Raw genomic sequence first — 131,165 nt, 5'->3', positions numbered from 1 at the left:
GAGGAGAAGGAAGAAAGGGAGGAGGAGAAGGAGGAAGAAGAGGAGGAAAAGACTATTAAGCATGGCATTTATAGGCATTGAGATGTGCTGGCTGCATTCATAAAGAAATGACAAATTCCAAGGACTACATTCTCAGCAGAAAGTTGGAGCCTTGGACTCTAGTCACACAGTCCCTGTGATGGCTCAGTGCCTGCCCAAGCCACATCCACTTCAAAGAAAAGCTACCCAAACCACAAACACTACTGGGACCATGTTTTAGCCTACTTGGCCCCTCCAGCCTCTAGACTTGAACTGAGTGGGCCTGCACCAGAGCCAAGGGTTACCAGACCACTTATTAGTTGGCGACTTTTAACTGATGGCCTCAAACTATAATTTGAGACTGGCCAGTTAGAGTCTCTCTTGAGGCCAGGAACAGAAAGAAGTTGTCAGGTGGCAGATGGCATTGAATTAAAGAGGACAGAGACTTGGGAGCCTCAGCCAGAAAAGCCATGTGTGAGCTGAGGTGAGAGGAAGCAGAGACCTAGAGAACATAGACGCCTGCTGGTAAGGAGAGGGGGCAGGGAGTCCTTGTCCAAAGACAGCGATGGGAAGAATGCAAGGAGAGGATGGAGGCTGGAGCAAATTCCTAGACTTGACTCATTCCTGCTGGGGTTCAATTCCAGACATGACAAGAAACCAGTAAAGCAAGTGGGGTACTGTGCATATGACCCAGTTAATCTCCAGGAGACATTTCATAAGCAGTGGAGTAGACTTCAGGTGTTCTTTTTTCTTTCTCCCTCGTTTTTCTCCTTATCTCTTGTCGGGAAATTGTGAGGAGCCTCACAAAGCACCCTGCATTTTTCTGCCTCCATGAACCTGGCATTCCTTAAAACATTAAGCCAGCTCCCCCTGCTCCACCCTGCATTCCTGATACTATGGCCTATCTACATAATCATTGTTTTGCCTGAAAGATCCCCACCCATTCCATTCCTTCGATCTATCTTCTTTCTAGCCTCAAGACCATCCCTGCCTGCAGGGTATTGTTAATCCTATCAGTTAAAACCCTTGCAACAGTTGCTAAGGAAGTTCCTACCTTTCCAGTCCCTTTTGCCTTTCTCCACCCCTTTCTAGCCATTTCTGCCATGAGTTTGTTTCTGAGTCATCTCTCTCCCTCACGTTGCTGAGTGAGTAGCAGCCCAGGCTGGCTCTGGTCGAGTTCTCTCCAACCCAGAGAGTACACACCCAGGAAGAGGCACCCCCACGCTAGCCCAGCAAACTCTCTGTGTCTCTATCATAATTAAAAATAAATGGGAAATAAATAAATAAATGGGAAGTCGGGCAGTAGTGCAGCGGGTTAAGCACAGGTGGCGCAAACCACAAGGACTGCCGAAAGGAGCCCAGTTTGAGCCCCCAGCTCCCCACCTGCAGGGGAGTCACTTCACAGGCAGTGAAGCAGGTCTGCAGGTGTCTATCTTTCTCTCCCTCTCTGTCTACCCCTCCTCTCTCCACTTCTCTCTGTTCTATCCAACAACGATGACATCAATAACAACAACAATAATAACTACAACAATAAAACAACAAGAGCAACAAAAGGGAATAAATAAATAAATAAATAAAAGTGGGGCCGGGCAGTAGCGCACCGGGTTAAGCACACATGATGCAAAGTGCAAGAACAGGCACAAGGAACCCAGCTTGATCTCCCCCAACCCCACGTGCAGGGATTGCTTCACAACTGGTCAAGCAGGTCTGCGGATGTCTATCTTTCTCTCCCCCCTCTGTCTTCCCTTCCCCTCTCAATTTCTCTCTGTCCTATCCAACAGCAATAGCAGCAGCAACAACAACAATAGAAAAAAGATGGCAACCAGGAACAGTGAATTCATAGTGCAGGCACCAAGCCCCAGCAATAACCCTGGAGGCAAAAATAAAAATTGAATCTTTTTCATACCACCTCACTCCTGTAAGAATGGAATACATCAAAAAGGACAGCAGCAACAAATGCTGGAGAGGATGTGGGGACAGAGGAACCCTTTTACATTGCTGGTGGGAATGTAAATTGGTACAGCCTCTGTGGAGAGCAGTCTGGAAAACTCTCACAAGGCTAGACATGGACCTTCCATATGACCCAGTAATTCCTCTCCTGGAGTTAAACCCCAAGGACTCCATAACACCCAACCAAAAAGAGGTGTGTACTCCTATGTTCATAGCAGCACAATTCATAATAGCTAAAACCTGGAAGCAACCCAGGTGCCCAACAACAGATGAGTGGCTGAGAAAGCTGTGGTATATATACACAATGGAATACTATGCAGCTATCAAGAACAATGAACCCACCTTCTCTGACCCATCTTGGACAGAGCTAGAAGGAATTATGTTAAGTGAACTAAGCCAGAAAGATAAAGATGAGTATGGGATGATCCCACTCATCAACAGAAGCTGTCTAAGAAGATCTGAAAGGGAAACTAAAAGCAGGACCTGATCAAATTGTAAGTAGGGCACCAAAGTAAAAACCCAGTGGTGAGGGGTAGACATGTAGCTTCCTGGGCCAGTGGGGGGTGGGAGTGGGCGGGAGGGATGGGTCACAGTCCTTTGGTAGTGGGAATGGTGTTTATGTACACTCCTAGCAAAATGTAGACATATAAATCAGTAGTTAATTAATATGAGAGGGGGGAAATCAATTGTATGTCTCAAAGCTTCTCAAAAGACAAACTGAATCTTTTTAATATATAGGCTATGTATTTGATATGCAGACTCTCTCAAAAGCCTAGACCAAGTAGATTAGAAGCATCCAATAGCACAGCTATATACAAGATACTGGGTTCTGTACAGCAAACCATAACAAAGGGACTTTTCAAAGTTAACCCAATTAACAAATAATGTGATGATAATATTAACTATTGATTGTCTTTTTGAACCCTAAGACAGCAGGAACCTCACATCTTCCCTATAGAGCCCCTACTTCCCCCAGTCCTGGAACCCTTGGATGGGCCCACTTTCCCATATGCATCTCCCAATCCATACCAAATAATATTGCATCCGCCGATCACAACCTAACCAACGCAACGATTGCCACCTCAACATGCTTCACCTCAGACTGTATTCAGAGACTTCACGTGTGGAATGACAACCCTTCAACTTCATTACTCGGGTGAGACCTTTCCTTTTATAGTACACTCTAATTTCATCTCAGGTAGTTCACTTTCTAACAAAGTCCCATAATCTAGATATACACCAGTTTCTGTGAGAGAGAGCTTATGTGCACACGTATCTATAAACTACTACTGCAAAATATATACCTGAAAGCAGGATTACACTAGAGTTTGCAGTGAGTACCTCCCTAACACTTCCTCTCCACTATTCCAAGCTTGGGATCCATGATTGCTCAACAAATTGTTTGGCTTCATATGTTAACTCTCTTTTCAATCACCAGGTTCCAGATGCCACCAGGATGCTGGCTAGGCTCCCCTGGATTGAAGACCCCACCAATGTGTCCTGGAGCTCAGCTTCCCCAGAGACACACCTTACTAGGGAAAGATAGAGGCAGACTGGGAGTATGGACCGACAAGTCAACGCCCATGTTCAGCGGGGAAGCAATTACAGAAGCCAGACCTTCTACCTTCTGCAACCCTCAATGACCCTGGGTCCATGCTCCCAGAGGGCTAGAGAATGGGAAAGCTACCATGGGAGGGGGTGGGTTATGGGGATTGGGTGGTGAGAATTGTGTGGAGTTGTACCCCTCCTATCTTATGTTTTTGTTCACTATCCTTTCTTAAATTAAAAATTTAAAAAAAAATTGAATCTTTTTCAAAAAATTTTTTTTCAGATTGGGGAGATAGCATAGTGGTTACACAAAAGTTTCTCGTGCTTGAGGCTCTGAGGTCCCAGGTTTAATCTCTGGCAACACCATAAACCAGAATTGAGCAGAGCTCTGGTAGAAAGAACCAAAAAAAAAAAAAAAAGGAAGGAAGGAAGGAAAGTAGGAAGACATTTACTTCAAAAGTTTTTCAGGATTCGACTTCCGGAGGCGGAGCTACGAGCAGCAGATCGCTTTCTCTCCTCTCCTCTCCCGGATCAACTAGGAATACCAAAGGAGACCACCCGGACCGAAACAAGACAGGACTAGAATGACCACAGAAACCCAGTAAATCACCCGTGAGTACAAACACGCGTGGCTGGTGACAGAGAGGAGAGAGGGGCCTAAGGAGAGATTAAGTGACTGCTAACAGTTCGACAGTTTGTCAGTGGAGACACCACCTCCAGTCTGCTCCACCAACAAGGGGACAGCTGAAGGGAGGAAAGGACTCCCCAGAGACTCACCAAGTACAACTCTGAGTCTCCATTGCTACTACCCTCAGAATCTGGAGCAGCAACAGGGAGGGACACCAGGGGACAGAGATCTAACCGGGAAACTCAGGAGAAGACCTATACCTCAGTGGCATAGCTGAAGGGCTGTGAAAGTCTCTTTGCATAACCACTGGATTATCTCTGCCACACCCTGCTTTATCTCTTGGTCAGGAGTCATTGATTAAGCCAAGAAGCCTATTGATAGTTTAAAAGCCCTCAGGCTACCATAACCTACAGGGGAAAAAAAAAAAAGGCTTTTACACCACTGAACTCCAACTCAGGGATTGAAAAAACTGTTAACTTATATAAAATGGTTAAAACAACAAGAAAAAATAATGGAGACTCGAACCAGGACAAGAGTCCAGCTAAAAGTCCTCCAGAGGGAGAAGCACAAAACAACGAGTTCAACATCCAAACATTAGCTAAGGAAATAATAACAGGAGTGAGTAAAGAATTTGAAAAAATTGTAATCAGAACTGCAGGAAGAACAAATGAGAATATGGAAGAAAATTCTAATTATCTCATGGTTATTAGAGAGCTGAAAGCTGAAATTGCTGAGCTAAGAAGGCAACTAGCTGAACAAGCTAAAACAGTATCAGAGCAGGGCAACAAAATAGATGAAGTCCAGAAAGCAGTAGAGGGCAGAGAGAATAGAATCAATGAGGCTGAAGACAGAATTAGCAAGATTGAGGATGAATTAGAGACAACTAAAAAAGAAGTAAGAGATCTCAAAAAGAGATTAAGAGATGCTGAAAAAAACAACAGAGTCCTATGGGATGACTTCAAAAGAAACAATATACGCATTATTGGCTTACCAGAGGAAGAAAGAGAAGGGGAGGAAGAAAGCTTTCTCCAGGCCATAATAGCTGAAAATTTCTCTAGTCTAGACAACACCAAAGACATAAAGATTCAAGAAGCCCAGAGGGTCCCTAATAGAATTAACCCAGACCTAAAGACACCAAGACATGTCATACTTAGATTGGAAAGGAATAAGGATAAAGAAAGGATCCTGAAGGCTGCAAGAGAAAAACAAAGAGTCACCTACAAAGGAAAACCCTTAAGATTAGCAGCAGACTTCTCCATACAAACACTACAGGCCAGAAGAGAATGGCAAGATATCTATCGAGTGCTCAATGAGAAAGGCTTTCAGCCAAGAATACTATATCCTGCTAGATTGTCATTCAGACTAGATGGAAGCATCAAAACCTTCTCAGACAAGCAACAGTTGAAGGAAGCAACCATCACCAAGCCTGCCTTGAAAGAAGTTCTGAAGGTTTCCTATAAACAACCAGACCACCACAAATAGGACATATATAAAAACACTCTAAAACTCTACAAGAATGGCGTTAAAATATCTTCAATCTTTGATATCAATAAATGTGAATGGCCTAAATTCACCTATTAAAAGACACAGAGTAGGAAGATGGATCAGAAAACACAACCCAACAATATGTTGTCTACAGGAAACTCACCTAACGCAACAAGACAAACACAGACTTAAAGTGAAAGGATGGAAAACTATCATTCAAGCCAATGGCCCACAAAAAAGGGCAGGAGCAGCTATTCTCATATCTGACATGATAGACTTTAAAATAGATAAGATTAAAAAAGATAGGAATGGACACTACTTAATGCTCAGAGGATCAGTCAATCAAGAGGACTTAACAATTATTAATATCTATGCACCCAATGAGAAGCCATCTAAATACATCAAACTTCTACTGAAAGAGCTACAGCAATATATTAACAGTAACACAATCAAAGTAGGGGACTTCAACACCCCACTATCTCAACTTGACAGATCATCCAGGAAGAAAATCAGTAAAGACATAAGGGAGCTAAATGAAGAGATAGATAAACTAGAACTATTGGACATTTTCAGAGTCATTCATCCCAAGAAACTGGAATACACATTTTACTCAAATCCACATGGATCATACTCAAGGATAGACCATATGTTAGGCCACAAAGACAGCATCAGCCTATTCAAGAGCACTGAAATCATCCCAAGCATCTTCTCAGACCACAGTGGAATTAAACTAACACTTAACAATCAACAAAAGATTAGTAACAGTGCCAAAATGTGGAAGCTCAACAGTACACTTCTTAACAATTTCTGGGTCAAAGAGGAAATCAAGGAAGAAATCAAAATGTTTCAAGAGTTCAATGAAAATGAAGACACAAGCTATCAAAATATGTGGGACACAGCTAAAGCAGTCCTAAGAGGGAAGTTCATAGCTATACAAGCACACATTAGGAAACAAGAAAAGGCACAAATAAACAGCCTGATTGCACATCTTAAAGACCTAGAAGAAGAACAACAAAGGAACCCTAAAGCAACCAGAAGGACAGAAATTACTAAAGTTAGGGCAGAAATAAATAACATTGAGAATAGGAAAACCATACAAAAGATCAATGAATGTAAATGTTGGTTCTTCGAAAGAGTAAACAAAATCGACAAACCTTTAGCCAGACTCACAAAACAAAAAAGGGAGAAGACCCAAATAAATCGGATAGTAAATGAAAGAGGAGATATCACAACAGACACTGCAGAAATTCAACATATCATGCGAGGCTTCTATGAACAACTATATGCCACCAAGTTAGAGAACCTGGAAGAAATGAATGATTTCCTAGATACCTACCAACTTCCAAAACTAAGTAAAGAGGAAGTGGATAACATGAACAGGCCCATCACAGCTAATGAAATTGAAACAGTTATCAAAAATTTTCCCAAAAATAAAAGTCCTGAACCAGATGGTTTTACAAATGAATTCTACAAAACTTTCAAAGAAGAACTAATACCTCTACTTTTAAAAGTCTTCCAGAAGATTGAAGACACTGGAATACTCCCTGCCAGCTTCTATGAAGCCAACATCACCCTGATACCAAAAGCAGACAGGGACACAACCAAAAAAGAAAACTACAGACCAATATCTCTGATGAACATAGATGCGAAAATATTGAACAAAATTCTAGCCAACCGGATACAGCAGTATATCAAAAAGATTGTTCATCATGACCAAGTGGGGTTTATCCCAGGCATGCAAGGTTGGTTTAATATACGTAAATCAATCAATGTGATCCACCACATCAACAAAAGCAAGACCAAAAACCACATGGTCATATCAATAGATGCAGAGAAAGCCTTTGACAAAATACAACATCCCTTTATGATCAAAACACTACAAAAAATAGGAATAGATGGAAAATTCCTGAAGATAGTGGAGTCTATATATAGCAAACCTACAGCCAACATCATACTCAATGGTGAAAAACTGGAAGCATTTCCCCTCAGATCAGGTACTAGACAGGGCTGCCCACTATCACCATTACTATTCAACATAGTGTTGGAAGTTCTTGCCATAGCAATCAGGCAGGAGCAAGGAATTAAAGGCATACAGATTGGAAGAGAAGAAGTCAAACTCTCCTTATTTGCAGATGACATGATAGTATACATGGAAAAACCTAAGGAATCTAGCAAGAAGCTTTTGGAAATCATCAGGCAATACAGTAATGTGTCAGGCTATAAAATTAACATTCAAAAGTCAGTGGCATTCCTCTATGCAAACACTAAGTTAGAAGAAATTGAAATCCAGAAATCAGTTCCTTTTTCTATAGCAACAAAAACAATAAAATATCTAGGAATAAACCTAACCAAAGAAGTGAAAGACTTGTATACTGAAAATTATGAGTCACTACTCAAAGAAATTGAAAAAGACACAAAGAAGTGGAAAGATATTCCATGCTCATGGGTTGGAAGAATTAACATAATCAAAATGAATATATTACCCAGAGCCATCTACAAATTTAATGCTATCCCCATCAAGATCCCAAGCACATTTTTTAGGAGAATAGAACAAATGTTACAAATGTTTATCTGGAACCAGAAAAGACCTAGAATTGCCAAAACAATCTTGAGAAAAAAGAACAGAACCGGAGGCATCACACTGCCAGATCTCAAACTATATTATAGGGCCATTGTCATCAAAACTGCTTGGTACTGGAACATGAACTGACCAGTGGAATAGAATTGAGAGCCCAGAAATGAGGCCCCACACCTATGGACATCTAATCTTTGACAAAGGGGCCCAGACTATTACATGGGGAAAGCAGAGTCTCTTCAACAAATGGTGTTGGAAACAATGGGTTGAAACATGCAGAAGAATGAAGCTGAATCACTGTATTTCACCAAATACAAAAGTAAATTCCAAGTGGATCAAGGACTTGGATGTTAGACCACAAACTATCAGATACTTAGAGGAAAATATTGGAAGAACTTTTTTCCGCATAAATTTTAAAGACATTTTCAATGAAACGAATCCAATTACAAGGAAGACTAAGGCAAGTATAAACCTATGGGACTACATCAAATTAAAAAGCTTCTTCACAGCAAAAGAAACCACTACCCAAATCAAGAGACCCCTCACAGAATGGGAGAAGATCTTTATATGCCATACATCAGATAAGAGTTTAATAACCAACATATATAAAGAGCTTACCAGACTCAACAACAAGACAACAAATAACCCCATCCAAAAATGGGGGGAGGAATTGGACAGAATATTCACCACAGAAGAGATCCAAAAGGCTGAGAAACACATGAAAAAATGCTCCAAGTCTCTGATTGTCAGAGAAATGCAAATCAAGACAACAATGAGATATCACTTCACTCCTGTGAGAATGTCACACATCAGAAAAGGTAACAGCAGCAAATGCTGGAAAGGGTGTGGGGTCAAAGGAACCCTCCTGCACTGCTGGTGGGAATGTCAATTGGTCCAACCTCTGTGGAGAACAGTCTGAAGAACTCTCAGAAGGCTAGAAATGGACCTACCCTATGACCCTGCAATTCCTCTCCTGGGGATATATCCTAAGGAACCCAACACACCCATCCAAAAAGATCTGTGTACACATATGTTCTTGGCAGCACAATTTGTAATAGCCAAAACCTGGAAGCAACCCAGGTGTCCAACAACAGATGAGTGGCTGAGCAAGTTGTGGTATATATACACAATGGAATACTACTCAGCTGTAAAAAATGGTGACTTCACCGTTTTCAGCCGATCTTGGATGGACCTTGAAAAAATCATGTAGAGTGAAATCAGTCAGAAACTCAAGGATGAATATGGGATGATCTCACTCTCAGGCCGAAGTTGAAAAACAAGATTAGAAAAGAAAACACAAGTCGAACCTGAAATGGAATTGGAGTATTACACCAAAGTAAAAGACTCTGGGGTGGGTGGGTGGGTGGGGAGAATACAGGTCCATGAAAAATGATGAATGAAATAGTGGGGGTTGTATTGTTAAATGGGAATCTGGGGAATGTTATGCATGTAAAAAAAATAATAAAATGGAGTACCCCCCTCCAACTCTTCATCTGCAAAAAAAAAAAAAAAAAAGTTTTTCAATGGGGGTCTTCTTACTTCTATGACTCCACTCTCTGCAAGCTAACTCCTTTTCCTCTTCTTGTTCATCTCCTTCCTCTGCTCCTTCTTCTTCTGATAGAGAGTGAGAGACAGAGAAGAAGAGACAGAAAGAGAAAGAGGAATGCCAGAGTACTACTCCACCACTCATGAAGATTTCCCTGTGTAGATTCTCACATATGGTGACTAGGGATTCAAACCTGGGTCTGCAATATAATCAAGTGTGGGCTCTACCAGATGAACTTGCTTCTGACTCAAGACACCTTAATCTTTTGGGATAAACTAAGTGGGTTTCTGTTCTTTGCTGCGCAGTGAGCTTAACTTTTTGTTTGTTTGATTTCTTGGTTGGCTGGTTTTTGTATTTTTTTTACTTTTTTTTTTTTTTAACCAGAGCACTGTTCAACTCTGGCTTATGGTGGTGCAGGAGATTGAACCTGGGACTTTGGAGCCTCAGGCATGAGAGTCTGTTTGCATAACCATTATGCTATCTCTCCTCCACCCATGATTTTTGTATTTTAAGTAGAGATGGAGAGACAGAAAGGCAGAGAGAAGAAAGAGTAAAAGACCACAGTGGCAAAATTTCCTTCAGTGTGATGAAGCTAGGGTTCAAACCTAGGTCCCACACATGGTGAAGCAGCACACTATCCAGCTGAGCTCTGCTTGTCTCCTTGACAAGTTCCCTAGCCCTCTCTGGGCCTTGGTTTGACTGGTTTGTCTCTAAGTTCTTCCCAGGTCAATGTTCACTTTAAAAACTATAGAGAGAGAATGCTGTAGAGTGCTGACAAATAAGTTTAGTATTCATTGGAAAGGGCCATAATATGCTGGCTCCCAAAATAGCTGGGTGACTGGTTAAAGAGCCAGTAGGAGGTTCTAATGTACACTTAGCTTTAAACCTGAGCCTTGCTGCTACAATGCCCATCCACCTTCCTTCCACTGCAGCCTTTGTTGGAACACAAAGGAACTAAGGGATCAGGGCTGGTGTCTCTTGGCTGCTGAATGCCCTGCCTGCTCCCTAGCACTTTTCTGGGGCCCCTACAGCATTTCAGAGGCTCCTCGTGCCAGGTCTACTCCAAAGAAAGTGCCATCCAGCAAAAATTCAAACAAAGAAAGTTTCCTTCTTTGGAGTGAAGATTTCCTGCCTTCCAGCTGTCTGGCTCTCAGCCTGCACCCTGCCTTCACCCTTTAAGCTAACAACCATGTTGATAATAATACTTCCTCAACTTTTTGTCTGGTGCTTTGCTATTTTAAGAGCTTTTTCATTCTCATTACCTTTTTCTGATACAGAAGCTCAAGGAGGGTGGGTGAGAAGGAAGGATTGAGGATAATACCTATCATTTCTCACATCCCCTCTACCTCCTTAAAATAAATAAACAAAAAAATTAGAAATGTCCCTCTGCTTTTGCTAAAACAGAAATATTGAGACTGACCTTGATTAGGTGACTTGGCCAAGATTACAGGGCACGTCAGTGAGCAGGCTGGCTTTAGGAAGTCTCTCACACAAGATTGTACTTAAGCAGGATGTGCCTGACATCACCTTGCAAACTCTGCTGGCCAAGACAAGGTATTTCTGGGGGTTCTCTGCAGTGATGACCTCTGTGAAACCTCCAGGAATCACTTACCACCTTACCTCTAGGTTCTACAGAGACATGGTCTAGTAAACCAGGTTGGACGTAAGGGTTTATTAGCAGTTCCTTGGCTATTGGACAGAACAGATGTCATTTGGTAATATATATATACACATATATGTTGTATGCTTTTATGTTAATAACAAGTTTTGTTTCATAAGTAAGTAAATTGCAGCCAGCTGCCTTTGGGACTCTGGGCCGTTCCCTGCCCCCATGCAAATGTCCTACGAGACAAGTACACCCCCCAGAGTCAAGAAATGTTTTTTTTAAGCTGATAAAGTTTTACCCACAGAGGCAAAAAATGGCCCCCTCAGGCCTTCCTTTGGCAGCACACTGGTTCTTGTTACTCGCTTACATGTTTCTCCATGTTTGTGCCAGTTTCTTTTTTTTAAAAATGCCTGTATGATATAGGTTTCTGTTCACCCCACACCCCTGATACTGTGGTCATTTAGTTAAAAGAAAAGGGAGAATTGTTGTATGCTTTACATTGGGTTGTTCTAGCTCTCCCCCTGCCAAGAAAATTGGTTCAGTCCTGCTAGTTTTCGCGGGCCCACTTGTCCCCGCCCCAAGGAACCCAGAGAGAGTTCCAGAGTTCCAGAGTTCCAGAGTTCTTGGCACCGCCATGTGAGAAGGATGCAGGAGAGTTCTGTTTGGTGATTAATTTGGTTTAGTTTATGAATCGTTGATCCTAAATAAAGAAATACAGCTTCCCGGCCCAGCCATGTCTCTGGTCGTCTCTGTTACCCGCTCGTGAAGCTAGCCCGGCCAGCTGGAGCCTCCAAAAATAAACAACACATATATATATATACTTATTTTTATTGCCACCAGAGCTATTGTTAGGACTCAGTGCATGTATAGCAAATCCATCGCTCCTGGGGCCATTATTTTTTTTCTTTTTGATAGAGAGAGAAATTGAGAGGGAAGGAGGAGGGGCTGGGTGGTGGTGCACCTGACTGAGTGCGTGTTACACTGTGCAAAAACCCAGGTTCAAGCCCCTAGTCCCCACCTGCAGAGGGAAAGCTTCATGAATGGTGAAGCAGGGCAGCAGGTGTTTCTCTGTCTCTCTCCATCTCTAGCTCCCTCATCTCTCAGTTTCTGGCTATTTATATCCAACAAATAAATAAAGATAATACAAATTATTTTTTTTAAATAGAGAGAAGGACGAGGTAAAGAAGGAGAGAGAAAAAGACTTGCAGCACTACTTCACCACTTGTGAAGCTTCGTCTTTTGGATGGGGATGAAGATCAGGGGCTTGAACTTGGGTCCTTGTGCGCTCTAACAGGTACACCACTACCTGTCCCCAAGAGTATATGCCACTGAAAAGGTCAGCTTTCTTTCTTCCTTCCTTTCTTCCTTTCTCCCTCCCTCCCTTCCTTCCTTCCTTTCTCTGGCATAAAAGAATAAACTCAAGATCTCCTCTCCGTCCATTTTTCTTTTCCTCTTTTTCTTTATTCCATCTTTTCTCCTCCTTTTTTTTTTTTCTTTTAACACGAGCACTACTCAGGTATTGGTTATGAAATTTCCTAAGATTTAATCTGGGACCTCAGAGCCTTAAGTCTGAGTCTTTTTGCATTACCACTATGCTATCTCTCTGGTCTGGTAAATTAAAAAAAAATTTTTTTCTTTAAACCAAAAGGGGAGAGCCAGGAAGTGGCACACCTGGTTAAACTCTCACATTACAGTGCACAAGGACCCAGGTTCAGGACCCTGGCCCCCACATACAGGAAGGAAGCTTCACGAATGGTGTCTGTTGGTCTCTTTCCCTCTCTATCTCCCTATCTCCTCTCCATTTCTTTCTGTCTCTATCCAATAATACATAAATAAATAATTTTACTTGTGAGAGAGAGAATAAGAACATCACCCTGACACATGTGATGTCAGGGACTGAACTCAAGACCTCATGCTTGAGGATCCAATTTAACTGCTGAGCTACCGCCCAGGTTTCTGAGTAAAATTTTTTATCCTTCATCTTTGAGAGGAGAGAGAGGAAGTGACTGAGAGAGAAAACAAATACCACAGCAGCAGCACCACGGCCACTTCTCCAATCTAGGGGGCTCCCTGGTGCCTTCCATGATGTTTCCATGTGCTGCTGGTTACAACTGAGCTTCATACATGGTTTAGATTCTTCTTTGTGTGGCTAAGTGGTGGCACACCTGGTTGAGCACACATGTTACAATGCTCAGGGAACCGGGTTCAAGGCCTCAGTCCCCACCTGCAGGGGGAAAACTTCATGAATAATGAAGCAGAGCTGCAAGTGTCTCTCAGTCTCTCTCCCTCTCTGTCTCCCTATTCCTCTTGATTTCTGGATGCTTCTATTCAGTAAATAAATAAATATAATAATTTTTTAAAACTTTATAAAAATTACTTCTAAAAAAGTCTGGGAATTGGCAACAAGACAATAAAATATCTAGGAGTAAACCTAACCAAAGAAGTGAAAGACTTGTATACTGAAAATTATGAGTCACTACTCAAGGAAATTGAAAAAGATACAAAGAAGTGGAAAGATATTCCATGTTCATGGGTTGGAAGAATTAACATCATCAACATGAATATACTACCCAGAGCCATCTACAAATTTAATGCTATCCCTGTCAAGATCCCAAGAACATTTTTTAGGAGAATAGAACAAAAGCTACAATTGTTTATCTAGAACCAGAAAAGACCTAGAATTGCCAAAGCAGTCTTGAGAAAAAAGAACAGAGCCAGAGGCATCCACTCCCAGATCTCAAATTGTATTATAGGGCCACTGTCATCATTGCTTGGTACTGGAACATGAATAGACATACTGACCAGTGGAATAGAATTGAGAGCCCAGAAGTGAGCCCCCACACCTATGCACATCTAATCTTTGACAAAGGTGCCCAGACTATTAAATGGGGAAAGCAGAGTCTTTTCAACAAATGGTGTTGGAAACAATGGGTGGAAACATGCAGAAGAATGAAACTGAACCACTGTATTTCACCAAATACAAAAGTAAATTCCAAGTGGATCAAGAAGTTGGATGTTAGACCAGAAACTATCAGATACTTAGAGGAAAATATTGGCAGAACTCTTTTCCACATAAATTTTAAAGACATCTTCAATGAAATGAATCCAATTACAAAGAAGACTAAGACAAGCATAAGCCTATGGGACTACATCAAATTAAAAAGCTTCTGCACAGATAAAGAAACTACTACCCAAACCAAGAGACCCCTCACAGAATGGGAGAAGATTTTTACATGCCATACATCAGACAAGACGCTAATAACCAGAATATATAAAGAGCTTGCAGATCTCAACAACAAGACAACAAATAACCAAACCCCATCCAAAAATGAGGGGAGGACATGGACAGAACATTCACCACAGAAGAGATCCAAAAGGCCGAGAAACACATGAAAAAATGCTCCAAGTCTCTGACTGTCAGAGAAATGCAAATAAAGACAACAATGAGATACCACTTCACTCCTGTGAGAATGTCATACATCAGAAAAGGTAACTGCAGCAAATGCTGGAGAGGGTGTGGGGTCAAAGCAACCCTCCTACACTGCTGGTGGGAATGTCAATTGGTCCAACCTCTGTGGAGAACAGTCTGGAGAACTCTCAGAAGGCTAGAAATGGACCTACCCTATGACCCTGCAATTCCTCTCCTGGGGATATATCCTAAGGAACCCAACACACCCATCCAAAAAGATCTGTGTACACATATGTTCTTGGCAGCACAATTTGTAATAGCCAAAACCTGGAAGCAACCCAGGTGTCCAACAACAGATGAGTGGCTGAGCAAGTTGTGGTATATATACACAATGGAATACTACTCAGCTGTAAAAAATGGTGACTTCACCGTTTTCAGCCGATCTTGGATGGACCTTGAAAAAATCATGTTGAGTGAAATAAGTCAGAAACAGAAGGATGAATATGGGATGATCTCACTCTCAGGCAGAAGTTGAAAAACAAGATCAGAAAAGAAAACACAAGTAGAGCCTGAACTGGAATTGGCATATTGCACCCAAGTAAAAGACTCTGGGGTGGTTGGGTGGGTAAAATACAGATCCAAGAAGGATGACAGAGGACCTAGTGGGGGTTGTATTGTTATATGGAAAACTGGGAAATGTTATGCATGTACAAACTATTTTATTTACTATTTAATGTAAAACATTAATTCCCCAATAAAGAAATTAAAATTAAAAAATTCTGGGAATCGGACTATAGTGCAGCAGGATAAGCGCAGGTGGTGCAAAGTGCAAGGACTGGCATAAGGATACCAGTTAGAGTCCTTAGCTCCCCCCCTGCAGGAGAGTCACTTCAGAAGCGGTGAAGCAGGTCTGCAGGTGTCTATCTTTCTCTCCCCCTCTCTGTCTTCCCCTCCTCTCTCCATTTCTCTCTGTCTTATCCAACAACGATGACAACAATAATAACTACAACAATAAAACAACAAGGGCAACAAAAGGGAATAAATAAATTAAATTTAACTTAATTTAATTTAAAAATTCTGCTTTGTGAGTTATTAGTAAGATAGCAAAGGCTGAGACTCATCAACCTTTCCCTCTCCCAGAACCTCTGGAGAGAAGGTGGCATGATAATAGTTTCTGCCCTTCCTCCCTTCCCGAACCCCACTGTGTAGGAAGAGACCCTATCTCCCAGCTGACCACTCTGGAGCCCTTTCCTCCCAGTCACGGCACATGGCCAGGTTCCCCTTGGGGTCCAGTGGACAACTGTTCATCATACATAGTTGCAATACCTGGTGTGTGGGGGGGAGACAAGAAAGGCAATGGGTGAGGATACTGTTTGTGTATCACCCAGAGTCTATTCTTGCTGGCTGCCCAGTGCTCATGTGGAGAGCTGAGTGAGATGCTCTGTGGCACACCCAGCCCAACAGCTGCAAAACAGCACAACTGAGGAATGAGGCTTTCACCTTCAACCAGTGGTGAGGGCCACTCTGTGGAAGCCTAAAATATTCTGGGAATTTCAGGCCAGTGGTCGACACCCTGTCAAAAGCACATTTTTGCAAGATACAGGTTCAGGCCCTCATCCCCTTCTGTGGGCAGGGGAAGGGGGAGCGTCAACAGTGGTGAAGCAATGCTGCCAGTGCATCTCCTTCTCTATTTCTCTGTTATTTAAAAAAATTTTTTATCATCTCTATTTATTGGATAGAGACAGCCAAAAATTGAGTAGATGAAAGAGAGAGAGAGGGAGAGAGAGAGAGAGAGAAAGGAAAAGAGACAGAGAGACACCTGCAGCCCTGCTTCACCACTTCCAAAGTCTTCCCCTTGCAGGTGGGGACCGGGGACTCAAACCTGGGTCCTTGTGCACTGTAACATGTGCGCTCAATCAGGTGCACCACCACCTAGGTCTATTCTTCTCTTTCTCTATGCTTCTCACCTACTACCAAAAAGAAGGAAAAAGGAAAAATGGCCACTGGGAGTGATACTGAGCCCCAGTAATAACCCTGGTGGCAATAAAATAAACAAGCAAGCACACTGGGAATTTCAAACAGGTTTTTTTTTTTTTTCAGAGGACTAGTTAGAAATATGTTGCTTTGAAGAAATAAATGGATAATATGGAGACAGACTGAAGACTAGTAGCTACAGGAAACTCCAAATCCTCCTAGCATCCTCGGAGGGTCAAACAAGAAAGTGTTATTAACCCCAGAAGCTGATAAGCTGCTGACTCTACTGGAACGTTGCCTTTTAAGATATATTTATCTATTTGTTATTTTTGGGATTATTTCTGGGACTTTATCACCACTCTCAGCTGACTTTTTTCAGACAGAGACAGAGAGAAGTGGGGGCATGGAGGAAGGTAGAAATCACAACACCAAAGCTCTGCCCGTGTAGTAGGGGCCAGCCTCAAGCCTAGGTTGTGCACATGGCACAGCATCACACTATCCACATTAGCTATTTTGCTGATATTTATTTATTTATATCATTTTATTAAGGAAATAATGGTTTACAGCATAGTTGTTGACACATGGGTACTATTGTTTTGCTGATAGGACTTCATACCTGTACTACTCCACCAGTCCTGGCAGACATTATTGTTTGTTTGTTTTGCTTTCTCCAGATAAACTGTGAGAGAGAAGAGACGAAGAGAAAGACAAGAGAGAGAAGAGGGGAGTTGGGTTAAGTGCAGCAGGTTAAGCGCAGGCAGTGCAAAGTGCAAGGACTGGCATAAGGATCCCGGTTCAAGCCCCCGGCTCCCCACCTGCAGTGGAGTCAATATACAGGCAGTGAAGCAGGTCTACAGGTGTCTATCTTTCTCTTACAGGTGTCTGTCTTCCCCTCCTCTCTTCGTTTCTCCCTGTCCTATCCAACAATAATGACATCAATAACAACAACAATAATAACTACAACAATAAAACAACAAGGGCAACAAAAGGGAATAAATAAATAATTTTTAAAATTTATTTCTTTATTGTGGAATTAATGTTTTACATTCAACAGTAAATACAATAGTTTGTACATGCATAACATTCCCCAGTTTCCCATTTAACAATACAACCCCCACTATGTCATTTATCATCCTTCATGGACCTGTATTCTCCCCACCCACCCACCCCAGAGTCTTTTACTTGGGTGCAATATGCCAATTCCATTTCAGGTTCTACTTGTGTTTTCTTTTCTGATCTTGTTTTTCAACTTCTGCCTGAGAGTGAGATCATCCCATATTCATCCTTCTGTTTCTGACTTATTTCACATAACATGAATTTTTCAAGGTCCATCCAAGATCGGCTGAAAACGGTGAAGTCACCATTTTTTACAGCTGAGTAGTATTCCATTGTGTATATATACCACAACTTGCTCAGCCACTCATCTGTTGTTGGACACCTGGGTTGCTTCCAGGTTTTGGCTATTACAAATTGTGCTGCCAAGAACATATGTGTACACAGATCTTTTTGGATGGGTGTATTGGGTTCCTTAGGATATATCCCCAGGAGGGGAATTGCAGAGTCATAGGGTAGGTCCATTTCTAGCCTTCTGAGAGTTCTCCAGACTGTTCTCCACAGAGGTTGGACCAATTGACATTCCCACCAGCAGTGTAGGAGGGTTGCTTTGACCCCACACCCTCTCCAGCATTTGCTGCAGTTACCTTTTCTGATGTCTGACATTCTCACAGGAGTGAGGTGATATCTAATTGTTGCCTTTATTTGCATTTCTCTGACAATCAGAGACTTGGAGCATTTTTTCATGTGTTTCTCAGCCTTTTGGATCTCTTCTGTGGTGAATATTCTGTCCAAGTCCTCCCCCCATTTTTGGATGGGGTTATTTGTTGTCTTGTTGTTGAGTCTGGCAAGCTCTTTATATATGTTAGTTATTAAACTCTTATCTGATGTATGACATGTAAAGATCTTCTCCCATTCTGTGAGGGGTCTCTTGGTTTGGGCAGTGGTTTCTTTTGCTGTGAAGAAGCTTTTTAATTTGATGTAGTCCCATAGGTTTATACTTGCCTTAGTCTTCTTTGTAATTGGATTCGTTTCATTGAAAATGTCTTTAAAATTTATGTGGAAAAGAGTTCTGCCAATATTTTCCTCTAAGTATCTGATAGTTTCTGGTCTAACATCCAACTTCTTGATCCACTTGGAATTTACTTTTGTATTTGGTGAAATACAGTGATTCAGTTTCATTCTTCTGCATGTTTCCACCCATTGTTTCCAACACCATTTGTTGAAGAGACTACTTTCCCCATTCAATAGTCTGAGCCCCTTTGTCAAAGATTAGATGTCCGTAGGTGTAGGGGCTCACTTCTGGGCTCTCAATTCTATTCCACTGGTCAGTGTGTCTATTCATGTTCCAGTACCAAGCAGTTTTGATGACAATGGACCTATAATACAATTTGAGATCTGGGAGTGTGATGCCTCCAGTTCTGTTCTTTCTTCTCAAGATTACTTTGGCAATTCTAGGTCTTTTCTGGTTCCAGATCAACATTTGTAGCATTTGTTCTATTCTTCTAAAAAATGTTCTTGGGATCTTGACAGGGATAGCATTAAATTTGTAGATGGCTCTGGGTAGTATATTCATTTTGATGATGTTAATTCTTTCATGTATACTATCATGTCATCTGCAAATAAGGAGAGTTTGACTTCTCTTCCAATCTGTATCCCTTTAATTCCTTGCTCCTGCCTGATGGCTATGGCAAGAACTTCCAACACTATGTTGAATAGTAATGGTGATAGTGGGCAGCCCTGTCTAGTACCTGACCTGAGTGCAAATGCTTCCAGTTTTTCACCATTGAGTATGATGTTGGCTGTAGGTTTACTATATATAGACACCACTATCTTCAGGAATTATCCATCTATTCCCATTTTTTGTAGAGTTTTGATCATAAAGGGATGTTGTATTTTGTCAAATGCTTTCTCTGCATCTATTGATATGACTATGTGGTTTTTGGTCTTGCTTTTGTTGATGTGGTGGATCACATTGATTGATTTACGTATATTAAACCAACCTTGCATGCCTGGGATAAACCCCACTTGGTCATGATGAACAATCTTTTTGATATACTGCTGTATCCAATTGGCTAGAATTTTGTTCAATATTTTTGCATCTATGTTCATCAGAGATATTGGTCTGTAGTTTTCTTTTTTGGTTGTGTCCCTGTCTGCTTTTGGTATTACGGTGATGTTGGCTTCATAGAAGCTGGCAGGGAGTATTCCAGTGTCTTCAATCTTCTGGAAGACTTTTAAAAGTAGAGGTATTAGTTCCTCTTTGAAGGTTTTTTGAATTCATTTGTAAAACCATCTGGTCCAGGACTTTTATTTTTGGGGATATTTTTGATAACTGTTTCAATTTCATTAGCTGTGATGGGCCTGTTCATGTTATCCACTTCCTCTTGACTTAGTTTTGGAAGTTGGTAGGTATCTAGGAAGTCGTCCATTTCTTCCAGGTTCTCTAGCTTGGTGGCATATAGTTGTTCATAGAATCCTCACATGATATGTTGAATTTCTGTGGTGTCTCTTGTGATATCTCCTCTTTCATTTACTATCCGATTTATTTGGGTCTTCTCCCTTTTTTGTTTTGTGAGTCTGGCTAAAGGTTTGTCAATTTTGTTCACTCTTTCTTTTTTTTTATATTTATTTTATTTATTTATTACCTTTGTTGCCCTTGTTTTTTATTGTTGTAGTTATTATTGTTGTTGTCATTGTTGGATAGGACAGAGAGAAATGGAGAGAGGAGAGGAAGACAGAGAGGAGGAGAGAAAGATAGACACCTGCAGACCTGCTTCACCGCCTGTGAAGCGACACCCCTGCAGGTGGGGAGCCGGGCTCGAACCGGGATCCTTATGCTGGTCCTTGTGCTTTGCGCCACCTGCTCTTAACCCGCTGTGCTACAGCTCGACTCCCTTGTTCACTCTTTCGAAGAACCAACATTTACTTTCGTTGATCTTTTGTATGGTTTTTCTATTCTCAATGTTATTTATTTCTGCCCTAACTTTAGTGATTTCTGTCCTTCTGGTTGCTTTAGGGTTCCTTTGTTCTTCTTCTTCTAGGTCTTTAAGATGTGCAATCAGACTGTTTATTTGTGCTTTTTCTTGTTTCCTAATGTGTGCTTGTATAGCTATGAACTTCCCTCTTAGGACTGCTTTAGCTGTGTCCCAAATATTTTGATAGCTTGTGTCTTCATTTTCATTGAACTCTCGAAACATTTTGATTTCTTCCTTTATTTCCTGTTTGACCCAGAAGTTGTTAAGAAGTGTACTGTTGAGCTTCCACATTTTGGGACTGTTACTAATCTTTTGTTGATTGTTAAGTGTAAGTTTAATTCCACTGTGGTCTGAGAAGATGCTTGGGATGATTTCAATGCTCTTGAATTGGCTGATGCTGTCTTTGTGGCCTAATATATTGTCTATCCTTGAGAATGACCCATGTGGATTTGAGTAAAATGTGTATTCCAGTTTCTTGGGATGAATGACTTTGAAAAATGTCCAATAGTTCTAGTTTATCTATCTCTTCATTTAGCTCCCTTATGTCTTTATTGATTTTCCGCCTTGATGATCTATCAAGTTGAGAGAGTGGGGTGTTGAAGTCCCCTACTATGATTGTGTTACTGTTAATATATTGCTGTAGCTCTTTCAGTAGAAGTTTGATGTATTTAGATGGCTTCTCAGTGGGTGCATAGATGTTAATAATTGTTAAGTCCTCTTGATTGAATGATCCTCTGAGCATTAAGTAGTGTCCATTTCTATCTTTTTAAATCTTATCTATTTTAATGTCTATCATGTCAGATATGAGAATAGCTGCTCCTGCCCTTTTTTGTGGGCCATTGGCTTGTATGATAGTTTTCCATCCTTTCACTCTAAGGCTGTGTTTGTCTTGTTGAGTTAGGTGGGTTTCCTGTAGACAGCATATTGTTGGGTTGTGTTTTCTGATCCAACTTCCTACTCTGTGTCTTTTAATAGGTGAATTCAGGCCATTGACATTTATTGATATCAAAGATTGAAGATATTTTAACACCATTCTTGTAGAGTTTTAGAGTGTTTTTATATATGTCCTATTTGTGGTGGTCTGGTTGTTTATAGGAGACCTTTCAGAACTTCTTTCAGGGCAGGCTTGGTGATAGTTGATTCCTTCAACTGTTGCTTGTCTGAGAAGGTTTTGATGCCTCCATCTAGTCTGAATGACAGTCTAGCAGGATATAGTATTCTTGGCTGAAAGCCTTTCTCATTGAGCACTCGATAGATATCTTGCCATTCTCTTCTGGCCTGTAGTGTTTGTATGGAGAAGTTTGCTGCTAATCTTATGGGTTTTCCTTTGTAGGTGACTCTTTGTTTTTCTCTTGCAGCCTTGAGGATCCTTTCTTTATCCTTATTCCTTTCCATTCTAAGTATGATATATCTTGGTGTCTTTAGGTCTGGGTTAATTGTTAGGGACCCTCTGGGCTTCTTGAATCTTTATGTCTTTGATGTTGTCTAGACTAGAGAAGTTTTCAGCTACTATGGCCTGGAAAATTCTTTCTTCCTCTCCTTCTCTTTCTTCCTCTGGTATGCCAATAATGCGTATATTGTTTCATTTGAAGTCATCCCATAGGACTCTGTTGTTGTTTTCAGCATCTCTTAATCTCTTTTTGAGATCTCTTACTTCTTTTTTGGTTGTCTCTAATTCATCCTCAATCTTGCTAAGTCTGTCTTCAGCCTCATAGATTCTATTCTCTCTGCCCTCTACTGCTTTCTGGAGTTCATCTATTTTGTTGCCCTGCTCTGATACTGTTTTAGCTTGTTCAGCTAGTTGCATTCTTAGCTCAGCGATTTCAGCTTTCAGCTCTCTAATAACCATGAGGTAATTAGTATTTTCTTCCATATTCTCATTTGTTGTTCCTGCATTTCTGATTACAATTTTTTCAAATTCTTTACTCACTCCTGTTATTATTTCCTTAGCTAATGTTTGGATGTTGAACTCAATATTTTGTGCTTCACCCTCTGGAGGACTTTTAGCTGGACTCTTGTCCTGGTTCGATTCTCCAATATTTCTTCTTGTTGTTTTAACCATTTTATATATTATGTTATGAGTTCCCTTTATCAGTACTTTTCAAATTATTGATCACTATTGCCTGGATTGACTTGTGTCTAAGTATGTTAATTAAGGGGTTCACAGTGGTGGAAGTTAACAATTATTTCAATTCCTGAGTTGGAGCTCAGTGGTGTAAAAGCCTCTTTCTTTTTTTTTTTTTCCTTCCCTGTAGGCTATGGGAGCCTGAGGGCTTTTAAACTATCAATAGGCTTCTTAACTTAATCACTGACTCTTGACCAAGAGATAAAGCAGGGTGTGGCAGAGATAATCCAGTGGTTATGCAAAGAGACTTTCACAGCCCTTCAGCTATGCCACCAATATATAAGTCTTCTGAGTTTCCTGGTTAGATCTCTGTCCCCTGGTGTCCCTCCCTGTCGCTGATCCAGATTCTGAGGGTAGTAGCAATGGAGACTCAGAGTTGCACTTGGTGAGTCTCTGGGGAGTCCTCTCCTCCCTTAAGCTGTCCCCTTGTTGGTGGAGCAGACTGGAGGTGGTGTCTCAACTGATAAACTGCTGAACTGTTAGCAGTCACTTAATCTCTCCTTAGGCCCCTCTCTCCTCTCTGTCACCAGCCACACGTGTTTGTACTCACCTGTGATTTACTAGGTTCCTGTGGTCATTCTAGTCCTGTCTTGTTTTGGTCCCGGGTGGTCTTCTTTGGTATTCCTACTATGGGTCGGTGGATGAGTGTCTAGACGGATGCTTCCTGCTCCCACGGCGGACCTCCAATAACAAATTTTTAAGAATTGTATGGTGATTGCTCAGAAAATTAAACACAGAATCACTTTATGTAGGGCCAGGTGATGATGAACCTGATTAAGTGCAAATATTATAATGGTTAAGGACCCAGGTTCAAGCCCCTGGTCCTTACCTGCAGGGGGGAAAAGCTTCTCAAACGGCAAAGTAGGGGGCTGGGTAGCACAGTGGGTTAAGTGCACATGACAAAGCGCAAGGACCAGGTTTAAGGATCCCAGTTTGAGCTCCTGCGGGGGCGGGGGGGTGGGGTCACTTCACAAGCAGTATAGCAGCTCTGCAGGTATCTATCTTTCCCTCTCTGTCTTCCTCTCCTCTCTTGATTTCTCTCTGTCCTGTCCAACAACAATGACAACAATAATAATAACAACAATGATAAATGACAAAGGCAACTAAAGGGAAAAAATAGCCTCCAGAATCATTGAATTCGTAGTGCAGGCACCTAGCCCCAGTGATAACCCTGGAGGCAAAAAGAAAAAAAGCTACAGGTGTCTTTCTCTTTCCCTCCCTAACTCCCTCTTCCCTCTCAATTTCTCTATGTCTCTATCCAATAAAGAAATAAATATTGGGCAGGGGTAGATAGCATAATGGTTATGCAAACAGACTGTCATGCCTTGAGGCTCTAAAGTCCTAGGTTCAATCCCCTGCACCACCATAAGCCAGAGCTGAGCAGTGCTCTGGTAATAAATAAATAAATAAATAAATAAATAAATAAATATTTAAAAATTACTGTATGTTCCAGCACTTTCACTTCTGGAAATAAACTTACAAGAACTGGTAGTTGAAACTCAAATAGATATTTGTATATACATATTCACAATAATATTATTCTCAGTAGTCAAAGACTACAAAAATTGACCTGGGAGGGAGTTCCATATAAAATGCATGGTTGGTGTGAGTGAGACCCTGAGTTCCATCCTGGACAATGCATATGATAAAACAATGTGCTGGTTTCACTGCCTTAAAAAAATAAATGAGTAAATTAGATTTTTAAAAATAACAGAAGCAGCACCAACAGGTGGCGCAGTGGCTAAAGCCTTGAACTTAAAACCATGAGGTTCCCAGCTTGATCCCCAGCATCATGTGCCTGAGTGATGTGTTCTCTCTCTCTCTCTCTCTCTCTCTCATTAATAAACAAGTAGATTTTTTTTTTAAAGAACAGAAATAAGGGGAGCCAGGTAGTGGCACACCTGGTTGAGTACACATGTTACAGTGTGCCAGGACCCAGGTTCCAACCTCTGCTCCCCACCTGAGTAGAGCTGCAGGTGTTTCTCTGTGTCTCTTCTTCTCTGTCTCCCCCCTCTTCTCAATTTCTGGCTGACTCTATCCAATAAATAAATAAAGATGATTAAAAAAGAAGAACAGAAATAGGGTTCTGGTGATGGCCGGTGCACCCAGTAGAGAGCACATACCCAGGTTCAAGCTCCCAGTCCCCATCTGAAGGGGGATGCTTTACAGGCAGTTGAACAGTATTGCAGGTGTCTCTCCTTCTCGCTGTCTTTCTCTCTTTCTTCTTCTGTCTCTCACTGTGTTTCAAAAACAGAAAGAAGGGAAGCTGGGCAGTAGCTCAGCGGGTTAAGTGCACGTGGCAAAGCGCAAGGACCAGCGGAAGGATCCCCGTTCGAGCCGCTGCCTCCCCACCTGCAAGGGAGTCGCTTCACAGGGGTTGAAGCTGGCCTGCAGGTGTCTGTCTTTCTCTCCCCCTCTCTGTCTTCCCCTCCCCTCTCCATTTCTCTCTGTCCTATCCAACAATAACGACATCAACTACAACAATAAAACAAGGGCAACAAAAGGGAATAAATTAATTAATTAATTAAATAAAAAAAAGAAATAAAAATGGCCTCCAAGAATGGTGGAGCCATGCAGCAGCTAAACCCCAGTGAAAAACCTGGTGGTAAAAAAAGAAAAAAAAAACAACAACACTCAAATATCCACAACAGATAATGGATAAAGAAAACATGCTCGGGGCCAGGCGGTAGTGCAGCGGCTTAAGCCGCACATGGTGCAACGCGCAAGGACCTGCGTAAGGATCCAGGTTAGAGCCCCCACTCCCCAGCTGTAGGGGGGTTGCTACAAAGCGGTGAAGCAGGTCTGCAGGTGTCTTTCTCTCCCCCTCTCTGTCTTCCTGCCCTCTTTCGATTTATTTCTGTCCTATCCAACAACAACAATAATAACAACAACAATGATAAACAACAAGGGCATCAAAAAGGAAATAGCCTCCAGGAGCAGTGGGCACCAAGCTCCAGCAATAACCCTGGAGGCAAAATAATAATAATAATATCTTTTTTATTTCTTTATTGGGGAATTAATGTTTTACATTCAACAGTTTGTACATGCATAACATTCCCCAGTTTCCCATATAACAATGCAACCCCCACAAGGTCCTCTATCATCCTTCATGGACCTGTATTCTCCCCACCCAGCCACCCCATATTATCTTTAAAAAATAAAGAAAACATGCTGTATGGAAGTCTGACGGGTGGCACAGTGAGTGGACAAAGTGTTGGACTCTCCTGAGTTTAATCCTTGGCAGTGCATGCACAAGAGTGATGCTCTGCTTGTCTTTCTCTTTATCCTCCTCTTTCATGAATAATTATTTTAAGACAATGCAATATTAATATTCACTCAAAGCTGGGTGGTTGATTGCACGTTACAATGCACAAACACTGGGTTCAAGTCTCCAGTCACCACCTGCAGGGGGAATCTTCACTAGTGAAACAGTGCTGCAGGTAACTTTCTTTCTCCTTCCCTCTCTACCTCCCCTTTCTACCACAGTTTCTCTGTCTTTATCCAATAAACGAATACATCAATTAATATATTCAGCCATAAAGGACAGAAAAATTTGGTGTATTCCACAACATGGGTGAATGTTGAGAATGTGACGCTAAGTGAAATAAGTCAAACACAAAAGAATAGACAGTGTCTGATGTCACTTATACGAGACACCTGGAACAGTAAGTTCAAAGGACTGAAAATGAAGTGGCTACCAGGAGCTAGAGAAGGAAGGGTGGGAAGTTATTAGCAATAACAGCAACTAATGACTACAGAACTTCAGTATTTCAGACGATGAAAACATTCAGGAGATGGTAGTGATGGCTGCAAAAACGTGAGTTTATTTCACACCATTGCAGTGTATACTCAAATGACAGTGAAAATAGTTAAAGAAAATGAAAACTTCTACCACTAACTCTCCATAGGAAAAACAAAAGACACTTTAACTATAATATGACTTTCTAGACCATTCTTCCTACTTTCCTCTTACTCTTTTCTCCCTCTTTAATCCCTGGTTTACATTTTCTCTGGTAGCCAACTATACATGCCATGTTCTTCCCCTAATTTTACCATTTTTTAAAAAATATATATTTATTCCCTTTTGTTGCCCTTGTTGTTTTATTGTTGTAGTTATTGATGTCATCGTTGTTGGCTAGAACAGAGAGAAATGGAGAGAGATGGGGAAGGCAGAGGGGGGAGAGAAAGATAGACACCTGCAGACCTGCTTCACCGCTTGTGAAGCGACTCCCCTGCAGGTGGGGAACAGGGGCTCGAACTGGGATCTTACTGCCGGTTCTTGCGCTTTGCGCCATGTGCGCTTAACCTGCTGTGCTACAGTCCAACTAATTTTACCATTTTTCCCTTTTTTTACACTTTATTTTTTTAATTTGCTCCCCCCTTGTTGCCCTTTTTATTATTTTTCTTCTTTCTTTACTGTTGTTGTAGTTATTATTGTTGTTGATGTTATTATTGGTATTGATGTCATTGTTGAATAGGAGAAAGAAATTGAGAGGAGGGGAAGACAAAGAAGGGGAGAGAAATAGAGACACCTGCAGACCTGTTTCACTGCTTGTGAAGTGACCCTCCTGCAGCTGGGGAGCTGGGCTCCAACTGGGATCCAGTCTTTGCGCTCCCGCCATGTGGTCTTAACCTGCTGCGCTACAGCCTGAGTCCCAAGGTCTAAGATTTAGCATGCATGCATCAGTATAACTGTTACCAGCCTAATACTATTAAATAATGCAATATTTTGTGGTCTGGGGGGTGGCGCAGTGGCTAAGGGACTAGACTCTCAAGCATGAGGTCCTGAGTTCAATCCCCGGAAGCACATGTACCAGAGTGATGGCTGGTTATTTCTCTCTCTCCTATCATTTCTCATGAATAAATAAATAAGATGTAAAAATAAGTAACTAAATACAAAAAAACAAAGGCAACAAAACGGAAAAATATATTAAAAAATAATGCAATATATTTTGTACTTGCTAGTAAAGAGCTTCTGTTTCATTTTATTTTTTTATTATTGGAAAAAGATAGAAATTGAGAGGGTAGGGGGAGATAGACAGCTGCAGCCCTGCTTCAACACTCATGAACTTTCCCCCTGCAGGTGGGGACCAAGGGTTTGAACTTGGGGCCTTGTACACTAATGTAAGCACTTAACCAGGTATGCCACCACCTGGCCTCGATAAAGAGCTTCTGTCCTAAATTTCCAATTTCCCTTCTGTGGTATCACCTTATAGAAACTATTCACAAACTACTTTTCCCTATGTAAATTTGTGTTAGCTTATTTCTGAGGATAACTTGGATTTCTAGATGCTTAGAGGGTAACTGACTGGCCTGCATATATATGTTGTTGATACTTTTGATTTTGTTACAGAGCACTACTCATTTCTGGCTTGTGCGAGGGATTGATCCTAGGACTTTGGAGCCTCAGGCATGACAGTCACTTTGCATAACCATTATGCTATCTCCCCTGCCCTGTTGTTACTACTGTATAATTGTAATTGTAAAGGTAGTAATAATTTGTGGTGTCTGCTGCACATTTTTCATATCTCTTTCACAAACATAACATACATTCACTGTTTAATAAGTATTTGTAGATTACCTAGTTTTTTCCCCACAAGCTAAGCTTATTATCTCTATATAATATTTATTCTGGGTCTACGTGTTTTTAATTTTTTATGCCATTACTCAAGTATGAAAAATGTCCAAAAAAGAAATGAAAAATGTCATCACTACAAACTTTTAAAAAAAACTGTAGAGCTTTATTAATGGTTTACTGTATAGTCTCCCCCCACCCCCACCACTCTTGTCACCAGAGGTCTGTGTCCCCATCCCTACCCCTATATATAACCACTATAGTTCTCCCGCAGTCTTAGATATAGGCCCTCCCCCACATTTGTATGCTCAATTCTCTATAATCCGCATGAGTTGCCCTTCTGTAGTTGCCCTTCATCTCCATCATCACTGCTAATTTTTTTATTAAGATTTTATTTATTTATTCATGAGAAATGATAGGAGAGAGAGAAAGAACCAGACATCACTCTGGTACATGTGCGGCTGGGGATTGAACTCGGGACCTCATGCTTAAGAGTTCAAAGCCTTACCCACCGTACTACCTCCCAGACCACAATCACTGCTAATTTCTATAAACATTTATTTGAGAGAGAGGGAGAACAAATCAGTGCATCATTCTGGTATATGTTATCTTGGGACTTGAATGCAGGACTCTGTGCTGTCAGGTTTTACCACTGCCACCTTTCAGTGTCAATGACTAATTTCTTTATGACACTTTTGCAATTGATAATGCATTTTTTTCTTTTTAAAGACAGAGACAGAAGTAGAGAGAAACAGAGAGTCAAAGAGGCCACAGCACTGAAGCTTCCTTCAACGCAGTGGGGATAGAGCTCCGGCTGGAACCCACATCATGCACAAGGTAAAGCAGCACATTATCCAAGTGAGCTATTTTGGGGCCCTACAATACATTCTCCTTTACACTATTTTGCTCTATCTTCTCAATTCTCCTCTCAAAAGGGAATTAGATAATTTCACAGATAGAGACTTGGTGAAGTCAGGTATCTTATATCTAATTAGATTTCATTCATCAAATATTCATGGACTGTCTGAAGTGATAAGGCTAGATTTGAAAACAAGTTTTCTTCATTTAAGACAACAGCTTTCTCCACGCTTCTACATAATTTATCACCAGGATCATAAATTCAAAGAAAAGAAATAGTGTGATTTTTGTGACAATCCCAGAAATGTGAGACTGAGAAAGGTTGGGGGAGGGGCAGAGGGCGGTGCATCCAGTTAAACGCACATAATACCATGTGCAAGGACCCAGGTTTGAGACCCTGCTCTTGACGACCTGCTAGGGGGGGGCACACACTTCAAGAGCCGGGAAGCAGGTCTGCTTCCTTCCTATCTTCTCCTCCTAATTTCTTTCTGTCTTAACCAATAAAATAGGGGGAAAAATAAAGGCTACACGGCCATTTGTAAAATTCAAGGCATCATGAGTCTCTGGTGTTCGTTAGTAATACACCGCTTCATTTAATTGCATACAATACACATACGATGAATTATCTCCAGTTTTTGCAACTATTCAAATCTGAGTTTTGTAACTTGTACATGTGGGCCTTTATCAAGTTAAATCTTTTTGAGTTTCAGTTTTTCCATCTGTAAAATAGAATACTTCTGCCTTTGGATTAAGTAGCTGTGTGGAAAAGGTGTAATAACAATCGTGGTCTTCAGTCAACTTTGATGAAGTTTGTAACTCTGCACTTTTGGGAGAAAGTATGTTGACTTATAGTTACGAGTTGACTGTTCTTAGCGCTATTGTTTATTTTGGAGTAAATCATTTTAGTTTTGCCTTTAAAGCCCCTTTTTTATGGTACTGGCAGCTATCTTCTTTCACGGCTCGCTTAACTTGGCATCCAAGTTGCCCTTCGTCCCCCAACACTGTTTCTCTCTCAAATTAAAAAAAAAATCAGCTTTATTTCATTGATTATCTAATCAATATTTTATCAGCACAGCTCCATAGGAGACCCGCAAGAGTAGAATGCCCCGCGGAGGTCACCTGGCCCCGCCCTCTAGCTAGGGGCGGGGTCAGAAGGCTCTCCATAGCTTTCCACCTCAGCCCGCGCTCGCCTTCTCAATTCTCGCGAGACTTCAACAACTCAAGCTTCTGCGCACAGCAAGACGCTGAAAGCCAAGGCGCCAAGGGAGGGGGAGGGGGAGACGGTGCAAACGGCGCGGCCGCCATCTTGTTTGTACCCCCCACTCCGCGCGCGCTCCGTTCTCCGTGACGCACGCTTCCCCCTCCCCTCCGCCTGCAGGGTCGGATTTCGCAGGGACGCGGCGGCGGCTTCAGTTCTTCCTGGGAGTCCTGAGCACAGGCGTGTGAGTGTACGGGAGCGTCTGTGGGAGGGAGATTAAGCGCCGGCGGGGGGAGGGGCAGGGCTTCCCGCCTCGGCGGACACCTCACTTCCCTCGCGCGGACGCTGCTGTAGCCCGGTCCGGCGTACCCGCCGCCATGTTGTGTGCTCGCCGGGCCCGCCGCAGTTGTCGCCGCCGCCGCGCTCGTAGGGTCCGTGCGCCTCCTCGGCCCGGCCCGCGGGCTTTCTCCCATTGGCGGAAGGCGGCGGGGGGGGGGGGCTCGCTCATGATTGGTCGGTGGCGGGGAGGCCGCGGACCTGGCGCCTTATTGGTCGCGCCGGCTCCGGCCTGGGGGTGATGGAGGAATCTGAGGCTGCGGGGCTGCGCGCGGCTGGGACTGGGGCTGAGGGCGACGACCGCTTACGGCGCAGGCGTGGGGCGGGGGCTGGGCGGGGGCCGGGGTCCGAATGAGGAAGAGGGTGGTGGCCTAGCGGCGCGTACTTTGGGGGGAGCCTGTGCACGTCCCGGAGCGGGAGGGGGCCGTCCTAACGCCAGAGTTACCCTCGGGGGAACATGCACGGCCCGAGAGTCGGGACGTGCCAGCCCCTAATGGGCGCCAAGCTTTGAGACCCCGGAGCTAGAGACCGGGAGGATCTTCGCGACCCGGGGGTACCGGTCGTGGAGAGGCGCCCGCCGGGTGCCGGGGCCGAGGCCCTGGTGTTGGGCGGGAAGGGCCTCGGGGCCCTGGAACAGGCCGCGGAGTCGGAGCGGGGCCCGGCTAGCGCGCGGGGCGTCTTTCCAGGCCTGCGAGGAGCCAGCAGACGCGGGTCGAGAGAAGGAATCCCACTCGATGGTTGTGCCTGGACTTAACATTGAATTCTCAAGCTTGGGATGGGCACGGCATTAACTAGTAAACTGTAGGAATGAGAAAATAAAAGGGTTGGGTGGGGGATAGATAGCACAGAGGTTATGCAAATGGACTCCCGTGCCTAAGGCTCCAAGGTCCCAGGTTCAATCCCCTGCACCGTCATAACCCAGAATTGAACAGTGCTCTGGTTAAAAAACAAAAAACTGAAGGCCTTAGAGTTAGTGATTGTGATAGAAAATAGATGGGGTTGGTTCCCCCATCCCAGCCTGTTGTAAGGCTCGGGAGGTTTACAAAACAACATTTGGACCATTCAGCCGGCTTTGAGATGGTGTATATAGTTTTCTGCTGTAGGCTAACTTAGTTTCTAAAGTAACCCTTAGATAAAGCAAATTACTAGATACTTAGCAATGATTTGTTTAGTGGATATTATTAAGTTCCTCTTTTTTAAAAATTTGTGTTTTTATTTTTTAATATTTTTCTCCTTTGTTGCCCTTGTTTTTTATTGTTGCTGTAGTTATTGTTATTGATGTCATCGTTGTTAGAACAGAGGGAAATGGAGAGGGGAAGACAGAGGGGGAGAGAAAGACAGACACCTGCAGACCTGCTTCACCGCCTGTGAAGTGACTCCCCTTGTAGGTGGGGAGCCGGGGGCTTGAACCGGGATTGTTACGCCGATCCTTGCGCTTTGCGCCATGTGCGCTTAACCCGCTGCACTACCGCCCAACTCCCACATTTTTATTTATAAAAAGGAAACGCTGGCAAGACCATAGGATTAGAGGGGTACAACACACAATTCCCACCACCAGAACTCTGTATCCCATCCCCTCCCCTGATAGCTTTCCTATTCTTTAATCTTCTGGGAGCATGGACCCAAGGTCATTGTGGGATGCAGAAGGTGGAAGGTCTGGCTTCTGTAATTGCTTCCCCACTGAACATGGGCATTGACAGGTTGATCCATACTCCCAGCCTGCCTCTCTCTTTCCCTAGTGGGGTGGGGTTCTGGGGAAGTGGAGCTCCAGGACACATTGGTGGGGTTGTCTGTCCAGGGAAGTCCGGTTGGCATCATGCTAGCATCTGGAACCTGGTGGCTGAAAAAGAGTTAACATATAAAGCTAAACAAATTGTTGACTAATCATGAACTTAAAGGCTGGAATATTGCAGATGAAGATTTGAGGTCTCCGTTTTGGTAATAGCTAGTAGGTCTATTTTAGGTATATTCCAGGGGGCCCATGACTTTATTAGTTTTTGCCTGAGCCTGACGTCTGATATGTAGGTGGACCCAGGTTATTGTTGGGGAGATGATGTCATGTCTGGAGGTCTTATCACTTTAGAGAGATGGTGGTAGCTTCTGTTTTTATGCCAATTGTGAGAAACTCCTATGGTTTTTGGATTTGGTCAATTTTATGTGACTGCAGGTAAATTTTCTAGAGAGAAGGGGAAAGTCACAGAGGAAGAAAATTAACATAATGGTGGCACATAAATTTAATACTACATTCTTTTAGGCTAGGCAAGCACTGTCTTATCCATAATGCATATGGGAATGTAATGAATATTTTGTGTGTGTTTGTGTGTGCGGTCTTTAAAAGATTTAGACCACAGGTTGATACCCATATAAAGTGATTTTTAAATTAGGTATTCAAATAATATCACTTGGATGTCTACAAGGAAAGGAAAATTTACAAAGTAAGCTGCTGGAGTTTGTTAGAACCTTGGAAGATAAAGGGGAAAGATATGTACTGAAAGTTTAAGAATCTACATTCTTAAAAAAATGTAAACCAGGCTTCAGAATATTGTTGCCAAACAGCAGAAAACTACTGAGTGCATAGTGTGAAAGAGACCACAGCACCAAGCTTCCTTCAGTGTGGTCAGGCTGGACTTGAACTTGGGTCACGCATATGGCAAAGCAGTGCACTGACCAAGTGAGAGACTTTGCTGATCCAAACACGGGCTTATCAGAAACTGCAACTTGTTCAAACTGGGATAATGGTTCTAGGATATGCTAATCCTTAATAATGTGTGAAATTAAAACTGGATCTGACAGGATATTTGCAATTCCAATTTTGATAGTTTAAAGAAAGTATTCCTTTGGTTTCCCTTGTATTGTAGTTATTATTGTTGTTATTGATGTCATCGTTGTTGGATAGGACAGAGAGAAATGGAGAGAGGAGGGGAAGACGGGGAGAGAAAGATCGACACCTGCAGACGTGCTTCACTGCCTGAGAAGTGACTCTTTTGCAGGTGAGGAGCTGGGGGGCTCGAACTGGGATCCTTATGCCCAGTCCTTGCGGTTTGCGCCACCGTGTGCTTAATCCATTGCGCTACCGCCAGACTCCCCCAATTCCAATTTTGCATGTAAACTTTTTTCTGTTTTGTTTTGTTTTATTAGTTTTGTTCTTTTTTTTTCTACCAAGATTAAAAGTGAGATTCCATACCTACATACTTTCTCTGCTCCTGGCAGACTTATTTTATTTTTTTATGATCGAGGGGTGAGAGGCAGAAAGGAAGAGAAAGATAAAAGAGGAAGGGAGACCCTCTATCATTCATGAAGCTTTCCTTGTGCTTTAGCATGGTGAAGTGTGTGTTCTACTGGGTGAGTTGTCTTCCAACTTCATGGAAAATTTTAAATAATTCTGGTTTCAAGGGAATATCATTGAATTGGAAGTCTTCATTGCTTTTGTCTTTCAGTCTGATTAGATGAAGGTTACCTGCTCCCTCTTATTTGTCATTACATTGCAATGTGGAAGATAAGTTTCAAAAGTATAAGTGGAACTAGAACTTGCATGCATTTTATATGTTGGTCATCCCAACTTTACTTGAAAGATGTTATAGCATCTGTAATTTAATATGTTTATTTTTAAGTTTAAACGAGGTAACAAAAACAGGCATATCAGATTTTTTTCTTTTGACCATCTGGGCCTTACATGTGAGTGATTTCAAAATTTTGCTCTTCAGGGTTTGTAGGGACAAGTATAATGATTAAACAAAAGAGTTTCAGGAGTTGGGCGGTAGTGCAGCGGGTTAAGCTCACATGGAGCGAAGCACAAGGACTGGCGTAAGGATCCTGGTTCGAGTCCTGGGGTCCCTACCTGCAGAGGAGTCGCTTCCCAGGCAGTGAAGCAGGTCTGCAGGTGTCTTTCTCTCCCCCTCTCTGTCTTCCCCTCCTCTCTCCATTTCTCTCTATCCTATCTAACAACGACGACATCAGTAACAACAACAATAATAACTACAACAATAAAAAAAAAGGGCAACAAAAGAGAAACTAAATAAATATAAAAAATTTTTTTTTAAAGTTTCATACCTACAGTGATGAGGGCCCAGGTTAAACCAGAGCTTAACAGTGCTCTGGGGGCAGTATTTCCCCGTGTGTGTGTGTGTGTGTGTCTCTGTGTGTGTGTGTGTCTGTCTGTGTGTCTGTGTGTGTATCTTATTTATTTTTAAATATTTTATTTATTAATGAGAAAGAGAGAAAGAACCAGGCATCATTCTGGTATATGTGCTGCCAGGGATTGAACTCGGGACCTCAAGCTTGAGAGTCCAATGCTTTATCTACTGCGCCACCTCCCGGACCACACTGTATCTTACTTATTAAAATGAATTATTAATAAAAAGTTTTCCCTCCACACCATATTTTCATTCAGCTAGAGTGTGTGACAGATTGAAGCATAGATATCACAGAACCTTCCATGTGGCACTGAGGCTTGAACCTGGGCCTCATGCATGGTGAGGCGTATGCCCTACCTATTGAGCTATTTTTCTGACCCAGTTTGTTCAGCATTTCTCAACTACTTGCTCGACCACATTAGGTCCTTACACCCATGACCAATTGGTAGACTTTATTAACATTTGGAATTGACCATCTTAGAAATCTTGATCTTACAGGAGGTCTGAGTAGAGGAGTCTGTTAAAAACTTGTGAAGAACAGCTTTGTCTTCTAAGCAGAAATCATACCAGTACTTCATACTTTAAAGACTATACCTCAGTTATCTCATCCTTATAATAAATAATTTTATCTACACTTAAACATTTTTCATTTGAACAAAACTACTTCATAGTAAAAAAAGATAAAAATGACACAGTCATACCAATTGATGCTAAAAACACAGTTGACAAGATCCAACATACATTTATGATAAAGACCCTCCAGAAATTGGGAAAAGGACATTCTTCAACATAATAAAGGTTGTTTTCGACAAATCCACAACTCACATCATTCTCGGTGGGGAAAAGCTGAAAGCTTTCCCCGTAAAATAAGCAACTAGACAAGGATGTCTACTATCACCACTATTACTCAACATAATCCTTGAGGTCCCAAAATCAGACAAGAAAGAGATTATCAAAGGTATATATACTGGAAAGGAAGAAATCAAACTATCACTATACCCAGAGATAATATACCTAGAGAACCCAAAGACTCCACCAAAAATATTGCTGTATTGTAGTTTAGAAAAGGTGCAAAGTTTCTTATTTCCATCATTTCTTTTTTTTTAACAGTTTTTATTATTATTTTATTTATTATTATCTTTATTTATTGGATAGAGACAGCCAGAAATCAAGGGGGGGGGTAGAGAGAGAGAGACAGACACCTGCCGCCCTATTTCACCACTCGTGAAGCTTTCCCCCCTGCAGGTGGGGACCGGGGGCTCGAACCTGGGTGGCATGCGCTCAACCAAGTGCGCTACCACCTGGCCCCTATTTCCATTATTTCTAAAGAAACAGAGGCAAAGTGAAATGAGGTGAGGTACCTTGCTAGATGCCATTTTGAAGCAGTTTTGGAATTCACATCACTTAGTTCAAAGGTACTGAACCATTGAAGATGTATGAATCAAACTCAGGAGTAATATAATAGTTACTGGCTTTTAGCGAGTGTTTATATTGTACCAGTCAGGATGAAAAAATGTGTTAAACAAATTATCATACTGTATGAGGTGAATACTATTGCCACGCTCATTTTTATATGTGAGCAAAAAGTTGAGTTTTGCATAAGGTTACACAGCCACTGTTAGAGCTGAGAGTCAAACATAGGTCTGTAGTTCTTACAGTTTGTGGACTTGCTTTTAAGTTCTGTATTCTCTTTACATAGGATATCAGAAGAAAAGAAAAACCCTTGCATTTTAGCTCAGGAAGGACCATTGACTCTATGGCATGTCTTTTGTACTATACTTAGTGTGATGACCTTGACAAGGTCACTTTAACTGCACAAGTGCCCTAGATCACTGGATTCCCACGCTAGTGTTGATTCTGCTGGACAGCAGTCTGTCTTGTGGAAGCATTGGCCTGATGACAGAGATGGCTTTAAGACACCTCTTGCATTTGACAAGTTTGCTTCATTCACAGGCAGGAGAGTGTCAGAGGACATTGTTGGGGACTCAAATGACTTTCTTGAGATTCATTTCAGCCTCAGGCACATATCCTGTGAGGAACATTCCTTAGCCAGCATGTTCTTTTCCGTTCTAGTTCTTGTACTCAAAGCAAACTGGTTGTGAGTTATCTGATATTTTATAGTCTTTATTTTCACTTTGTTTATTCAGTATTTCATGCACACACTGTGACTATTTAAGAAGGTTGCAAGGTCATGTTAGTATTTTTCCCACAGAGACTTAAAGCACCTAACATAATTTAAGTAGATTAATTCTAGGAGGAAATGGATTTAAAATACTTAAAAGTGCCTTGGGGAGGGGCAGTCTAGTTGCTGATTGTGGAGTCAGACATGGGAAAGAATTCTGTCTGGAACCCTCGAGATAACTCACTGCAGAAGGTGCTTGCTTTGCCACGCATTTGACCCACGGTTGGAGTCTGTCCCTACCACACTGGGGAAAACTTTGTTGTTGGGGTTCTTACCCACCACCTTTCTCCAATCTGTCTTGTTTCTCTCTGAAAAAAGGTAACTCAAGAGTGATAAAAGTCCTGACAATGGCAGGTTGGGCCGTAGTGCCACGGGTTAAGTGCATGTGACGTGAAACTGAGGACCGGCATAAAGATCCCAGTTCAAGCCCCCGGCTCCCCACCTGCTGGGGGGGGGGGGGTCGCTTCACAAGTGGTGAAGCAGGTCTGCAGGTGTCTGTCTTTCTTTCCATCCTCTCTGTCTTTTTCTCTTCTCTCCAATTCTCTCTGTCCTATCTGTCAACGACATCAATAACAACAACAATAACCACAACAATGATAAGAACAAGGACAACAAAAAAGGAAAATAAAAATAAAATAAAAAGTCCTGACAATGACAAGGCAAAAGGAAGAAGAAAGCTGTCTTTGCAGTGCATTTCCCTTCTATTTGAGCAGAATCAGATTCTTTTTATTATTACTGCTATGTTTTAATCTTTATTTGCTGGATAGAGACAATCAGAAGTTGAGAGGGAAGGGGGTGATAGAGGGAGAGAGAAAGAGAGAGCCCTGCTTTACCACTTGTGAAGCTTTCCCCCTGTAGGTGGGGGCTGGGGGTTCAAACCTAGGACCTTGTGCACCGTAATGTGTGCTCAGCCAGGTGCGCCACCACCTGGGCCCCCCAGAATCAGATTCTTAACCAGTTTGAGCCTTAGTATCCTTAGTAGTCTCAGTATTGGTCAGTGGTGGCAATACTCTCTCTTACAGAGTAATTATGAGAAATCAGTACAGTAGCATATGGTAAGTGCCTGCTACTCAGTAGACCTTAATAAGTGAGAAAACACATCACTTCCTTTTCAGAACAGTTTAAAATCTACCCCAGTAACCAGTTAGAGCTTTCCTAATGAAGAGACCTTTTATAATTATCTGCTCTTTTATGTAGAGTAAGATTTCTACATAGGAGACCAACTACTTGACATAAAAGGACCTAATTTAATTGTGCTATTGTGGCTTAGGAGCTGATTCACAGTGGACCAATGTGAGCTCATTACAATTTGTGGATTTATGAAGTAGTTAGATCATTTACCTCAGGATTAGGTTGTCTCCTCACTGCCTCTGTTAACCCGCAAGTGCTCTATGATAATGCCTCTGATGAGATGAAAATTTGTGCTTACTTGCAGAATGGCAGTGACCATTGAAATAAAAATAACCAGTTTTTATTCTTCAGTCCAGAAAGGTAATTTGCACTATAGTAATTTAAAAATGTAATTGTAGAGGTTGTCAGCTGTAATGTTTTGGTTTGTAATCACTTGGATAACATTGTCTTCGAAGTAAGCAGGAAGACAACATGGAATGATTCAGGGAAAAAAAAAATCCCTGCCTGCATAATTTTTTTGCCAAGTTGCAAAATTTACTTCGCCCTTTCCACACTTCCCTGTGTGTTAGCAGTGAGGTAGGTAACTCTTGTACTCACTTTTAGTATGGGAATTATATTTTCATTTTTGTTTTTAAGTTCTATTCATTTACAGATTACTCTGAACTTTTTTTTTTAAGTATTCTCTTTTGTTGCCCTTTTTTTAAAATTGTTGTAGTTATTATTGTTGTGTAGGATAGAGAGAAATGGAGAGAGGAGAGGAAAACAGAGAGGGGGAGAGAAAGATAGACACCTGCAGACCAGCTTCACTGCTTGTGAAGCAACTCCTCTGCAGGTGGGGAGGGGGGGGCGCTTGAACCAGGATCCTTACTCTGGCCCTTACGCTTTGCGCCACATGCTCTTAACCCACTGTGCTACCGCCCGACTCCCACTTTTTTTTTTTAAAGAATTTATTTATTCATGATGGAGAGAAAGAACCAGGCATCACTCTGGTACATGTGCTGCTAGGGATTGAACTCAAGACCTCATGGTTGAGAATCCAATGTTTTATCCACTGCGCCACCTCCCAGACCATGACTTTTTTTTTTTTTTTTTAATATGGTGAGAAGTTCTTAATGGATAAAGTTGGTATATAGTTTTCTTTTGATAATCAAGTTTTTTCATTTTTTTATTAATGTAGTTAAGATCTTTATAATGCTAGTCTTCAGGTAGAAAACTTCATAAAGCCTTTATTTATTTAAAAAGCACATTTAACTTAAATTTCACTTGCTTATAAAATGATACTTGAAAGGTAGCATAGTGGCTCAAGCCCTGGACTTAGTGACAACGTAGCGCATTTGGTTAATGCACTTGCTTTGCCATAGGCATGATCCAGGTTTGAGCCTGGCCTCCACCACACTGAGGGAAGCCTTGGTGCTGCTGTGTTTTTCTCTCTGTGGCTCTGAGTCTCTGTCTCTGAAAAAGTGGTGAAATCCCAATGATGACCAATGAAAGAAAATTAACTTATATAACAGTAAGACATATTGAGAGACGATAAATTAGAACTACAAAATTACCACAATGCTAACAACTTTGTAGTGTTCTACAGTAAAATCAATAAAGATAAGTCTTTCTGAGGAAAAAAAATGTTTAGCATTATAAAGTGTAGGTTTTATACAATAATACAATAGGGAATATATTTAAACCTTTCATTGTCATGATGTTTTTATAGTAAACAAGCAAATGACATACTTTTAAAACATCAAAACCAGTTTTTAAATTTTTTATTGGCAACTTAAAAAAAAAAGATACATATATTTGTTGTATTCATGAAAGAGAGAGAGCCAGAGCATCTCTCTGGTACATGCAATGCAAGGGATTGAACGCAAGATAATCATGCCTGAGAGTACAACGCAATGAGAGTTGAGAGAGAGGTAACCAGATCATTATTCTGGCACAACTGAGGCTGGAGGTCAAACTTGGTACCTCAAACTTGTTCTGTACTTTATCTACTGCGCTACTAGCAACTTTTGATACATTTTTGACCTCAGAGGGCTATTTATTTATTTATTATTTTCTTTTCACAAATCCTGAAGCTGCACCTTTATCCCATTGGCCAACCCGTTTCTTGTTTATTATTTCCTGGACTCTGCACACTGATTCTTTCATATTCCTGCTTTACTGGGAATTCCGTAGGATTGACTCTCTTAAGTAGCCAGATAACATTGAATTTAACATGTAAGGAGAAACTTAGTCCACTTTTGCTTCCTCAAATGGACACAATCTCTATGGCTTATTTCTAAAAATTCTACTCATTGGAAGAGTCGATAGAATTCTCAAAAGTTGATAAATACTCATTCATTTCTGTTAAATACTCTTAATTTCTTCACCTGCCATCATATAATACTAACTTACTGCGTTTATCCCTTTACGCCTGGGTGATTTAACCAGCAACAAGTACCCATTTCTCATAGTTCTGGTGATTAGAAGTCTGAGGTTAGGGTGCCAGTGTGTCTGAGTGTCCTCTTCTACTACAAGTTGTAACTGCTGTATCCTTGCTTGTTTTAGGCCTCAATGTGCAATTTAAACAGACTGAAAGTTCCAAAACTCTCTTAGTCTGTTTAAATTAGTCTGTTTAAAAGTTAGTCTGTTTAAAGTCTGTTTAAACTAGTTTAAAGTTAGTCTGTTTAAAGTCTGTTTAAACTAGTTTAATCTCTGCATTGAATGTTTCCAATAAAGTACTTTTAAAGGTTCAAATTTCTATGTTCAGGGTATATGCAGTGTGACATATTTAAGAGAATATTCTTCATTTAAAACCAACAGTATATTTTTCCAAGTCAGATGAAAAATTATTATTTTAATTTTTTACTTAATTTTCTGTTAGGACAGAGCGAAATTAAGAGGGAAAGGGGAGATGAAAAGAAAGAGAGAAGCCTGCAGCACTGCTTCGTCACTAGTGAGTCTTCTACCTTGTTGGTGGGGACCGGGGGCTTAAACCTAGGCCCTTGTACATTGTATGTAATATGTGAGCTCGACCAGGTGTGCCACCACCCAGCCATTATTATTATTATTATTATTATTATTATTTAATGCAGTATTTTGGAATAACTCAGGGCCTCACATTCCTAACATCATTGAGTGATTTCCAGGGCCCATTTTTTTAAATTATTAGGAAGAGGACAGGTTAGGTTTGAGTGGTGGCTCACCTGGTTGAGAACATGTGCTCCAGTGCACAAGAACCTGGATTTGAGCCCCTAGTATCCACCTGCAGGGGGAAAGCTTCATGAGCAGTGAAGTACTACAGGTGTCTTTCCTTCTCACCCTTTCCCCTTCCCTTTTGATTTCTCTCTGTCTCTATCCAATAAGTAAATAAAATATTTAAGAAAGAGAGAGGGGACAGGCATCTCAACATCACTCTCCCATCCATGAAGCTTCCCTGGTGCTGTGCATGGTGTTCCTATCTGGTATGACCTCATGTGAAGCACTGTACCAGGCGGCAAACACTAGAAGAAGAAGAACTGTACCAGGTGAGCTGTTTGTTGTCCAGCCCCCACAAGTTATTCTGGAACACACTCTCAGTTATGAGCCATAAATAGTCACCTTGAGCAGAGCTTCAGTAAATGTTTCAGTGACTCATAGGAAGTGATACTGGAATATAGACTATTTTGTATCATGTTCTTGACTTAAATCTCTTAACATTACCAAAGATTTTCACAATCCCTAATTACTGGTAACCCTGTCCTCAGGAACCACAGATTGTTGAGCTATCTACATGAAGTCAGACTTTGTTGTTGTTACTGGATAGAGATAGAAATTGAGGTGGTCCAGGAGGTGGCAGAGTGGATAAAGCGTTGGATTCTCAACCATGAGGCCCTGAGTTCAGTCCCCGGCAGCACATGTACCAGAGTGATGTCTGGTTCTTTCTTTCTCTCTCTGCCTGTCTTTCTCATGAATAAATAAATTAATTTAAAAAAGAGAGATAGAAATAGAGAGTGGAGGGGGAGTTAGAGCGGTAAGGGAGACAGAGAGAGAGATCCCTCAGCCCTGCTTCATCACTTGTGAAGCTTCCCTCCTGCAGGTGGGGACCAAGAACTCGAACCTGGGTCCTTGTGCACTATAACGTGTATGCCTAACCAGGTGCGCCATTGCCCAGCCCCATGAAATCAGACTTTTTTTTGTCCACTGTTTAGAAAATGCATCCCTTATCAGTGGCATATTCTGCTTACTTATCATTTTTAGTTTTTTTTTTTAAAGATGTTATTAATTGGGTGGGGTGATAACATAATAATTATGAAAAAGACTTTTGGGGGTTGGGCGGTAGCACAGCGGGTTAAGTGCACTTGGCACAAAGTGCACAGACCAGGCCTAATGATCCCGGTTCGAACCCCCAGCTCCCCACCTGCAGGAGAGTTGCTTCACAGGTGGTGAAACTGGTCTGCAGCTGTCTATCTTTCTCTTCCCCTCTCTGTCTTTTCCTCTCCATTTCTCTCTGTCCTATCCAACAACAACATCAATAACAATAATAATAACCACAACAACGATAAAATAACCAGGGCAACAGAAGGGGAAAAAATAGCCTTTAGGAGCAGTGGATTCTTGGTGCAGGCACTGAGCCCCAGCAATAACCCTGGAGGCAAAAAGAAAGAAAAAAAAAGACTTTCATAGCTTGAGGCACCAAAAGACACAGGTTCAGTCCCCAGCACCACAATAAACCAGGACTAAGAAAAAGTAAATAAATAAAAATAAACCAGGACTAAATAGTGTTCTGGTAAATGACCATCCAGCCAACAACAACAGCAGCAACCCCCCCCCCCAAACCATTTAGTTATTTAGAGAGAACCAGCCTGTCACTAATGTATGTGATGCCAGAGAGTGAACTGTAGATCTTGTGCTTTTGAGCCCAGCACTTTATCTGCTGTGCCACTCCACCAGCCATGTTTATCATCTTCAGTTGTCTTAGAAATTATTACTATAGTACTGGAGAGAGCTCAGGTAGAGTGCCTACATTGCCATACTTGCCACCCAAGTTTAAGACCCAGCACCACATGAAGGTGCTGTGGCAATGGAGGAAGCTTTGGTGTTATTGGAATCTCTCTGTCTCTCTCCCTATCAGAATGCAAAAGGGACCCCAGTAGTGAAATCATACATGTGCAAGGTCTTTGCTTTATAAATAAATAAATATTATTGTACTCTAGCAATCATTTACAATTTGCTCATTCTTATTTAAAAATTATTAACATGAGAGAGAACCAGACCTGGAGCTTCATTCTGGCACATGTGATGCCAGGAGTTGAACTCAGAACATCATGCTTTTAAATTCCAATGCTCTAGCTTCTGTGCCACCTTCTAGGCCACAAGTTTTCTTATCAAGTGACAAAGCTGGGGCCTTTTTAAGAAGCAAGGAATGGGCCAGCAAACTATCTCACCTGGATAGCAACTCAGATTTGAACCCAGCTCACATCATACTGGAGAACATATTGGTGTTGTGATATTTTTCCCTGTCTGTCACTGTGTCTTTTTTTTTTTTTAATTTATTTCTTTATTGGGGAATTAATGTTTTACATTCAACAGTAAATATAATAGTTTGTACATGCATAACATTCCCCAGTTTCCCATTTAACAATACAACCCCCACTATATCATTTATCATCCTTCGTGGACCTGTATTGTCCCCACCCACCCACCCACCCCAAAGTCTTTTACTTTGGTGCGATATGCCAATTACATTTCAGGTTCTACTTGTGTTTTCTTTCTGATCTTGTTTTTCAACTTCTGCCTGAGAGTGAGAGAATCCCATATTCATCTTTCTGTTTCTGACTTATTTCACTCAACATGAATTTTTCAAGGTCTATCCAAGATCGGCTGAAAACGGTGAAGTCACCATTTTTTACAGCTGAGTAGTATTCCATTGTGTATATATACCACAACTTGCTCAGCCACTCATCTGTTGTTGGACACCTGGGTTGTTTCCAGGTTTTGGCTATTACAAATTGTGCTGCCAAGAACATATGTGTACACAGATCTTTTTGGATGGGTGTGTTGTGTTCCTTAGGATATATCCCCAGGAGAGGAATTGCAGGGTCATAGGGTAGGTCCATTTCTAGCCTTCTGAGAGTTCTCCAGACTGTTCTCCACAGAGGTTGGACCAATTGACATTCCCACCAGCAGTGTAGGAGGGTTCCTTTGACCCCACAACCTCTCCAGCATTTGCTGCTGTTACCTTTTCTGATGTATGACATTCTCACAGGAGTGAAGTGATATCTCATTGTTGTCTTGATTTGCATTTCTCTGACAATCAGAGACTTGGAGCATTTTTTTCATGTGTTTCTCAGCCTTTTGGATCTCTTCTGTGTGTGTCTTGTTTTTCTTCATTGGAAAAAGTCAGCCTGGGGCTTAGGGTAGATAGCATAATGGTTATGCAAACAGACTCTCAGTGCCTGTGGCTCCAAAGTCTCAGGTTCAATCCCTCGTACCACCATAAGCCAGAGCTGAGCTCTGGTTTAAAAAAAAGAAAAAGCCAGCCTGGGGAGCTGGGTGGTAGCATAGTGGGTTAAGCGCACATGGCGCAAAGCTCAAGGACCAGTGTAAGAATCCCAGTTCGAGCCCCAGACTCTCCACCTGTGGAGGTGGGGGTTGGGGGGTGCGGTCGCTTCACAGGTGGTGAAGCAAGTCTGCAGGTGTCTGTCTGCCCCTCCTCTCTCGGTTTCTCTCAGTCCTATCCGGCAGCAACACCAGCAAGGGCAACAAAATGGGAAAAATGGACTCCAAGAGCAGTAGATTCATAGTGCAGGCACTAAGCCTCAGCGATAGCCCTGGAAGGCAAAAAAAAAAAAAAAAATAGACATTTTAAGTCAAATTGTGAAGGCAGTCACCAGAAGCTGAGTATAGAGAAAAGATGCCCAAATGCTGAATCCTAGGTTACTCGGGCATCTCATCAGGGTTGGAAGATAAAGAGGATGCAGCAAAGGGGATTCAAAGGAGCAGTCACAGAGGGAGGAAGAGTACAGAGTTCAGACCAGTGATTTGAGAATCCCGTGGGTAAAGAAAGTCAGTCTAGAGCATACTTGGTTGGCAATAATATACATGAAGCAAAGGTTTTGTTATGTATGGTGATATTTATTGTAGATTTTTCCCTCACTGGGTCTCATACCTGCATGATTCCACTGTTCCTGCTGAACCCCTACTCTACTTTTTTTTTCTTTCTGATTTTAGGTAGAGGGAGAGGAGAGAGGAAGAGAAGCACCTTAATACTCTTCCACTGTTAAGGAGCTTCCCTTCATGCTGTTCATAGTGCTCCTGTGTGGTGTTGGGATCTCAGACCTGTGTCCTTGTCCATGGTAAAACGTTTGCTCTACAGAGTGAACTATCTCCCAGTCCTTAATGCTATATTCAGTAAGTTGAATTTAAATTTAAAATGCTAGTTAAAAAAAAAATAAAAAATTAACCAAACTGGAAGAGCATCAGAGTACAGTTGCTTAGAGTCTTCTTTTCATTCCATTAAAAGTTAGGGATCAGCCTCACAGGACCTTGCCCTCAGCGTGGATCAACAACAGTAGAGAATGTTCCATCCTCCAAAGGGAGGATGGACAACATACTCTATCCTCCACCTGAGGAAGATGGGTCCTGATACTGGGGCAGCTTGGAACGTTCCTACTTATGAACACAGAATGTGAGCTCAGACCTACAGGGATGCAGAGGTCACATTGGCTTCTAAGCTGAATATGGGCCCCGGCTCAGATCAAATCGGTGGGGCCTATAGTAAACAGTATTTATACACCTTTCCCATATTTAGGAGCTACTCTCTTCCCTGACCCAGCTTTCTAGCTTCTTTTCCAGCCACAGCATCATCTCCTCAGACAATTAACTTGGGTCCACCTGCATATCAAATGTCAGGCTCAGGAAAAAAAAAACTAATATAGTCATGGGCCCTTTGGAATATAACTAAAATAGGCCTTCTAGCTATCTACAAAATAGATACCCCCAAATCTTCATCTGTGCTATTCCAGCCTTTAGGTTCATGATTAGTCAACAGTTTGTTTGGCTTTATATGTTAACTCTTCTTTTAGCCACCAAGTTCCAGATGCTAAGATGATGCCAACTGGACAGATGACCCCAACAATGTGTCCTGAAGCCCCGCTTCCCCAGAGCCCAATCCCACTAGGGAGAGAGACAGGCTGATAGACAGGCTGATACCTGCCAACACATGCTCATGTTCAGCGGGGAAACAATTACAGAAGCCAGACCTTCCGTCTTCTGCACCCCATAATGTCCCTGGGTCCATACTCCCAGAGGGATAAAGAATAAGAAAGCTGTCAGGGGACGGGATGGGATATAGAGTTCTGGTGGTGGGAATTGTGCGGAGTTGTACCCCTCTTATCTCAATGTTTTTTTTTCAGTGTTTCCTTTTTAAAAATAAAAATTTTAAAAAGTTAGGGGCCAGAAGAGCTTACCCTTCTATTGGTAAGCTCTTTGCCGTGTATGAGGACTTGGTGTAGGCCTCCAGTCACCAATTGGCAGCACTTGTGCAGGAAGCTTCATGAGCAATGGAGTGTGTCTCTGTCTCCTCTAGAGGGAGATTGATACTAATAACAGTAACAATTCACTAGGAACAGAGGAGTCATGTATATGTGGAAGCCCAACAATAACCCTGGTGCCAAAAAAAAAAAAAAAAAAAGTTGTTTTCTTGCAGTATTTCCCAAGAAATTTCAGAGAACATTAATCCTTGTAAAATGCTAGTAGGTGAGGCCAGGCAGTGGCACACCTGGTTAAATGAACACACTACAGTGTGCAAAGACTCGGGTTCAAGCCCCTGGTCCCCACTTGCAGGGGGAAAGCGTCATGAGTGGTGAAATAGAGCTGCAGGTGTCACTGTGTCTCCTTCTAACTCCTCTGCCCCTCTCAATTTCTCTTTCTCTGACTGAAATTCATTTCTTTACTGCAGAAGTAATATTCAGAACTTTAGTGCTCATGTATTTTAGACTCTTCAAGAGAAAGGATACATTATGCAGTTTTCTTATAATTTATTTGGCTATGACCCCTGTTTGTGAGAACACCTAACAGGCATTTCTTTCCCTTTTATTTTTCATTTATTTATCATTTATTTATTTATTTATTTCATTTATTTTTCATTCATTCATTTATTTATTTATTGTTCATTTATTTATCTTTATAAAATGAAATATTAACAAGACCATAGGATAAGAGTGGTACAGTTCCACACAATTCCTACCACCAGAACTCTGTATCTCATCCCCTCCCCTGATAGCTTTCCTATTCTTTATCCCTCTGGGAGTATGGACCCAGGGTCATTATGGGATGCAGAAGGTGGAATGTCTGACTTCTGTAATTGCTTCCCTGCTGAACACGGGCATTGACAGGTCCATCCATACACCAAGACATAACAGACATTTCTTATGACCAGTGTGTAGTAGAACCCAGTTGAGCAGCATAGAGAGTTTATGAATGAAAATTGAATCATTTTATCTAGTATTGTTTGCCCAATAATGAGAAAGGACTTTTCTGGCAACATGCATGTCTAAGTAATATAGACTCTTAAAAATATTTATTTTAACTTAATAAAACTGAGAGAAATTGAGATAGAAAGGGGAGAGAAAGGTGGTGGGAAGACTGCATAATGGTTATGTAAAAAATGACGTTTCAGGCCTGAGACTCTGAGGTCCCAGGTTCAACCCCCCTCACCACCATGAGCCAGAGGTGAACAGTGCTTTGGTCTCTCTCCATGTACATCTCTCTCTCTCATTAAAATAAAGTAAGGAATATTGTGTATATGCATAAGAAATGGTTACTCAATAAATGAATGAAATAAGCTAATTGAAACCTTAAATAGGTTATAAATTCTGATGTGTTTTTAAAAATAATTCTGATGTGTTTTAAAAAAATGTATTCTCCAAAGCATAAATTAAGATTAGTGGATGGAAAATTATTCTAGAAGGAACTATTTCAGCTCTCTATAAACATCCAAAGATGGCACAAGCTGCCTCAGAAGCTATGGATGGGGTTTTTAGCACAGGCTGCTTGAACACTTGACAGGAATATGTGAAGACAAGATGAAAAAGAGCAGCCATGTGGAGAAGCAATGCGGGGAAAGCCAAGTTTTTGCAGCTAAACTGATTTAGATTCTAATCCTTTACTTTTTTTTAGTTGAGTGACCTCGGTTTATTTAAATGTATAATGAGGGGAGTCAGGCAGTAATACAGCGGGTTAATCGCACATGGTGTGAAGCACAAGGACTGGAGAAAGGATCCCGGTTTGAGCCCCCAGCTCCCCACCTGCAGGGGAGTCACTTCACAGGCGGTGAAGCAGGTCTGCAGGTATCTGTCTTTCTCTCCCCCTCTCTGTCTTCCCCTCCTCTCCATTTCTCTCTGTCCTATCAAACAATGACAACATCAAATAACAACAACAATAATAACTACAACAATGAAAAGGGCAACAAAAGGGGAAATAAATTTTTAAAAAATTAAAAAAATGTGTACTGAGGTCAGTTTCTTAAAATGTAAAATATTTTGCAACATTGTAAGAATGAAGGATGCTTCCATCTAAACACTTCATGTATGTAGGGGTTGTGCTAAAAATCTGGTGGTCCTAAACAAGACAGTCTTGTTTAATCTCAAGGAGTTTAAAGTCTGTTACAACAAACAGGAATGTTGGTAAGCAATTATACCATCACATGTTAAGAAACAGGGCAGAAGCACAATAGAGGATATAAGCAGAACACCTAACTCACAACCTAACTCAGATTTGGACTGGTCAGAAAAGGCCTTGTGGGAAACTTAAAATCCTAAGGAAAACAGGAACCTACTAAAACAGATAAAGTCAACTGAATGTGCAGAGGCCTGGAGTGGACAGAAAGCATTACATTCCTAGAAGAGACTGTTAGGTTAGAAAAATAAACAGGGCTGGACAAGACTAAGATAATATGGCAACTTTAAAAATAGTGATGAGCCACTCCAGAGTTTTTAACACAGGACTGGCACAGTCAGAATAACTCTTTGAAAAGATCATTTTGTGTGAAGTACAGAAAATAAGCCAAAGAAGGGGACAGAGTATGAGGATGGCAGTGCCCAAGTCAGATGATAGAAAAACCAGGACACTTAACATAATCTAGTTGTTAGCAAATGTAGAGAGATATTGAAAAGTAGATGAATGGGAAAATACTATGCACATAGACCATTAATAACAGTTATTAGTAATGCATGCAGGATAACAGTATTGTACCTGATAGATAGCAAGTGCTCTCCAAAATTGGTAGATGCTACTATCATCATGATTGCTGTTAGCAACTGGTCTGAATGAACTTTTTTTAAAAAAAAACAATGAGGGGGTTGTAGACTGAACACAGACTTCATGTTTGAGAATCCTACCACCTCCCAGGCCTATGACTGAACTGTCATTTAACTAATTAATTAATTAATTAATTTGGCCTCCAGGGTTATCACTGGGGCTCGATGCCTGGGCTATGAATCCACTGCCCCTGGTGGTTTTTTTTTTTTTCTTCTTTCTCCATTTTATTGGATCGGACAGAGAGAAATTGAGAGGGGAGGGGAGACAGAGAAAGATAGATACCTGCAGACCTGCTTCACCATTTGTGAAGTGACCCCTCACTGCAAGTGGGGAGCTGGGGAGTCAAACTGGGATCTTTGCTTGGGCCCTTCGTACTATGTTGGCTTAACTCAGTGCATCACTGCCCGAACCCCACCCCACATTCATTTTTAGAGAGTGTATGTTACAGTGTTCAAAGACCTGAGTTCAGGCCCTTACCCCTGCCTGCAAGCTGGGAAACTTCACAAATGATAAAGCAGTGCTGCAATTGTCTTTTTTTTCTCCTGTTCTACTTCCTCCTTCTCTCTCAGTTTCTGTCTCTATACTAACTAAATAAGTATCTTTTAAAAAAAAGTCTATGTTATGGGGCCAGATGGTGATGCACCTGGTTGAGTGCACATACTACCATGCACAAGGTTCAGTACCCTGACAGATTTTATTTTATTTTATTTCATTTTAGATTTTATTCATTAATGAGAAAGGAGAGAGAGAGAGAGAGAAAGAACCAGACATCACTCTGGTACATGTGCTGCCGGGGATTGAACTCAAGACCTCATGCTTGAGAGTCCAATGCTTTATCCACTGCGCCACCTCCCGGACCACACCCTGACAGATTTTATATGTATACTTAAACCAAAGGAAACTGAAGACTAGCAGATAACTTTTTTTTCATTATTTATTTATTTATTTATTCCCTTTTGTTGCCCTTGTTGTTATATTGTTGTTGTCGTCGTCGTCGGATAGGAGAGAAATGGAAAGGGGAGGGGAAGACAGGGGGAGAGAAAGATAGACACCTGCAGACCTGCTTCACCGCCTGTGAAGCGACACCCCTGCAGGTGGGGAGCCGGGAGCTCGAACCCGGATCCTTATGCTGGTCCTTGCACTTTGCACCACGTGCACTTAACCTAGCAGATAACTTCTGAGCCATAACTTTCACTTGATTTTAGCTGTGAACAATTATTGAGTATTTCCCAAATAACCACTGCAAAAGATTTAAAGAAGAAAAAGTATCAACACATTTCCAGAAGAATCTAACAACCTGAAGATATACCCCAAAGATATTCCAGAAACATTTTGAGCCATTATTTTTTTAAAAATCACCTCATAAAAATGATACTATTTATGAAGTTATTGTGACACTTTTGAGAAATAGGGTAGTGTAAAGAAGTAGACATAGTGGTTGGAGGTTTGATCCTGAGTTGCAAATGTGGCTCAGGTGAGCTGTCTCACCAGCCCTGAGGCCAGCTTTTGTCTGGCTTTGGCCCTTCAAGTCATTCCTCAAAAAGCCAGATCAGGAGCTCTTCTTGTATCGGCTTTTTGGGGATCTGGTTTTTGCTTCACTTATTGAACTTGAAGCTCTGTTTGGGGGTGGTAGTGGTATTTATTTATTCCCTTTTGTTGTCGTTGTTTTATTGTTGTAGTTATTATTGATGTCATCATTGTTGGATAGGACAGAGAGAAATGGAGGAGGGGAAGACAGAGAGGGGGAGAGAAAGACACCTGCAGACCTGCCTTACCGCCTGTGAAGTGACTCCCCTGCAGGTGGGGAGCCGGGGGCTCGAACCGGTATCCTTATGCTGATCTTTGCGCTTCGCGCCACATGCACTTAACCTGCTGTGCTACCGCCAGACTCCTGGTAGTGGTATTTATAAGGTTGGAATACTCAGCCTTGCAGATTGAAAATCTAAAGCATCTCTCTCTAAAAGCTAAAGCTGGTAAGTAGGTGGGTAACTCTGACTCAAAATCAATTTTCTGACCTGAGCATCAGTTACCACCCTGCAGTTCTTGGAGAGCATGAAAGCTTGAACCATGAAACCAAAGGCACTGGTTTTATCTCATAGTAATCTGGGTGTTCTTAGAGCAAGACAGTGCTATTATCTGGTGGAAAATGCTGTTGAGATCCAGGACCAGAGAAGCATGTGAGTTATAATCCCAGAGATCCCACAAGGCTCTTAGTCTACAGTAATGATAGACTAAAGAAAGGAAAGCTATAGGTAAGTGAATGAGTAAAGCTGCCTAATGAAAATTCAGGGATAATTTGATTTTTTCCCCCACTAGTGGCTTCAGTTTTACTTAGATAGCTATTGATGCAAAATAGAAACTGAAGTATTTTTTTTGCCACCTGACAAGGACAAATTCAAACTGTGTCAAAGGCCTTTGCAGAGTACCAGATGTGATAGGTTTAACTTACTGCGTCAAAAATAAAGTCAAAGATAGGCTTTGGAACAATAACCAGCCCTCAGCCAAAATTAGTGGTGAAATGCATGGGTTTCTGGCATAAACCGGGAAAGATTTTTAGTAGCAGCTGGTAGTCCTCCCACACTGTCCTTTAGAAGTTGCTTTCTGCTAGGTTGCAGGGTATGCTAGAGATAGTTGAGACGTTTATTCCTAGTATCTTTGAGACCTTAAGAAGATAGGCTTCTCGGAACCTTCAGCCCTGTAAAAACAAGGAATTTGCACTAGATGAATTTCAACACTTTTTTTTTTTTTTTTTTGCCCAGTGCTTATTAAGGTAGAGTACGTACTTTAGCTTATCTAATCCTTACCATGAATGTGATTTAGATGGTGATTCCCAAATATTATAGACAAGGAGACTGAGGCTCAGCTTTAGTTTAGTGTCATATATATATATATATATATATTGCCTCCAGTGTTATTGCTGGGGGCGGGGGTTGGTGCCTGCACCACGAATCCACTGCTCCTGGAGGCTATTTTTCCCATTTTTGTTGCCCTCATTTTATCGTTGCTGTGGTCATTATTATTGTTGTTGTTGGATAGGACAGAGAGAAATGGAGAGAGGAGAGGAAGACAGAGAGGGGGAGAGAAAGATAGACACCTGCAGACCTGCTTCACCACCTGTGAAGCGACTTCCCCTGCAGGTGGGAAGCTGGGGGCTCAAACTGGGATCCCTATACCTGTCCTTGCAGTTTGCACCACCTGCCCTTAACCTGCTGCGTTACCACCCGACCCCCCAGTGTTAGGATATTAATAAGCAAATGCACCAGAATTTTAACCTACCTTTGTCTGGTTCCCACGTGTTTGTTTTGCTATAGTGACAGCCTTTGATGTGAACATGTTTGCTTCCCATCAGTCCAGTGAGCTTTTTTGCTTCCTTATGCTGACTTGACTCCCAGTCAAGTTAAGAAAAGACTTTCATGAATGAGACTCTAAGGCCCTATCAATTCCGCTAACACCATAAGTCAGAGCTGCACAGCACCCTGGTAAACAAAAATACAAAAAGTCCACTGTGAGTAAGGCAAATAACTAGCCTGTTGACCATCTGCCTTCTCTTCCTAGGTTGATAGCTATTCAGAATCTGTGATCTAAGTTTTTGAGACAAGAACTACAATAGCTGTCACTGTATAGTTTCAGAAATGGTCTCACAGTGGCCCTACTATCATTGTTAACATAGCTAAACCTAAGTGCAATTACTATGTGAGCCCTTAATATTTATTTTAATGAGTACTGTTTTTAATGATTTAGTTTCTAGTTGTATCAAGTTCTTATAAAAATATAAATGAGGGGAGTTGGGTGGTAGTGTAGCAGGTTAAGCTCAGGTGGCGCAAAGCCAAGGACCAGCGTGAGGATCCTGGTTCCAGCTCCCAGCTTCACACCTGCAGGGGAGTTGTTTCACAGGCGGTGAAGCAGGTCTGCAGGTGTCTATCTTTCTCTCCCCCTCTCTGTCTTCCCCTCCTCTCTCCATTTCTCTCTGTCCTATCCAACAACAATGACATCAATAACAATAATAACTACAATAAAACAATAAAGGCAACAAAGGGATTAAAAAAGTATGTATATATATATATATATATATATATATATATATACACATAAGTATATAATATAAGCATAAGCATATATTATATGAGTGGAGGCCTGGTGGTAGCACACCTGGTTGAGCACACGTTACAGTGCACAAAGACCCAGGTTCAAACCCCCAGCTCCACCTGCAGGGGGAAAACTTCACGAGTGGTAAAGCAGGGCTGCAGGTGTCTATCTGTCTCCCTCCTTCCTTTCCTCCCTATTCCACCCCTTCCCTCTCAATTTCTGGCTGTCTATCCAATAAATAAATAAAGATAATTAAAAAAAATATAAATGTGTGCACCAAAGTATAATATCTGGCTTGGAGGGTTGGGGGGGGGGGGAAGGCTCAGATCCTGGAACATGATGGCAAAGGATGATCTAGTGGGGGTTGAATTGTTATGTGGAAACTGAGAAATGTTATGCATGTACAGACTATTGTATCTTACTGTGGACTATAAACCATTAATACTCCAATAAAGAAAATTTAAAAATATATAAATGTGACCTACTACTGGTTAAATGTCCCCATTTTAATTATATGTTTTTATTTTTTTAATTTTTTAATTACCACTAGGGATACTGTCAGTGCTCAGTGCTGGTGCTTAGAATTCACTGCTCCTGGTGGCCATTTTTCCTCTTTTTTTTTTTTTTTCTTTTGATAGGACAGAGAGAAGTTGAGAATTATTCTTTTAGCAATAAAATTTTGTGTCACTTACTAGGGTGATCTTAATTTTAAGTACTTAGCTTTCTAACAGATCAGATTCAATAATAGACAATTTCTAAACTTTATTTAATTTTTAAAATAATGAAGCTGGATAATAATTTATGTTACCCTTTTAAATTTTTTATTATCATCTTTATTTATTGGATAGAGACAGCCAGAAATCTAGAGGGAAGGGGGTGATAGGGAGAGACAGGGAGCTGGGCGGTTGTGCAGTGGGTTAAGTGCACATGGTGGAAAGCGCAAGGACTGGCATCAGAATCCTGGTTCGAGCCCCCAGCTCCCCACCTGCAAGGGGGTCGCTTCACAGGAGGTGAAGCAGGTCTGTAGGTATCTATCTTTCTGTCCCCCTCTGTCTTCCCCATCTCTCTCCATTTTTCTCTGTCCTATCCAACAACAATGACAGCAATAACAACAGTAATAAACAACAAGGGCAACAAAAAGGGAAAAAATAAAATTAAAAAGTTTTAAAAACAGATTTATAAAAAGGGAGACACAGAGAGACATCTGCAAACCTGCAACATTGCTTCACCACTCTCAAATCTTTCCTCCTGCAGGTGGGGACTGGGGGCTTGAACTCAGGTCCTTGCACATTGTCACGTGTGCTCAACCAGGTGTGCCACCCCCTGGTCCCCCCCCCCCCCCCTTTTAAATCTTTACTTATTTATTGGATAGAGACAGCCAGAAATCAGGAGTAAAGGGGATGGTAGGGAGAGAGACAGACACCTGCAACACAGCTTCACTACTCCAAAACTTTCTCCCAGTAGGTGGGGACCAGTGTGACTTGAACCTGGGTCCTTGTGCATTGTATGTAGCAAGTGCGCTCAACCAGGTGCACCACCACTTGGCCCCATAGTTTCTATTATCTGTGCATAGATGTGAGATGTAAGCATTTCCTTGGATCTGCCTTGAAGTTCATGGTAAGCATTGTGGTGCAATGGCAAAAGCACCCCTCCCCCCTGTGGGTCCTGAGTTTGCATCCTAAATTTATGGCTCAGGCTAGTTGCTTAGCTTTTCTGAATTCACTTTTTTTCACATGTGAAAGGACAAAGTGTGGATTAGAAGAGTAGTTAGTACTTAGTAAACTCTGTGATATGCTAGCAAAGAGCCTGCCACTAAATGATGTCTAGAAATTACTTAATTTAGGAGCCATGTAGTGGCACACCTGGTTGAGTGCACGTGTTATAATACCCAAGAACCCAGTTTCAAGCCCCTGATCCCCTCCTGCAGGGGGGGAAGCTTAACAAGCAGTGCTACAGGGTATCTCTCCTCTCTCCTCTGTCTCTATCACCTCCTTCCCTCTCAGTTTTTCTCTCTATCCAAATGAATAGATTAAATAAAAAATTAAAATAATAAAAAAGAAATTACTTAATTTAGGGGCTGAGCAGTGGCACACATGGTTGAACACGCATGTTACCATGTTCAAGGGTCAGGGTTCAAGCCCCAGCTCCTCATCTGCAGAGGGGACACTTTACCAGAATTGAAGCAGTTCTGCTTCTCCCTTTTTATATCCCTTTCCCCTCTCAATTACTCTATCTTATCAAAAAAAAAAAAAAAAGGCCACTGGGAGTGGTGGATTCATTATGTAGGCAACAAGCCCTGGTGATAACCCTAGTAGCAATAATAATAATAATAATGGGCGTGGTGGTAGAAATAGCATAGTGGTTATTCAAAGAGACTCCATTGCCGGAGGCTCCAAAATCTCAGGTTCAATCCCCTGCACCACCATAAACCAAAGTTTAGCAGTGCTCTGGTAAACAAAAATAGAAATTACTTAATTTCAATTGGGAAATGAGTAGTAATGCCTGTAGAGAAGTTAAAATAGCCAAGTGGTTAGACAGTTTGCCTTCTATTTTTGTATTCTGCCAAAAATTTACATGTGTCCATAATGACTTTTCATGCAAGGTTGTGCAGGTATCTCTAGAAAAGGTGACAAATCAATTTTATTTAGTCCCAGCATATTTAGCTCTGATGGAAATAGATCTAAGGAGATTAAAAAAAATTTTTTTAATATTCCCTTTTTTGTTGCCCATGTTGGTTTATTATTGTAGTTATTATTAATGTCATTGTTGTTGGTCTAGTGTAGACGTGGGAAATGAACTTAGATGATGCTGCATCCCGACGAATATCTGGCGGGGCGATGTTGCTAAGAACTGGCAGCCATGGAACCGGGGTGGAACGGATGGTTCCAGAAATTATCCTCATGGAGGAATATAATTTGGAATCGACCAAGTGGACATGGGGGCTACGGAACCATACTGGGGCACAGTATTCTGCAGTGGAATAGCATAATGCCAGAGATGATGATCGTAGTGTGGAAGCGCTCGCACCCCATGAGGAGCTGGCCAGTCTTGCAATGATGTTATTCCTCGCGCCCACCTTTGCTGCAGTTTTTATGAGATGTTTGTGAAATGACAGAGTGCGATCGAGAGTAACGCCAAGATAGACTGGCTGGGCTTCGTGCCGGATTCTCGTATCGCCAAGCTGCACATTAAGCTCACGCGAGGCCTAGGCATGGTGTAGATGGAAAACAGATGATACCGTTTTTGCAGTGCTAGGGATTAGTCGCCATTTTTTACAGTAATCAGATATCAGAGACATGTCTTTCGTGAGTGTTTCCTCGAGGATGTCAAACTTGGATGCCTGAGTTGCACAGCAGATGTCATCAGCATAGATGAACTTCCTTGAAGAAGTTTCTGGGAGGTCATTGATGTAAATATTAAATAGCGTAGGAGCCAGAACAGAGCCCTGGGGGAGGCCACTTGAGACAAGTCTCCATCTGCTAGACTTGTCACCCAGATGTACCCGGAATCTTCTGTTTTGGAGAAGAAACGATATAGTGTTGGCCACCCATGGAGGCAGGCATCTTGAGATCTTGACTAGGAGACCACGGTGCCAGACCGTGTCATAGGCTGCTGTGAGATCAACAAAGACAGCACCCATCTTTAAATTCTTCTGGAATCCATTTTCAATGTAAGTTGAGAGGGCCAGGGCTTGTTCGCAGGTAGATCTTCCTGGGCGGAAACCAGCCTGGGCGGGTGATAGGAATTTCTCTGTAAGAGGAGAAATACGTGACAGAAGCATCCTCTCAAGGAGTTTGTAACACACGGAGAGGAGAGAAATTGGTCTATAGTTGGCGGCCAGTGTTGGGTCTTTCTTTGGTTTCAAAACCGCTATAATCTTCGCACGACACCAAACTTTGGGCATAGACTCAGATTCCAAGATGTGGGACAGGAATGAAGCGAGCCACTTCTTTGCCGCGGGACCCAGGTTAAGAATGAGTTCTGGGGTGATGTTATCATAGCCAGCAGCTGTTCCCGGTTTAACCCTCTTCAAAGCCAATATACTCGGATATCTTCGCCCACCCTGTTCAACACTTGACGTCTCGTCACCCAATCTGGTCTCCTACGCCTACACTGAACTTCTCTGTTCCAGTCTCTTGGAAACAGAGCTGGCAGTCAGCTGAGGTAAAGAACAAACACCTCATCACAGACCCGAACTGCCCCTGCGGCTACAGACAGACTATGACCCATATAGTCAACGACTGCCACCTCTCCAGATTCAAAGGAGGTCTCGAAACTTTACATCAGGCTCAACCTGATGCTGTTGACTGGCTATGGAAGAAGGGCAAACGCTAGAAGAAGAAGAATTGTTGTTGGATAGGACAGAGAGAAATGGAGAAAGGAGGGGAAGACAGAGAGGAGGAGAGAAAGACAGACACCTGCAGACCTGCTGTGAAGCGACTCCCCTGTAGGTGGGGAGCTGGGGGCTCGAACAGGGATCCTTAGCCTGGTCCCTTGTGCTTTGCGCACGTGCGCTTAACTTCTTTCTCTACCGCCCAACTCCCCTTAAGGAGATTATTAAAGGCCTATGGTAATAAGTGTTTTTATTAGATATTTTGTTTTAAAAAAGAAAAGATGAAGAAAGTAAAGTCATGTTACCATTTTAGGAGTCTCCTCTTTGAAGCATGAACAGTAGTTTTCCAAATGTCTGAGCAGATCCTTAATCATCACTGGTAAACTTTTAACACTGAATTCGAAGGAATGCTTCGAGCAACCACAGTACTTAACAGTTTCTCTTGAGATCAGCTCTGCTACTTAATCTTCAAAATATGGTTGAAAACTGTATCCCCTGTTTTCCTGTGCTATCAAAGCTTTTTTTTCCCTACAGGGTTACTGCTGGGGCTTGATGCCACACTATGAATCCTCTGCTCCTGGAGGCCATTCCCCCCCCGCCCCCCGTTTTATTGAATAGCTACAGAGAGAGAAGTTGATAAGGGGAGGGGAGATAGGGAGAGAGACAGACACCTGCAGAACTGCTTCACCATTTGTGAAGCGACCACCAGTAGGTGGGGAGCCAGGGGCTTGAACCTGGATCCTTGCACAGGTCCTTCCTTGCACATGGTACTATGTACACTTAACCCAGTGCACCACTGCCTGACACCCCCCCCCAAGCTTTTTAATATTAAAAACTAAAACAGCATTTTTGTGACAACTCTAAATAGGGTTGTCAATCTACCAGACTGTGTACCTTAAACAGTTTTCTGATCTATTCTCCCCCACCCCCATATCTTGAGTTCCTGGTTGATTAAAAAAAAAAAATGCAGTGTCCCTGTCACCGTATTACTCTATCACACCAGAATTTCTTTTTTGTGTTTTAAAATAAAATGATATGCCTGAACGACAGATGCCTTTTTAGAAATCTTTTTTTTATCTTGATAATATATTTTATTTTATTTTATTTATTTTTTTTTTTTTTAGTTTTTATTTATAAAATGGAAACACCGACAAGACCATAGGATAAGAGGGGTACAATTTCACACAATGGCCACCACTGGAACTCCATATCCCATTCCCTCCCCTGATACCTTTCCTATTGTTTAACCCTCTGGGAGCATGGATCCAGGGTCAAGACCTAGATTTTTTTTTTTTTTAATTTTACAGCCGCATTTTAAGCACACACCATGAGGAAGTTCTGCTAAGGTAGTGGGGGGAGGGAGGTGGGTGAGCAACTTTCCAAACAGTTAGATGGTAATCGCAGTTACAGTGATCAGAATGTCCGTTCACCGGTTATGTGAGAGACTTAGCTAAGGTTTTGGCTCCCGGCATGTCCTCCCTTTTTACAATTTAAGTGAGGCGGCAATTGAGGGTAAAAGCTAGGAATCTTATCAAGAGATAAGCAGGCATTAACCAGAGGGGAGAAGTATTGACCTGATTTCTCCCGCGGGGTAAATACTGATCTTCCCGCATCTCATACGGCTCTTGGTGTCTTTTTTGGGAGAGAAGGAAGAGCCACTATTTCTAAGGTGAGAAAAACTCGCAGCGAAGAGTTCTGATGACTGACACCAACCTCCATGCAAATCAGGTTTGCTTCACGGGGGACTCAGAGGCGGACTATAGGGTACTCCCCCTGCAGTGCTTGGCCCTGCACCCCTTACCGGTGCCCACGCCATACCAAGGCTGGCGTGCATAAATCTGAGTTTTATGCAGCTCCTAAAAGAGGTGTGTCACCCTCAGGTTCAGCCAAGCCTCTGTCAGCCAAATCAAGTCTGTGGTAATATATTTGTAAGGGTAGAAATCTTGTTGCCTTTCTTAACAGTCTTTGTTATTGTTAGAGAAATTGCATTCACTTTGGCATCACTGGATTAGCCCACCCAAGCTTTCTTTTCCTTTCCACTGCCAGTGCTTATATAGAAAACTGAAGAGTTAAAAGTCACAACTTTCGGACCTTGTACACATTGATTCTCTGTTTTACTGCCATAGGATACTGTAGTAACATCTCACAGACATCTTTGATGGCCAATCAGAAGCAGTTAAATTACCTTAAATTTTTAAATGGAACTCTCACAGCCAATAAGAAAACCTTGGGTGGAAGCTGTTAACAATCCCTTTGCATGATTTTAACAGTTGTTCTGGATTTGCAGTATCCTGTTAGGAAATGCATGAGACCTTGGTGCATTTGCTATGTGCGTTTGCCAAGCATTTTAAAGTCTGAAGTTCCCATAGTTTGAAGTCGATCTGACCCCTGTTCTGCTTCTCAAGGTAACTTTAAAACAGGAAGTGTACAAAGGAGGTAACTGATGACGTGAATAGCCAATCATGGCTTTGTGTTCTTAGCCAATAAAACAGTTCAGCCAATGAGACTGCTCAAGAGGCAAGGTTTGGTGTCAAATAGCATGCTAGATTGAATGCCTTTGACTGTTAAAGTGGAAGGAGGCTGCAGGGCTTCATTGGAGCCTCGGAGTTTTTCACTGAGGCAGGGGTCAGCTGAAAGACAAAGAAAAATGGCGAATAGTTTGCTCGGGGGTGGGGGGACAGCTGTTCGGGTTTTCACTGGAGTGGACATTCCAGACTCAGGTTTCTGCATCTCCTGCTGCCTTTTGTTTCCTCCGTCCTTTTTGGGGGGAGGGATAGGAGTGACTTAAATCTCCCTATCGGAGGAGATATAGATAACTACATGTAAAATTAATGCAGTTCCCGGTAAGTTTAATGTTTTGTTTTGTGTTAAAATGGTAGAAACTGTTTAGCGTCAGAGTGTAGACAAGTTGCACTGTTTCAGAAAATGGCCACTTTACATTCCATGCATACCTTTTGGTGCACCTAGAATACCTTGCTCTGCTTAGCTTTTGCATGCCCTTCAACTCTTATTTTTTTCCTGGTTGAATGTGGACAAGATCAGGTACATAAAGAAAGGCTACTCATTTTTCAGAGGTACACAGAAGGCAAGCACTTTCTTTTTGTATTGGGTAAACTTAACTGTTTTCCAAACAATTTTCCTTTGTTCAAGTGCACTGAAGCTTTCTTACAGAATAAGCTGAGTTGTTGTAAGACTTTTTATGTTTCCATGCACTTTGTTGTCATGTGTTTTTCAGAGGTGGAAGCAACAGTATTGCCTTCCTAAATTTGGGTGAAAATATGATTTGCAATTATGCAGGTTCTATTGGTGAAGGCCTGCATGCCAATGTGGAATTCTCATAACTTTCTCAGTTACCTGCCTGCATCTAGATTTTAATTAGTACATTAGTTAAATAGCTATCTTTGTTTCAAAGTGCACATTTTAGCTTAGCATGCTGATTAGTAACATACTCCTCTACTGTACTGCCAATGACTAGAACATATCTTTTTCTGCCAACTCCACACGTTTTATCAGATGTTGATTTGGTTCTTTAAAATGATGTAAGAAAATAATTTTCATTTTTCTGTATGAAATACTTAAGATCTTAATATATCTGCAGCTTGTGACTAGTAGTTAAGAGTCAGACAGACACCCTGTCTTTTGCCCTTGATATTTTTTCCTCTTTAGTGGTATTAAGCTAATGCAAGTTGCTAATCAGTAACCAGCCACTTGTGAGTAGTGAAATCTTCCATCCTATTTACTAAGATCTGCAATACTCTTGACTTTTAAAGGCAATTCTTTGTTTTCTCTTGATTTGCAAATATGGGATGAAGGTCATTGGAACATTTCTGCTGCAGACTGTGGAGCAGTGAGCCAGCAACACTCAGTCTCTGGACAGGGAAAAGGAGCAGGCCCCAGTGGAGCAGAAGTTTGGAGGGTGCTGGTTTGTCTTTCCCTTGAGTGGAGAATTTACCTAGGAGGATTGATAGGAATTTTACTTTGGGCTTTTCAGATTGGACTGTTGTAGTAGTCAGAGTTGTCAGATGCAGGCCTCTGTCTGTCGTTGTAAGCAAAAGTGACCTTGAAAAACTGCCGAGGACTTGAAAGATTGAAGGACAAAGTTTATTTATACAAATTTGTACTGAAAAGTTCTATTTAAGATGAAAAGAGACTGTACTTCTGCTGTTCAAGTTGAGTAGTTAGCAGGAATGTGTTATAGCTTCAAATTAGGAGTTTCTAAGCAATAAGACAACAGGGCTGCATTCATTCTCCCACTCTTCTCCATTCCCTCCCCCAGTTTTAAAAAAAAAAGAAAAAACTGAATCCCTTTGGTATGATAGTTTAGTGAACTGCCTAACAGATTCAGAACTCCTTGCACAGTTCCTTGTCTTCTGTGTAATTTAGAGGGCTCTTAGAAAAAAAATGGTATTTCAAGAGTTCAAAGTAGTTATGCTGATGAAACTTTTTCTTTTGGAAATTGGAATGCTTAGTAAGATACAGTCAATCTACTGAGTTAAATCATAAGAAAAGGAGTATATGTTGAGGACTACTTTTTAACAGGTAACTTATTTATTTATTTTTGTAAGTTATCGTTATCAGTTAAACGATTTAAAAACAGTTGGATTAAATTGCTATTGATTCTGTCTTCTGGGAGAAGGTCTGGATCAGGGGAGACAGAAGGTAAGTGGGGCACAATATGAGACCTGAATAAAATTCTTTGTGTTAGTAATTTTGTGGATTTTGCTTTTTAATCTGATCCACTACCTGGAGATATAATAGTATTTTAGTTAGAGAAGTGAAGAAATTAAATTTCATAAGAAGCAAAGACCTCCTAATACCAAGTGTAATTGTAGGTGTGTGTGTTGGGGAGTTATAGGTCGGTGTCTGAGATGTGGGCATTTAATTATTCTGATCGACGCAGCCTGGTGCAATAGAAGAGCAGCCTGTTTTACAGACACTGTGTTCAGGTTCTATTCAGTGAGCTTTGTGTGAGCTTGGGCAAGTCAGCCATTTAATATCAGCTTCTTCACATGTGCAAATGGGACCTAAAAATAGTGCCTTCCTATTTAGTGGTGAGTCTCAAGTGATATACATGTCAAAATGCTTTACAAATTGTAGGGTACTACATAAATATTATTAATCCAGATTGGGGGTACTGGTGGCTTGTGAATATAGGTGTGGCATTAAACCTTCTCATAGTATCTTTACAAAGTAGATTAATTCCTAACACATTATCATTTTAAACTGACTCCATATGACTTCACCTCCATATTTCTAAAGCTGACATGACCTTTGTATTACATATATCAAACCAGTGGCCTGGAAGGTGGCACAGTGGATAAAGTGTTGGGACTCTCAGGCATGAGGCCCCCAGTTTGGACTTGGCAGCACACATACAAGAGTAATGTCTGATTCTTTATCATCCTCTCTTTAAATAAAATCCAAGAGGGCGGGGAGGGAGAAAAGAGACTGTCAAACTTCTTTTACTGAGATTTCTGCTAAGGAATTTTAATCCCTCTATCAAAAAAGACTTGTTAGAATAATATGAGATAGAAATGCTGATATTTTTAAAAAATCTATGACAGTTAGGAACTTCTCAGAATAAAAACTGGGAACCTGTTCTGTTTGGATACTGATTATATGGCAGGTAAGTTGTAATAGTTGCAGATACTTACCAAGCAGAAGGTACAGTTTTAGCTTATGTACCAAATACTTACCAGGTAAACTAGAGTTCCCCCCCCATGTCATTTTATCTTCTTTTTATTAGTTTTTAGACTAGTTGTACTTTTTAGACAAGTTTATACTTGCAAAGTAGCAACAAACAAATAAATGTTGGAATGGAGACTTAAAAAAGAATTGATCTCTTATCAGTATATAGACACTAGTTTAGATATCACATAGTCCCTACTTACTGTGAAATACATTGTTTAGATAAATCTTAGAAACCCAACAGAGATTTCTTTCTCACTGATTTTACACTTCTGTGTCACCTATTTTTAGGAATTTTTCTCCCTGAGGTGTGGTGGACACTTTGATCTATTTGATTTCCTGTTCTACTAAGTCACTTCCTCTCAGTCATGGTCAGTTAGCTTGGTAATCTATCTCCTTTCTGAGCATAAAAGAATCATATTTAGACAGACTGAAGTTCAGTAAAATTGGCATTGACCTTTTCAAATAAAATTTCATCTCCAGGAATGTATGTATGTTTGGAAATAGCTGTCATGGTTACTGGGTTTTTTGTTTCTAAAGCTAGATGGACTTTCCCTTAAAGAAGCTATATACTTTTGAAATAAATAAATAAATGAATGAATGAATATATTGAAGATCTTTTTGCAGCATGAAGTTATCGTTTGTCTACTTCTGTATATACATTCAGATTTGCAGTACCTCAACGCTAGGCTGATGGTAATCATTTAGAGATCTAGCCTAATATTCTTATAAAATGAGGGAGGTTGAGGTGCCGAGAATTGGATGCCCCAATTTTGTCGCCTTTAAGAAATATATATATGTGGGGCCAGGTGGTTGTGCACCTGGTTGAGCACACATGTTATAATGTGCAAGGACCCAGGTTTGAGCCCCTGGTCCCCACCTGCAGGGGAGAAGCTTCTCAAATGGTGAACCAGTGCTGCAGGTGTCTCTCTGTCTCTTTTCCTCTCTATCTGCCCCTGCCCTCTCAATTTCTGGCTGTCTATCCAATAAATAAAGATAATGAACAAAAAAATTAAAAAATTAAAGAAATACATATGTATTAATGTGGGAGAGAGAACAGAGCTTCACTGGCATATGTGATGCTGAGGATTGAACTTGGGACCCCACTCGTGGAGAGCCCTCTTCCTGGGCCCTTCTTTTAGCCTTTTAATGACTGGCCCATGTAAGTTCAGAGATTCATCTTTTCAGTTCCTTGCATATTTCTCCTCCTCCCTCCCCCCCCAGACTTATTTTATTGAGAGAACCAGAACATCACTGGCATATGTAATGCTGGGGATCAAACTTGGGGCTTCATACTTGAGAGTCCACTGTTTTGTCTGCTATACCATCTCCTGAGCCACCTCTTTTCTTTTAAGTTTTTACTTTTTATTTTTCATATTTATCTTCCTTTTGGTACATCTGCACAAATTTGCAGAGAAAATGGAAGATACTCAGGTTTCCATATGATTAGTAAGTCTGCTGTGGCTGCAGACTTACTGTCTCTTTTGAGATCTGAATATCTCTTGCCTCAGCCACTTGCTTATTCAGAAAGCTGAGACTCAGCTAGCAAGCTAGTGGTGTCCACCTGGCTGAGGTGCCCCAGAGAGCTGGGTTCCTTTTATGCATTACAAGGAAGTAAACAAAGGCAGACAAACAACACCTGCATGCTCAGATTTTTGTTTTACAGTTAATATATTTCAAGAACAAGCTAATTAATTCCCAAACAAGTTTGGACCTGGTTTTCCGAGTCCTTAAGTCAACTTTCATTTAATAAACAAAAATTATGGGATCATTTTAACATTTGATAAGACTGAAATATAAATCTTTGTCTATATACTCCTCAGCATTTTAACCATGCCTACTTTACTCTTTACCATCTGCAAGGTGTCTGTTAGGGGCACTTGTAGATTTGTTGCACATTGTCTGATCATTATCTACTGGATAATTTAAAATCTTTGATAGTTGGATTTTTTTTTTTTACCACCTTCTTATATTTGAACAAAGTGTATACTTTATGACCTGTGTAATACTTGCAACCTGAGGTATATTGTGATTGAAAATGATAATAGATATAGCTCTATGTTATCTAATCTCATGTCTGTATTTCCAAGAGTATTTTTTTTAAACTTTATTTATTCTGCTGCCTCTCAGGCCCAGATCTTTAGAACTTGGTTAGACTCTATTTGCGTTATCACGCTTATCTTACTTTTCTCCCCTTGGCATCCCAAAGCCTGACTTCTAGTCAATAATTTACTAGAAATATTTCTTGAGTATATTCTATAAACTAAGTTAGAGTTCTTTGTCATGCAATCAAAACAGGTAGTTAGTTGAAGGATAAAAAATAAAGGTAAGTCCCAGTGTAAAGGGAGAATTAAAAAAAAGAAGACATTTAGTAAATATTTAACTTTCAAGTGGCACGGCATAGTTTGTGACCTTGGGTTCCTTAGTTCAAAGGAAGAAAGGAAACTAAAATAGCTACAGCAAACAATTCTGATTTATTTGGTTATGCTTTTTTCTTGGAAGAACTATCGTTTCAGTTAAGTCTCTATAGTTTCATTACAAAGAAAATTAAGGGAAGACCTGCTTGACAGGAAATATCTAGATGAAATGAATTTTTTTCTTTATCTCCCTAAGTTATGTAGCATATCCCTTTGCGAAAACACTAAAATTGGATGCTTGCACTTCCTTTATCTTTTCTTTTATATATGTCTTTTATGTAAACACTGTATACAAATAAAAATTTTACTCTTTCATCTAACACTTTGGTAGGAGAGACTGATAGTGTTTATAAAGTACATGAAACTGATATGACAGTACAAACAGAGGACACAAAATTGAGAAGAGATCTTCATTTTTGGATTAGCAGTGGAGAAAGACAATTTAACTGGGCATTAGACTCAAGTAAGTAGGGACAAAGGCAGTCCAGGCATGGGGGACATGGTTGTGATAAATAATAAAGAAGTGTACCCAGGACTGGAGAAAGCAATAGTCCATCTTGTTTAGAAGTCAAAGAGATAAGATAAGGACAGGAGGGCAAAAGGAAAAGTCTTGTAGAGTAAGTTAGGAGTCAGATGTTGACCGACCTTGACAGCCATGCTAAGAAGTTTGGACATTAGTGAGCTATTGACAATTTTGGGAATATCAGTGGAATATGAAAACTGCTTTTATAAGATTTATTAGGTATTGGTATTTAGAAATAAGTAGAATTTAAGTAGAAGGTACTAGAAGCAGTGAACAACAGTGCTACAGTGAGTTCATACATTAGATTCACAACCTTTAAATGCTTACTAGAAGATTTAAAGATAGCAGTGTAATGGCTGTGGGTGTACTTGACACAGTTCTTAGGGAGCTCCATGGATAGTGGAGTGATGCTGTGGTATCTCTTCTCTCTCACCCTCTCAAAGAAATGAAGAATGAAAAATTGGACCAGCAAGGCTTCTCAACAGTGGCACCACCTCTGCACTAGTCACTGGGTTCATTCCTAGCAATACTTTAAGAAAAAAAAAATTAGAGAGTCAGAAGGGGGATAGTTAGATTACTAAAGCAAGATTGTGAGCCTAAGCCTGTGTGGTGTAGAAGAAAATAATGGTCTGGTTGAGAGTGAAGTATACTACTACTCATTTTGGGAAAAATGTGCTAATGTATCCTTGTGATGACAAAAATCCTGTACATTGGGCGGGGGTAGATAGCATAATAGTTAGGCAAACAGACTCAAAGCCTGAGGCTCTGTCAAGTCCCAGATTGAATTCCCCACACCACCATAAGCCAGAGCTGAGCAGTGCTCTGGTTAAAAAAAAAAAAAAAAAAAAAAAAAAGATCTTGTACATCAGTATTTTTTCAATAACGTGATACTGGAATTAGGGGGGAATTAAAAGCAAGTTTGGGGAAAGAATTTGTGATTTTTTTTTTTTTAAGAGAAGAGAAAGACATGCAGAGAGAGCTACTTTATTTGTGAAGCGGACTTCCTGCACATGGGAGTAGGGTCTGGAATCCAGGTTCTTGTGCACGGTGATATGTGTATTTAAATAAGTGTGCCACCGCCTGGGCCCCTGATTTTGTGATTTTTAGACAAGTTTGGGTTCTGAGTGATTTTCCAGTTTGAGATGTCCAGTAAGCCCCAATACATGCAGGATTGGAGGTTTGGAGAAATGTCGGAATTGGTGGTATATGTTTGGAATTTAAGATCATAGAGATTATACCTGGATCTGGGCAATGGATGGAGAGAATGGACAGGGGGCCAGGTGGTGGAGCACCTCATGGTTGAGCACACATATTACAATGCACATGGACCCGAGTTCAAGCCCTCAGTCCCCACCTGCAGGAGGAAAGCTTTGTGAGTGATGAAGTAATGCTGCAGGTGTCTCACTGTCTCTCTCCCTCTCAGGCATCCCCTACCCTTTCAATTTCTGGCTGCCTATCCAATAATAAAGTAAAAATAATAACAAAAATTTTTAAAAAGGCAGAATGGATAGAACTGTCAGAAGAATACAACGTCATGCCAAAGATGGAAACAGACAAACAAACAAAAAAACCATATCCTAAAGTTGAGATCTGGGAAGGAGCATGGCAAAATCTCTCCCAGGCCAGTGTTTTCTAAGCTCTTTGGTTGTGTACCCATTATCTGAGCATGTAGCTCCTGCAAATAAATTTATATTCTTTAAAAATATATTTAGTTAATTTATTTTTTGCATAAAGCTAGAGGGAAATTGAGGTAGAAGGGAAGAGATAGAAAGAGGGACACCTGCAGCACTGCTTCATCTATTGTGACTCCCCCTTCCCCCAACACACACAGGGGCATTTGAAGCCAAGTCCTTGTTCATGGGAACATATGCACTCAACTGAATGCATCACCTGGCCCCACAATTTCTGTTATTTACTCTAACAAGTTACTTGTTTATTTTTGGAATGTTAGTTTAAATTAGAGAATATGCAAAACTACCCTTCTCTGGGCATACATAACAAAGTAAAGCTGTTAGAGGCCCTGGGAGATAGCCTAGTGGCTGTACAAAAGACTTTCATGCCTGAGACTGTAAGGTTCCAGGTTCATTCTCCAACACCATCATAAACGAGAGCTCAGCAGTGCTGAGCTTTAAAAAAAAAGCACCCTAATAAATAAATAAATATTAAAATTATTTAGAAAAACTGCAAGCTCATATGATGCTCACGATAGATAGTCTTATTATATGTAGACACCATATGTGATTGTGTTAAGCTGAGATCATTAGTTTAGGCTAAAGATCCAAAAAGCTAATATTGTGCCTCAAGGAAGTGTGCAGTGGATAAGGTGTTGGACTTTCAAGCACAGTGTCATGTATTTGATCCCTGGTATCATACCAGAGTTGGTGGTGCTTCAATTAAAAATTGTCATTATTATTATTATTATGAATGAGAGAGAACAAGACCATAACACCAAAGCTGCTTCCAGTGCCATGGGTATGGGTTGAAACCTGGGTTGCACATATGGCAAAGCAGCACACTGTATTTTGCCAACCCTTAACATTATTTTAAAAAGCTGTTAGTTTACTTTTTTTTTTCCCAGGATACTCAGAATACTACACATGATTGATGATCTTATTATATGCATACACCATGTGTAACACACAATCATGGGAAACTGTGATCATCGGTACAGGGTAAATAATCAAAAAGCTATTGTTGCAGCTTGGGAGGTGGTGCAGTGGCTAAAGTATTGAACTCTCAAGCATGAGGTCCCAAATTCAATCCCTGACATTTTCTTTGTGTCCATTGATAAGTAAAAGATTAAAAATACTGTTGTAGACTCTAGTGGCTTTTACTTGTCAGATAATGTGCAAATATTCCTTTGAATTGTTACCCAGTAGTTCTTTGAAGTTAACTGTATTTGTGTATAATTATAACCTTAAGCTTTCTTGTTTAAGCTCTAAGTGTACATAAATGTCTATCCAGTAGAGACTAGGTTTTCTGAGTTACACTGGGCTGTTACTGGTACTAACATTTTTTATAGTCCATGATCACATGATCATGATTAACGCTGATGAACAGTATATACAGTGGTTTACCAGGAATGGAGGAGTCTCATCCATAGGGCTTAACAGAATTTTAATTTAACTAGGTATGTTGTAATTAATTTTCAATCTAAAATAAAGGCAATAAAAATGTTCCACTAACAAAATAGTGATCAATTTCTAGTCATCTTACCTGCTTATTTATATTCTGAGATCTATGATTATTCTCTCTGGTAATTAACTGGCCAAATACCTATGAAACTTCTCTTGGCAGTAATTAAGAAATGTTATGGTAATGTTCATATGAAACATAGTATGTTACATTACTGGAGTGGTTCTATATTTTCATTTGGTATTTATCTAAGGCAGTTAGAAGAGGATTATTATTCCCATTTTATGGGAAATAAGAGTCAGAATCTGAGTGATACAAACCCTGTCCTCTTTGCACTACACCTTGTTAACTATATATGAAAGAAAGCTCTGTATGTGTTCATCTTATAAGACTTTCCTCCTCCCACCTCCCCCTTTCCTGTTGTTTTTCCTTCAAAAGGTATAAAAATTCAGAAATTTCCTAGAATTCTCACCCAATGTCTTATATAACTACCTATCAAGTTGATCATAAAAGGAACAAAATATAAAGTCAAATTAAATAATTGTTATTGGGGCCAGGCAGTGGCACACTTGGTTGAGCATACACTATAGTGCGCAAGGACACAGGTTCAAGCTCCCAGTCCCCACCTGCAGGGGGAAAGCTTTGCAAGTGGTGAAGCAGTGTTGCAGGTGTCTCTCTGTTTCTGTCCCTCTATCTCTCCTTCCCTCTGGATTTCTTGCTGTCTCTGCCCAATAAATAAATACAGATTTAAAAATAAATAATAATTATCATTTTGTTTTTATCCACTCAGGTTATCACTGGACTCAGTGCCTATACTCTGCTACTCCCTACAGCCTTCCCCCCCCCCACCCTCCCCTCTTTCTTTTTGATAGAGGGTGAAAGACAGAAAAAAAAAAGAGAGGGAAGGTAGGATGGGGAAATACCTGCAACACTGTTTCACTGGTCATGAAGAAGCCTTCCCCTTGTAGTTGGGGACCAGAGATTTGAACCTGGGTCCTCACACATGGTAACATGTACTCTTCTGGGTGAACCACCACCTGGCTTCAAACTGAATTATTTTTTAAACTTTTCTCAAATAACACTATGAATGAACACAACCACCATTTTTTCCCTCTTTTTATTTTATTTTATTTATTTTATTTTTGAGAGATGTAGAGAGAGAGAAAGAGACAGAGACAGAGACAGACAGATAAACATCAGAGCACTGCTTAGCTCAGGCTTATGGTTGTGCAGAGATTGAACCTGAAACTTTTGGAGCCTCAGGCACAAGAGTCTGTTTACATAAGCATTATGCTATCTTCCCCCCCCCCCTGTCCACAACCACCATTTTTTCCCTTCCAGAACAAATCATAGTACAAATACTATGTGATTACTACCAGTGCTTTGTGAAATTATTTTTGAATCTTAAATTCACTAAGATCAAATAGTTGAAGGACTTTCCCCAAGTAGTCGAAATTGTAAGCCATGTTGTTCTATAGCTGTGCAGACACAAAGTTTGTGATATTGGGCACCTCCTTAGATGAATCATGGTGTTCTTAATTAATTAGTTGCTCTAGATTTTTTAGCTGTGATTTATAATCCTTGCTTCACTCCACTGAAGTAGTTAGGACAGAGGAATTCTGATGTCTTGGCATGATGGCTGCATCATTAAAATAACATAACCACCAAGTTTCTAGTGATACCTGTAATTTAAAAACACTGATTAGAATTTAGCCAGATGATTCCTACTAAGCATGCTGCTCTGGAAACATTTCCAACAAGGGGGCTAGTCTGTTATTTCTTTAAATTAGAGTAAAAAGGTGAGTGACTTCCGGGGGGTGGGTGGTAGCACAGCACATGGCTCGAAGCGCACGGATCCCAGTTTGAGCCCCTGGCTCCCCACCTGCAGGGGGGTTGCTTCACAGGTGGTGAAGCAGATCTATAGGTGTCTTATCTTTCTCTACCCGTCTCTGTCTTCCCCTCCTCTTTCCATTTCACTCTGTCCTATTCAACAACAGCAGCAGTAGCAACAACAATAACAATGACAAAATGGAGAAAAATGGAGCAGTGGATTCATAGTGCAGGCACCAAGCCCCAGTGATAACCCTGTTAAAAAAAAAAAAAAGAGTGACTTCCAGCCCAGAAAGTGAACTTAATTTAGTATACTTTTCCCTCTCTTCCCCCCAAACATTGATTTTACTTGAGTATATAGATATGTTTATGCAACCTCAAAACACATCATGCTACACCTGTGCAAAATTTTTGCAAATATTTTGTTTCAATTTTAGTATATGTGCTGTGGAGCAAACACCTAACAGACAATTTCATCTCTGCTCTTGATTGGTGACTAAATACCCAAGTCCCAGTTCTTACGGGCAGTGTAGCTTTTAACAATTTTGAAAACCTTAAAGTATTCTTGTTTAAGTATTTCAGTCTGAAATGTCTCAGAATCTGGCATTGTGGCATCTTGGAGTATTTTTTGTAGGACAGTGACTGGGAAACTAATGATAAGGCTTGATGCATATACATGTATGTTCCAGGTTAGAAGACTTGTGGCTTCTTTAACTGTGTCATTGCCGTTCCTCCCCTCCCCACCCCCCACACTGCTCAGCTCTGGTTAAAATTGAGCCTGGGACCTTAAGGTTCAGGCATGCAAGTGTCTTTGCATAGCTATTATGCTATCTCTCTAGTCTTCTACTGAGTTATCATTTCTAGAGAGCTTGTTTGGAGGTTCTAGCAGAGGAGTGCTGCTACTCGTATATCCTCGGCCAACCGAAGACCGGTCCGTCTGTATTCGGGGAAGGCCATCCTCTTCCACCTAGCGCACAGCTTCGGGAGGGACACACATGGAGCCGTGAGGGAGGAAGGGGACCAAGTGATCGCCCTCACATCCAAGTTATCATTTCTAAAGGACAAGAGAGAATCAGTAAAAGTACATAGAACTGAGGTTTTAAGTTCTAGCATACTCTTTTTATTATTATTATTATTTTTTTTATTCATGAGAAATGATAGAGAGAAAGAACCAGACATTACTCTGGTACATGTGCTGCGGGGGATTGAACTTGGGACCTCATGCTTGAGAGTCAAAGCCTTATCCACTGCGCCACCTCCTGGACCACAGATTCTAGCATATTCCTATCCTGTGATTTATGGGGAAAGCCCTTCAGTCTTTCAGCATAAATTCAGGTGGGAATTTTAGTACCTGTTGTATGTTTGTACTGAAACAGTGTTTAAAGCATGAACAAATGTAAGGGATTAGCATAACTATTTAAAGTGCATTGCACTCTTCTGAGGAGTCTTTACATTTGGCTTGAAAGATTTCTTTTTAACTTTCACACTCACCTTCCCTTTTTACCTTGCCTCATTCCCTCTTTCCTCTTTTCTTTTCTGTCTCTCCTTCACCTCCCCTTCCCTCTTGTCACCCACACTGTCCTACCCTACTCTAGTCCTTTTCCTTTCCTCCTCCATATATTTGAATCACTGATAAAAGCAACAAGCAGAGAGCAGAATTCAGTATCTCTGAGTCAGTGGAATCCGCACAACCAAATCAATACAGCTAAACTCATATTGACATTCTTATAACACCCTCCAGGTTTGAAACTGAGAATTCTGTGCCTTGCCCCACTTTCTAGATGGCTTAAATCACCAGCACAATCTCCCTCCCTCCATTTTCTCCCTTCTTTCCTTCCTTCCTTCCTTTGGATTAGATAATTGTCTATTTTTTTTTAAAGATTTTATTTATTAGAAAGATAGGAGAGAGAGAAAGAACCAGACATCACTCTGGTACATGTGCTGCTGGGGATTGAACTCAGTACCTCATGCTTGAGAGTCCAATGCTATATCCACTGCGCCACCTCCCGGACCACGATAATTGTCTATTTTATATTGCATTTTCTAAAGTAAAAGGCCTCCGCAGCTTCTGCACCCCCCCCCCAACTCTTCCACTAGATTACTGCATAATGGTCATGAGTACAAGTTCTCAAGAGATTTCTCCATATGTATATTTCAGAGATAACTTAGGGAGGCCAAGGGTAGTGGGAAAGGAGGTCTTAAACTAGTTCTTGAAAAAGTTGTATTGATTTGGTTTGTGTGTTGAATTCCGACTATGTGCAAGACATGTTTTCTTGAAAATGTGCTTATATAAGCAAAGATAATTACATAAATGGTGAAAGTAAGGGCTTGAAATTCTTAGACTTAAGAAATAATAATAAAAATAACAATATCTGCCCCACTAGGGAAAGAGACAGGCTGGGAGTATGGATTGACCAGTCAACGCTCATGTTCAGCGGGGAAGCAATTACAGAAGCCAGACCTTCCACCTTCTGCATCCCAGAGTGACCTTGGGTCCATACTCCCAGAGGGATAAAGAATAGGAAAGCTATCAGGAGAGGGAATGGGATACGTAGGTCTGGTGGTGGGAATTGTGTGGAGTTGTACCCCTCTTATCCTATGGTTTTGTCAGTGTTTCCTTTTTATAAATAAAAAAATTAAAAAGCCCCCCAAAAAAAAACTATCAAAAAAGTGAGTCTGAAGTAAATATACTAATTGTACCAGTAAATTTGAATGATGCCTGCTATTTGTGAGGCTTTCTAGTTTGTCTTTTCTCATTTGTGCTATAGCTGCCTTGCGAAGTACTGTTACTGTAGGTGAGCCGAGGCTCCAGGATATTAAATGGTTTACCCAAGATTAAAACATACAAATTGGTAGAGAACAAGAACATTCAGGGTCAATACATTTTTTTAAAGATTCTATTTATTTATTCATAAAGAAGATAGGAGGAGAGAGAGAACCAGACATCACTCTGGTACATGTACTGCAGAGGATTGAACTCAAGACCTCAATCTTGAGAGTCTGATGCTTTATCCACTCACTATGCCACCTCCCAGAACACTCAATACATTTCAATACATTTTTTACTATATGTCCATACTGCCCCCCTACTGTTTATTATTTATTTAAAAAAAATTTTATATTTATTTATTTATTTTCCCTTTGTTGCCCTTGGTTTTTTTGTTGTTGTTATAGTTATTGTTGTTGTTGTCGTTGGATAGGACAGAGAGAAATGGAGAGAGGAGGGAAAGACAGAGAGGAGAAGAGAAAGATAGACAGCCGCAGACCTGCGTCACCTCCTGTGAAATGACTCCCCTGCAGGTGGGGAGCCAGAGACTTGAACCGGGATCCTTACGCTGGTCCTTGTTCTTTGCACCACATGCGTTTACCGCCTGACTCCCTGCCCACTACTGTTTGAAGCGAAGTATTCAGAGATGCTGTTGACTTAGAGACAATATGAAGGAGAAAGAAAATTAAAAAAAAAAAAAAAGTGAGAGCATGGGAAGAAAGACAACAGGAAAACTAGAGGCCCAGGGAGATAGTTCAGCAGCAGCTTGAATGTCCAAGGCCAGAAGTTCAATTCCTGGCATCACCTTGTGCTAGACCCAACTCAGTACTCGGATCCTCCTTTCTCATTCTCTCATAATAAATTAATTAGTCTTTGGACTGAGAGGTAGCTCACCTGGTAGAGCACATGCCCTGCCATGCATGAAGCCCTGGGGCTGAGCCCCAACACCACACAGCACCATAGCACCGGGAAAACTAGGTAGTGGTGCAATATTGTGTTGCTGCTCTCTTTCTTTGCCCACCTGTATCTAAAGTAAAAAGCTTGGGAGTGGTGAAATCACACTTGCACAAGACCTCAAACCCCCCCCCCCCCCCCGTGATAGGCACTAATATCTTTTCTTCTTATGGTTGCCACAGAGATGTTGGAGAAAGCGGATAAAAATATAAGAATTGGGGTCAGCGATGCAAGCCAAGATTGCTCATGTCTTTACGACAGTTTAAACAGTTGCATACCTTAAGACAGTGCAAAATGAAGGAACAAGCTATGTTAAATAAAGAACAGAATATTAGAGCTTTTTAAAATTTTAATGCGAGAGATAACAGAGAAAGATATAGCGAGTAGAACACTACTGATATAGCGAGTAGAACACTACTCAGCTCTAGCTTAGGTAGTGCTGTGGATTGAATTTAGGAACTCAGAGCCACAGGCATGAAATCTTTTGCAAAACCATTATGCTTTCTCCCCAGTACAGTGTGCTCTTGATAAGTAGTTTAAGATACCTAATCTGTAACTTTTTTTATTTGAAAAATTGGGATACTTCTGATATTTCTACTTATGGAGCTGGGTGAACATCAGTTGAGGGCAATGTATGTGACAAATGGCTTATAACTCCAAAGCTCTTAAGCTGGCATCTCTGAAATGTTGTCCAGAGTCACACTTCTCACTTCTCCTGAGCAAACACAAATACAGGGTCCTGCCAAAAACTGGGCAAGAGGTTACTCAGAGAGTTTCTGAATATCACAAAGGATTTAGTAACAAAGTGACTCTTTGTTTTAGGCTGCAGTTTAGCTGGGGCTACAGTCCCTATTTCTATCTCCAGCTCAAATGAGGATTCTCTTTCAGGCTTAGGGCCTGAAAAACCAGTTACTCACCATTCTTTCTGCAGGAATTTATTTACTTTCATTAGGTTGTAAGGCCAAAGAGATTAACAAATATTTCTGTGGGGCAGAGGAGGCTTATCTAACTCACTCCTAGTGGGGAGGCTGGTCTAACTTTTAAAGGTGAGAAAATCCTTTGAATATAGAAGAGATATTTATTGATATATGTTAAGTTGGAGCTACACAGAAATTGGGGACAATCACAGTCTAAATACTACCAGGTGGATTAGGGGACATTAAAGGGAAAAATGGTACTAATGTCCTGATTTATTTTTCACTTAAAGCTGGGCTGTGAGACTAGAGAGATAGCTCACCAGGTAGGGTGTGTGCTTTGCCATGTGTGTGGCCTAGAATCCAGCAAGCCCCAGCATGATGTGGGAGTGCAGTGGGGGAGTGGTGACTCTGGTTCTGTGGTATCTCTCTGTGTGCATGAAAAAGTCAGCCTGGGAGTGATAAAATCATGTTCTTGGTTCTGCAAACAAATGAGCAAAAACTGGCCTGGGCTACAATACATTTGCTTGCATCTGACAATGTGAATATTATCATCAGGTAAAACTTAATTATTTGGGATGAGCCAGTAATAGCAAACAGCATTGGTCAAGGACTGGGCTTCATTTTTTGGGTGGAATTCCCTGCAATTTTTTTTTCTTATCCAGTTGTTTTGATGTTAAGGTTTAGATGTTATCTCCCCACAGTATCTTCAAAGAAATTATTGTGAGTTAAGGCATATTATAGAGAACTCTAGTAGAGAAATGAAGTATATGTTAAGAAAAATGACTAAAGTCTAAAGATAGTTTAGAAAAATTAGAGAATATTATAATAAAGCTTTGTGTTTCTTTGAGACTGATTATTTGATAAATATTTTCCCATGTCTGAGTTTATTACTAAAGGAGGATATGATGATCATGTTATCTGATCTAGAATAAGAACTTAGATTTCCAACACAGTCTCTGCTGGGATATTTTGAAAACTTCTTGGGTCTCTTAAGAATGATAGAGCAGGGGGACAGGAGGTGGTGCAGTGGCTTAAGTGCACGCAGTGCGAAGCGCAAAGACTGGCGTGAAGCTCACGGTTCAAGCCCTAGTTGCCCACATGCAGGGGGGTCGCTTCACAAGTGGTAAAGCAGGTCTGTGGGTGTCTTATCTTTCCTCTCTATGTTCCCCATCCCTCTCAATTTCTTTCTGTCCTATCCAACAACAGCAGCAACAATAGAAAAAAAAATAAATATGGCTACAAGGAGCAGTGGATTCATAGTGCAGGCACCAAGACCCACTGATAACCCTCAAGGCAAAAAAAAAATGTTAGAGCAACTGGATATTAAAGCAACAACTATATTGTTCAACTTTAGTGAGTTTACTGAATAATTTCATTTCCTCTATGACTTTCTCCTGTCTTGACTACCAGTGGATGGTCAAATAGGGGTTCATATCCTATTGCCCTGTTTACATATCATTATTACTTACACTGAGCTGTGTTCTGGTTAAAGACCAAGCAACCTTTCTAAAAGATTAACACTTAGGAATGGTACACACTATTGTTTTCAAACCTTTCTCTTTCTTTTCTTTTCTTTCTTTCTTTTTTTCTTTTTTTTTTTTTTTACGGGAGCATTGATCAGCTCTGTACAGGGGATTGAACCTGGAACTTCAGAGCCTCAGCCATGAGTATTTGCATAACCATTATGCTACCTATCCCCACCTTGTTTCAAACTTTCTAATTTGCCTTAAAACTTTCAGAAATTTGTGTTGTGTCTGTTCTTCCTGTCATGCCCTTTATCTTAAATTTATGTCATGAAGTCAGATTAAGGTGGAATTCTGATTGTAGTATTTATTTATAACATGAGAGAAAGGGGGAGGAGACCAGCAGAGCATTACTTTACCACATGTGATGCCAGAAATCAACTTTGGAACCTCATGCTTTAAAAACCCCAAAACTCTGGAGCTGGGTGGTAGTACACCTGGTTGAGCACACATGTTGCAATACACAAGTGCCCAGGTGCAAGCCCCCAGTCAGTACCTGCAGGGGAAAAGCTTCATGAACAGTAAAGTGCTACAGGTGTCTTTCTCTCTTCAGCTCTTTCTTCCTCTATTTCTCTCATTCTCTATCCAGTGGATAACTGCACATTTAAGGACAGTCCACTCTAGCCCCTGCACTACTTCATGTACTACTGTCCTTACTTTAAAAACCCAGAGAGAAACCTTAATTTTTTTTTTTTTAACTTAACAGGATAGCTTGTATAATCACTTCCTTTGGTTGGGATTCCTTACTGGCAGTCCCAATAAACTTACTTATTTCAGGTTCAAGCTTCCTGAAACACTTCTTTTCCTCATAAAGGCCATTGCAGTGATTCTTCTGCCTCTTCATGCAGGAGCAGTTATTAATTAAACTGAGTACTACATGAATCATTCTTAGCCTCTAGTGTAAACCAAAAGAGAGGATATAGGAAAAGACTCACGGGCTGGGGAAATAGCTCCCTTGGACAGTGAATTGTTTTGCCACGTGTAAGACCCAGGATCACGCCTGACCCCCGTTACATTGAAGGAAGCTTCAGTGCTGTGGTATCGTTCACTCTGTCTCTCAGCCTTGCTGCCTTTCTGGCTTACCAAAAATGAAAAGATATGACATACCTAAATTGTGGTCAGAGTAGTGGAGTGTGGGCTGAAAGAACTATTGAGCAAAGTCTCTGAAAGCTCATAGGGAGGAGAGATCACTTCCAGATGGGGCTACTTAGAAAAGACTTGTGGAGTGGTCCGGGAGGTAGCGCAGTGGCTAAGGCACTAGACTCTCAAGCATGAGGTCCTGAGTTCAGTCCCCGGCAGCACATATACCAGAGTGATGGCTGGTTCTTTCTCTCTCTCCTCCTATCTTTCTCATTAATAAATAAATTTAAAAAAAAGACTTAAGAGCAAGCAGCTGAGCTGAGCAATGGAGAAACCACATTTTCATGATAGACTTAGATTAGGTTCTTCCAATTCCAGCTTTGAAAAGCAAACTTTTACAAACTAGATAATAGATACTGGGAATTGAAATTACTTCTAGCAACAGCCATTCAGTACTTTAATCTGACCCTTAAATCTTTATCAGTTAAACAGCTGCCTTATTTGAGTATTTATAAAGTTAATTGATGAACATGGATGATAAATCTGTATTAATAATTAATTAAATCTGATAAATTCTGTACTGCATTTTTCATAAGAGTGATCTAAGCTAATATGACCTGCTCTTAAGGCAGTTTTGTTCTTGTCAACTCAATATAAATAGCTTTACTCCATGATAGAGATAGCAGTTTAACATGGAATAAAAAAATATGTATATATCCTGGAATTTAAATCTCATTATTTCAAGTAGCAACCTTCTCTTGGGGCAGGGGAGACAGCATAATGGTTCTGCAAGACTTTCATACCCAAGGCTCCCGAGTTCCCAGGCTCAATCCCCAGCTGTACCATAAACCAGAGCTGAGCAGTGTTCTGGTTTTTCTTTCTCATTAAAAATAAAATGCTGGGAGTATGGATCGACCTTCCAACGCCCATGTCCAATGGAGAAGCAATTACAGAAGCCAGATCTTCCACCTTCTGCACCCCATAATGATCCTGGGTCCATGCTCCCAGAGGGATAAAGAATAGGAAAGCTTACAGTAGAGGGAGCGGGATATGGAACCCTGGTGGTGGGAATTGTGTTGAATTGTACCCCTCTTATCCAACTGATTTATTGATCATTATTAAATCAATAATAATAATAATTTTTTAAAATGGGGTTGTAAAAAAAAAAGAAAGAAAGAAAGAGAAAGAAAGAAAGAAACCCTCTTATCATTCCGGATGAACCTGGCATCTTTTCTGTGGACCATAGCTGTTAAAAATAAGTTACTACTGTAGCCATTTAGTTGCATTTAATGATAAAATTAAGTTTGCTGTATCTTTAATCTTGAATGAATTTTTTCCCCCCAATTCTGTAAAGACTTGATAATCTTTTCCCTGTGCCTGTCTCCCACTCCAAAAGTTAGTGGCTTTGAGCCAGTCAAAGGTTCATTCAGAATCTCCTGTCCACATGTGTTTGGGGACTGATTGTGCCAACAACTCCATGGGTGAAACAATTCACAGTTGAAAAGCAGGCTGTGTACAGACTGTTTTTTATTATTACTATATTTATTTATTTTAAAAAGAAGACATTATAGCAAAACCATAGGACAAGAGGGGTACAACTTCACACAATCCCTACCACCAGATCTCTGTATCCCATCCCCTCCCCTGATAGCTTTCCTATTCTTTAGCCCTCTGGGAGTATGGACCCAAGGTCATTGTTTTAAAAGTTCTTGAATCGTGTACCTTGTAATTTTTGTAGAAGGAGGTTGTTCTCAACCAAAAATCATAACCAAACTTTCTGACCTTTGCTATTAAACTAAACCTTCCCACCATTAACAAGTATACTAGGCATCACACTGGCAACTGTGCGTCGTCTTCCTTTCACCATAGCAGTCCGTATGGTGGTGTTTACTAAGATGGAGACCTGACCATGCACCATATAAACTCCTCTGGAACTGTTTAAAAAAACATTTTCTTGATCCCCCCCCCCCTTTAGAGGTTAGAATCTCATTCTCTTCATTGTTTAGAGTATTTGTAAGAATCTTATTAATAAAAATAAATAAGCTTCTCCAGATTATCTCTTAATTTCGTTGCTTTCAGTCTAAGAGAAGTGTATAGGCAAGTGTGATGAGTGAAAATATTATGAGACAAGTTGAGAGGACCTTAGTTTGTTATTTAGATTCAAGATTTTATCTAGTCAATTTCCATTTGTGATTTAACTCTCTCAGTTCCTTGCAGAAAAACGCCAAGATCATATTACTTTCTTAACAGAGTTTCTGTTGATGTGCAGAGCTGCTTATAGACTTATAGCTCTAGAAATCACCCACTGTCATTACACCAGAGTGAGATATGTTTGAAGGTTGTATTTTTCTTCCATTTCTTTCTTTTCATCATTCCCTTTGGCGGAAAAAGATCAGAGCTCTCTAGCACAAATGCAGGCAAACATTTCAGAGTGGATCAGACATCTTCAACATCTAGATTTACTGGCCTCTGTTCCTCTCTGCTGGTGGAGAGTAAGCTGCTCAGCTTGTTTCCACATGGCACCTGCAAAGGAACATGTTTGTGATACCTGGCTTTGGGGCTTTTTTTTCAGCCATTTAGAATTAATTCTTAATGACTCACATAGCACTTCACCAGCATCCTGTCACTGGTGTGCTAAAATCCCTTTCAAATAATTTCCCAGAATAGAATTTCTCAGGCCATCATTAAGCTTCTCCTTCTTTGTGTTTAATTAAGCTGTTTCTAGAACATAAGTATCTTCAAGATAAGCAATAAGCCACTTGAAGTTATACTTTTTTTTTTTTAAACTTCCTCCCTCTAAATCTTTTAAGACATTGAAATATCATCTTTTGGCAATGTGGAGTCCTTGGTTCATCTCTCCATCAAAAAGCAGATGGTGAAATGCAAGTTCAGATCCTCTTTATGCCATGAATTTTAATTTCCCAATTGTTTCCCAACTATTTTCAAGGCTTTTGGCATAGTCTGCTTTGTTTGGCTTTGCACTAAACAGCAAAATTCAGGTAATAAGAGAACTGGGAAGAGGTTTTAGTCCAGAAACTTTATGCCATTCTCTCATTGGCTTAGGCTTTAGTGCTTTTGTATCCTTTGAGGCAGATTAGTTTGAGATTAAAAGGAATAATAATCACCGGTAACCCTAAAGAACCCACAGTGAGTAAAACAAATGAATAAGCTTGGCTCTTGTTTTTAAAGACTTTGTTTCTGCATTTCTGTAATTTACTCATCTCTGGGAATTTTACTGCAAACTATGGTATGAATGTGAGAAACCATGCAGAACTGGAACATTAGGGGTTGGGTGGTGTCGCACCTGCTTGAGCACACACTGTACAACACACAAGGACCCACAGGAAGCATCATGAGTGGTGGATCATGAGTGATAGGGCAACCAAGCATCCTCATGCTAATATAACACACCAGAGCCCTTCATTCACGTTAGCACTTTAGTTTGGATTTCTAGCAAATTTCTAGTTGGGAGCTCTGTTAGTAGTCACTGTAAACACTGGTTACAAGCAAAAAATTTCCTTCTTATCTCTTTGCTAAATTTGTGTTAAGGACATTCATTTATTTATTTTTATTGGACGGGACAGAGAAATTGAGGGGGGAAGGGAAAATAGGAAAGAGAGACAGAGAGACACTTGCAACAATGCTTCACCACTAGTGAAGTTTCCTACTGTCTTTCTTTTATTTTATCTATCTATCTATCTATCTATCTATCTATCTATCTATCTATCTATCTATCTATTTATTTATTACAGAGCACTGTTCAGCTCTGGCTTATGGTGATGCTGGGGATTGAACCTGGGACCTTGGAGTCTTAGGCATTAAAAGTCTTTTCTGCATACCATTATGTTTTCTCCCCTGCCCTAAAAACCTTATCATTATATGCTTTCTCAGATGAGTGAAAATATCCATAAGAAAAGATATTAATAATCTGGACAGAAGGTCTTGACTTACTATTTCTAATGTGTCTTGTGTATGTTTGTTTTCAGTTGTCAGAATGTCCACAGAAGGAGGATTTGGTGGCACTAGCAGCAGTGATGCCCAGCAAAGCCTACAGTCCTTCTGGCCTCGTGTTATGGAAGAGATCCGGAATTTAACAGTGGTAAGAGAGAAAGAGAAACTTTTGAAAGTGTTTAAGAGCTGTGTGTCAATACCCAGGATTTAAACTAAAACATTTCTAATCTCAAACACATTTATAAAAAGCATAGTTTATTCTTGGACAGGAAAATGAAATTTGCTGTAGGTGAGGGCTGTTTTTTCTGATATGTTTATCTATTTTGATATTAGTGGTTTTCCTTGAACATGTAGCATATAGTGGCTTCTATATCTTCAAAACCTTTTTTTTTTTTAAATCATACTGTTAATCTGTTATTGAGAAAGAGACCAGAACACTGCTATAATATGAAGTGCTAAGGATTGAGCCCAGGGGCATACACATACATATCATACACTGCATTTGCTGAGCTGCTGCCTTGATGTGAGAGACCTGGAAAAGATAAGATCTCTCATAATTGAAACTCCAGAGGTTCTTTAGTACAGCCTGAAGCCCATTGACTTGTCTTTGACTCTCAGTTCTCATTGAGTAAAATCAGACTTCTTGAGACTCAGCAGTTTTAAATTGTGGTATTGTAAATGTGGTTCTCTGGTTGTGGTCAGGAACACATGTGTGTTCTATGAAAATCTGCACTGCCACCTTGCTGTTATCATTCACAATAGTAGGAGGAAAAAGTCAGTATGTGTCTGTTCTGTCACTGGGATCAGCAACAGGAGAAGTTAAATGTTACATCAGTTGCACGGCTCGGCTGCTAAAGAAGAGGAGGTGAGCACTTAATTGCAGTCAATTTAGGGAACCCTCAATATGCTGATAATAAAGGAGGTCTTTTCTCCAAAATTCTTTGTCCTGAATTCTTACTTAGTAAGTGTTAAGGTAGGATGAGGTTATAAAGAACTGGGCTGGAGGGCTGCAGGTGGTGGAGCACCTGGTTAAGCATTCATATTACAATGTGTGAGGTCCTAGGCTCAAGCCCTTGGTCCCTACCCACAGGGGTAAAGCTTCGTGAGTGGCGAAGAAGGGCTGCAGGTGTCTCTCTCCCTTCTTCTCTCTATTTCTCTGTCTCTATCCAATAAATAAAGATAAGAAAAATATTATTTAAAAAAACAACCGGGCTGTTGTCAACCATACTGACACATACACATCTGAAAATCAGCCACTTTTTAAACACTGTCCTCTTTGACATCTCAGACTTTGGCATCATGAGAAGGTTCCTTACAAAAGAAAAGGTTTGGGAGCTTTTTGTAAAATTCTGCTTAATTTTACACCTCTCCATGGTCAGAATTACATAATCCTTTATCCTTGATTTTTTTTTTGTTTGTTTTCTTTTGTTTTGCTATTGTATTTGGTTAAAGAATATGTTCATAGGTCTTTATCAGTTTTTAGTCATCTTGGAACATTCTTGTGCAAATTGTATTAAATAGCTAAACTAAATGAGAGCATATTTGCAAGAGAGAGCTAAATCTTGTAATCATCTTGTGCCATGTGCCATCATTCTAGAGAGACTTCCACAGAAGTTGTCATTCCCTAGCATTCTCCTTGGCATTTCTGTTTAAATCAATCATTTTGTGCACTATACCACACAAGAAGGAACACCAGTGATGAGTTTCTATGGTTTAACATAGTTTTAAATCTCCCTAGGTTCTGGCCTCAATCCATCATTCCCTTCGCTGTTGTTGTCCTTTAGACTTCAGTCATTCCTCTGAAACTTAAAAATAGACGTGTGTGTGTGTGTGTGTGTGTGTGTGTGTGTGTGTGTGTGTGTGTGTATGTGTGTGTGTCCGTCCCCACCCATGCATCCATACATGGTTTTCCCCTTTCTGAAAATATCGTCATAACTTTTCTAACGGACATTTTTAGCTTCCATTAGACAATTCAATGTCAGCACTTCTTTGCAACTCTTAAGTCCAACCCATACGTTGCCAACTGGTTATTCCTTTCTGTCCATATAGACTTTTACATACCCATGTTAGTATAGACTAGGGGATTTCAGTGTTTTTATGTGACTGTTTCTAACAATCAAGCCATAAGCTGTTCAAAAATAAAAACGGCATTTTTCACATAGTAGTATGCATCATACATTTGCTGTTGAGTTGCATGAATGAGTAAATGAAAGAGTAGGGTGGAAAATAAGAATAGAAAAGCTGTACTGTTGCCTGCTTCTGGTTAATCTTTAGCATTTCACTTCTAATCCTCTGCAACTCCAGGGTTAGTTTTAGTAGTCTTCACAAAAAATTATTAATACCTAATTTGGAAAATGAAAGCATAAAAAAATGATGTTGAAATTGGTAGCTACCAAGCAACTTGTTGGGTTTGTGTGGAGAATTTAGAAGTCTTGGTGTATGTTTTATCCTAATAGTTGTTCTTCCTTGTGTAGTCATAAAATGGATTTAGAAAAGAATGGTGATATTTTTCCAAAATATACTATTGCCACTTTTGGCATGGAGGTGAGGTTTCTGTTGGCCTTGGAAAAGAAAGTTCATGGTGCATGCTAGTTACACCAAATCATCTCAGATAATGGCTGCTTTTTCCATAATATGATGATGCAAATTCCCAAGTGAGCATATTGAGTTTGGTGAGTCACATTTCAGACCACTTATAGAATCAATCATTTGACACCCAGTCCCAATAGAGATTTTGCTGATTTTAGCTAATCTCTGCCTTCTTTGCACCTTTCTCTACCTTGCAACTCTGAAACCCAGAATTGATTTTTATTTCTAGAATTGCATCCATCATTGAGTTTGTGTTTAAATACCAGTAGCATCAAAAATAAAATAATCTTTTTTAAAATGGGTTTAAATTGCAAGTAATTGAATGATTCTGGTCAAAAAGCTCTTTCCTAAATTTTATACACAGGAAAGTTATGCTGTTTACCCCAGCCCAGTCTTGTTTGTTAAGGGGGAAAAAATGCCAGTAATATTCCTAAAAGAGAGCTGATAAATTCACTCTCAACTCAAGGTCAATTTTAGAGGCAGGATCTTTGATGCTTTGATAGGTAGTCTGGTTTATGGTTGTGCTGGGGACTGAACCTGAGTTAATCTGTGTATTAAAAACTGGCGTGAACTTGCTTGAGGAATGGGGCACAGGGACACTCATAGTGCACCTTTGTACTATCCTGGCAAGTAGTCACATTGTTTCTGGACTACTTTACACAAGACCTCTGTTAGCAACTATCATAAGTTTGTGATCCAGAAAGAAGGTGGTGCAGTGGATAAAGTATTAGACTCTCAAGCAAGAGGCCCTGAGTTCAGTCCCGGACAGCATAAGCACCAGAGTGATGTCTGGCTCTTTCTCTCCTCATATCTTTCTCATTAATAAATAAAATATTAAAAAAAAGAAGAAACAAGTTTTGTAAGTTCATCATGCAACTCGGGTTTGAAATTCTGCATGAATGTAAGACTTTTATTCTGAAGCTGTATTGTTTTTAATCATTCTCTACCTCTTTGGGGTAGGGATATGGACTGAGCAGTAAAACACCCACTTCATTCATATGTGTGAGGCTCTGAGTTCTATCCTTACACCACTGGGGAGCAGCAAGGAGAACTTCATGAATGATGGAGTAATGCTTTGCACTCTTCCTCCCTACTGCCCATCTCTGACTCCCTCTCTCATTAGCCCTCTGTTTCTAACATTCTAAAGAAAGGGGAAAAGTTGAATCAGGGAAGCAACTCAGTGATTATGCTTATGTCTGAGATCTTGGCCCTGTTCCTCTTTGCCTCATTGAAGAAATAACATTTTGCCTTGTTTTCTGAACGGGGACTGAGCCAGTCAGGATGTTTTTTGTTTGTTTGTTTTGTTTTTTTGTCTGTTGTATGTGCTCTCTTGTTATCGCCACCATTTGTACACCTTTTATTGCTTATTTCAGAAAGATTTTCGAGTACAGGAGCTCCCACTGGCTCGTATTAAGAAGATTATGAAACTGGATGAAGATGTGAAGGTGAATTCACATTCATTTTTATTATTCATACTAAAGCTAAAACAATCGGTGGATTATTTGCTCATTTCTCTCATGCTCAGAATTTTTCTAAACAAAACTGGAAATACTATCTTACTTTTTGTCTTTTGCCTAATATTGTTAAATGAACTGAAATTGAATATTTATTTGAGCTATTTTATATGGTACTTGTCTGCTAAGTATTTTTTACTTGAATCACAATGTCTTTCCAACATAAAGTATAAGCATGTTTAATCAATAGGACAATACCACATTAGCATCTTAGTGCGGCCTTTTAATTTGTTGATCTGAGCTCTCTATGTAATGTTAAATAATGTTATTCAGGGGCTGGGTGGTGGTACACCTGGTTGAATGCACATGTTGCAATGTGCAAGAACCTGGGTTCAAGCCCCAAGCCCCCACCTGCAGGGGGCAAGCTTCATAAGTGCTGAAGCAGTGCTACAGGTGTTTTCTCTTTTTCCTTCTCTATCTCCCCCTTCCTCTAAATTTCTGGCTATCTCTATCCAATAAATAGAGGTAATAAAAATATTTTTAAGTTTAAAATATTTTTTAAAACGTTGCTTCACCTACTCTAACTTTTCAATCCGACTCGTTTTATGTGAACTATACTTAAGAGAGGACTTACTTGGAAAGTAGCTTTTTGAACTCCTCATCTCTGGTGCTTCAACATTCCTGTCTGGCTTTTTTTCAGATAGGAGATACAAGTGGCTGAGGGTTATTTTTTGTATTCCTGGGAGTCCATCTTCCAGTTGTGACTCAAAAGAGTAATCTTCTTTCCATGCCACTCAAAACCAGTGACAAGCTTGTATTTGTATAGAAAACAGGTCACTGCAATTTTCCTATTTCATTTTATTCTTATGGTGGCCCTATTAGGTTAAATAGGATGAGAATTGGTAGTTCCATTTCATAGCTCTGGAGAGGGACATAAAATGGTTAACTGGCTCACTCAAAATAAGAAAGCCAAGGTTCTAGCTCTTATCTCCTGTTTTCTTAACCTCAGAGTTCTTGCCCATACTTCTATCCTGCACCTCATCAAGGGTTTAGAGCCTTGTTTAACCAAGAATTTGAATTTAGAAATATGCACAGCAGTGCATTCCTTGAGCACTTAGTATGTACCAGGCCCTGTGCTGGGGCTGTTACATATGTATTACCTGATTTGACTTCATAACAACACTGGAAGTTGTATTCTTTTCTTTCTTTTTTTTTTTAATTTTCCCTTTTGTTGCCCTTGTTTTATTGTTGTTGTAGTTATTATTATTGTTGTCATTGTTGGATAGGACAGAGAGAACTGGAGAGAGGAGGGGAAGACAGAGGGGAGAGAAAAATAGACACCTGCAGACCTGCTTCACCACCTGTGAAGCGACTCCCCTGTAGGTGGGAAGCCAGGGGCTCGAACTGGGATCCTTTTGCTGGTCCTTGCATTTTGCACCACGTGCGCTTAACCCGCTGTGCTACTGCCCAACTGCCGAAGCAGTATTCTTTAATAAAGCCCTAAAGGATGGGAGGTTGAAAGATTTTCATAAATCCATTGTCAATCCAATCTCAAGCTCATATTCTCCCCCTTCCCCCTCCTGCTTTCCCTCCCTCCCTCCCTCCCTCCCTTTCTTTCTTCACATTGCCTCTCTTTGGGTTAGAACCCAAACTGTGTCATTTCACTGTCTTCATGACTGAAGGCAAATCATTCAACCTCTCCTAAACCTCAGTTTCTTTGAAAAGCAGGTATGAAAGTAAGAAAGGGACATAATAGGTGTTGGATGAGAAAGTATTCATTTTCCCCTCTTCCATTCTTCAACCTGCTACTTACTTTTTCCGTGCTCATGGACTTATTTTACCTTGGAATCTATTGAAACTACTACCTTTTCATTGTCTAATCCCTACCCCACAGTCCTGTGTCAGAACATGAGGCATGAGCAGACTAACTGCTTTGACTTTGTGATTGACAGGAGGGCCTTTGTCTGTTGCAGATGATCAGTGCCGAAGCCCCTGTGCTTTTTGCCAAGGCAGCCCAGATTTTTATCACAGAGCTGACTCTTCGAGCCTGGATCCACACAGAGGATAACAAGCGACGAACTCTACAGGTAAAATTGTGGGAAAGTTTGGAGTATAGGGGAGCTGAAGCAGCTGCCTTTGCCTGCTTCTCTTGCATTATTTTTGAACAAAGATAAATTGTTTCTTGGGTTTCTGTCAAACTGACGTGTAATTGGCATTTCCCTCTGGGAGACAGACATGACTTTCAGTCAAGAAAGTACTTTTCCACCAAGGATCTTAATTTCTAGTTTGTTGTTTTTCACAACTCAGTGACTGAACTCTTCATTTGATAAGCCTTCTTCACTAAGCAGAGGCTAAAATGACACCTAGTTATATACAAATGTATAATTATATCCAGATGTAAACAGCTTTTTGGTTAGAAATCCTTGAGAGACTCCAAGAAAGGATAATCCCAAGAAGAATCAGTCTGTCTGATGTCTTTAGCCTCTTGTTTCTTTTCTGCCTTCCTAGGTACTTCCCCCCCAAGCAAATTAACATTAGATTGTATGAAGACCACCTTGGTCTAGAGACCTCCCCTCCCCATACCACTCAGGTCACAGCTCTCTAGGGAAGGTCTCCCAGATAAGGAGGGTCTAACAGATACAGAATAGTGATTCTGTCTGAAAATAGCTTGACAGTGGCAGCCAAGAAAGCAGATTACTTTCTCCTCTTGTTCTTTTTATATCTTTAAACTTGAAAATATGTGTTTATTCATTTATTCTAAATATTTCTTGAATGCTTATAATGTCCTGAGATTCTTGGGGTTAATACACAAAACAGATACTCTAGTGCAGCTAAACATTGTCTTGACAAGAGTCTGACTATAAGAGAAGTCTAGTTAAAGCTACCTTCTCAAAATTGGATCAGATTAAAAATAAAATGGGCAGGACAGGGAGATAACATAATGGTTATGCAAGCACTCTCATGCCTCAGGCTCTGAAACCCTAGGTTCAGTCCCCTGTACCACCATAAGCCACAGGTTAGCAGTGCCTGGTTAACAATAAATAAATTAAATAATAAATTGAATAATAAAATTAAATATTAAAAGATTAAAAGCACAAGAGATACTGGTTTATACCCACTAGAATGGGGAAAACATGAAAAAGACTGGCAAGGCCAGGATACAGCTCTGCTTTTTAGAGCTGCTGCTTTTGCATTCTGAGGCCCTGGTTTCAATCCCCAACATAGCATGGGAGCACCATGGGCAGTACTGGGAGTTAGGAATGGTGAGCATCTACTGTGCTGTGGTGTCCTACTCTTACAAAAGAAAAAAAAAGTTAGACCTCAGCAGTGTTGTACATATGTGAAACCTGGGTTCATTTTCCTGTGCTGCATTTGAGGGGGGAGGGAGCTAGTATGAAATATCAATGGAGAAAGTGGAATTAATGCTAGTCAGAATGTAAATGTCTCAGAAAATTATTTGACATTTTCTAGTGAAACTTCTATGATCCAACTATTTGACTTCTAGGTATATACCCAAAACGTGGAGTAAAGTTAGCATTTAAAAAGGCAAAATGGGATTGAGCAGTAGCATACCAGGTTAAGTGCACATAGTGCAAAGCACAGGGACTGGTGCAAGGATCTCAGTTCGAACCCCCCAGCTCCCCACCTGCAGGGGGGTTGCTTCACAAGAGGTGAAGCAGGTCTGCAGGTGTCTGTCTTTCTCTTCCCCTCTCTGTCTTCCCATCTCTTGATTTCTCTCTGCCCTATCTTAACAACAACAGCAACGGGAAGAAAAAAAAAAAAAGCTGGTCACCAGGAGCTATGGATTCGTAGTGTAGGCACCAAGCCCCAGAGATAACTCTGGAGGCAAAAAGGGGGGGGGTGGGCAAAATAAGGGGACCAGGCAGTGGCACACCTGGTTAAGTGCACATATTACAGTGTACAAGGTTCTAGGTTCAAGTCCTGGTCTCCACCTGCAGGAAGGAAGCTTCACAAATAGTGAAACAGAGCTGCAGGTGTCTCTGTCTTCCTGTCACCTCCTCCCCTCTCTATTTCTTTGTCTCTGTCCAGTAATAAAATAAATAAAAATATTTTAAAAAACAAAAGATAAAATAAGGTCAGGCTCCTGGCCCCTACCTGTAGAGGGGAAACTTCAGGAGTAGTGAAGCTGGGCTGCAAGTGTTTCCCTATTAACCATCCCCTCCCCTTCTCAATTTCTGTCTGTGTCAGAGAGAGATTAAGGGGGCCTGGGGGTGGGGAGGGAGACAAGATATATTGCAGCCCAGAATGTAAAATAGCTGCTAGAACACTGGACTCTCAAGTGTGTGGTCTTGAGTTCGACCCCATGCACCCTATATCCAGAGTGATGCTCTGGTGTTCCCTCTGCACCCCCATAAATAAATCTTATAAAGTGGGAGTCCGGCGGTAGCACAGCGGGTTAAGCACATGGTGCAGAGCACAAGGGCTGGCATAAGGATCCTGGTTCGAGCCCCCGGCTCCCCACCTACAGGGGCATTGCTTCACAGGCGGTGAAGCAGGTCTGCAGGTTTCTGTCTTTCTCTCCCCCTCTCTTTCCCTCCTCTCTCCATTTCTTTTTTTTTTTCTTTTTTCTGTTTTCCTATTCTTTGTATCTTTTTTTAAAATTTTTTTTATTTAAGAAAGGATTAATTAACAAAACCATAGGGTAGGAGGGGTACAACTCCACACAATTCCCACCACCCAATCTCCATATCCCACCCCCACCCCTGATAGCTTTCCCATTCTCTATCCCTCTGGGAGCATGGACCCAGGGTCATTGTGGGTTGCAGAAGGTGGAAGGTCTGGCTTCTGTAATTGCTTCCCCGCTGAACATGGGTGTTGACTGGTCGGTCCATACTCCCAGTCTGCCTCTCTCTTTCCCTAGTAGGGTGGGTCTCTGGGGAAGCTGAGCTCCAGGACACATTGGTGGGGTCTTCAAGCCAGGGAAGCCTGGCTAGCATCCTGATGGCATCTGGAACCTGGTGATTGAAAAGAGAGTTAACATACAAAGCCAAACAAATTGTTGAGCAACTCTCTCCATTTCTTTCTGTCCTATCCAACATTGATGACATCAATAATAACTACAACAATTAAAAAAAACACCAAGGGCAACAAAAGGAATAAATAAACAAAACATTTTTAAAAATCTTAAAGTGTTAAAAATACCAATTTAAATAGAATAATATTTCTAAAGTACTATATAAATGCTTTGGTGTGTGTTTGGAGTTTTCTTTATTTTTCTTTTCCCCCTTCATTTTATCCATAGAGGAGCTAGGTAAGTTAGATAACGTTAGTAGATGACATCACCAAGAATGTGATACTATAGTGTGCTGATCTTAAATGAGCCCTGGCACTCTTAAGATGTGTCCTGCTTCAGTTGGGAGGGTTTATTATCAAGTTGGTGGTTGGCAAGAAGGATGGACTAGAGTTTTGTATTTCAGTGTCTTGGGGCCATCACAGAAAAAGCAGAAAATTTCCATCCCTTCTTATTCTGTCTAGTGAGTCACCTTAAGATGCAGTGTGTAGAGGTTGCTAAAGATCTCTGTTAATATGTTGATCTTTTCTGTATACACATTTAATTGCAAAATTTTCAAACACAAGCAAAGTTTACAGTGAATACTTAAAATGCTCTTAACCTAGGTCCCGTCACTGAACATTTTACTTAGTTTATACCCATGTCTATTGCTTTATCTATCAGGTAATTATTTTTAAAAGAATTTCAGAACTTACTTTCCATTAAATACTTAAACATGCACTTCCCGCACCCCCACCCCCCGGACTCTTTATTTTAGCCTACAGTATGTTATTAAATTTTTTTTGTTGTTGTTATCTATTGGATAGAGACAGCCAGAAATCAAGAGGGAAGGGGATAGTAGAGAGGGAAAGAGACACCTGCACCCCTGCTTCACCACTCGCAAAGCTTTCCCCTTGCAGGTGGGGACTGCGGGCTTGAACCTGGGTCCTTGTGCATTGTAATAGGTGCACTCAACCAGGTGCACCACCACCTGCCCCCCAGCCTACAGTATATTATTAACCGTGGCATTATGGAAACACATGTTATAGAGCCGGTAACTAGAAAATGTTTGCAAATGTTAATTATCTAGAATTTCAGCTAAGGGGCTCAAAATATATTTTATTTAATTATAAGCCAAAGAGGTAAAATATTATTTTTTAAATATGTCTTTATCTAATAGACAGCTGGAAATTGAGAGGAAGGGAGAGATAGTGAAGGAGAGAGACACCTGCAGCACTGCTTCCCCCCCTCCCCCACTGGTGGGGACAGGGGGCTTGAACCCAGATCCTTGTGCGTTATGTGTGCCACTTGGCTCCCTAATTTTTTTTTAAATTTTTTTGCCTCTCAGGTTATTGCTGGGGTTCAGTGCCTACACTATGAATCCACTGCTCCTGGAGGCCACCCCTCCCCCCATTTTGTTGCCCATGTTGTTGTATTTATTGTTATTGTTGCCATTGCTGTTGTTTTTGGATAGGGCAGAGAGGAGAGGAAGACAGATGGGGCAGAGAAAGATAGACACCTGCAGACCTGCTTCACCACTTGTTAAGTGACCACGCGCACACACACACACACACACACACACACACACACACACACACACACACACACACACACTCTCTCCCTCTCTCTCTCTCTCTCTCTCTCTCTCTCTCTCGAGTGGGGAGCCAGGGGCTCCCTTACACTGGTCCTTACACTGGTCCTTGGGCTTTGCACCATGTGCACTTAACCCTCTGCACTACCACCCAGCCCCTCTTTTTTTTTTTTTAATTTTTTTTTTTAATCAGAACACTGTTCAGTTCTGGCTTATGGTGGTGCAGGGGGTTGAACCTGGGACTTTAGAGCCTCAGGCATCAGAGTCTATTTGCATAACCATTATGCTATCTACCCTCCACCCAAAATATTTTTAAAGACCTGAAAAGGTGTTTTAAAATTGAAGAAGCAGCCTTGGTAGTGGGATAGCAGTAGAGGGCTAGACTTAAAGCATGAAGTCTTGAATTCAGTCTCTGGCACTTCATATGCCAGAGTGATGCTTTTGTTTTCTCTTACTAACAGGTAATCCCTCCCTCCCTTCCTTCCCTTCCTTCCCTTCCTTCCCTCCCTCCCTTCTTTCTCTCTTTTTCTCTCTCTTTGTTTCTCCCTTCCTCTCTCCCTTTCTCTCTCTCTCTCCCTTTCTCTCTCTCTCTCTCTCCCCCCCTTTCTTTCTTTCATTCTTTCTTTCTTCAGTTGGATAGCCTAACCTTACTAGTCAGAGAATGACTGGAAACTTCTCAGTCAGTTATAGGTGTTAGATTTATAAATAAGAGATAACTCAGAGGGTAAAGTACATGTATCATCATGACTGAAGCCTTGGGTTTAATTCCCAGCAACACATGGGAATAAATATCAAATAAATAAATAAATAAATAAAAAGTCATAAATAGCACAACTCCATGTATGGTAGATTGGTCTTAACTATTTCTCCCTCTCTAGTTCTTCCTCTCTCTTCTTTTTGCTTTTTCTAGAAATACAGAATAAAAATTGGGCCAGTGAAAACAGCTCTCAGCATGTGGGATCCTGGGTTCATTCCGTAACACTACACCAAAAACAAATTTGTTTTAGTGGAAGAATGATAATTCAACAATTGTGGGGTGGACCTTATGGCAGAATCCCTCTACCAAAGTAGCAGTTCAAGGCTTAAACCTTTGGTTTGCAGAGCATGAGGTATATGTCTGTCTGTCTGTCTGTCTCTTTTTTTGTTGTTGCTGACTTCTTTCCATCAAGCCTGATAATTTGAAGGATTTTTGGTGGTGGTGATGGTGTGTGTGTGTGTGTGTGTCTGTCTGTCTGTTTGTTTTGCTGGGGCTTTCTATTTGTGTTATGTTACCACTGGGTCAACTTTTTCTTTCTGTTTTATTTATTTATTGCCTCCAGGGTTATCACTAGGGCTTGGGGCCTGCACTATGAATCTACTGCTCCTATGGCTATTTTTTAAATTTTTTTTTGGATAGGACAAAGAGAAATTAAGAGTGATGGGGGGAAGGTGGGGAGAAAGATAGACACCTGTAGACCTGCTTCACCACTTGTGAAGCAAACTCCCTACAGGTGGGGAGTTGGGGGGCTTCAACAGGGACCCTTGCACAGATCCTTGTGCTTTGTACTATGTGGGTTTAACTCGTACACTACAGCCCGCGCCCCCCCCCCCCCTTTCTATTTTAGATAAGAGAAGGAGAATCACCACAGCACCATTTCACCATCCATAGAACATAAAACCTGTGATGCTCTCATGGTTCTGAGTCTTGAACACAGGATCTCACATATGGAAGATACACATTTTCCTGGGTGAACTATCCTCCCAAGTCTGCCACCCTTTTATTTATTTATTTTTAAATTTCATATTGAAAAGCCAAGTACTACTCCAGCTGGCAATTTTGTTGCCAGAGATCAAACCAGGAGCCTCAGTTGTGCAAGTCTTGAATTCTGCCACTTGAGTTATTTCTTTGGCCATTGATTACTTGAAGTTGAGAAGTCTGGATTTGCTAATTTCAGCTCTAGATTGGTCATGGGTATTCGGTTTGGCTTAGAAGTCATAGTTTGTTTTTTTTTAATTTCTTTATTGGGGGATTAATGTTTTACATTCCACAGTAAATACAATAGTTTATACATGCATAACATTTCCCAGTTTGCCATTTAACAATACAACCCCTACTAGGTCCTCTGTCATCCTTCTTGGACCTGTATTCTCCCCCCCACCCACCCCAGAGTCTTTTACTTTGGTGCAATAGGCCAATTCCAGTTCAGGTTCTACTTTTATTTTCTGATCTTGTTTTTCAACTTCTGCCTGAGAGTGAGATCATCCCATATTCATCCTGCTGTTTCTGACTTATTTCGCTTAACATGAATTTTTTCAAAGTCCATCCAAGATCAGCTGAAAAAGTCACCATTTTTTATAGATGAGTAGTATTCCATTATGTGTGTGTGTGTGTGTGTGTGTGTGTGTGTGTGTGTGTGTGTGTGTGTGTACACACACCACAACTTGCTCAGCCACTCATCTGTTGTTGGACACCTGGGTTGCTTTCAGGTTTTGGCTATTACAAATTGTGCTGCCAAGAACATATGTGTACACAGATCTTTTTGGATGGGTGTGTTGGGTTCCTTAGGATCTATCCCCAGGAGAGGAATTGCAGGGTCATAGGGTAGGTCCATTTCTAGCCTTCTGAGAGTTCTCCAGACTGTTCTCCACAGAGGTTGGACCAATTGACATTCCCACCAGCAGTGTAGGAGGGTTCCTTTGACCCCACGCCCTCTCCAGCATTTGCTACTGTTACCTTTTCTGATGTATGACATTCTCACAGGAGTGAAGTGGTATCTCGTTGTTGTCTTTATTTGCATTCCAGCATTTGCTACTGATACCTTTTCTGATGTATGACATTCTCACAGGAGTGAAGTGGTATCTCGTTGTTGTCTTTATTTGCATTTCTCTGACAGAGACTTGGAGCATTTTTACATTGTTTCTCGGCCTTTTGGATCTCTTCTGTGGTGAATATTCTGTCCATAGCCTCCCCCCATTTTTGGATGGGGTTATTTGCTGTCTTGTTGTTGAGATTTGCAAGTTCTTTATATATTCAGAAGTTATAGTTTTATTTGTAACTTGGAGGGTAAAAAGCTAAGTGGCTTCTACTTGAGCTAATTTTTCTACTCTGCTTTACTTTTATTACAGAGGAATGATATTGCCATGGCAATCACAAAATTTGATCAGTTTGATTTTCTCATCGATATTGTTCCAAGAGATGAATTGAAGCCTCCAAAGCGTCAGGTAAGCTGGAAATATCTTACTGCCGACTGTAGGGCACCTTGCATTCTGGTGTCAGATATGCTCCTTATTCAGTCATTCTGATTCATTCATCAGAAACAGCTCAAATCATTTGCTGTTTCTTTTGCTTCTCCGTATCTAGACCAGTTCCATCCTAACATCTCCTGTTCTCATTTATGGATACTTTTAACTCAGTGCCTCTGAGGTGGTATTTCAGTAAAAATAGACAAAATAAAATTCAAAAATTTAGTTTAAAACAGTGAAGTGAAGCTTATGTTAAGGTAGCCTAGGAAGTGTGTCAGAGTTGCTCATCGCTGGAATGGAAGAACATTCCCAAGGAGCTACAGAATTTACATAGTCAAGAAGTAGCTTCTTTGTGTGCTAGTGGTGTTGGAAGTGAATGGACTGTCGTTTTCTTTTACTTTAAATTTTTCTATAGTGGTTCTCTATAAAGTTTGCTAGCTGCACAAGTATTACCTATTAGGGTTTTTAAAATGCCATTGCCTAAGCTCTATCTCATACTATAGCTGAATCAGAATTTTTGAGGGGGAGGCACAGGCATCAGTACTTTTAGATGCTTTTAGTGTGCAACTGAATCTGAGAACTACCACTTAAGCCATTTGCTAAGCAGCCATGAGAATGAATGTGAAGATCTGTTTTCCCTCTCTTCTGCCTGCTCCTATCCAAAGGTCACACCAATTATTTTTTCAATACTTTGGATGCATAGAGCTCTTAATTGCAACTGTAATAGACCCCTGTCTTGTACAGCCCATTGTTTTAGGCATGCAGATTATATGACTCACTAGGTGTGGTAGAGACACTTGGAGAATAGTGGGACAGTCTGGCAGAAACAAAACTGCCTCGTTCTGCCTTATATTGTTAATCAATTCTTATTTATTAACAAATTAGTCCATAGTATATTATGTTTAGAAACAGAATCATTCAGTGACAATCATTCTCCCATGCTGTGTCATATTAACAGCCAGTCAGGAAGTCAGGAAGGAGGCATCTTAAAGGGCTTTGTGATCCTGGCCTTGCCTGGAGGTCTTTGGATTAGCGAGCCCTCTGTCACCTCCTTATCAGAGCAGAGTGCCTCACTGCGACTCCATTCTTTCTGGGCAGTCTTTGCTACTGTAAACATCCTTGACTGGAAGCTGTAAGGTGTTCAGAGAAGCTTTCAGTCGGATGTTTACAGCGGCAGGCTGCCACGGTCGTCCCCTGCTGTTGATCGCCTTTGAAACTTTCCAGGTTTGTGCCCACAAGCTCAAATTCTTTCCTTGGGTGCTTTCCTCTTCTCTGAGAAGTCACTGCAAGAACACGAGACTGCTTCTCTTCCTTCAAAATAAATGATACCGCACACATCCTCTCCTTGTTAGAATTTATTTCAGAAGCCCACTTTCAAAACCAGGTGGTAAAGTTCTGACAGAATCAGATCTTGCTTGTGCTCATTGTGCTAACTCCTGTGTATTCTCTAAGGGCTACCCGCTAGCCCAGCTAGTACGAGGGAAGGATTGTGTCCTGTCCCTCTCTTCATTGTTCTCTGTGCTTGACTTGTCAGGATGTCAGCTCCTTGTTCCACCCTAACCTGGGTGAAAAACCCTATGATCCGTCTTATTTTAAAGTATGTCTAGCTAAAACAGCTCCTTACTGTCGGGATTTAGTTCTTTGTAAGTGTTCAAGTCATTGCTTGGCATCCTATTTGGGACAGCTGCTGCCTGACCTTTGAAAGGTTGAGATCGCCAAAAGCCAGCCTGAAATTCCAAGATAGCACTTTTAATCCTCTGTAGACATGAAGTTTTCCCCAGCTTCACATTGGCTGGCACCTCCTTAAGTCCTTTAAAAGTGCCTACTCTCTAGAACTCACCTTTCTGAAGGAAGTAGCATTTCACTCTCACTACTGAAGCAAATATGCTTTTTTCCAGTCTGGTACTAACATCACAACACTGTAATGAGGACCCTAGTATGTGATGCTACTGATTCTCCAGCATTGGCAATCTCTGTTCCTGAAAAATTTCCAAGTCAGTCACCTGACTGGAGAGGCCACTGCTAAACTGAATTGATCCGGTTACTCAGATATTGTTCTAATACTTGGGGTAATGAATGTCTCATTGCTAGAGGAAGGAGCAATCAGAAATGTTAAATTATAGATTTAAGACCCGTGACTTCTCAGAGATGCTTGAGAATTCCTCTTGTTCATCAGGAAAGCAAGTAAAAACTTTTCAAAAGCAGAAAGTAATTGAGGCCTGACTTCTACCCTACTAAAGCTATGAGTTGAAAGTTCCTGCCCATTGAAATGTCATTTTCTTTTCACCCATTTCTTTAAACCAAACATAATCATTTCCTTGCTAGCTTGACCTCCATTATCAGAATAATGAGAATTCATAATGCAGATGAACTTTAGATTGTCCTTCCATATGTCTTCCTTTAAGAACACACATGCCTATGATCCAGAAGATGTCACAGTGGATAAAGCATTGGACTCTCAAGCATAGGGTCCTGAGTTCAACCCTTGGCATCACATGTACCAGAGTGATGTCTGGTTCTTTCTCTTTCCTATCTTTCTTATTAATAGATAAATAAAAATCTTAAAAAGAAGAAGAAAAAAAAAAGAACACAGATGTCTTGTCCTGACAACATAAGCCTGGGCCCCTCTGCTGCTATTTACAGTGTCCTAGACATTAACTAGTTCAGAAGCAATTTCAGAGGGTACAGTAGGAACATAGAAAAAACCCTTGTATTTTAACTTCTGAAAGAAGTGTCTTGCATATTAAACATTGCACTTTCTGTCAGAGATAATGACCCTGAGAACACAGGTCAGGTGAGGGCTGGGGGATATTAGTGTTACCTTACTGCTTGACTTCCTACAAATTGCTACTCGGGGCCCCAGTTCTACACCCTTTCATCACCCAAGAGCTTTCCCAAGTAAAACCTGGACGTTAGTGATTTTTATTTATCTATCTATTTATTTATTTATTTTAATGAAAGGTAGTGGAAGGGAATTTTATGTGGAAAACAAACGTAGAATCCATTTGAGGAGCTCCAAAAGGAACAGCTGACCCATTTCCTGGTGAAGGAGATTATTTGTCACAGCCAAGATCTAGTCGACAAGCTACCTTTTTTAGACAAGAAGTTGGAGTTCACATGGAGGTGACATTATCACTGCTGTGCTATTCTGGAACTGAGTCCTAGATGAAGTTAACAGAAGGGCTCCTTTTTAAAATTTTCCTTCTTAAATGCAATCACAGTAGTCAGAATTAAAAACATTTAGTCTGAGGCTGGCAAGTTAGCTTACTTAAATTATATGCTTTCTTTGTCATGGGTACAACCCAGGTTTGAGCCCCGTCACTACAGCACTGAGGAAAAGTCTGGTGCTGTGCTGTTGTTTTCTCTGCCTTCCTATCTGCAAAATGTCAGGTTGGAGCAGTGAAGCCCCAGTGACAACCATAAAACAGCAACACAAAAACCAGTTAGTATAAAGTACAGAACACTGCGGTTTAGATAGCTGGATCATGTTTGATGACTACATGAGAACATTACAAGTGTTCACTTAGATTGAATGGATGACCACCAGAGAAACTTGTTTCTTCGACAGAGAAACCACCAGAGAAAGTCTTTGTCTGGCCACCAGGCAAGCAAGAGAATACCAGAATCCTGTTCTATAGGATACATGACTTCTCTGTGTACTATGGTCACAAAATCCTAGAGGGTTAGTTAAGGAGAGTTTAGAGGACACCCCCCCCCCCCCACACACACACACACCAAAGTTTCTAGGGCTTGACCACCTCAGGCTGACTTTTTCACTTAGAGAGGAAGATAGAAAAAGATTCCACTGTAGTCAGGCACGTGGCACAGTGGATAAAGCACTGGATTCTCAACCATGAGGTCCTGAGTTCAATCCCCAGCAACACATGTACCAGAGTGATGTCTGGTTCTTTCCTTCATTCCTATCTTTCTCATGAATAAATAAATAAATTCTTTAGAAAAAGAAAAAGATACCACATCACTAAAATTCCCTCCACTGTGTTGAGAGTTGGGCTTGAACTTGGTTCATGAACATGATAAAGCAGGTGCACTATCCAGATAAACCATCTCGCCAGCCCTAGTGACTCACATTGGTAACAGCCATTGACTTTAAAGGACTTTGTCATACTATCAATTTGAATTAAAAAAAAAAAAAAAAACTTTCCTACCTCTGACTATATGCCTAACTAAATCCATCCATTATTCAGTGAATACTTATGAGTTCCTACCAGGAAATGAATGGTAGAGACTGGGTAGTAAGAGAGACCTAGAATTTGCCCTCATAGGGCTTCCATTATAGCAGGGAAGGTAGTGAGCTTGACAAGCAAGTACAAGAAAATGTACTAAGAACTGTGAAAGCAAAGATTGGAACACTTAGCCTATTGGGGGTGGGGAGGGTCAATACCAACTTAGTAAATGTCCTTTTGGGGACCTTGGAGGCAGTCTATTTGGGTCTCTGTACCTTGATAGGTATCTTTTTCTCTTCTTGAACCTAGTAAACTTAGCCCAGAACAAGAGGATAAATTTAGCTACTATTTTTGTTCAGTCAGCCCAAGTGGTTGTATATTTCTGTTTCTGTTGTCCTAGGCAGGGGAACGTGTGTCACTGCACTCTCCGGAGCAGACGCCGATCTCTGTGTCAGTGGTCAGGGGCTGACCAACCCCGGACCCTCAGACTAACCATGCCGTAGTGTGTGTAAACATCCTACACTCTCAGCTGTGAGCTCAAGGTGGCTGGGAGAGGGTTGTTTACTCCTTCTGCCATGGAAAACGTCAGCTGAAGAAGAAACGGTCTCCACCTACAGATTGAAGAGAATGTGACCTCTAGTCAGGCAAGGCAGCACCCCAGCAGCGAGCTGTTCCTCAGGCCCCCTGGGTTGTGCTTCTGGGGTTAAGTACAATCAGAACCAGATATGACACTGGGTAGAGGTAGCTCATCTGCAGATGAGCTCTCACTATGCTGTGAAAAGCTGGACATTTGTCACTGCTCTTGATCCTGGCATAAGAGTCCAAAATTCCAACTCAGGAAGTAGTTTCTTCTTCTTTTGCTCTGTTCTTCCTGTGGTGGCAAGAAGAAACCAAGGCTGGTGCTGCCTGTTAGGGAGCCAGCTTGTGAGCATGTAGTTTGGGTAGCATCTTACTGTGCTTGAAATTACCACTGATCACAGACCTTGACAGCATTTACTGACAAGCACTACTGGTGTGTGGTTTTTAGTTAAGGTAATTATTTGCCCATTTGCAACGCATCACGCAATGGGTGATTACTCTACTTCAGAAAATTGGCTGTATGTTTTGTGAAGCCTATGGAATTTGTTATTTTTAGTTTGATTTAGCACAACTGGTCTCTTCGAATTCCACTTTGCCTTGGCTTCAAATGTGGAGAGCTCAGCATTCAGCAAGCAACTGCACTGAGCCCGTTTGGGGGAAGAATGGAAATTCACTGTGGCGGCTGCTGAGTCGGTTCTTTTCCTCTTACCTGCCTCTCCTTCTACCCCACAGGAGGAGGTGCGCCAGTCTGTGACTCCTGCCGAGCCTGTCCAGTACTACTTCACGCTGGCTCAGCAGCCTGCTGCTGTCCAAGTTCAGGGGCAGCAGCAAGGCCAGCAGACCACCAGCTCCACAACCACCATCCAGCCTGGGCAGATCATCATCGCGCAACCTCAGCAAGGCCAGGTCTGTGAGCCGTGGAGGGTGCCTGCATCTGCTTGACGAGACAGCAGCACCTTTTAGATTTGATCAGACAGAAGTCGGACTAAGACAGAGAGGTAGTCAGATCAGTATAGAGCACTAATTTTAAAGTCTGGGAACCAGGACCTTTTCCCCAGATTTAGCCACTGAGGTGACGTGTTTCCCTGGTCTCCCTGAGACCTGGTTCCTTAATGGGTCAAGTGAAAGAAGTACTGCAATGAAAAAGATGTTCTCAAAGATCCCTGAGAGCTAAGTAACTTTAGAAGGCATGGAATCTCGATAATACCCTCATGAACAGTAGTGGCGACTTTTGAAGGTATTTTCATTGCACTTCCACGTCTGCTGTCTGTGTTTACACTGGACCTGACATTTATGCCTTTTATTTATTTAATTTTTTTTACCAGAGCACTGCTCAGCTTTGGCTTATGGTGGTGTGGGGGATTGAACCTGGGACTTGAGAGCCTCAGGCATGAAAGTCTCTTTGCATAACCATTGTGCTATACCCTCACCCCTATGCCTTTTTTAAAAATATATATTTTATTTATTGCTGGATAGAGATAGAAATTGAGAGAGGAAGGGGGGAGAGAGACAGACACCTGTAACCCTGTTTCACCACTCATGAAGCTTGAACCTGGGTCCTTGCACACTTTAATGTGAGCTCTTAACCAGGTGGGCCATCACCTGGCCCTGAAATTTATGCCTGTTTTGGGGGGAGGGGGAATCCAGTATCACTGCCAGCTGGCACATCTTTCTTCCCTTTTTTCCCAATATTTCTGTCCTCTCTTTTTAAAATAGTAATCAGAAGACTTTCTTCCCACTATTATATTGTGAGAGTAATAACATCTATATTTCTTGGGGGCTCTTGAGCACCTACAGAGAACTCTGAATCCAAATTTCCAAGTTTTGTCATTTTGTTCACCAAAAACATTGGACATTTTGTGTAAAGTTATATGTTGTATGTTAGGGACACAAGCATGAAGTTCCACCCCCCCTTTTTTTTTTGCCACCAGGGTTATTGCTGGGGCTTCATACCTACATGATTGCTTTGTACTGGTAGACTCTCTACCCTTGTGAGAAACAGACTGAAGGATAGGCATTGCAACACCACCCCGGTACTTAGGAAGCCTCCCCCTGCAGGTGCTCCTTTGTGGTAACTGGGGGCTCGAACCCTTGTCCTCACACATGCTAAAGTTTGCATTCTACCAATGAACTATCTCCAGACCCAACAATTCCTGTTTTCAAGAATTCATAATCTAGTGGGGACTACTTAAAGATTATACCACCACATGCATGTTGGTGGGGGTGGTTATAGTCACACATCAGGGTGTACCAACTATATTTTACAGTCTACTGTAAACCATTAAACCCCCAATAAAGAAAAGGAAAAAAGAGTTTAAAGCATGGGTCAGAGGAATAGTTCAGTGGCAGGGCACCTATCTTTCCTTGCTCATAGCCCAGGTTTGAGTCTCAGCACCATATAGAAGTCTCCTGGCATTAGAGGCAGCTCTGATGCTGAAATATCTCTCCTCTTTCCATCTCTTTCTCTGAATAAAAAAAAGTGACCCAGAAGTGATGAAATTGTGCCTGATGTCTCATCTTATCATAATAATGATAATAATAGTAACCAACACAGTCAAGTTAAAAGGTGAAATTAACTGCTTGCAGTAAAAGACACACACATCCTGTAGTAGGTATTATGGAGTGCCTGCAAAGAGAGATACCTAGCGGGGCTGCTGAGGCATTTCAGTGGTAAAGCACATGCCTTACATGCATAGGCCCTGAGTTTACTCTCCAGTCCCACAAATGACAGAACTAGCTCTGTACAAACAAGTGCGCTCCCTCCCCCCATCTCTCCTCCCCTCTCTCTCTCTAAAAAAAAAAAAAATTGGGGGGGCCTTAACAAAGATGTGAGGGAGGTGGTAGAACTATCACAGAGAACTCTTTGAAGGGGATGATAGGATACAGTCTTAGGTTAAACAGTGGGAATCAATCATATAAACAGGGGGAGGATATTTCCAGTTGGGTGCACAGCATAAACAAGGGCTTGGAGGTGAGGAACAGCATGAGGAGTGATGGGAAGGCACAGTCAGTGTGGGGACAGGGAGGGCACATCTCAAAGGCAGGCAGGCAGGCAGGCAGGCACAGGGCAAATTCTACAGAATCTGTAGATTCTGTTGTAAGGAGTGGGGCTTACCTATAACAAAAAGTAGAGGCAGAGGTAAACTTAATTTTTTTAGGATTTAGTTCCTGCTTTTTTTTAAATCCTCATGATATAATCATTGAGTGCTTTTTCTTTGACAAACACTGTGTTAGGTAGGAGCTGTTCAGTGATTTCCCCCAGCCCCCACCTCAAGGTATTCACTGCGCTGTGATGCCTAAGGGACCTTCTTTGGCTAAAACTTGTGCTCCTGCAGTGGTGAGAGCTTACCTGCCAAAGGCTTTATTCCTTTACAGAGTAAACTTCAAGGGAGTTTGCCAAGGGCTGGTTCTGATTGGCTGATCACCCTAAGGAGTTTGTGGCTGTTGTGCCCTGACAGCAGGGCACACCAACATTATTTGACAGCTGCCATGCTAACACAAGCCCTCGTTTTCCTGAAATGACTTGTATATATCTGGGGAATCCTCTTGGGAAAATTGAATTGATATAGTACAGTGATGAGTAGGCAGTATTTTTTAAGTCAGCAAGAATTTCATCTAGCCTGTTCTCTGCCAAACCAGAGTTGCTCAGCCTGGAGTTAGTAAGGTTTATGAGGATGGTGAAGTTGGTCCCTCCCAGCATTTCCCAGATGTTGTTTCATTATCCTGTAGTAATATAGGAATGGCTATTTCTTTCTTTTTTTTTTTTTCTAACTAGTGATTTAATATGTGGGATAAGAGGGGTGCAATTCCATACAATTCCCACCACCAGAGTTCGTTTCTCATCCCCTTCCTCTAGGAGTATGGACCAGAGATCTTTATGGGGTGCAGAAGGTGGGAGGTCTGTCTTCTGTACTTACTTCTCTGCTAGACATGGGTGTTGACAGGTCAATCCATACTCCCAGCCTATTTCTATCTTTTCCCTAGTGGGGCAGGGCTCTGGGGAAATGGGGTTCTAGGACACATTGGTGAGGTCATCTGCCCAAGGAAGTCAGGTTGGTGTCATGGTAGCACCTGCAATTTGGTGTCTGAAAAGCATTAAGATATAAAGCAGAACAAATTGTTTAATAATCAGGAACCTAAAGGTAATAATATACCAGATAAAATTTGGGGTCTTTATGTTGGAAGAAGTTAGGAAGTCTATTTTAGATATATTCCAAGGGGCCCATGACTACAAAAGCTCATTGCCCTAAGTAACCTATAAAGGTTGCATATAGGGTTGAATGGTCTTTAGAGATTTAAAATTATTGACTCTTGACAGTTCAGTTCAAATCTTACACTCTTCCCCCACCACCACCAGAGCACTGCTCTGGCTTATAGTGGTGGGATTGAACCTGGGACTTCAGAACCTCAGCCACTAGAGTCTCTTTGTATAACCATTATACTATCTACCCCCTTGTATTGCCTTCCAAAGAACAAGTCTCATAAGGCTGTAATGTACTAGGTATATGATAGACAAAAATATGAATAATCATGTACATTAATTAGATAGGCTTCCCTTAAGTTTGAGTTTTCTATTTCTAGAAAGTTAAAATTCTTGCTTTATTAAAATCTGCCCCTTGGAGGTAGACTCATTTAAAATGCATGTCTTAATCCAGAGATGGGAACATATTGGTCAAAAGCCTTGTATGCCATTTATGGCCGCCTGATCTTGCCCTCCGCTTGGGTGGTTTTTTTTTTTTTTTTGTTCTGTTTTTTTCTTGTAACAGGGAGCCTCACAAATGGAGTTGGAATATAAGGCTTCTCCAAAGAGATGTGGCTGTGTGTTTTCCTGAGAAGCATAATAGTTCCGGTTGAATGAGTATCACTGGTTATTTAGTAACCTGAAGGCTGTCCACAGTTGACAAAACTGCTGGTTTTGAAGAATTGAGGATTATTAGATATACCCGACTTTTTTTAAATAAAATATTTTATTTTTCAGAGAGATGCAGAGAGAGAGAGAAACAGAGAGAAATACCAGAGCACTACTCAGCTGTGGCTTATGGTGGTGTGGGGGGTTGAACCTGGGACTTTGGAGTCTCAGGCACTAGAGTCTCTTTGCATAACCACTATGCTATTTACCCCCACACCCCAACTTCTAAATTAGTAAAACTTCAACATTCCTGTTTGGAGAATGAACAAAATCCTTTAAATTAAAAAAATAATAATAATAAATGAGAGAGAGAAAGAAGCATGTTTAATAATGTCTCTTGTCTTAATAGTGTTTGTATCTCCTGTGGGAAACTGCCGTGATTCAGAGTAGCTAGCTGGTGTGTGTTGGAGACATTCAACTGCTTGAATGGGGATGAAAGCCACGGTTGGGATTCATGAGAGCTGCAGAGAATCCTGTTCTTTCCTTTCAATGTGTTGCATGCCCAAGAAGGAACATACCATCCTAGACTTAGTAAAATCATACTGACTTCATTTTTCATTTAGTTTGACCTCCAAATCCACCTGTTAAAGACTTGATTTTGACCCTTCCCCATGTGAACTCTCATGCTTGCTTTTAATTCTTTTGAACGGGTGCCTAAATATAACTGATGGGGCTATGAAAACCTGTAGCATTTGAAGCATAGAGCTGTTTGGGGTCTGGGCAAATATTTTGCATTATCAGCCTGAAAATTTGGTTGGCTTTCTCAGATTTCATTTTGTAATATTAGCAGTACTTCAGCCCCATGGAGTTCCATGGATTCACTGATAGTCTTGGTGTTGAAATGGCTATGAGTTAGCTGCTCAGTAATAGCCCTTGGTAAAACCTACTGGCTCTGAGGCAGTTCTCAATCAGCTTTCTCATGCTGCTTCTTTCCAGACCACACCAGTGACCATGCAAGTTGGAGAAGGTCAGCAGGTACAGATTGTCCAGGCCCAGCCACAGGGTCAAACTCAGCAGACCCAGAGTGGCTCTGGACAGACTATGCAGGTGATGCAGCAGATCATCACAAACACAGGAGAGATCCAACAGATTCCGGTAAGCCCTTTCCTGACCCTAGGTTTGCATGCTGCTGTGTTCAATGTGATAACACACACACACACACACACACACACACACACACACACACACACACACACACACACACACACACACACACACACACTTTTTAAACCTACACTCCCATTACTCCAGACCACAACTTACTTCACTTGACTGCTTTCCTTTAATTCACTTTCAGGGCTTCAGGTTCACCACTACAGGGCAACTCTGCTCAATTTACCCTCACTGTTCTTACACAGAGAAATCCCTGTAACCACTATTCCAAAGGCCCTGTGAGGCAGTCCTATCTTCTGGTTAGAAGCAAGTAAGGGAGGTGTACAGGGTAAGCCATAAATACACTTGTTGCATATTCATGAGTCAGTTCCCGGTGGAGCCTGCTGCAAAGTATATTTTTGGCTTTCTTTTAACTTATCCATTCCTGCACTGTGGACTGCTGCTTCCTGTATGCCTTGAGGGATTTCATTCCTTAGATTTGTTGGTGTTTTAACTTGTACTTGTTCTTTTGGAAGAAATATCCTCACCTCAGTACCTGCCATCTGTGTGCATTGGTCACTTTAATACAAAATATGTAGAAAGAGAATGACATAAAACACATCGTTGCCCTTGTCCTGCCTATTATAAATGAAACTGAAATGTAGGCAGATAAACTTACCTGGACTTGGTTAAATACTTCCTCTTTGGGGGAAAAAAACATTCAGAAAGTATCTCAAACTCTGTCTTTGGAATTGTTCTTATTAAGTTAACAAAGCAATAGGCCAAGACAAGGTTTAGGAAAATGAAGTACGTATGTCTTTCTGTCCCTCCCCCAACCTACACTCCCCCCTTGCCCCCCCCCCCCCAATTGAGATATCAATTTCAGGTGCCTTGCTTTACTATTTCAGTCACCAAATCCAGGACCTCTCTTGAATATTTTTTCACTTTTCCTTTAAGATGTTTTTCGGGGCATTGGGGGGGGTGGAGATAGCTTAATGATTGTGCAAAAAGACTCATGCCTGAGGCTCAAAAGCTCCAGGTCCAGTCCCCTGCACCACCGTAAGCTAGAGCTGATCAGTGCTCTGGTTAAAGAAAAGAAAAGAATTATTTCAGAGAGTCTGGGTAGTTGACCACTCATGTTACCATTCACAAGGTTCAGCCCCCCGGTCCCTATCTATAAGAGGGGGCAGCCCTGTGAGTAGTGAAGCAGTGCTGCAGGTGTGTCTCTTTCTCCTTCTCCATCTCCCCACCTCCATTTCTCTCTGTCCTGTTAAATAAAGGGCAAAGAAGATTTCAGGCCTGGGAGGTAGCACAGTGATTAAAGCAGTGGACTCTTAAGCATGAGGTCCAAAGTTCAATCCTCAGCACCACATGTGCCAGAATGAAGGTGTGATGTTCTGTGCCCACCCACCCCCATAAATATTAACAACAATAACAACAAAAACTTTTATATTTCATATGAGTTAGTTTTATATGAGAGAGAGCAAGAAAGAAACCTTTGCACCACTCTGGCACATCGCTAAGGATTGAACTATGAGCCTTGTGAATGCAGTTCCATGTCCTACCAGTTGGGCAATTGAGCTGTTTCTCTGGCCACTAGTTTTCATTTCTGAAACAAGTTCATTTAAACCAAAGAAGGAAATTTAAAAAGGGAAGCAAGAGAAAAGTCTCTAGTTTGCAGTATGTTGTGTATGTGTGTGTTGTGTATGTGTGTGTTTTCAGTCATATATGTAGAGCTGGGGCTTTACACAGGCATGACCTCATTGTTCCTGGTCCACTTTTTCATTCAGATGGAGGTGGGGGGCTGCAGAGCTTTAGAGCTTCCCTCCCCTTGCGACTGAATCTGCTGTGCACATACACGGTAAGGCATGTGCACTACCTGGTGAGCTGTCTCTCCAGCCCCTGCAGCGACTTTGATTTGATTGTTTTGAACTCTCTGGGATACAGAACTTTAGCACAGATTTGTTGCAGAGTTTGGGACCAGTTTCCACTGTTCAGATACCTTCTGCAGGAGTGTGTATTCTTAAACATGTTAAAGTACTTAGAATAGGATGACCTCCCAGTAGGAAACTAAACCCAAAGTGTAGGCATATTTGTTCTGTAATTAATGCTTTAAAAATAATATGAGGGTCCCTGGGTCTGTCCTTGTTTGAGACTGAGGGAAAAGTAGGTTTCTAAGTATAAGCCCAACAGAAGAGTTTCTTGCTTCTAAAAACCATTTGGAACTATTTCACTGTCACTTTTTCAATCACATTGAGTTTCTACATAGAGCTTTTCCCATATGGGAATGTAAAATCTTTGTCAGTTTAGCTTCCCTGACTCTGGGACTAACCACTTGTCAGTCTCAGCAGAAGTTTCCCAAGCCTCCATTTTAGCCCTCATCCCCCAAAACAACTTAAACTTGTAGTCTGGAAGCCACATTATGGGATTAGGTGGCACATTTAGGCTTGCCATCACAACTTCTTTCTTGGGAGCTCCTCTGGCATGTTCTAATATCTTGCCCTATTTTTTTATTATATTTTTAATTATCTTTATATATTTCATAGAGACAGCTAAAAATCAAAAAGGAAGGGGATGATAGGGAGAGAGACAGACATCTGCAGCACTCCTTCACCACTTGCAAAGCTTTCCCCTTGCAAATAAGGTCTGGGGTTTCAAACCCATGTCCTTGCACATTGTAACATGTGCTCAACAGGTGCACCAACACCCACCCACCCCTCTCTCTCTCTCTCTCTCTCTCTCTCTCTCGCTCTTTTTTTTTTGATAGGTTAGAGAAAAATTGAGAGGAGAGGAGGAGAGAAGAGATACCGACAGTACTGCTTCACAATTCTAGAAGCCCCTCTCCCCACACCCTGCATTTTGGGACTAGGTGCTTTGAACCCTAATCTTTGTGCATGGTAATGCCTGTGCTAAACTGGGTGTGCCACCACCCCTATGTATTTTGAACCAGATTCTCAACAGGTTTAAATTTTGTGTCTCTCATGATGTGGTGAACAATCATGGAATGTTTTACCAAAAACTTCAATTAGTTTTTCTTTGAATAAATGTGCTTTGAGTTTTGAAATTTCAGAAAAACAGTTTGATTTAGCATTGCATGCAAGAATGTATAGCTTTATCTTATCATTTTCCTCATGGAAGTATAATTCCCTGCAGTGAAGTAGCTCTTGAAGGCAAGGGGAAGATTTGTTCCAGAACAGAGTTATGACTAGCCAGTTTTACGTAGTAAGCTCAGCCTCCTAAGAAAGGCAGACTCGGCCCCCAGATGGAGAGACCAAACCTGCCAGTCCTCCAGAAATCTCGTTTACTCCCATCCCTGAGTGTGAATGTCTGTAGCTCTCTGCTGACTTCTTCTGTAGCTTCTCTGCTGTTATAACTGCCTTGTCTTCTCTTCATCCCCACACTTGAAGCACTAATTCTGTCATGGTACACTGGAGCATTAAGAGCCTGAGTTAAGGCTTTTAGCACACAATTAAATGCGGCATGTGGTATTATTGTATTATCTGAGACTTAATCTTAAGCTTGAGAGACTCTTAAGGGCATTTTTGTAGCTTTGGTTTTCCATGATGGGGTTTTCAGTGAAAGGTTTATTGATTCGGTTTCCCCAGGGGAGGTGTTTGGCCAGAAGCTAGTGCTGAACACCAGGATCCTGAAAGTTCCACAGACCCTCTGGCTCTTGGGGACAGAGATAGTAAAATAGGCCAGCTTATCCTTCCAAGATGTGTGGCATGGGATTGAGCACTACTGGGGCTGTGGCATGGAGTGACGGCCATGTTTTGGTTTGCTGGTGGACACTGGAATTCTCAGTATTAGACCAGCTAATACTGGAATAGGCAACTGGAATAGGGAAGCAAGGGAATGGAGTGGGTAAAGGCGCATGTTCAATGTGCAAACACACCAATTTTGTCATGCTGTCTTTGAAATAAAATTCAAAGAGTAAGTGGCCCTGTAGGTTGAAATGGTCAAGCAAGAGGTCCCTAGTTTGATTCCCCAACATTATATGTGCCAGAGTGATGCTCTGGCTCTCTCACACCCTCTCCCATTAACAGACATTTTATTTTTTATTCTGAGAGAAACTGAGCAAGGACAGATGGTAAGAGCTACTGAATATTAAGGATGCAACCAGGATTTTTTTTTTTTAGATAGGCAAGAAGAGAGAAAGGGGGGAAGGGGGGACAGGCAAGCAGACAGAGACCACAGCACCAAAGCTTCCTTCAGTGTGGTGGGGGTTGGGCTTGAACCTGAGTCTATCACATGACAAAGCAGCACATTATCCAAGTGCTCTATTTCACCATCCCTAGAAAAATTAATTTTTGTTTTATCTTGGCACTGCTCAGCTTTGGTTAATGATTCTGATGACTGAACCTGGGAGCTCAGAGCATCAGGAATGACAGTTATTTGCATAACATATGCTGTCTCTACAGCCCTGCAGCCATACAATTCTAAAACCCAAAGAACCTGTCTTTTTTTTTTTTTTAAGTTGTGTCACTGTGCAGTAGAGATTTTAGTGTTTCGTATATGTATGTGTGTATTTCTTTAAAGATTTATCTTATTTGTTACAAGGAGAGAGACACCCACACAAACCAGAGCACCACTCTGGTGCATACGCACTATGCCAGAGATCAAACTGGAAGTCTGTCAGGAAAGTCTGATGCTCTGCCACCAGTTCAGCTGTTTCCCCAGCGATGAATTTATACTTCTATTAAAAACAAAACAAAACAAACAAAACAACTTGAGTGGAGGAACTAGCATAATGGCTATGAAAAAAACTTTCATGTCTGAAGCTCTGAAGTCCCAGGTTCAACCCTCTAAACCACCATATAAAAAAAGTCTTTTAGCTAGGGATATAACTCAGTGGTGGACCACATGTCTGAGGCCCTGGATTTGATTACACACACACACACACACACACACACACACACACACACACACACACACACACAAAGAAAAGAAAAATTAACTATATATATATATTTTAAAGGAACTTTTCAGTATAGGCCTCTTTGTACGATTTGGGGGTGGTAGGTAGGGGACAGTCACCATCTCTAGTCATGGAAAGTTTGCCTGGTTGAGGCTGCACTCAATCTTCTGTGGTCTGTTTGTCTCTGCCTGTGCTCTAGGTGCAGCTGAATGCCGGCCAGCTGCAGTATATTCGCTTAGCCCAGCCTGTATCAGGCACCCAAGTTGTGCAGGGTCAGATCCAGACGCTCACCACCAATGCTCAACAGGTATGTGCCCCAGAGATACAGGCCTGAGCTCTGAACCAGCAGGAGCTGGCTGCTGGCTAGAGAGGAATGCTTAGGACACAGCTCCCTCCCTGCACCTCAGCCTTCAGAAAGAGCTGCTTCTACACCTCTGCACATCTGTTCTACAGCCCAGGGCACAGAAAGCGCATGATTGGAGGATTGAATTCAAGGTGTATGTCTTAAGGGACATAAATACTGAGCAAGTCTGTAGGGTGTTTGGAGAAAGCCTGCCAGAGGAAACATTTTGACAAACTGCCTCATGATCAGACTGGGTTTCCATCTTTAAATCCCAAAAGCTGTTAGGTTCTGGCACCTTCTTTGCCCCTTGGAAAGCTTACTTAGGTGTTACCTCCTCCTGTACCTGCAGCCAGATTTTGCCCCTTGTTTTGTCTCATGCTCATTAGCTGATAAAGGCTGAGAGCAGCCATAGGTCCTGAGAGGGGGCTGCCCCTCTGGGCTTAAGGGCTGAGGACATGGGCATCATTTTTCAGGGGGTGGGGGCTGCTGATCAAGGGGAGGCACTGTTAATGGATTTTATTACCTCAGACCCAAAAAAAGCAGCAATCGTTTAAGAGCTGGACCCGTCTGGCACAGTTGCATTTCTAGTGATGTATCTATTGACAATGGTGACAGAGCTAAGTTTGTAGAGCAAGTCTCCAAAGATCTCATTTGGGAAAAGATGAGAAATGAGCCAAAAAGCAAGGCTTCTGAGTTCCGTGTAGTCTCTGAGATCATTAAATGTCCATTCCAAACCCGTCCTTTGGCTTGTCTGAGGACTTGGACTTTTTCCTAATTTCCTTGGGGCTCACCAGCAAACACACAGTCAGATCGAAAGGTTAGCCACACCCTTGGATTTCCCCTTCCTCCCACTCTCACTTTAAATAAGCATTCATTTTAATGACGTAAAGACCGAAACCAGTTCATCACTCTGTTTTAGCATATGTGATGCCAGGGATTTAACGGGGGGCTACCTACTGAACCGTATCCCCTGCCATTCCTGTCTGTCTGTCTGTCTCTCTGTTTGTTTAAAGCTTGTAAGGAGCTAGCCTAGTATCCAAAAGCTTGTTAATATTTTTTATTTTTGTATTTATGTATTTTCGATAGAGACAGAGAGAATATGAGGAAAGGGGGAGATGAAGGAGGGTGGGGAGGAAGAGATATAACTTCAGCACTGCTTCATCACTCTTGTGAAGCTTCCCCCTGCAGGTGGGAACTGGAGGCTTGACTCTGATCCTTGTGCATTGTAACGTGCATTATACCAGATGCGTGCGCGCGCGCACACACACACACACACACACACACACACACTTCTTATACATGAGGATGGGGAGAAATGAGAAGGAAGAATTCTTAGTTCCCTGGAGGTCAATTTGGAGGCCAAAAAGTGGGGAGAGTTGGGTGTGCAGAAAAGAGATGGAAGAGGCTAGGAGATAGCTCACCCGACAGAGTGAGCACTTTACCACACACGAGGAGTCAACTTCAGGCTCCTGGCCACCACCTGGGAGCACCTGTATTAAGGAAAGCTTCACGAGTGGTGAAGTAGTGCCATGGTGTGCCTGCTCTTCTCTCTCCTTATTTCTCACCCTCGTCTAAAAAAAGGAAAGAAAGGTTGAGTTTACTGGGAGCTGTGGAATTATGTGCAGGCATAAAAATTCTGGTGGAGACAAAAAGGGAAATAGGGGAAGATAAGGGTGACCAGAAAGTCACCCGAGTTTCCATAACAACAGCATATAATAGCGACAAGCTGGCACTTAGTATGTGCTCAGTGAGTATTTGTTGAATGAATGCTGAGTAAGCTATGTAGGTGCATTGAAGATAGATGGAATTGTCTTCTCAGCTGGTGTGAATGGCTGTCCTTCTGGCCGCAGGCCATGATGAATCTCACCTGCGAAGAATATTTTCCACTTGTCTGTAGGTCATTCATTTATTCTGTGAGATTTCATGAATACTTACTTTATGGGGGAGGGAGGGGTGTAAAGACAGAACTTGCTCCTGCCCTCAGGTAATTGAAAGATTAGTGTGAGGAGGAAGGAGGACAGTAGTAATAATCTGTCATGAAGCCCTGTCACACCTGACCCCTTCTCACTGCTTATAACCTTAGGGAACCCTGGCAGGTGCTGATTTTTGGCCTCTGTGAGGTCACTCGAGAGCATAGTCCTTACCTTGCATGTTGGCTGTGATGGTTCGAGGAGATGGTACACAGAGGACATTACTAGTTAAATGTTCCATACATACACAGGCTTACTAGCACATTTCAGTTGTCTTGTTAGTCTGCCAAGCTGCCTCCAGCGGTTGGCATTACAGAGTGTAGTTCTACATGTTAGTAAATTTATTTTAAAATCCCTACATCGTATCTGAAGTGCATGCTCTGTTCCCCTACTCCACCCCCTTGGCCCAGAGACCTGCACGTGACCCTTCTCGGAAAAAGGACTTCATAGGTTTGCCATGAAGGCTGCCAGGGCCAAGGCCTCCTGTTTGCCAGGGTGTTTCATATTCCACTCAGATAATCTGGGTGATATGGGTTGGTTTGGAGCCCACCTTCCAAGAATGAAAGAGACCACTGGCTACTTTGCCTTTTTTCCTTTTCTCTCTCTCTCTCTTCCTTTCTTTCTGAAAGTCTTTCTCCCACCCACTCCCTTTTTTTTCTTACAGTGTGACTTCACTGTCTGAAAGACTGTTAGGGTTTCTGCCTAAATTTCATAAATGCTGTACCCTGTCAAAACCTAGAAGCTAGGTGTTTTGTTTGGCTTGAGCCTCAGACCTCAATAAGACCTTGGGGAAAGGTAAGACATTAGAGAGATAATTGATGATCGCTAGGCTGGGTATTTAGGTCAGTGATAGAACACATGACTCACATGTGTGGATTTAATCTCCAGCATTAAAAAAGAGAGAGAGAGGGAGAGGGAGAGATAAATGATTACAGAAGTGTCGTGTATTAGTGCTTCACATGTGGTATCATCAGTGCTGGCAGGTGGGGAGGATCCCTTGCTTTTCAGTGACTCATCAAGCTCCTGTTCTGTGCCAGACTTCGCTCAGACACTTTGTTTGCACTGTCTCATTTGATCTTCAGGACCCTCTCCTGGAGAGTGGGACAGATGACCAGATCCTGTACTGACACACCCACTCTGCCTTTTGTTTCCTGCAGATCACACAGACAGAGGTCCAGCAAGGACAGCAGCAGTTCAGCCAGTTCACAGATGGACAGGTAGGACATCCAGCGTGGGCATGGGCAGAAAAGGAGGCATTGTGGAGATAAGCTGTTGATATCTGCAGATGTTGCACAGTTAAGGCAACTGTCCTGTCTCTAATACAATAATAGTGAGAGAACAGAAATTATTAAAACAAATAGTCTTGAGGTCAAGGCACCTGTTCTTTAGATTTATACTGATGAAGTCATCAGACTTGGGAACTGAAAATATCCTTAGACTTTTAGTTCAAATCCTTGTTTTTTTAGGTGAGTAAACTGAGCCACAGAGATAGGAAGGACCCTGCCCATGTTCATTGCTGAGTCAGGGATAGAAAGCAGGTCTCCTGTTTATCTCCCTAGAACTACTTTTTCTCTAAGCCATGTCCTCATTTAATAGCGTGGATTAGGTGAAAGGCTGAGAACATGTGACCCTTTGAGCTTAATGCCTGGAATTCAGTGATTCTAACCCATGCAAGAGAGGACTCTTAGTTTTCCCTCCACTGCTTCCCTCACACTAAGGTCTCAGAGATGCCTGAGCGCATGATAAAATGATAGCCACAAGTTGTGTTCTCTGCTGCTCAAAGGGAAAGAAGCTTGCATCACCCACCCCTGGCTTTTGCCAACACTAGGTGCCAAGAGTATATTCCAGGACTCCTGTGGCAGACAGTCTTGTCTTCTGGTCTCTTTTAGGGACACCTGAGTAACCAAGTGTCTAGTTGGCCCTGACTTCTCATAGTGGCTTTGTGTACGCTTTCTCCATACCTCACAGGTCTTGACTGTCCTAACTTACTTTCTAGGCAGGGGCCACATAGGAAATGCAAGTTTGATGTAGTCTCAACCCGAGTGAGATATTCTGAAGAAGGTATCTGGGACCCCCAACCAGCTCGAGACTCTAGGAAGCTGCATATACTGTTCTTTTAGGGGTGACCTCATTTTCCTCTCTCTACCCCTTACAGCAGCTCTACCAGATTCAGCAAGTCACCATGCCTGCTGGCCAGGACCTCACCCAACCCATGTTCATCCAGTCAGCTAACCAGCCCTCTGATGGCCAGACCCCCCAGGTGACTGGAGACTGAGGGCCCAAACTGGCAAGGTCAAGGACACCCAACACAGTTTTTGCCATACAGCCCAGCTGATGGGCACAGCCTCCCTCCACAGCGGGCCCGGCCGACCTCAGCGCCTCCTGCGGGCTAGGACTCTGGTGCACTACACCCCATACCTGGGGGTCGAGATTCTCCAACAGAAAGATGCAATATTTTTATTTCCTTTTCTTTTTTCTTTTTTTTTCTCCAAGGAATCAATATTTCAATATGTTGATCTATGTGTCCAATGCTATAAAATGAAAATATTAAATAACATATTTATGGCATTTTCTTAAAGAGTGTGGTTGAAGAAATATTTCCTATGTTTTTCTGCTTTTGGTTCTTACCACCACTTCTTTTTAGAAGCAAATCTCAGGGGTATGTGTTAGTTCCTGATTCTTGGAACAGCTGCATCCCCCAGGATTTGCCACCATTAGTCTGCCCTCAGACTAAATTAGGTGGACATGTAAAGCTTCTGTTTGACTAGCGGTCTTCTCCCCATGCCCCTGCTCTTTCCCCAGAGCTCAGTGCATTTGCGTCTAGCCTCTGGAGGCCATGGAAACATCACACGCATTTAAGAGATGAACACATTCACCACGGAAAGCGGATGGTTTCATACCCACACCTCTTTCTCCCATGGACTCAAGGAGACTAGAGTTTTATGCACCTCCCATTTTTTTCTATTTTATTTTTTAAATGCATTAAAAATTATACTAGTCTCTTTGCTGCATGGACTTAAAACTGCATGAAATGCAATAAATCTCACTTTAGATAATTTGGAGTCTGGGTTTTTGTGTCTGGGGGGCACTCACAGGGTCAGTTCTCTTGGGAAAGGTTTGGGTAGGTTTTCTGCCCTCAAATTGGGTGTCTGAAAGAATGGGGGGGGGCCCTTATGAAGCTGGGGGTGTCCAAAAGTAAGAAGACTTAAATGACATCTCTGATTCAAACTGAGGTCTTTCAACTGGACTTTAAAATGAACTTCATCAGAATCTGTTCGTTGCTTAGAGGTGCCTGCTTGCCTGCCTGCCTGCCTGCCTTATCTCCTGGACTGCCTACAACATTGGGTCAAATTCAACTGTGTTCTTCTTGGTTGACGGTCAAGAGCCTCTTCTCATGATGAGAGTTTTCTCTATCCTTCACTGATCTGGGTAAATCATTCCATCCCTGTGTTGGCACAGATGGCACTCTGAGCTGCCTGCTTTGGTCATGTCCATTAGCAGAGCCATGGCATCTGCCATTGAAGGCAGCTGAAACCCTTTTGGTTTTGGTTTTTGGTTTGGTCAGAAGGTTCAGTAACCAGGGCCTGCTTCCTACTAATTGAGGCAGGGGAAATAGAACAAGTTTCCCATTTCTTCATTGGGCTTCGCTGGCCATAGGGACCAGTAGCGAGGCTTTCTTATCTTGATAACTGGAATGAGACTTAGATAAAATATGAGTAGAGAGCTACATGACAAGGAAAGTAGATGTTAATTCTTCCCCTGACAGTAATATGCCAGTCTTAAAACCTTAGGCAACCTTGTTCCCTGTGCAACTGTCTTAATGGGGTAGAAAGGAGGCTTTAATATTAGATGATTTTAAGTCTGACCTTGATGCCCTTATAATTAATTCCCTCACTAAATATCCTATACTATCAGCTATGACAACTATTTAGAAAGCTGTGTTACCTGAGTATATCTTACCTTATCACATAAGAAAAAGCAAGATGGCATGCATTTTAAAATATACATAATGAAACAATAAATTATGACAAACTAGAAATAAGAATATAATTTGAGTAGAAAACATAAGAACCAGAACACTGATATTCTGGCCATAAAGTTGTTAGAATTGGATTTTACATTTGACAAAGTCAGCTAATATATTTGCACTACAGAAGAAAGAAAATTAACATTCTTTTGCAAAAGTAAAGATTTTCCTAGTTTGCGATTTTGGTTACATGATATGCTCCTCTGATGTCGCCAGGGTAGGTGAAGCAGATGATACTATCCTTAAGTCAGAAGGTCTACCCCGGGACCTTCTTGGTTCAGAAGTGATTTAAGCTCTGACTCCTAAGTACAGTAGTCTACCTTTTTCTGTGTCCAGTTATAATTCTCTCATTCTAGCTCTGCACTTATCTCTGGAGGGGATTACCTCACCATTCCCGCTGCCTACACCTCAGTGAGATAAGCAAATATTCACTGATACTGTGTTCAGCCCCACATGGAGACTCATGGAGAGAAGGAGCATGTGCATGTGTGCTTGTAAGTACAATGAAGGAGCCTGGACTCAGAGAAAAGGCAGCTCAGCTATTTTGTTTCCTGCAACCACAAACTCCCACCCTGCTATTCTTCCAACTCGTTCTTGAAAAAAACAAGTGTAATTAGAATTTCAAGCCAGTCAGTGGGTCCCCATTTCCCCCCTAGACTTACATTCTTATTTTGGAGACATTTCGATCAGTTGTAATCGGCAAGCAACTTCCTTGCCGAGCACGTCCCCTTTAAATTTGCCCGCCAGCAAGGCCCATCTGAGTGTAAACAAACACTCTGGTGCAGCCCAAGAGAGCCCCTATCTAATACCCAGCATGATCCCCTTACATCCGGAGTATTCTTTAAACTTTTTTTCCTAGCTCTTGCAGCATTCGGCTTCCCAGTGATCTTCACAGTGACCCTTGCAGTGGAGACTTCTGGAAGAGGGAGCGTGATCCCTATGTTACAGATGGAGACATGGGAGGCCCACTGAAGTGCAGTGACTTACCCAAGGTCACTCCAAGAATTATGGGTGGAGTTGAAACCCAAACACTGATCTTCTGACCCTCTCTGCACACACGTTGCTTTCAGGCTAAAAGGTGTGTGAGTGTGTGTGTGTGTGTGTGTGTGTGTGTGTGTGTTTGTGTGTGTGTGTGTGTACACACAAGACTTTGCTAAATGTGAATTATTTCTTTTTCTCACCCAAATCCATTGACTTAGCCTTAGGTATATGTAGAATAAATAAAGCAGTTTAGGACAACTGGTGATTGAGATAACTGTCCTGGAAAAACTACTGTTGGATGGAGGCTAGAGGCCCCTAGGGTTTCCAACAGACCACCTTGCTGGCCTCTTTGCTGCTCGTTTCTATCAAAACCACAAGGGGGCAGCATGCAGCACTCAGCTCTTCAGAAGGTCCCCTGCCCACCCGGTTTTCAACAGGATTCTTAAAAATTTAGGGTTATGATTATTTCCTTTATCAAGTGATTCTAGACACTTAGTCTCATTCCTAATGTATTACTTTTGAAGACCTTTTTAGATTATCAGTGAGGGTGGGAAGCACTACCCTCTTCCAGAAGTTTAACATCAAGATGAGTGATTTTATTAATAAAGACTTTGAAGAGGGGCTGGGCAGTATCGCAGCGGATTAAGCGCATACGGCGCAAAGCACAAGGGGTGGCATAAGGATCCTGGTTTGGGCCCCCAGCTCCCCACCTGCAGGGGAGTCGCTTCACAAGCAGTGAAGCATGTTTGCAGTTGTCTATCTCTTCTCCTCTGTTTTCTCCTCCTCTCTCAATTTCTCTCTGTCCTATCCAACAACAGCTATAACAACAATAATAATAATAACAACTACAACAAGGGCAACTAGATGGGAAAAAATAGCCTCCAGGAGCAGTGGATTCGTAGTGCAGGCACCAAGCCCCAGCAATAACCCTGGAGGCAAAAAAAAAAAAAAAAAAGACTTTGGAGACACAGATAGCTAATGTGGTAGAATGCACACTTTTCCAGGAGCAAGAGCCCAGGTTCAGGCCCTTGGCCCCCACATGGAAGAGCCATGTAAGTGTGGTAGAGCAATGCCACTGTGTCTCTTCTCTTTCTCTGTCACCCTCTATCATGTAGGTATGAAGCCTAAGCAAACGCCCTTATGGCCTAAATAATGATAAATTAGATATATACACTTTTTGAGAAAGTTGTTCAAGACCTTTCTCATATCCCCATTTCAGTTTTTCTTTTTTTTTGGATAGAGACAGAAATTGAGAAGGGAGGGAAAGAGACACCTACAGCCCTGCTTCACCACTTGTGAAGCTTTCCCCCTCTGGATAAGGACCAGAGGCTTGAACCTGGGCCCTTGTGCACTGTAATGTGTGCACTTAACCAGTGTACCACTGCCTGGCCCCTCGATAAATTTTCACTTTCCTCCTGTACTCTGCTTATGTCACTCATTGGCCCCTGAACTTACTTCAAATTTTATAATTTACTGGCTTCAGTACTGGGAGGGAGAAAGGGTGGGTAGATTTACCAGACGATTGCTTAACTCTGGTTTATAGTGGTACTACAGATTGAACCTGGGATCTTTGGAACATCAGGTATGAGTCTGTTGCATAAACCACTATGCTACTTCCTCCAGTCTTGGAATATCTTCTTCATTTAATATTTATTGATCCATCTACATATCCACACTCAAATGGCCTTTGCTAAGAAACTCCTGCAGCAGAGTTAGTGAAGACCTCCCTGGTGCATATAGCAACTTCTAAAGCCTCTATTACTAGTGCCCATATACAATCATTCAACCAATAATTCCTGGCATTTCCTGTATGTCAGATGTTGTTACAGACATTGTGAAGGTAGCTGAAATAAGCCAGACAAAATCTGTAATCATGGAGTTTATACTGGGTTTTGGGCAAGTTATGCCCTGAAGAAAGCCCCTGTTCACCACTTAGAATTTCCTGCTTTGGGCTATCTTCCTCATGAATGGCCACCTCCAGTTCTAGGTCATCTCTGTGCAGAGCCCAGCACAGGACCTGGCAACAAGAGAGTAACAGTAACTGGTAAGTGAGTGAACATGAACCCCTCACTGCAAATGGCCTAAAGCCCTGCCCTCATCCCCACTTCTGTTCATTTTCTATCACCAATATATCTTGTTTATTATTTTTTTTTTATGTTTTACCATAGCACTGCTTACCTATGCCTTATGGTGGTGCTGGAGATTGAACTTGGGACCTTGGAGCCTCAGGCATGAAAGTTGTTTGCAGAACCATCATGCTGTCTCCCTGGCCCTTCTGGGTTTTTTGTTTGTTTTAAATTTCTTTATTGGGGGTTTAATGTTTTACATTCGACAGTAAATACAGTAGTTTGTACAGCAGCTTTTTTTTTTTAAATTTATTTTCCCTTTTGCTGCCCTTGTTGTCTTTTTTGTTGTTGTTGAAGTTGTTGTTGTTGTTATTGATGTTGTCGCTGTTAGGAGAGAGAAACGGAGAGAAGAAGGGAAGACGGGGGAGGAGGGGAGAGAAAGACACCTGCAGACCTGCTTCACTGCCTGTGAAGGGACTCCCCTGCAAGTGGGGAGCCGGGGGCTCAAACTGGGATCCTTACGCCAGTCCTTGCTCTTTGCACCACGTGCACTTAACCCGCTGTGCTACCGCCCAACTCCCTCTGTTTTGTTTTTATAAGAGCAGGAGAAAGAGAACCAGAGCATCACTGTGGCACATGTGATGAGAGGAATAGGGCTCTCATGCTTGAGAACCTAGCACCACCTCCCAGACCACTATCTCTGACTAGTTTAATTTTATTTTCTTTTTCTTTAATTGAGCAGTGATAATATGTTCAGTAGGTTATTTTCAGAAATTTCTGAGTTGGCTGGGAAAGTAACTAGTAGAACATGGGACTTTCATACCTGAGGTTTCCAATTTGATCCCCAATAATGTATGTGCCAAAGTGGTGGTCTGGCTCATCTCTCTCTCTGCCTCATGTGAAATTTATATGCAATAACTAAAATAAATATTTTTAATGTATTTATTTTAATGAGACAGATACCAGAGCACTACTCACCTCTGGCTCATGGCAGTGCTGGGGATTGAACCTGGGACTTCAGAGCTTCAGCCACCAACACAGTAATTTCTTTTTCCCTTTATATATTTTTTCCCCTCTCTTTTTTTTGCCTCCAGGGTTATCGCTGGGGCTCGGTGCCTATACTACTAATCCACTGTTCCTGGTGACCATCTTTTTTTCCCGTTGTTGTTGTTGTTATTGTTGCTGGTGGTGGTGGTGTTGTTGGACATGACAGAGAGAAATTGAGAGGGAGAGAGAAAGACACCTGCAGACCTGCTTCACTGCTTGTAAAGTGACTCCCCTGCTGGTAGGGAGCTGGGAGCTGAAACCAGGATCTTTGTGCTGGTCCTTGCGCTCTGCACTATGTGCACTTAACCCGATGTGCTACTGCCCACCATATATATATGCCTATGTATTTATAGGCTGAGAAGACAGCACAATGGTTATGCAAAAGACTTCCATGCCTGAACCAGGTGCGCCACCACCTGGTCCCATTTATAGGCTTCTAAAAGGACATACACAGACACACACACACACACACACCCTAAGGTGGAGTTTAACAACCTGCTTACATTAGCTGTTTGGGCATGGCCTCCAAAGCCTCCTCCCCAATTCGGCTGGCGAGGGCAGCCCCCCGTGGTCTGAGAGGAATGGCTAAGAGGACAGCTGGTATCCTAGAGGGGAGAACTCAGGTAGGCTGCTTTGGCTGGCTGATACTGGGGAGAGATTCAGAACAGCCCAGCCTCTCCACAACACTGAGCCCCTTCACCTCTCCAGTTCCTGACACATGCACGCACACACACACACACACACATACACACCCAGCACCTGTGCCTCTCTAAGTGGAAAGAAGCTTTCTTTTTTTTTTTTAAATGTTTATTCCGTTTTGTTGCCCTTGTTGTAGTTATTATTATTGTTGATGTTGTTGTTGGATAGGACAGAGAGAAATGGAGAGAGGAGGGGAAGACAGAGAGGGGGAGAGAAAGATATAGACACCTGCAGACCTGCTTCACCGCCTGTGAAGCGACTCCCCTGCAGGTGGGGAGCCGGGGTTCGAACCGGGATCCTTATGCCCGTCCTTGTGCTTTGCGCCACCTGTGCTTAACCCACAGCGCTACCGCCCGACTCCCAGAAAGAAGCTTTCTAAGAGATCTTGGATATATCAGATTGTCTTTATTTTGTCCTTTACTTAAATGACGACTTGGCATTGTATGGAATTCTAGGTTCACAGTTTTTGCCCTCAGCACTCTGGAAATACTACTCCACTGTCTATTGGCATCTGTTATTGCTGATGAGAAGCTTATAGCCAACTCAATTATTGGACATTTGAAGACAAGCTATCTTTTCTCTCAGATGGCTTTTAGAATTTCCCTTTTATTTTTTTTATATTCTACACTTTGGATACCAGGTGTCTAGATATAGTTTTGTTTTGTCTTTAAGATATCTTAGTAGGAGGTCTGTGATCTATTAAATCTAAGAAATTCAGGACCCGGGTGGTGGCATCCCTTATGGTGCCCATTATGGTGCAAAAGGATCTGGGTTTGAGCCTCCAGTCCCCACCTGCAGGAGAGAAGCTTCACAAGCAGAGAAGTGGGTCTGCAGGTATCTTTCTCCCTCTAACTCCCCCCTAAATTTCTGTCCTATCAAATAAAATTTAAAAATAATAAATTCAGAATGTAGGCACTCTTTACAATATCTTCCTCTGGATATATATGTATATATATTGAATATTATATATATTGAATATATGGAAGTTTCTCATTCAGTCTTTCTGTCTCTTGTGTCTAATTTCTTTGTTGTTCTGTGCTTCATTCTAAAGAATTCCCTCAGTTTTAGCTTCTAATTCACTAATTCCCTCTTCAGTTGTATTTACTAACCCAAGTATTGAATTTTTTTTTAATGTCAGTGACTTTGGTTTTTCTAAAACTTTTTTTTTAATAGTTGCTACTCCTTTATCTTCTTGAAGATTATAATAATAGTGAACTTCTTTTCAAATCGCTCTGTATCTAAGTTAAGTAGGAATTATCCCATAAGAAAAGACATCTCTCAGAATAGTGTATTTCCTACATGTTGTGAAGTTTATTCTTGAGAGAATTATTATCAGCACATTTCCCTGATTCTGGACTACGATATGGAGGCCACTCTAAGGAGCAATTTCTCAGCTGTATCTGCCCATGCCATGTAGAAGCACACCAGTCCCATACTACCTCTAGTGTCTTGGCTTGGAATTTTTGCATGGTATCAGTATCAAATCCTGAGTGCACATACCATGCAGACAGACGTAAAGTATCATTTTTAAAGAAATTTATTCATTAACACCAGAGAGAGAAAGGAAAGAGAACCAGAGCATCACTCTGGCACATTTGATGCCAGGAATTGAATGCATGCTCTAAAGTCCAATGCCTTATCCAGGGCCACAAAGGTATCAGTCATTCTTACATAGGTACTCTGTCTTTCTTTTCTTTTTTTTAAATTTTTATTTATAAAAAGGAAACACTGACAAAAACCATAGGATAAAAGGGGTACAACTCCACACAATTCCTACCACCAGAACTCCCTATCCCACCCCTTCCCTTATATCTTTCCTATTCTTTATCCACTGGGAGTATGAACCCAAGGTCATTGTGGGATGCAGAAGGTAGAGGGTCTGGCTTCTGTAATTGCTTCCCCGCTAAACATGGGCATTGGCCATAGGTGCTCTTTCTATCCAAAGTGAGGGCTAGGTGGCTGTCAGGCAGCAGCATTTGTAGTCCTGCTTAAATCAGGAAGCACATTTCCAGTTCCAGTTCTTCCACTGGTAGGACTGGTAACTATACTTCCTGTCACTGCTAGAACACTAAGCCCCTCCTCCATTAGACAACCTCAACTCCTGGCTCACCACTGGAATCTCCACCCATTTCATAGTCTTAGAGATTCCTCATTCATGACTTTAAGTTTAGGTGTGTATAGATACAGAAACAAACACTTATCTAACATGTCTAATTTTTGAGGACTAGGGAGTATTTGATAGAGGCTTACTCCCAGGCCTGTCACTGAGCTTCTAGCCTCCCTTCTGAGCTCCTATTCTCCTCCCTGATTCTGTCTCCCTTGGCAAGCCTCACCTTCTGAACTTCTATCCAGCCACTTAACATCCAGCCCCTTCTACTCATTCAAATTTTTTTTTTTAACCAATGGAGCAGGAAGCAGGAAAAGTCACACACACACACACACACACACACACACACACACACACCCTGAATTATATTCAGCATCTCCGGAAAGTCTTTTTGCCCTCACTTCCCAATTAACTCCACTCTCCCACTGGCTCTCTAGGACAGGGAACCATCAGAGCCGCAGTAGTGCTACTTCCTAGCCCTCTAGGAGTTAGATGAAAAAAGGGAGAATCCTGAAGGTAGAAATGACTTTGACCTTTAATTCCACACCTCCCTTCTGTGTCTCCTCATGGGCCCCCCTCCAACCTCAGGATCAATGGGGGTTCACTTTCACTGAGCTCAGCAACATTGCTCCCTCCCCCACATCCTTAGCTCTAAACTGACTGGTCCAGCAGGCCTTGCCTGTGTGGTCTAGGCTGGGGGTAGATCAGTGGCACACCCCGATCTGGGCTTCATTGAGAAAAGCAGTCCTCCCCCGGTCACCAGCTAGTCCAGAAGTAGAACCAGGAAGACCAGCATGGGCTTGTAGTTCAGTGCTCTCTGCCCCAACACTGCCAACTTCTCTGGGTACCTCCCTTTGTTTGTTCATTTTTGTCATTGCTGGGGCTTCTCTGCTATAGGCTGAATATATTTATTGATTAATTTCACAAGGCACACACAGAAAGAGAACCAAAATATCACTCTAGCATATACAGTGGTGGGGATTGAACTCTGGACCTCATGCGTTTATGTCCAGAATTCTACCTCCTGGGCCACTCTGAACTGGCTTTTCCAGATTGAAAGACAGGGAGAGAATGAAAAACACCAAAGCTTCCCCCACTGTGTTTGGCGCCAGGCCTATTTTCATGGGAGACTAGGTTCTTTTCCAGGTGTGCTATCTCTCCAAACCTCTCTGGGTGCCACTTGAATTCTCCCCTCTGTGGTGTGTCCAGGCTTAGGCTTTGTCAGGTTCTCTAGATCCTATCAGGCCTAACTGGACTATCCTTCAACTCAAGGTCCTTGCGTCCCCCTTGCCAAACATGCTTTTCTTTTCTTTCCTTTTTTTCTCCAGGGTTATTGCTGGGGTTCAGTGCCCACACTAGGAATCCACTGCTTCTGGAGGCCATTTTTCCCATTTTGTTGCACTTGTTGTTACCCTTGTTTATAATGTTATTGTTGCCATTGCTGTTGTTGGATAGGACAGAGAGAAGTAGAGAGAGATGGGGAAGACGAGGAGAGAAAGACACCTGCAGACCTGCTTTACCGCCTGTGAAGTGACCCCCCCTTACAGGTGGGGAGCTGGGGGCTCAAACCGGGATCCTTATGCTGGTCCTTGCGCTTTGCACTATGTGTGCTTAACCCACATGCTTTTCTTTCCCAAACTCTGTAACACCTTTCCCATCTCCACATCCCACCTTCGTACCCAAGGGAATGCGCATGTGTGCAGAGAGTGTGTGTATGTGTGTGTGTGTGTGTGTGTGTGTGTGCGTGCTCGTGCGTGCATGCTGGGGTAAAGGGCTCTACTAGAATTGCTTCACTGAGCCTCAGTCTTTTTGTCTGCAAAATGGGGCTGTGAATAGTATTAATCCAAAGGGCCTCCTACATCAGGCTTTACATTTAGTACAGGTTTCATTAATGGAAGCTACAGGCACTACTGGCCCCTCTTTCCTGTTCCTTTTTAAGTCCTCCGTGCCTATCCCTAGTGTAGCTCTGGCTGCTATTGCCCCTGGAGCCTTCTTCCTCATCTGACCTCTAGCAACCTTCAGAGTATTAAGAAAACCCAAGAGGTGTAGTTGGTGGAGCCCTGACCCCTTTACCCAGGTCAACTACAGCACCTGTACTGGGAAGACTTTATATTCAATAGGAGTCTACCCTGTGGCTTTGTCTGCAAAAACTGACCCCATTGCTAATCAAATATGAAAACCACTGACATAAATCACCCCCTTCCCACTCTGAGAAAGGAATTTGAGCCTTTAGTTGACCTGAGGTCAAGCTTAGGAATCAATGGCAGACTTGAACCTGACCCCAGGGACTAATGCCCCTGGTGACTTCCATATCTGAACTTCTGATTCAGGATTGTCTGTCCCTGGCAGAACTGAACACGAGAGACACTAGGGTTGGCCCATCTATGGCTCCTCTCCACCCACAGCACTGACCCTAGGACCTGGTGCACAAAAGACAGGAACCAGCCAAGGGAGAGGATAGTTCTGAGACCCCACAGACACACCAGTGACAACAAGTTATGTGTCCTTAGGCGAGTCCCTACCCCTGAGCTCAGCTTTCTTATGTGGGAAGGGTTGCTCTGAGTCCCCAAAGGGGCAGGGGTTGGCACACAGAAGGTGCTCGGCAAATGGGAGTCTTCTTGCTCCCCACCCTTCCTCTAATCAATACTTACCTCATTGATGGATGATCGTGGCAGTGACGAATTACAGGAGAACTTGGAGCCCTGCCCCTTTCTTGTCAGGCAGATGGGAAAGCTAAAGTCCAGAGTAGAATGGACTTGCCCAGATGGGACAGTGAGTGAATCTGGGCAGAAAGGGGAGGCCTGAGCAGTGTTACCCAGGGAAGGATATAAGCTCTGGGGAGGTGGGAAGGGGGAGGGAGGAAACTTCTGAGGCTGGGCAGGGGTGAAGGAACAGGTGGGAGGGAAGGAGTGGGAAACCACAGCACACACTTCCCCACCCCCTCTAGCAAAGGGCAGGGAGACAACAGAGGGAGCCTGAGACAGCTGTTTGCTCAGAAAAGTGTCTTAGTCACCAGAGGCTGTGGTGAGGAAAGTCCATCTTCCTGGTCATGTCCTGGGAATCTGGATAGGGGCAGGAAGGCCTCTGGGTGACCCTTAAAGTGCCACCTGTCTCCTCTAAACTGGACTTTCTCCAGCCCTGATGTGTGTGCGCGCACACACACAGCAACTAAACTTGGTTTACACTCTCCTAAACTACCTCCCATCTACCCCCCAAAAAAAATTCATCTTCACCCTGTAAGAAGAAGAGTTCTATTCACATGGTTGGGAGATAAATATGAATTAAGTCTCTGTATTCTATGAAAGACCTTCCTGAGACCTCTCTTCCACCTCTCTATCTGCAACCAGTCTTCTCCCCCTCCTGCTGCTGCCTTTAAGGGAGGAGAGATGGTGACAGGCTCCCTCCTGCAAAGAGGGTGCCTCACAAGGAGAGGAAGGGACTTTTGCAGAAGGGACTTTTGAGAGAAGCCAGGGCCAGTGAGGTAATTTACCTGGGAGGGTGCCTGCTCTTGTTATGCATATAACCCAGGTCCACACCCTCCCCCCCCACACACACACACACCACATGGAAGTTTTAAGACACTGGGAGAAGCTTTGGTGCTGTAGTGCCTCTCCTGTCTCTATTTGTAAAAGTCCTGAATGAGCAGTGAAGCACCAGTGTGTGTGTGTGTGTGTGTGTGTGTGTGTGTCAGGGTGAGGGGGTTGTCTGAGGTGATGAATTTGAGGATCAGATTTCCCAGAATAGACTCAATTTCAGACATTCTGGGTGTTGATAAGAGCAATCTGGGTTCACGTGCCATTTTTGCCCCCCAGAATAACGTCAAAAAGACCCTAAGGAAATCCCTTGCGCTGCTTTCCTTCGCACCAGTCACATCCTGAGATGTGAGATCCATGGTTCCAGTGCCAGGACCCCCAGTTGATGAGGACTAGGTAGGCAGTCCCAGAGTCTGGAAAAGCAGGGCCACGTATTCAGGGCTACTATCTTCCACTTACAGGGACAAGATGGGTTCACCTAGCTGGGGCAGTGCATTCATAGCCAGGCTCTAGGGTCCAGCTCCCAGAGAGAGCCGGGCTTAACCTGCCCAGGGGCAGCGGGTTCTGGCCCTGAGCGCACCTGCAGTCAGGAGCAGCGGGAGAAGATTCAGGTCAGACCCCAGAAGGCAACCTCTGGCCGGCAGCCGGAGAAGGGTCAGTATCCGGGTAGAAGCGTGGCGGGTTGCCAAGCCCCTGTGGGGTACGCCAAGTCCCCGCAGCCCCTTCTCTGCCCTCCCGCAGCACTGCCTCCCGCCCGCCTGTCTTCCCCCACTGGCGCACAGCAGATCAATGCTGCCTTTGCTGACAGCTGAGAATCGAGCTCGCCTTCCAGGCCCCTACCTCGCCCCTCCCGCTCGGCTGCGTCCCCCGAGATCCTTCCGAAGAAACCGGGAAGAGTTTGCTGCGGAAGCTCTTCACCCTGGGGCAGGGCCTGCGGAGGGAGCGGCTGCTGTGGACGAAGCTCTGGGAGGAGGGGGGGGGCGGAGGAGGAGAGGGCGGGGGACGAGGAAGCACTCGGAGCAGGGCCAGGGGCTGAATGATGGGGCCGGCCGCTCTCGCCCCGCCCGCGAGAGAGAGGAGCTCAGACACCCACAACTTTGCTGCCGGAGGGGGGCGACTTGGGAACCCCTTTGGGGGGGGTGGGGGTGGGAGGAGAGTGGGATTCGTGAACCTTCGGGTATGGGGGTTGTCCAGCTTGCTGCTCTGGCTCAGAACTCAGCTCTTAACACTCTGCGCCCCGAACCTAGCTCCCTGACCCCTGGGGGTGAGTCTCACAGCGCCAGCGGTGCAATCCCCGCAGTCAAAGGCGACTTCTCTGGGCAGGGCGGCCTAACTGCACGTGGTGGTGGTGGGGTCCTCCCATCTGGAGGAGGAAGTGAGGTTCAGAGACCTCTGGTTGGGAAAAGGGACACCTCCGGGGCCCACGAAGCTACACTCACTGACAACACTGCAGCTCTGGGGCCCCAGGCCCCTGTCCCCTCCCCCGCCAGGTCACTGGACCCACACACACTTCGCACAACCTCCGAAGAGCGCGACCCCGACCCGAGGGCCACCCCACTCCTACGCTGTCGCTACGCAGCGGGGCAGGGCTCTCCACACGCACTTGCACACCCGGCTCCACACCGTTTGCAGGACCTCCTCGGGTTCAAGCCCCACGCACGCAGCAGCCCGCGGTGCACAAGCCCGCAGCCACTTGTGCACGCGCGCACACCTACAAACTCCGCTGGACGCCGAGCCCCGGCCCGGCCGAGCTCGCAACTCCACGCCCCACTTTGCACAGGCGCCCGCGAGGCATCCTGCCCGGCCCGCTGGTACACGGGGCCCCGCGCAGCCCTAGCGCACCGCTGGCCGCCCGACTCCGCACGCCGCCCCTAGGGGCCGCCGCCACGCGGTCGGGTCGCCGCACCAACTGTGCGCGCGGCTCCATTGCCCGCGCCGGGCCCCTCCCCGCCCCCTCCCTCCGCCCGCCCGCCCGCCGACCGAGCTCCCAGATCCTCGCTGCTCGCTCGTTCCCTCCCGATTTGGGAAGGCGGCCGCGGGGCGGGCGGGGGCGG

At 42.1% G+C, this 131,165-nt stretch overlaps 1 protein-coding gene across 6 annotated transcripts; it reads left to right on the top strand.

Moving 5' to 3' along the window:
* Positions 1 to 30,577: 30,577 nt before the first annotated feature.
* On the top strand, positions 30,578 to 117,208 carry NFYC (nuclear transcription factor Y subunit gamma). Of its 6 annotated transcripts, none has more exons than XM_060206137.1 (10): positions 30,578 to 30,770; positions 82,825 to 82,937; positions 86,752 to 86,823; positions 88,806 to 88,919; positions 96,540 to 96,635; positions 102,152 to 102,325; positions 107,265 to 107,423; positions 112,538 to 112,645; positions 115,809 to 115,868; positions 116,807 to 117,208. In XM_060206137.1, exons 2-10 carry the CDS (start codon positions 82,833 to 82,835, stop codon positions 116,924 to 116,926), a joined length of 1,008 nt encoding a protein of 335 aa, XP_060062120.1. In that variant the 5' UTR covers positions 30,578 to 30,770; positions 82,825 to 82,832; the 3' UTR covers positions 116,927 to 117,208. The 6 variants fall into 6 exon arrangements, with proteins under 6 accessions (XP_060062120.1, XP_060062122.1, XP_060062123.1 ...); XM_060206138.1 differs by lacking the exon at positions 30,578 to 30,770 and adding an exon at positions 31,284 to 31,599; XM_016193877.2 differs by lacking the exon at positions 30,578 to 30,770 and adding an exon at positions 60,680 to 60,847.
* The last annotated feature ends 13,957 nt before the right edge of the window (positions 117,209 to 131,165 follow it).

This window comes from Erinaceus europaeus, chromosome 13 (assembly GCF_950295315.1).
Source record: "Erinaceus europaeus chromosome 13, mEriEur2.1, whole genome shotgun sequence".
Classification (NCBI taxonomy): Eukaryota; Metazoa; Chordata; class Mammalia; order Eulipotyphla; family Erinaceidae; genus Erinaceus; species Erinaceus europaeus.
This window is presented reverse-complemented; position numbering and strand designations above follow the sequence as displayed.

What these genes read in the sequence shown, in the direction of transcription:
- NFYC (XM_060206137.1), top strand. Translation starts at nt 82,833, where the DNA reads ATGTCCACAGAAGGAGGATTTGGTGGCACTAGCAGCAGTGATGCCCAG. An exon ending in ACAAGCGACGAACTCTACAG is followed by an intron (nt 88,920 to 96,539) that starts GTAAAATTGTGG and finishes CTTTTATTACAG; the next exon opens with AGGAATGATATTGCCATGGC. An exon ending in CGCAACCTCAGCAAGGCCAG is followed by an intron (nt 102,326 to 107,264) that starts GTCTGTGAGCCG and finishes GCTTCTTTCCAG; the next exon opens with ACCACACCAGTGACCATGCA.